The sequence below is a fragment of the Ursus americanus genome, chromosome 10 (genome assembly GCF_024610735.1).
Source record: "Ursus americanus isolate L20-20 chromosome 10, mUrsAme1.1.p, whole genome shotgun sequence".
NCBI lineage: Eukaryota > Metazoa > Chordata > Mammalia > Carnivora > Ursidae > Ursus > Ursus americanus.
Window position 1 is genome coordinate 24,147,811 of NC_142136.1, and position 144,179 is coordinate 24,291,989.

The 144,179-nt window shown below is 35.6% G+C and overlaps 2 long non-coding RNA genes and 1 pseudogene across 2 annotated transcripts; 1 reads left to right on the top strand and 2 right to left on the bottom strand.

Moving 5' to 3' along the window:
- Positions 1–3,640: 3,640 nt before the first annotated feature.
- LOC148109337 (uncharacterized) lies at positions 3,641–22,117 on the bottom strand. Its single transcript, XR_015725854.1, has 3 exons — positions 21,868–22,117; positions 5,019–5,101; positions 3,641–3,948 (listed from the first exon to the last, which is right to left on the bottom strand). It is a non-coding gene; the product is annotated as an uncharacterized LOC148109337 (long non-coding RNA).
- Positions 22,118–40,606: 18,489 nt separating this feature from the next.
- Positions 40,607–67,519, top strand: LOC148109338 (uncharacterized). Its single transcript, XR_015725913.1, has 3 exons — positions 40,607–41,294; positions 42,289–42,370; positions 65,870–67,519. It is a non-coding gene; the product is annotated as an uncharacterized LOC148109338 (long non-coding RNA).
- A 66,830-nt stretch (positions 67,520–134,349) lies between these two features.
- LOC123800978 (nuclear transport factor 2 pseudogene) lies at positions 134,350–135,059 on the bottom strand (annotated as a pseudogene).
- Positions 135,060–144,179: the final 9,120 nt, after the last annotated feature.

The following is a 144,179-nucleotide window of genomic DNA, read 5'->3' on the forward strand; positions in this document are numbered from 1 at the left end:
TCTCTAAGTAAGTAAGTAGATAAATAAATATCTTGTCAGTTTTCAGCCAGGACAAGCAGCAAGCATTTTCAGGATATAAAGCAGTTGCATACTTTACTTCGCAAAGGCCTATACAATTCGATTTTAGATTGATTCATTTTAGGGGGGAAAGCCTATCAGCCCCTGAGCATCAGCCTTCAACTGCTCATTTGTAGGAGGGCCTGAAGAAATTCCAGTCATCTATTTTCTACATTAGGTTCTTTCTCTCTCTCTCTCTCTCTCTCTGTCTCTCTCTTTTTGGCCATGGCCATGGCCATGGGCCATCAGGTTTGTCTGAGAACAAAAGCACATAAAGTACAATCATGGGAAGGAATAACACCCGTTAGCAGCCAACCAAGGTCTCTGTGAGTGAGGTTGTAATGGACACCAGTCTTTCTAATTTCTCTCTAAATTTGGTAGGATCTTCTGAAAAGTGGAGGTAAAGGAGCTTTATAATTTAAAAGATCAGCTGCTATCTAACGGACATGAATTCTTTGGGTGGGGTTCTAGGATACATCTGCAAGAAGACATTGTATAAGAAGGCCAGAAGCTGTCGGAGCGAGATTATAGGGCCCAGCAAAATAAGCTTATGTCTGAGCCTTATTAGCCATCCTGGGTGTTTCCATTAAATTTATTTCCTGGTTTTTTAGTATTTACATGAATAAGCTGTATACCCTGGAGTGCTCTCTGTAAATCTTGCAGGGAAAGGGAAACTAAAAGTGGCAGGGGGTTGTTTAAGGGATTTTCTGGAGAAGGTGGAGGATTTTTGGGAGCTAAGGTAATTCGCTGAAGAGACAGGGCCAGATTTTATGAAGAATTTACCTTGGATGTGGAGCTTAATTTTTGTTCTGAATGTAATTTCTGTCCTTTCATCTTGTTCAAGGTTATAAGTATACTTGTTAGTATCCACTTTTTAATTTGGCCTTTCTGATGCCTGCTGGCCAGGTCCAGGGATCCAGAGGTGGTCCTGCAGGACCAGCCAACAGGGTCCCTGGCTTTCTGTAGGATGGAAATCAAATGCAAGCCAGCAGGGCGTAAGAGCAGAGTTTATTGAAGACATAGAGAGAGCAGATACATACAGAGCATCTGGGAGACTTGGAAAGGAAAAGGAGCATGCGTCTCATCTTTGTTTGGATCTGGGAGCTTTTATTGAGGATTGCAGTCCGGTCTTCGTGTCCCCTCAGGCATCCAGGAACAGGATAGAACAAAGACAAGGCCCCAGGTATTATTTCTTGGTACCAGGGGGATCTTGGCGAGTTGACATGTCTAGTTCTAGTGGTCTGGAATCCACATATGATAGCTTATTCAGGTCATTCTCATCTGGTCCTTCCTTAGATGTTATCTATTTTAAAGAAATCAGTAACTCCTTGTCCTTTACAAGGAGGACATACGCTATTCGCATTATAAGGCATGTGTAAAGAGGGGTGGGCATGCAGGTGCTAGCAAGAATAGAAGCAGGAAAAGGAACAAAACCACGTTTGTATGGAGTCCTTCAGTTTCGCTATTTCATTTCCATAAGTACCAATAGACAATTGATTAAGAGCTCTCTAAAACAAAGAAAAATTAATATAGAAGTTTGTCCAATTCAAAGAATCTGTCATCTGGCCATCAATGAATAAGATCTTATTTTAATCTCAATAGCAACTCAAAACAATTAGCCTTTTTACAGCTTACCCATGGATGCAAGGGCCTACACAAAGGGGAGTGTAAACGATGCAGCTTTCACAAGATCCAGAAAGTTTGCTTCCAGAGTTAGCCTCAAAAAGCAAAGACTTCATTGTCACAGGTGGTCAGAATGGTTTAGTGCAAGTGGTATCTCTGGTTTCTCACAAGGATATGAGACACCAGCAATCGCAGACCCATTAATCTGTGACTACAGGAATGGGACTTTCCCAGCATTAACAAAGTAATGAAGGATGAAATGACAAATGTCCCTTCTGGACCTGGACCCCTTAGGACAAACATCCCTGAGAACTGGCACAGTTAGACAAACAGAATGCTGCCTAAGAGCCAGCTCTCTGGATCCGCAGCCTGCACAGGTGTTCATGAGCGTTAAGGAGGTGAATCCTCTGATTGGTGGAGACTAGAGAGAACAGTGTCACTGGTTACAAAGCCAAGCTACAAAGGCATAGAAGAAGAAAGGGAACTTCATCCATTTTTCTTTTTTTAAATATGCACATTAACAGCTTTAGCTAAGCCTTGGGTCTATCAGAGCCAAACTAAAAGCTAAGAGTGTGATGTTGCCGGGTTGGGGATTGGGTGGTGTTTTAGAGTACCTTGTTGAATGGAAATTTTTTTGAAGTTGGCAGATGACCTATGTCAATCTAACCCATCCATTTGATGTAGTTTTTTAATTTTGGTGAGGTCTGGAGCCAACGGCCGAGAAAGAATTCTTGAGACACCTTTGGTGTGAAAAGGTGATTTTATTAAAGCATGGGGACAGGACCTGTGGGCAGAATGAGCTGCTGCACCGAGGTTGTGAGCGGTGACTGATTATATAGTGGGGAGTTGGGGGAGGGAAGGAAAAAGGGAAGCGTCCAAAAGGACTTTGATATGCTTAAGAAGACTAGGATACTGCAGGCATTACTATTGTCAAGCTAAGGTCCTTTTCCCCTCTAGTGAGGCTTTAACAGTAAGACAGTGGGAGCTTCCTGAAGGAATCTTACTGCTCTGTCTGCCTCAAGTATTTGTCAACGGAACTTCGGGTTATAAGGAAATTTAATTTTATCTACATTTCCTGTCTTTGTTTCCCACATCACTATAGATGGGTGGGTGATGTTAGGGCTCCAGGAAATTGAGTCTATATGTCTTTGGAAGTTAGGTTATTGATAAGAATGCTTTTCCCTTGTAAATCACTAAGACATTTGTAAACTGATAGAGGCTCATGTCTTGCAGGACTGCGATCTCTATTAGTTAGCCGTTTGTTTTTCCCTTCCCTTCGTCTGAGGGCAGCCAGGAGCGCCTAAGGAATGTCACACATATGCCACCTGGGAGTGTGTGTGTGTGTATGTGAGTGTGTGTGTGTGTGTGTTGGTGGTGGGGGGGGCGTATGCAGGGTGTCATCTTGTACTTTGCCCTCAGCTTGCCTTTTTCTCCCTCATCACAGTGACCAAATTATCCTAACACGGGAATCTTGAAGTTAGGTGGCAAGTGCTCTAACAGCTCCTAAGTGCTCAACCATGCCCACCAAATTTGTAGCTTTGGCTTCTAAGATGTCCTTAAGCAATAACCTTTACCTCATGTGCACATTTTTTTTTAAAAAGGTGTTTTATTTATTTCTTTGAGAGAAAGGCACAAGCAGCGGGGAGGGGCAGAGAGAGAGGAAGGAGCAGACGCCCCCCTGCGCAGGGAGCCCGACTCGATGTGGGGCTCAATCCCAGGACCCTGAGATCATGACCCTAGCGGAAGGCGAATGCTTAACCACCTGAGCCACCCCGGTGCCCGACCTCACGTGCAACGTTAGCTCACAGTCGTTTGTCCAAATAGATGCAGGTCTGGTGAGGAAATACAAACTCATCGGTCTGTGAGACCAGCTTGAATAGCAGGCTTACCAGACACTGATGCCTGCACTCTACCCTGTGGTAGTCCTCCTATGACAAATGTCACAACAGAAGGAGGCAATGAAAAGGAGTGTCCCCTGGGAAGAAATAGATCAATAAAAACCGAGAATACTTGTATCAAATCTTCACCAGAGTCACTATACCCAAGGAACTAGTTCTACAAGTATTTTCTCCTGCTAACCTACATTTAGAAAAGGAAAAAAGGACTCACTACTCTAGCTCCCACTGGGCCCCCCTGCAGGTAGAGATCCAAGAGACTGACATGGTAAAAATGCTTACTTTCTTGTCAGCGATCCCTGCATCTCTCAGCTACCGCAGCCCTAGAACAGGCAATGTCCAGCCAGTGAGGTTTGTCCACATGGGTCACCAACTGTAGGGAAAAAGAAATGTTTCCTTTATCCTTCTAGATTCTTTTGGCTGGTCTATTAATTAAATTGACATAAGACAGATTAATGGAAGAAAAACAAATGTAATTACATATATCTGAAAGCCCCATAAAAATTACAAGACCCCAGGAGTGTCAGTCAGCTTCAGCTGATAGTCATCCTGAGCTAAGAAATGCTCGAGGGGCCTGGGGCTTCAAAGGAGAGGAGTGTAATTCACAGGACATTAAGGAGAGCAGATGCCTGGTATTTAGGTGTTTGCCCTGCCACACAGATAGGTCTTTCAGATAACAAGTTATCTCTGCTTAATGGCTCTCTTTTTGGGGCCAGGCCCTCTATTTAAACTCTTTTAGGTAGTTCAGGGCAAGGTGTAAGTTTTTCTTTACTCTGCTGGGTCTTGATTGCCTTCGGCTCAAAATAATCCACATGCCAGAGTGGCATATTTTGGGGTCACATATTTTGCTTCCCTCAGGACCAGCTCAAAAATGGGCATCTGATTAGCACATCCTAGGCTAGACTGTCCGGTGTGTTTTCTTATTCAGAGCAATGTGCCTCGGAGAGCTCAACACACCCTAGATTCAGGCTTTAGCTTAGTCGCCGTCAACTTTGCCTTTTCACAGGAAGAGAAAACAGAAGACCATCATTTTACTTCCAAGAAATAGACCATGAGCTTCCCAGACCCTAGTTCTCTGAAAAGAAAATGGTCTAGCATTTCTTTATATCAGAAATGTGAGCAGCCCTATCAGGATTGTCAAAGTGAAGTAGAAACTTCACATTTATTTCACAATTCAACTATGTAGACGTTTGATTTTACAACTGGGTTCTCAATCAGATAGAGAATCAGATTCCTGTTTTTCAGAGAAGTGTTACCATACAATAAAATGTACAGTTATGTAACATAGTCTCAAGATAGGCATTCCAGATAGATACTCAGTCAGGTTTCTTACACAGTTTATCATCAGTTCCTAGAAGCAATTTGATACTCATTGACAAAGTGGAGTCATGAACAAAGGAGCCTGGAATGCAACGACTTCATCTGCATAGAAATGATACTTACTGCAGTGGCTCTGCCCCGGGCAGGACCCAGCTTGGGGATGGATAGTGACAGAAGGGCATCAGAGCTGCTGAAGCATTCAAAGACTGCAAAGTAAACAAGTAAGTGCTTTAAGGAGAAACTGAAGCAGAATGCTAAGTGATTCAGCAGAGTTTTACGAGGCCTGAAAATTCCTAGGGCAGACTCAGGAATCGGACTGGAAATGGAGATAGGTTTTTTTCTTTTTGTATATAATTGGAAAGGATATAGCAATAGATCCTGCAAGAGTGGTTGCTGTTGGAACGCAGAGAGCCTTTTCATTTGTTTGCATGATGTTTTTGATTTTAAAAATGTTCTTATAGGATATCAAGTATATCTCCTTCAACTTAAAGAAATAGTGACAAAGAAGAGTTTGCTGAGCACACACTAAACGCAGGCATAAGACACAGTCCCTGCCCAGAAGCATCACATAGGGCTAACCCAGAAACTCGAAACAAGTACTTCAAATTACAGGGAGAACAAATTGAGTATGTTCCAATATGACTTTCTAGACAATAAAATCTACTAGCCCATAGAATCATCACCTAAAGGAAGTAAAGTAGACTACTAAAATCACTTAAGATGTGTGGAACAACACAGAACACATTGGAGGAAATAAGCCAGAATATGAAAGGTTCCCATCTTCTATTTCAACCCATTGTCCTCCTAATTGGATTCCCCAGGCTGCTCACTTTATATGCTCTTTCTGCCACCAATCGGATAGAAGTACTTTTTATTTTCCGTGTGGATATTACTATAATTTGCCTGACTTTTGAGATAGGGCATATGATGTAGTAAGTTAGAGACCAATATAATATATTTTAGATTTCCTTTTTTTTTTTCAGTTATTTTCAGAAGCTAACATATCACGCTGATACATTTGAATTTTGTAATCTCATTCCTTTGAAATCAGTCATCATCAATATGGCTCATTAGCAAAAAAAAGACCGGTAAGGAAATTTTTCTTATACATTGGAAGTGGGGAATCACCCACCTGTCTGCATTCTGATAGGTTTAAAGTGGGTTTTATAGTTGCCGCAAGTGTGATTTCTATACCAAATCGTTCAGTTACAATTCTTATAGAGTTGCACGTTGGGATAATCTGACCAATATAGTTTGGGAAATTACATGGAAATGGAGGTATTTTAAGAATTTTGGAATATAATATGACCTGGCAATGGTTCAGATCAACATATAAGAGATTAGAAAAAATTGAATAACAGCTTGTAATCTTTAAATGAGATGTTGGTAGGATGCAATTGTCACGTTGATGGAAATTTATCTAGTAATTTAATGAGGACTAAATTATTTTTAATGCCCCACTGGTGGAAAAAAATACACTGGAGAATTTTAAAAATTTGAGACCTCTGCAATTTGTAATTTCAGATCTTCAAAAAAAAGTGTATTGTAACTTGTATCTAAGCTATTGTTTTCAATAATATTTCCGTTAATATTTTATATAAAGTACGGTCACATGTATTACGCCGTGAACTTTTCTTAACCTTATGAGCTATTATTGTCATTCGATAGATAAGGAAACTGAGCCTTAGTGATATTAAATTACTCGATTATTAAATGGTAGAACTAGGATTAGAATCCGAATTTGCCTTGATGTCTTGTCCGTCTAGTATATATTTTTATTTGGTTAGATCAACCTTGTTTAGTTCATATATATAGAAAAATCAGTACATTTTGGACTTGTGGAAATACATACAGTTTGGACCCATCTTTACTGTCCTATTCCAAACTTCCAATTTCCTCTCATACACATCTTAGTTTTTAGCAACAGTGAAACAGCTTGAGGTAATCTTTGCTGGAAATACCTTTACCACACTACAACGTCAGCAGATTACTTGGAATTTAACCGTATTTTGAAATCTTCGTATTTTGAATAGTCTTTTTATTAGAAGGAGAGTTTATTTAATGAAAGACAGGGGGGCCCTATATACAAATTAGATGATGTGTCCTGAGATATTCCTCCAGAGACTTTCTTATAGTAAGCGAACAAGAACCTCATCATTTTCTGAAGCCAAAAGTAGGACTGATGGCTTGAAAATCTTGGCATGAAATGAAACACAATACTTGAAATTGGGAAAGCTGTTGGAAATCCAATACATCACAAATAGAATAAAAACTCATTTCATCAGGGTGGCCTTTGTTGGCCTAGATTATGCTGGACTTCCTTGTAATAAATACTCAGCTCTCTCTTTTTCTTTAGAGCATACACAATCTTAATTTTAAAAAGTTAGTATGTTAATTTATGTAAGAGCAAGAATTATATGTAGAATTTGTCATATTCAATATAGTATATGTATCTGGCATATAATAATATTCATGTATGTGTCCAATACATGAATGATCGTACAAATAAAATAATGAATTCAAAAGTCAGCTGCCCTAGATCCTAGTTCTAATTGCTTTGCATATTCGAACAAGTGATTCCTAGAACACTCTTTTTTACCATCTTAAAATATACCTCAATGGACAGTGTCCTTGCAAGGATCAAATGAAATGAAGTATGCATAAGTCTTTGTAAAGCATTATATATTTTTTAAGTTATATTGAAAATGCAGGAAGAACTTTTTGAGATTACTTCAGTTCCATAATTTTAAGTCAAATGTCAACATTATTAGCAATGTTCAGTATATGTTCTTTGAATGCAATATGTGCATATAAGTTTTGTAATTTAAAATTTTCTATATCGTTAAATGTGCTTATTTGTGGATTTACTTTTAAACATTTTAAATATTTTTCCCTTAGATTTGTTTGCCAAATCTATGATATTAAGTTTTTTAATTTCATATTCATTTATAATTAAATTATATACTTATTTCTTTAATCTACCTGCCTCCTTTTTCATGTATCAACTAGGTAGTAGCAATGATTATTGATTTGGACCAGGAAACTTGGAGATTAATTGTTGTGTCTATTGTCCTGGGACCACAATATCTATTATTACTGTGAACTATTTAAATTTTTATACTTGTGTATAAATGTACAAGTATGAAGTATACATTATATATATATATATATATATATATATATTTGTATTTCATTGTATAATATGCTTATAACAAAAAGAATTTTATTTTAGGGAAAACAGTGAGATTTATAAAAAACAAACCAAAATGCAATGAAAACTTATGGTACAGGGAAAGTTGAAAATATAGGATACTTTATATTGTGATGTTAGTAAGTTCCAGCTAAGCTGAGTTTAAAATATCACACACACACAAAAAGATTTTACTTTTCTTTTTCAAACATAGAGAATGATATGAAATATGCAATATATGCAAAACTGATACTGAACCAAATAACCTGTTTTATAGAAAATGCATTGCAGGCTTTTTTCAAAGACTATTTTCTTCTGTAATACTGCCAAGGTCAATGTGATCTTGGTTTGGCCAAAGTATTCCAGTCATCACATTAGGAAAAATTGCACAATTGCATGCTATTTTCCAAATGTCAAGAACTTACCAGAATTTATATGTTGTACTTCTGCCTTTGCATGCAAAAAACTTATGTCGGTTAAAGGGAAAAAAAAGTTGCATTCATTTTTTTCATGGAGAATATTTGCTTTATGGGGACAGTAAAAGGACAACGAAGTAAATCCCATTAAATCTTATTGTCATGGTAAGTTAGGAAGATTTTATATTTTCTTTTAGCCTACTAAATCTAACTTTCTTTCTTTCTTTTTTTTTTTTAAAGATTTATTTATTTATCTTAGAGAGAGAGGAAGAGTGGGAAGGCATAGGCAGAAGGAGAGAGAATTCCAAGCAGAATCCACACCGAGCGCAGAACCCAAAACGGAGCTCGATCCCATGCCCCTCACAACCTGAACCGAAACCAAGAGTCGGTTGCCCAGCCAACTGAGCCACTTGGACACCCCAATCTAACTTTATTTTCATCATAAATAACTTACTTCCAATACTTAATTACTAATATTTACTTCTTAAATATTATTGAACAAATGCTAATGAACAGGTAACACTATTTGATGAAGGTGATTTGGAACTTCTCTGGTACTTCCTCCAAAGAGTTGATAGTAAAATTTAGTAAAGTTTAAAAAGCATGTCATTGATTCGTTTTGATTCTTTTGGAAGAAAAAATGTCAAAAAAGTAAAAGTTTGAAAATGCATTATTATTTGCAGAGGACTTTCATTTAAACATTATATAATTTTTTTCCTACTAAACTTTACCCCTATAATTTCCAAAAAGGAGAACTGAAGTTTGTAAAATGCAAATTGGTCTATTGCTCTTATAACCACTTTTTAACCTTCTTGTCTCCTTCATAAAATTTTTGGAGATTGGTATTTGAAATGATTTTTCTCGGTATATGTACAGAACTCTTCCAAAAGATGTGTCTGAAGCCTCGATTTGTAACTGTTCCTCTCCCTCTTTGTCTCCCCTCTTCCTCTTCCTCCTTTCAGGACTACTTTTGGGATTGAGCTGACCCCACAGTTAGATCAGGGCCCTTTCTCAGGAACTCATTGTTCCCTCAATTCGTACAGTTATCCAATTAACCATGGTTTGTTTTTGTTTTTTGTTTGTTGAGCCATATTTTTCATGAGGCATTATTTTGGGGACTGCAGTTATATGAGTGAAGACAATGTTCAAATTCCTCACCTTTGTGAAATTAACCTTTAAGCTGATTTAAAAAATAATAGATTAGTTCTAATATAACATGATTTTTAGAGTGTTATACAAAGGTAATAAAATTGAAGAAGAGGATAGAATATGATATGGGTGAGGGGTGAGTGTATTTGAGAGTGGTGCTATTTCAGCCACAATTTTCAGCGGTCTCTTGGTGAAAGTGATGTTTGAGCGAAAGCCTGAAAGATGAAGAGAAGGAACCAACATGGCCAACTGTGTACGAAGAGGATTTTAGGCAATACCCTAAGTTGGGGAAGTAGAAAAGCAAGAAGCCTATTATGGCTGGTCAGTAAGGGGGAGTGTGCAAGAAGCTGAGGTCAGAAAGAGGCAGGTGCCTACAGGCTGTGCTAAGCAGTTGTACCAGAGAGGTTAAAAGTTAAGAGATCTTCTCCCTCTAAAATAATTGATATATACTCAAATCACCACTCCTGCATCAAAGCATGTCATGAAACCTATATGGAGATAGAGAGCTGATACCTCATGGATTTATTTTGATTATTAATAAAGTGGGAAGTAACAGAAAGATATGACCTATTTTTTAGCAGCTGTGTTAGTCTGGTTAATGTTTAATTTAGTATTTCAGGATTAAGGTAATTATCCCTGAACTATCAAATCTGTTTGGCCGTCTCTAAGGGTGAACATCCAAGGAACTAATACCCTCTAAGTTCACATGGATTATTTATAGGGGTATGCCCTGGTCCTCTCCCTCTCTTATTCTTGATAATGACCACTTTATTTACATTGTCCTTGGACTCCTACTCTACCTTCAGCTTGCTTTATTGCTGCAGATGACCATCTTTCAAACAGTCAAGAAGAATACAGATGATCAGTCGGAGTTCCTTCAACTCACTTTCCTCTGTGCCATTAGAATCAATACAATGTTTATGTTCTTCCTTCTGGGATTAAAGCAAGAAATTTGCTCCCTTTACCTTTCCAGAACAATCCCTTCATCTACATTCTGAATACCATCTCATAATGCCTATCAGAAAGTTCAATTCTTAGCTTAATTTCTCTCATATATTATTAGTCTCCGTCCTTCCCTCCCTCTCTCCTCCACCTCTTACATTCATCCTCCCACTTTCCTTCCTTCCCCCTTCATCTTTGGTTTCTTCTTTAAGGAGACCAAATTTGCTTAAATTTTTCCCAGCATTAAACAAAATAAATAAGGAAAATTTCTCTAATTTATTTTCTTCCCTCTAAACCTACTGATCTATTTGCTCTTTCCTTTTACTATGGAAAATTTTTCATAGTAGTCTACTTTATCTGCCTTTATTTCCACAAATCTGATTTGCCCTTTATAATATGAAAGTTCTGCTTTTACTCCATTTCTTAAACACATTAAATTTATCATTTTTCCATATTCTTATAGAAACCTTTACTACATTTTGCTAAATCCAGTGGCCCACTTTGATTCTCATTTCTTTTGGCTTTTTAGAGTATGTGATATTGTTGACCATCTCTGTTGGAAAATATATTTTAACACCTTTATTGAAGCATAATTGACAAAGAACTGTACATATTTAATGCATTCCGTTTGACGAGTTTGGACTATGGAAACACCTGTAAAACCATCACCACAATCAAGGTAACAGATGTGACCAACACCTTGCAAAGCTTCCTGTGTCCCTTTTTTGCTTGTTTGTTTTGTCATAAATACTTAACATAAGATCTGCCCACTTAACAAATTTTGAGGTGCACGATGCCATGCTTGTAACTATAAACACAACATTGTACAGCAGTTCTATAGAACTTACTCATCATATATAACTGGAACTTTATACCCATTAAGTAGAAGAAGACTAGACCCTAAACATAGTAGATCATAAATGTTTAAGCTGTGAGCAAAGGAGGAAAACTATCCTTCACTTCTAGGTAATTCATCATAGTTTCTTTCTACCTTTTCTTATTCTCTCTTAATAGTATCTTTTCCTTCGCTCACACTTTAAACATTATGTTCTACAGGGTCTCCTCTTCATTTTTCCATTTACCTTATGTGTGCTGCATGATGATCACAAAGCATGGCTCAGAATGATTTGTAAATGTATGCTCCATTCATGTCCTTCTTCAATTCATATTGTGATAATGATGACAAGATTCGTGTTGCCCCACAAGTAGGAACCTCAGCATCTTCAACCTTCTTTCCCTCAACCCACACCCAATTAGAGACTAAATCCTCCAGATCAGTGTTCTCTATCTGTGGTAAACCACGTTTTAAGGTTACTGTACCACTTTGTCTTTTCTGTTGCTGCTCTAATTCCAATCTATTTTAATAGTTACTTAACAAACGATATTGCTTCTTGACTCTTCCTAAATGTAGACTTTATTCATTCTTAAGTTCTTATAAAAATCCTTCCACTGTCATTCTTATAACAAAACAAACAATTTTAACCACCTCCGGCATGCCCTGCCAAATTCTTACATAACAACTCTTCACAAATTCACTTCAGACCACAGCTAGAACTACACACAGCTCACTGATCCACAAATACATCACTTGCTTTCTTTGCTCAGGGTGCTGTTCCCTTGGTCTGTATGTCCTTCAGTACCTTACCAATCTGGGGAAATTCTAGTTATCCTCAAGGCCTGGATCACACATCATCTCACACATTATATTTTCTGCCAAGTCTTTTGTGAACATTCCAGGCCTACTTAGCTTTAAAGTATAGTTAAACAGGGGCGCCTGGGTGGCACAGCGGTTAAGCATCTGCCTTCGGCTCAGGGTGTGATCCCAGCGTTATGGGATCGAGCCCCACATCAGGCTCCTCTGCTGTGAGCCTGCTTCTTCCTCTCCCACTCCCCCTGCTTGTGTTCCCTCTCTCGCTGGCTGTCTCTGTCTCTGTCAAATAAATAAATAAAATCTAAAAAAAATTTAAAAATAATAATAAAGTATAGTTAAACAAACAAATATACAACATAACCTTTGGAGTGACTCAATTTGGATTGAACCATTGATGTTCAAAAATCATATTTCAATTTTTAAAGTTCTCTGAGCCTTAATTTCTTTTCCTGAAACATCAAACTAATAATGTCAATATTATAGAGTTGTACTAATGCTTAAATGAAAGATGTGCAGATTTCAAAGTGATCCGGATAGTTCTCGGTACATAGAAAGTAAATAGATAGTAAACAAATTATGCCTTCATTTATAATGGTTTTCATTATTTTTATTACCACACTTTTGTAATTTAATTATATTTGTATTTTTACATATTTACCGCCTTCTTAATAATAGTATGTTTTATTATTTTTTAATTCCTGGGTATAGTACTGGGCTGAGAACAAAGTAGATACCTCATATATGTCTGATGAATGCATGAATGGAGAAATTCCAAGAGATAACAGGGGGAGGGAGCCCTTTGCCTCTTATCAACACCCAATATTTCCTATCTATTTTAAATTAGGATTTAATTTCCAATGGTTTTCAATATTTATTATATGGACATTTGTATTGATGCATAAATGAAAAACAGTCTTATCTAAAAAAAAGAAAACTGAAGTAACTATTATATTGGCTACCTCCACCATGAACACTAAACAACAAAACAAACTACTTCAAGTGAAAGATATCATAGGTGCCGATCTCTGCAGAAGAAATAATATCATTAATTAGTCACTACCTTTACTCCAAATCCTGAGAAGAAAGTTCCAGCATCCCCAGAGCCTGTCAAATGAGACTCAACAAGATGACCACATTACCCTTGAGGACAGCACTTAATTCAGGGAAAAAGACCTACATGTGATCTACAGTAATCTAACTATGATTTTTTAAGGGGCAATTTTTGATAATACTTATCTGATACAACTTTCTAATCAGACAAATATGTGTGTGTTGTGAATTCTCTGAAGAAAAGATAGAACACCCTATTTTTGTTCATTTTATTTTACTCTTGCAGGAGAGTTTTGCTCTAGGAAGTTTTGATTTGTAGCGGCAGATATTGAAGCACATAGAGGTCAAGAGAAATAAGGAAGAGAGAATCAATGAGATGTGGCAGATTCATGTTTTGCATTTATATTACTCATAAAGAAATGTTGTAGACTATGATAATATATTTAATAGGGAGGATCTTGAATTAATGTTCTGTTTTCTAAGGAAAAATTAAAAGGTTATTTTCTCCAAAACACAGAGAGAATGGATAATGTTAAATTACCAATTTAAAATTGAATTTTCATAAGCAAGAAGAGGATATAGAAAAAATGAATCTTAAAATATGTTTATATAATTTTGAGTCTGTTTAAAAGGTCAAGACAAGACAACTAATTGAGGAAAAATTTTCTCTATGTGCTTTAGACAGCTCTTAAACAAAAAATGAACTTTTGCATTTCAGTTCCAAACTGTATTCTAAAGCATATGATAGCCCATTTGGTAGACTTATCTTGATATTGCTTATTATAATGATAACTGAGACAAGAAATAAAATTAAATATAAGGAGATAAGCTAGTATTAAAATGAAGCATTTGCTTTTCCATCTAAATGCTGATCACAAAACTATTGTAACGTTCATTGGAATTTTTTTTCAAAGAAAAATTCCTGTTATTTAAATAGACAAAATGCTAGATACATATGTTTTAGTTTTTCTCTGAGTCCCACTTCTAAAGTTCTGACACCAGACATATACAAAATCAAGAAAATAAGTAATTTGATGGTGAATATAATAAAATCTAGATGCTACATTGGGTTTTTAAGTTCTGTGTAGTACCTATTGACTGACCAATTATACAATTGGTGACCATTTGTTTTTCATTTTTTTGTGTCAAAGCTGTGTAGGGGTGTGTGTGTGGGGGGGGGTGGGTGGGTGTGGGCACACATACAAGGGAGAGAGACAGACAGAGACAGAGAGACAGAGATACCATAACCTTCCTAGTACCTATCTGTCCAATGAAAAAGGTGAGTCAGTTACAAGGTAAGAATATTATTTACTTTTTTTAGGTTTATTTATTTATTTTAGAGAGGGAGAGAGTGAGAGAGCGGGCATTAGCAGGGGGGAGGGAGGGCAGAGGGACACAGTCTTCAAGCAGACTTCCTGCTGAGCTCTTAGCCCAGCCTGAGGCTGGATCTCACCACCCTGAGATCTTGACCTGAGGCGAAATCAAAAGTCAGAAGCTTAACCAACTGAACCACCCAGGCACCCTTACTTCTCTCATTTGAAAACAAATCTGAAATTGACAAGAGTATGAGGTGTGATTTTTATGATGAAGATTTCTGAGATCAGAAGGGGAGGCAGAGAGTGTTAAAAGAGTCAGAGCAAACATATTGCTAATATGTTTCCTTTTTGCTTTCATTCCAAGAATGCAGCAAACGGGGCAGCAAAATGTACTTAGATTAATGAGGGAAATATTCTGTCAATTTGAAAATTTTCCAAGTAATGTTACCAGAATGGATCTTTTCTCGCTGGTGTTTTAGTTATCTGAGCATAACAAATTCCAGTTCTGAAGACTATGCGTCTTGAAGCTCACAAATTCTCCTGTCACACCTAGTTGGCTTATTGCCAGTAGAATATCTACAGCTGTTACTGACATTTATTTTAAGATGTTCCCTTGTCTGCTTGTACTTCTCTGCAGTCTGATGACTCAAACTTGAGTAAGATGGAAAGATCAAATTACCCTGCTTATTTTTGTCTGCCTGAAGTTTTGATCACCTAACATAACATTTCAAATTCAGACGATCATTTTTACAACAGGGAAAGGTGAAAATAAAGAGAATAGGTCCCCAGGCATAAGTTTATCATAGCAAGTGTTGTATTATTTTGAAATTTGCTAATTATTTGTCTTTCTCCCTCACTAAATTGTGAGCTCCTTAGAAACTGTGTTTTGTTCATCTTTTATTCCCAGATCATTTAGTAGTGTCTCACACATAGGATGGTACTTAATAGATGTTTGTTGAAAAAACTGAACTAAAAGATCACAAAAACAAAGACAAGATAACTATACAGTATAAGAAAAATAAGAAAGATGTTAATCTCAGTGTTGATATTTTTCCTTTTCATTTCTAAAATTTTGCAGGTGATAGAAATTCCAATTAGGAATTAAGATGTAAACTTAATTGAAGTATTTAAAAATCAAGTTTTCAATTATAATTATAGTATGTATTTTATTTCGTTCTATTGTTTTATATAAGTATAATATTCCTTAATAATTATCCCCAGCTGGGAAACTGATTTCTTACAGTATAAAAGTTTCAATGATGGCACCTAGGTATCTATATCTCTATATATGTATAAAAATGTATATGTATAGTGTGTATCTATGTGTTTGACATCTATGTCTATATATAGATTATAAATTACAGATACATATAGATTTAAATTTATATATTTCTATATATTTAACATTATAGATACATAGCTATTTGTAGATTTAAGATTATATAGATCTGAAACACATCAGTACACACACAGACATATACAAATATTCAAGATGCAAATGTTAACTATATATCTATAGAAATACAGCAATGCTCTATTTTAGGGCTGAAATGTCACAGTTAACCAATTTGACAGATGTCATTTCTTATGGGTTTAGTCAATTTAAAAAAAAACCTCAGAAAACCTTATTTAGATTTTAGTCAGAGTAGCTATGACATTGACTCCATAAATGCAAAGAACAGAAAATGTGTGTGTGTGTGTGCGTGTGTGTGTGTCCGTGCACGTGCATGCACGCACACACCCACGCATGCGCTTGTGCATTCTCATGTGAGGGCAAAACTTTCTTTTAGAGTCTAGAAACATGTAACCGATCTAAACTTCACAGGCCACTTGTGGTACCATGATTTTCTTTTATTGTGACCAGATCTTCTCTGAAGTAAGCGGATAAAGGGAAGGGCGCTCCCTGATCAGGCTCCTCCATCAACAAATACTATGGTGTGTATGTGTGTGTGTGTACATGCATGCTCACTTGAAGGGGGATTTTGAATATTAGAAAGTAATTCTATTTTTTAAGAATTATATTTTAATATTTTATTTAGTAGAAATAAGGTATTTGAGAGAGCAAGTATTTGAGACTTTTGGTGGAGAATGTAATTTCTGAATTCCGATTTTTCCCTTGAACATGGAATATTATCTATCCAGAAAATGGTTAGCTGATCACTTAACAAAACAAAAACCTATTTCTAATTCATGTAATGTAAGAATATCTCATTTTATCTCCTCTTCTCTGGATCCCTATTATTTATATTGCTCAGAAAGAAATTATTTCTTCATTTGATGTGAAATAATTACTATAAAGCCTTTGCAGTTATTTTATAGCATTACATGTTATGTTTTGTAGTATATAATGGGATTTTTTTAATGGGTAATTTACTATTTGCCTCTATTGCTGCAACAAATAGTCACAAAACATTTTGCAGCATTCTGGCACCTGCACAAGGCTGTGACTTATGAATATGCTAATGAGACTGCATCCAGAACTGGCAAAAATTCAGGACTCACACACAATTACGGTTCTGGCAGCTCTCGGTGCTATGATACCAAGCCTGACCAGGAATATTTAAGTTAATTAATACAAGGTATAGCTTTTTACATGTGGAATATGCAGAACACTTTCAACATTACAACTACTTGAGAATCAAGATATTTTACTTATTGCAATGATTTTCTCGCCAATATTTTTGGAACACTTGACATAGATTTTAGCGATTGCTTTGTACTACTTAATGCTGATAAATCCTGGAAAGGTTATTTCTCCACAAAGCTTGTTTTATAAATAATGCCTGTAATCATTTTATTCCCTGTTACAAAGCAACCTTGGATGCCAGAAGCTGTTTCCCCTGATATTTTCAGAAAAGATTCCTATTGTTTTACCTAATGTGTGGTAACATCACTTTCTAAAGCTGCAAGTAGCTCAGCTTACAAAGCAGTAATTTCCTCCAAAACCATAGCAAAGCCCTCGATTTTCCATTTCTGCTGAACAAAATCTCTTCTTGTAAATCTCTTAAGTATTTGTTTGATGTGGGAAGCTTCTTCCAAATGTAAAAGCAGATAAATATTCAAAAGTTTACCACACTGTGTTACCTCTCGTTAATGGCTGAATTAAGATGGTTCAGCAAAATCAAAGCTGGGACAAAATAAAAATGCCTGCCTAGAACCAAATCATATTAAACCCAGAGCTTTCTACTCTACCACGTGTGGAGTTCCATATTGCATGCTTAGAAGGTCTTCAGTTTTATGTTATTTGTTTTGTTTTGCTATTCATAAATTTACATGTTTATTCTTCACCTTCGTATTTCCCTATGCATCTCTGAAAAATCCCTATCTACTCCAGATGCAAAAGCAAATATACGAATATGACAGATGCCTCAGATAAATTCCATTCTTTCCCAACACTCGGTCATCATTCTCGAGATTGGGAATTCTTCACTTGTCTTTTTTTTATTCAAACATAACTGAGAATACCACCAACTACCATCAGAAATAGTGTGTCCCTAAACTCCACCTTTCATGGGAGTCAAGAAGGTGGAGAGGTTCGTGTTCTCAGAATCCAAATCAAAGTGTAGTTTGAAAAGGCTCTCCAGGCAATTCTGATAGTCTCTTTTCACGTTATTGCCCTTGTCCCTGTTAACTGAGTATCTTTGATACAGTATGGGACAAAAATAAAGAACTCCTATATTGTGGAAAAAATGGGTAGATCTTCATTCTGTTTCTGTGACAACTCGAGGGCATAATTAGTGAGAAAGTTAAGGGCATAGTTTTGGGTGTGAGTGAAGCTTCGAAGCTATTCTTTATGGGAACGGGTATTTCTGACTTATTATCATGATGCACTTATGGCAAGAATTTTTTTTTTTTTTTTTTTTTTTTTTTTTACAGATAGCTTTTTTAATCCTATTCGTTATATTCCACAACTAGGTAATAAGTATTTGCATCCTTACTATGAATATAGCATAGAAACTTAATAAGTTTTTCCTTTTTCATGAAAGGCCTCTCAACAGGACATTTATTACTTGAGAGAACATTCTGAGATCCAAGGTCTGTCCTTGAAATTTGCACTCTAAGGTATTTACTATTGGCTACACGTATTAGATGGCTTATCTGTGTTGGTCATTTTCTCAGAAAATTCTCCTTTTTTTTTTTTTTTCAGTAACTCACAGACATGCCCTCAGTAATAACAATTCTGGAGTTCCATGTGATAATACATTCCATTCCGAAGAGTAAGTTATACCCAAGATGACATTGAAAGAAGACAATTACTTATTAATGGTTAGGAGTTGAATTGTGTCCCCCACGCCCCACAAAAGATATGTTGAAGTCCTTACCACTGGTGTCTATGAATGTGACCTTATTTGAAAACAGAGTCTCTGCTGATATAATTAATTTAAGATAAAGTCATACTGGAATAAGATGAGCCATTAATCCTGTCTGACTGTTGCCCTTATAAGAAGAGGTGAGAGACACCACAGGAATACCTTATAGTGACAGAGGCAGGGATTGCAGTGATGCAACTTCAAGCCAAGGAACCTTGAAGATGGACAGTCACTACTGGAAGTAGGGAGAGGCAAAGAAAGATTCTACCAAATCTCAGAGGGACTGAGTCCAGCTAATACCTTGATTTAAGATTTCTAGTCTTCAGACTGTGAAAGAATAAATTTTTGCTGTTTTAAGTCACTTAGTTTATGGTAGTTTTTCACAGCATCTTTAGGAAACTAACATAGTAACAAAGCTGATGTCCAGTCAGTTTTTACTATGATGACCATAACTCTTGCCTACAGTTGATATCATTCATACTGAGTGTAGCACTCAGTGGTTGGTGCCCAAGCTATACTGGTTATTTATTATTTTGAAGATTCCCCATTTTGTGAAAATGGGATCAGAATAAGAAAAATGGTTGAAGGTTAATGATGCATGAATGTAGAAGTCCACAGCTAAGGAAACTTTTTCTTAGTTATATTGAAAGGCAATGCTGAATTTTTTTGCAAAGGCTTTTTTTTTTAAATTTTAAAAATGTCTTTCTTTTATTGCCTAATGGTTTATTTCTCTATTAAATAAATTTAGAAGCTCTCCCTACTATCATATAAGCCTTTGCTCTGGTCCACTTTGTAAAGCTCCTGGAGGTTTAATATCAAGAGCCATTTTTCTCTCCCTCATTCTCCTTATGGGCATCTCATTCTCAGTAAAAGCAACATGAAGTATTGTGTTAAGTGAAGAATGAATACAAAGGTATAAATTCAGTCTTTAGCCTCTAAAAAGCTTAGATTTTTCACCAGTCTTGGTCTTGGTTTTGACTTCTGTAGATCCAGGTGGGGTGGACCATTTGATGAGCTAAGGGGCCTCGTTTAGGAGTTTGGAGAGACCATAGAAAGGCTTAGATGGCCACCAGGTGCCACTCACAGATATTAATTCTGAACCTGCAACAATTCACAGTTTAGAATTATTTTTAGACAACTGACAATGTCTAGGTTAACCTAAGATTTTTATTAATCTCTAAGGTCTAAACTCCATTAAGTTCAGTAGGCTATTACTGGATATTTTACAGAGCGGTAGGCATTAGGCGTGACATATAGCTCCTGCTTTTTGAGAACTTTAAAATAAGAGGTAAAGCGATGATAGGACTTTGAAAATGAAGGATGCATAAAGTGACTATATAACCCAGTCTAAAGGCTAACTGAAAACCTCTTGGTGAATATGATACTTGAACTAAGCCTTAGAGGAAAATGAAAGTAAGGCAGTCAAAAATGTAGAAAAGGCCCTGTGAGCATGTGAAGATATACCCACTCTGCCCCAATTCAGTGGAAATGAGTAATGTTATAATTGAATTTGGAGGCAGCAAGAGAGATAAGATTGGCTAATTACTAGAGAATAAAAGAAAGATTATGACAACGTCACGGAGGATTTCTATGCAATCTATGACCCTTGGCTTTATCCTGTGGGAGTCTGGAAGGTAGAACACGTTTAATCAGAGCACCATCGTGTTTTCACTTCTGTTTTAAATAAAACACTTGACTGGTGATGTGGAAAACAGGTTTAAAGACCAAAAGCTTATAGTCATCGGCAACAGTTAAGAAATTGTCATGGTGACACAGAAAGGACACTGCAGGTCTCTGAATTAGGACAGTAGGAAATGAGAGCAAAAAAATAATTTTTGCAAAGTAAAAGTTTTACCATCTAAAAACAAAGGACTAGTGTATATAATGTATAAAATAATGTATAGCATATGTATGTATATATATGTGCATTGCATAGACATATGTTTATGGATATGGATATATATTTGCTTTCTCGATATGTAAAGGTATGTATTTACTCCAGTAATTTTTTAATTTTATAGGAATAGTAAACAATCTAGATATCCATCCATAGGATGAATTACTATGTGGCTTTTGGAAAGAATGAGTTAGGAAATATATATTCATATATATGTCACAAAAAGATTTTCATTTTTAGTTATATTAGAAATGAAATTTATCAAGCATTAAATATTATTTTGGTTTCATAATATTATAATACTTATATAAAAATATAAATGTGTAGAAAATAATGATATACTATAACCTTAATGTTTAGCCTTGAGAGAGAGGATTATAGCTGTATTTCTCTTTCTAGGTTACTTATTTCTGTTTTTGTGATTTTTTTTTCCCAAGTGACCTGTTTGGGGATTATTTTTTAGAAAATATAGCCTGAGTAGAACAAACAAATATTTGAAGAAGTAAATTTTATAGGACTCGTAATTAATTGGTGTAGGGAATAATGGACTGATTCTCTTTCACTCTTTTTTTTTAATGAGGTTACTAAGATGGCTTTTAGTGTCACCACTCGAGTGTGGAATTACAAAGGAAGAATATTTTGTTTGATTTCTGAATACAGGGAAGATAACTATTTAATTATTTTAAAATTATTAAATTTAAATCATTATTAATTTCATATGTATTTGATACATTTCTAGCATATGCAGGAGACATTTTTTGACCTTTGGAAAGAATTTGGAACTGGAGATATAGACTAGGGCTCAACAGCCTAGAACATAGTAGTCAAAGATTATAGCTTAAAAATAGATGATCACGTAAATAGTTATGCCAACTCAGCAGATGAGTTCAGTCAGGGAGAAGATATGCTGACAAGAAAAAGTGGACCCTGAAGAAAGGTTTTCTGGTATAAATAATAGAAGTTCAAGCAAAAGTGGGCATGGAGACCATCTAAAGCCACATTTCTCTAATTTTCCAAAAAAGAAATTTCAGATCCAGAGGGAATGACTCACCCCAAGTCAGCTGGTTATTTAGAGGCAGAACCAGGACTAGGAACCAGTGCAATTCTTCAGGTTCTCGGTTCATTTGTTTCTCTTTCTCTGTACTTCCAGGGGACCTTGACTTCCAATTTTACAGCATTTTACCACTTTCTAAACCCATTTATACATGACCTCTTTTGAACCTCACAGCAGCTGTTAAGTATAAGGTGCGGATGGTCCGTCCAACTTTACAGCTGATACAAGGTTCAGTAACTTTTACAAAGTTGAGTGTTGGTAAGAGAGACAGAATTTGAAGCGAGGCTCTCCATAGCCAATTTTGGCTCTCTCTCAGCATCATCAATCATGTCTAAAAGCAATCTTCAACTTACTCATATGTCTCTTGGCTCATATCAGTCATCCCAGTATGTGGAAGTACAGAAGACTGCAGTCTTCATTCTAGGTATGTTCTTCTTTGAGTTCATTCTACCCATAGTCTCTTTTCTTCCACTCAAAACCTATAAACTTAACTTAATTTTTAGTCACAAGAGATAAGATTTTTAATTGGTTCATAAAGAAGGTAATATATAAAAATTTTAGTATGCTGTTATCTGTGGTACTTATTTTTCACAATTAGAAATTCTACAATGGAAGATATGATTTTTAAAAAGTGCTCTTATGAATGTACATTTTATTCTTTAGTCTGCCCTTTCAAAATTTTTATCCCCTCCCCAATTTTTTAAATTTTGCCCTTGTGAAGTTTGGCAAGTATCTTACCTATATATTTTAAAGCCTGAAATGTTTCTTAGTAAGAAGTTGGTTTTAGTCATTAATGGGTTAATAAAGTTAACCTATTATGTGTGTAACATATGATGCCACAACTTTCCTATAATTTTCAAGGGATTTGTTCTTATAAAGTCAATTATTTGGCTCTTTTCTTCTCTTCTTCATTAAACTTTCCAACTGCTCTGTGGGGACACAATAGGGTCTTTGTCGGCTGCTTAGAGGAGCTATTTGTCAATTGTTTTGCTTCAAGGACTGCCTCCTTTGTTGATGTTCTTCCACAGACCCCAAAAGGAGTTCAACAAAGAGAAAAATTTGTAAAAAAAATATGTAATTTTCATTCACGTGGTATTTTTTGAGCGGAAAAGTTTTCAGGTTGCGTTATTTAAAAGCTTACTTAATTGAAAAGGTTAATCCTTTATGTTTTTTCTTTGGCAACAGAAGAAAAAAGGAGATACTTAAAATATAGAAACATTATGAAGAGGGAACTAAGTACTCAGTTTAGGACTGTTGAAATGGCAACATTAGACACGAGGTGAAACGTAATATGAGATTTGCTATTACAAAGAAAAAAAGGGACAGAGAATTTCCATTGTGATCTCTGATGGTATCAGGTGAGAAATGGGTTGCTACTTAATAGAATTTTAAAACTTGAAGGGATTTAGATATCATCTACACCCGTCTATTCCTTTCAGAGGTGAGGAAATTGCAGCTCAGGGAAATGAAGTGATTGCCAGATTCTAAAACAATTGCCAGCAGAAAACAGGAGCAATATAATATGCTACTGTGCCATGCAGCTTGGCACTACCAGGGGCTTTGCCTTTGTTTTCCCCATAGATTTGCATCTGTTGAGGAATAAGCCATTTCCCTTACACAGTGCTATGTGGAGAGAATTGTGAGGAAAAGCCTGATTGATTTTATATATATATATATATATATATCTAAGATTGAAATAAGTAACTTTTCATTCCTACAAATTTATGCCTTTCAGTCTCTTACAGATCACAACCCCCTGATGAACTGCTCTTTACTAGACCACACAGTTTAGACCACAACACTTAATAGACTGCACATTACTCTTCCCTTATCATGCTTTGTTCTTTCCCCTTCTGCACCTCTGAATGAATAGCTAAATTAATAAACATTATATGAAATAGATTTTTTAAAAAGATTTTATTTATTTATTTGAGAGAGAGAGAGAGAGACAGCACAAGTTGAGGGGGGGAGGGGGAGAGGGAGAAGCAGACTTCCCGCTGAGCAGGGAGCCTGATGTGGGGCTCAATCCTGGAACTCCAGCATCATGACCTGAGCCTATAGGGCCAGACACTTCACTGAGTGGCCCACCCAGGCACCCCTATACAAAATAGATTTTAAAAGACTCTCAAGGGGCGCCTGGATGGTTCAGTCGTTAAGCATCTGCCTTTGGCCCAGGGTGTGATCCCAGAGTCCTGGGATCGAGCCCTGAGGAGAGTCCTGGGATCGAGACCCACATCGGGCTCCCTGCTCTGCTGGGAGCCTGCTTCTTCCTCTCCCACTCCCTCTGCTTGTGTTCCCTCTCTCACTGGCTGTCTCTCTCTCTCTCTCTCAAAAAATTTAATAAAATCTTTAAAAAAAATAAAAAGTAAATAAAATAAAGACTCTCTCAAAATAGGGGTCAGTAAACTGTGTTCTGTGGACAAAATCTGGTCTGCTGTCTTTTTCGTAGTTTTACTGGAACACAGCCACGCACTTTCGTTTGCATCGCCTCAGAGGTGAGTTGTGGCAGCAGACGCTGTGTGGCACACAAGGCTTAACATATGAATTGTTTGGTTGGCCATTTACAGAAAAATTTGGCTGGGTTATTTTGAAACAACACAACAACATTTGTGAAACTGGATGTACTAGGATAGGGCCTGGTACATGTGATTGTTAAGCTACTAAAAAAGTATAAGGTTCAAAATAAGAGAGAGAGGTTGATCCTTAGGAGGGCCAGGGTTTTCCATCACATGAAAAATATATTTCAAATTTTTTTTCTGTAGTTTCATCTTTTGTAATTTCATAGTATTGCTGAGTTGTTTCTTTAGATGATACAGAAAACTGTGAATGACTTACATGATCCAACATGTTGAAAGATGCTAGGAAAAACACTCTCAGAATAAGAAGGAACATTTCCTAACAAAATAAAACAGTTTATTGAAAACATAATTAACCTTGCATCTCCATATTCTTTGAGTATATGAAAAACAGTTTGTGCCTTGTAGAAACATTCTTTTTTTTTTTTTTTTTTAATTCAGTGCTAAAAGTTTTTTGCTTCCCTCAAGGCACTGCTGCAATAATCGATTGTAACTGCAGGATGTCTTCCTTATGCTTCCTTTCTGGTATCAGCGTTCACTGTGAGAACGACCCACCATATGTGGGACAGTGGTAAATATCATATAGGAACGTCAAGCTTGTTGCCATCTGTAAACGAAATATCAGTGATAATCAACAGATATTTTGTCTCAAGCAGATGTTTTTGACAATGTATTTTCCGAGAGTCAAATCTAGTAAATGACTGTCATGTGCACTAAATCTTTGTTTGGCATTTGTCTAATCATACTCAATTCATAATATCATAGAATATTCATATGCAGGATCTTATGTTTTTTAACCATTGTTTTTAGATAATGAAACATAGAGCCAGTTTGAAAATGACATGTTGAATCCTGAACTTTAAGGAGATACAATGAAAGATTTAGTTAGCGTTCTTATACATGCAAAGCAACAGAATATATAAATATTGGACAGTGGTTGTCAAATTGGATTTCCTGGAACCACAGGATTTTTGGCCATTTCTATATAGTCAAACAGAGGGCTCACCCTCTGCTACTTCAAGAACACACTATACAGGTCTATTTTATATTCGTTTCTCTATAAAATTCCATTTGAAAAATCAAAGACTTTGCCACGGAAATATATATGAATGCCACTGCATGTATAAAATCGAACAACTTCATTTAATGGAGAAAAGGATAGCAATGTCAGACTTTACTATTGGGCGACGCTCTTACTTTTTAGCCTAAACAGATCTTTGCAGGATTAGACTAAACAGTATGAGAGATTCATGTTCAGCCAATCTCAGTGACACATTCAGCTGATTTAATTAGCAAGGTAACGAGTAAGGAAGTATATTTATACTCCAAGAGAAAATGCAAAAAGAATAATAATGATACCTTTATTAAAAGGGAAAAAATAAAATTAAAGATTTTTGATAGATTTTGAGTTATAAATCAGGTCATATAATCCAATCTTTTCATTTTATGGATAAGGATATTAAAATCTAAGACTTCTCACCATTACTGGCAGAACAAGGGCTAGAACACAGGCACATGACCATTTTCATAACATTTATAGATTAGAACTCAAAAAATCAAGTTTGATGTTTACTAACTCTCTAACTTTGAGCAACTTCTCTGAGCATCAATATAACCTCTCTAACCTAGGTAATTTGTGTTTTGTTTTTTTTTTAATTTTGAGAGACAGTGAGTCTGAGTGCACATGGGGGGTGGGGGACAGAGAGAGAATCTTAAGCAGGCCTCCATGCCCAGTGCGGTGCCCGACTTGGGGCACAATCTCACGACCCAAGATCATGACCTGATCTGAAATCAAGAGTTGGTCACTTAACCAACTGAGCCACCCACGTTCCCCCCTGGTAATTCCTGATTGTAGCATGGAGTTTTTATAGGGATGGCCATAAAATGTTCTGAGTATGATATCTCAGGTAAATATGACTTTTTATTATTAGGGTAAGTGTAAATAACATGTAATTGCCAGTATCTATTTTATCTATGAATACAGAAATTTCGTATAGTTTGACTTGATATTATTATTAATACTACTGTACCACAAATAAATACTATTATAAAATTTTCTTTTTATGTTAAGTGCAGAGGGCTGATTTAATTGTATGCCTCTTTTCAGCGTTCACTATCAACCTTGGTCCTATCCAAGCCATTATCTCCACCTTCATTTATGTGTATATAAATGCATAGATAGATAAAGAGATAGAATTGTTTCATAATATCCCATTCCTTACTCCCTTTTACCTCCTTTATCACAAACAACTATTTTAATACAGTTGATATATTTCCTTTTAATTGCATGTATCTTTAAAATTTTAAAACAGCCATTATTATATTGTAATGATTTGCAAAATATTAAATTTGTGATTTAACTCAATAGTATACAGTATATCTTGGATTACCTTTTCTTCTCAGAGGAAAATGACATTTTGCTTCTCTAAAGTCATAGGTATGACAAGAGAATAAAATTAATCTTGAAAGGTGGAAAGGACATAACTATCTCTGAAATGTGGGTACAACTGACATTCTTGTTATACGTTGCTTCCAGTCTGCTAAGCCTACACGCAGTCGATACCTTTCAAGCATTTTCTCTCTTTTTTTGTTTTCCACTTTAAACACTCAGAGAAACACACATGAATGTGTGAGCACGCACACATACTCACAAACACACACACAGAAGGAAAAAAAAAAGAAATGAAGAAAGGCTAAGTCACAGAGAAAAAGAAAAACAGGCCTACTTTTTTTCAGGTGACAGAGTGAGCTGGCTGGCTGGTAACCAGAATTTTCCAATCATGTGATTAATCATTGTCAGGCCATCAGTTTCAGTTTAAAAACTCATGGAAAACGTTCCAAACTTATCAAAATTGAAATAAAATTAAACATGTATATCTCAGATTTCTACAGGTAAGAATAGGTCACGATATGCCCATTTCAATTTTAGACCACACTTGAAAACAATTTAAAGTCAGTATTTTTTTTTAACAAAATGAAACACAGCATATTATTAAATACTATTATAGTTTATTTTTACTAGAGTTTAATGGGAACAACTTGCTGTTCTGGTTTCAAATCCCAAATCAACCATTTACGTATGTAATAACTTTTTGGGACATCACCTTATACACGCATAAATATAAAATGATCTTATGAGAATACTCAACTGAACCATTTAAATAATAACAGGTTTTATGATTTTGAACTGGGGAAATCCATGGTGATGTTCCTATTCTATTGGGAAGAAGGAGAAAGTCCCTCAACATCTTTTAATGTTGTCTTTAATTGGTGCTTTTGAAATAAAAGTGTAGGGTTGAAGTAAAGGAGCCAGATCACTGAATTTCCTCTGATTTTAAAAAGGAAACAAGAAGGGGGCACCTGGGTGGCTCAGTTGATTAAGCATCTGCCGTCAGCTCAGGTCATGATCCCAGGACCCTGGGATCTAGCCCCAAGTTGGCTCCCTGCTCAGTGGGGAGTTTGCTTCTCCCTCTGCCCCTCCTCCCTTTCGTGTTCTCTCTCTCAAATAAATAAAAAAGTCTTTAAAAAAAAGGAAACAATAGGAAGAATATGAGAAACAAAAAGATTTTCTTGAAGATATAATTTGCAAACATTTTACATGTAGGTGTCAAGGAGGAAAAGGTGAGATGTGACTAATGTCTAAGGAGGTAGTAAGATACTACTGAAATGTCAGAGATAGATTCCTTAGTATAACTGATCGTTACCTGGTGAATTAAGATTGGAAAACTCAAGATAGTTGTTGTAAATGAGACTTGTACTTATTCCAATCTGTATTTCACTGGAATAGTCTCTCCTTAATCTTTGCTACATTGACAGAGAAAATTTTGCAGTACTTAAAATATTCCAACAAACCTTTGACCCAACAAGGATTAAACCTCACTGATTCTATCTCTATTTATGATCCCTCATCCCCACTTATTATATAACTTTTCCTTTCTTATTACGGTTAAATTCCTTGTTGGTATTTGTAATCAATCCTTTTTTAACTGCCCCATGCTCTTTAGCTTGTTTGTTTGGCACAGCCATGACTCCTACTAAATCTTGCTCCTCACCCCGGCTGCACGTGCTGACTGACCGGCAGGAGAAAAAGGAAAAAAAAAAAAAAAATCACAGAGCGCTGACTAGATTCACTATTTCTCTGTTTCCTTCACCCTTTCATTGTCCCACCCAATAATGATGACCTCGTCTCTCAGTCTCAGTGGATGACCTTACGGATTTCACTGAGAATGTCAGTATAGCCCCCATATCAACCTCCCTATCAGTATCTTTAACCATATACACTTTGCCTTCTCTGTTGCTGCTGTAGGTAGTTGGCTTTCATTACTAAGGCCATTAACTTTATCTCACACACACACATGATTCTACATTAGATCCCAGCACCACTGGCCTACTCAAGCACAGAGCTGCAGCAGTAATTATCTCTATATTATGTCACCTATTTTTTCTCCAGATCATTCCATTAGCATAAAGTTATGTTGTAATTCCTTGAATCTTAAAAAACTTATGTCCCCACTTATCTCACTATATGCTCCTCCCCTGTTAGAGCAACTTCTTTAAAGAATTTCCCATTCTCCATCCCCTTTGATTATTTTCCATCTCTCTTCAATCCACTCTAATCAGATTTTTACCTCTATTTTTAATAATGAAACTGCTCCTGTCAAGGTCATGAATGACATCTACACTGGGAAGTGCTGTGGTCAGTTCTCAATCTGCTTCTTATTTAGCATTCCATAAACATTTTTTTTTAATTTTTTTTTAAGATTTTATTTATTCGACAGAGATAGAGACAGCCAGCGAGAGAGGGAACACAAGCAGGGGGAGTGGGAGAGGAAGAAGCAGGCTCCTAGCGGAAGAGCCTGATGTGGGGCTCGATCCCAGAATGCTGGGATCACGCCCTGAGCCGAAGGCAGACGCTTAACCGTTGTGCCACCCAGGCGCCCCTACCATAAACATTTGCACCTGTTAATAAATGCCTTCTTTGACACCGTGTTCTTCAATCAGCTGCTTGGACAAAATTCTACGCAGGTTTCTCTCCACCTTGTTTCTTAATTTTCTTTTTACCCCTTTATTCATCTTTGTCCTGACCTTTTAACTTTGGATTGCCTGGGATGTAACCTACCCTCTCTTCTTTGTTCATAGACTCTTCCATGTTTATTTCATCTGGTCCTGTGATGTTAAAAACCACGTGCGTATTAATGATTCCCAAATTATGTATCTGGTATAGACTTATACAGGAAATCACTGATCAGCTTTCAACGGGTTAACACATAATTATCTTACAGATGTCCCCAAATTAAGCATAAAATTGAACTCTTAACTTTCTTGCTCTTACCTATTCTACTTTCAAGTTTCTTTTATCAGTTAATAGATAATCTTTAGTCTACAGTTGCATGGCTTAGAAACCTCAGAGTTGCTCTTAATTGCTGAGAGTTGTTCTTTTTCTCACATTCCCCATTTAATCTCCAGGCAATGTTGGTGACTCTACTTTCAAATATGTCTAGAATTGAATCAGCGTTCTCTCCCACCAAGCCACCATACTGGTCCAAGCAATTATAATCTTTCTTGGGTCACTTCAATAGCCTAGAAGTTCTCCCTTTGCTTCCTTCCTGTGCATTTTAGTGGGTGCTGTTGTACCCCACCTATGTTTCTCCTTCAGAATGATATGGCCATCTCCAATATTTGCTGGAAATGTTGCTTGTTGACAAGTCCCAGCTGAATCCTTCCCTTGGATTCCCCCTCAGCCAAAGGTAGCTGCCTCTTCTAAGCATATGCCTCCTCACTGGGGTTGACTTGCATCACCAGTTTGAACTAATTCAGCAGGGACACCCCAGTTCCACAGTATCCTGGGATCAGCGGAGGTCTTTGCTGAGGCCTTATGGCCTTTGAAATGCTTCCTCCTGCCCAGTCCTGCTTTTCTCCCATCTCACAGGTGTTCTTGTCACTGTTTCTCAGTAGATATCATGCCTGCAGACGTCCATCTCAGGGGCTGTTTCCTGGGGAAGCTGACATGCAGTTTGTCCCACATCAGTCTGAAAATTAGCCCAGAGAGTGTTTTAATATGTATATTAGATGCTATAATTCCTCACAGCTCTACACTATTTCCCCATTTTATTTCAAAGTAAAAGCTTAAATGTCCTTAAAAGGAACTGCACAGCCGTACAACATTTTCCCCTGCCTCACTCCTCCCTTCCATCCATCACTGCTCTGATCTCATCTTCAAGAAGTCTTTCTTGCTTACTTCATTATAGCCATATTACCTTTATTGTTCTTCCTCAAACAGTCATCCATGACGAGTTATTGCATCTGTGTTAGTTTTTCCTTCCACATGGGACACTCTTCCCCTAAGTAGCTGCAAGACCATCTCCCTTGCCGCTTGCAGTGTGCCTTCCAGTGAGGTCAACTCTGACCACCTTATTAAAAATTGACACCTGGGTGAGCTTTTACCAGTCTCCTTACCTGGCGTATTGTTCATAGCTGTGTTCACCTTCTAAAACACTGTATGCATGATTCATTGATTTATTGATGATAATTTAGTGCCATTATGTTATCATCAGATTGTAAGCTGCATAAAACCAGATTTGTTTTCTTTCAAATCTCTGACACATAAGAGTAGGTATTCACTTATATTTGTTGAATGAATAAATGAATGAATGAATGAGCCACCTCACTCCTTAGGATTAAGTAATAGAATATATATGACAGTGCAAACCTGCTGGGCCAGTCTTGTCATATAGTACATACAACAAAAAATAGTTACTGCCATTGCTTATTGATTTTTTTCCTAAGTACAAGTTCCATAAAAAATTTAATAGGAGGATACTTTTAAAAAATGCTGTTCTACTAGTAGCCAAATTATAACCACAAAATCACCCACAATTTAAATTTAATTATAATTTTTCTCTTCCCCATATGTACATGATATCCTGCCGTTCTCCCCACCCCCACTGCTGTCATCTATATTTCTTGCTTACTTAAAAAGGTAAATTGTACTTAACTATTCATATTTAAATAAATTTGCCAGTTAATTGTTTTAGTTGCAATTTTAGCAAATTCATTTTTCAGGTTGTGCTTTAAATTGGGATAGTTAGGGCCACATTTTTCACGGCTGCAGATGGACAATGTTACTTATTTTGTGAAGTGAATGACCTTGGGCATAAAATGGAGACAGAAAAAAGTACTAAATCATTAAAATATGTTAATCAAAATAATGGAGGGTGATGGTTTTTTTTTAAGATTTTATTTATTTATTTACCAGAGAGAGAGAGCACAAGCAGGGGGGAGCATCGGACAGAGGGAGAAGCAGGCTCCCCGCTGAGCAAGGAGCCCGATGTGGGACTCAATCCCAGCACCTTGGGACCACGACCTGAGCCAAAGGCAGATGCTTAACCGGAAATTTTTATAACCTAAAAGTGCATTGGTATATGTGGAAAATTAAGAAAACACCCTAAATCAGGAGACCCATCTAACTATCAAAAGGTACATCCACACTTATTAAAGATCATAAAATACAGTATGTTCTTAAAGTTCAGGGGAAAAAAAACTGTGATGCTTTCTGAAATTATTTTTACTATGGATAGATAATAATCTAAATTTTATATCTGTTCTATAATAATTTATAGGTTTACCTACCTAGTTGAAACTATTAAAAATTTTCCATTTGCAGGATTTAATTATTTTATTTGTGTAAGTTTAATTCTTTTCCTTAAAATATCAGATTTCCAGCTGTTTCTAAAAGCAATTCATAGTGCAAGTTCTAGTCAGAACCCTAATTAAAATATCCAAAAAATGTTCTTAAAATAATTATTTAGAGAAAGTAAGCTAATTCTAAAGTGGTGTCCCACACACATCCAAAATAAGCCCGGCCATTTCTTTTAATTATTCTGTGTAGTGGCTCCAAGAAAATAAAACCACCTTTGATTTTCTTTATTTATGACCAGGTGATATTTAAATTTCATTTAATTGTCAAAATTTATGATTTTTAATTTCCAAATGATGGTACAAATATAAAAGTCCTAAAGAGCGACACTGAGGAATAATAAATGTCTTCAGTTTTAAATATGTTGAACCTTAAATAATGAAGATATGAAACTATACTTTGAACCAATGAAATCAGCATTCTGTTTGCCCCAGAATCTTTCGGGCATAAACAGGAATTAATTGAATGAGAAACTTGGGAGAGACTCAGAAAGAGAGAAGTTAGGTAAACATTTTTTAAGTTACTACTTTTTGTTTTTTGACTGTTATTAAGGTAAAACATTCCTGTAACTCAACTTTCTAAAGGCTTAGAAAATATAAAGTAAGAACTCCATTGCCTCTTTCTGTCTATGAGATATCCGAATCACCTGCCGGGGTAGGGGGCAAAAGTTTAACAAGTTCCTGGATATTCTTTGTGTATGAATATTTAAGCAAATATGTATATATATTCCACTTGAACCCTTCTAAAATACAGTTGGCCACACACACATACACATACATTGTTCTACATCTTGCTTTTTCACTTAATAATATATTATGGAGATTGTTCCCCAATAATATAGAAAAAAATGATCTTCATGCTTTTACTGAGATTACATTATACTTTGTATGTATGTGTGTGTACATGAATCTAGAGACAGACAAAAACCCTGTAATTTATTTAATGTGTCATTTAGGGAAATTCATAGTATTTCCAACATTTTCTGTTATAAAAAAATACTACAGTGAATCTCTGATATATTTCTCAAATGAGGAAGTGAAGTATATAGAGTATGAGATCATAGCCCCTGAGATCATGACCGGAGCGGAAATCAAGAGTCAGATGCTTAACTGATTGAGCCGCCCAGGCGCCCCTATATTTACTCTTTAAATAGGATGGCTGGATTCAAGAGAATGGCATTTATCATTTTAATAAAGATTTCCAAAAACTATTCATAGAATACTCATTATATTCATAGTTCACCAGCAGCATATGAAGGGGGTAGCTTAACCATACCTTGTTTGGAAAGTTTAATAATAACAATAATAACACTGAGTACGGTAAAGTAAAATTGTCCATATGAATAGAATTAGTTACCTGACAGTGCTAGGAATATAAGGGGAAAGGGTTTGTTTTTGTTCCTGAGAAAATGTAAACTATTTGAAGGCAGTCATTCCACATCCCATTAATGTGGACACTAGTATAATGCCAGAAACGTGATAGATGCCCAGGGATTGTTATTATCATGAACTGAAGTAAATATGAAGAATATGACTAAACGTCAGGAAACATAACAATACACTCCTCATGTCATATGAAAACAATATATTTGAAACCAGATTGTGACATCACATGTATGTTGAGCGGTTAGTGAAATGCCAGATTGACCAATATTCTTTGACGAGTTATTTACAGCCACCGGTGTGATCCGACAGTGGTTCTTGTCAGCCCCCACACTCTAAGGAGAAAAGAGAAGGGCTGGTGAACCGAAGTCCCTGCAGGATCTGAAAAATTCACAGAAACTGTCAGAGCTGGCCATCAGTATTACTAGCACTCTCCTCCGACCTAAACAGATTGTACAGATGTGACTGGGAACAACAAATTATCAGTGCTTGGTCGGCTCGCTTAACAGATTTTGAAAAGGACAGCTCTTTATCAACTCCTTGCACTAGGCACCCTTCGAGATGGTGTATATCTTAGTAATACATCAAGTTTCACATCTATCATCTGTTTCTGTTTTTCTCTAACTGGGTTTGGAAGCTTGATTATTAGTTCTGGTTTCTTGTCTAATATCACTTTCATAGTTGTGTCCTATGGATTTAAGTTTCTCAGTCATTTTTAAAAGAAGAAAGAGAATTTCAATTTGCTGCATTTGAATGTGTATGAGGTCCCTGTTCTATTGCAGAAATGTTGTTTTACTTAAGGGAAAATTTCATTGCAATGAGAGATAACAAGACCCCTGTGTAGACACTTGAAAAATTTGTGAAATATCTGAGACAACAAAAAGGCAATATAATTGCAAAATATTATTACACAGGTATTCCAGTTTAGAAACTGTATTAGTAATATCCGTTTTGATAGAGTATTAACTTTTTGTTGATTTCACTTTCTTTGATATTATTAAGATATAGAATTTAATTTAGGCCTTTTTTTTAGAGAGAGAGAGTGTGTGAGTGAGGTGGGGAGGGGCAGCAGGAGAGGGAAAAGGAAAATCTTAAGCAGGCTCCACACCCAGAACGGAGCTGACATGGGGCTGGATCTCAGGACTCCGAGATCATGACCTGCTCCAAAATCAAGAGTCAGACGCTTAGCTGACTGAGCCACCCAGGTGCCCCTAGATTTAATGTAGGCCTTTAATTCGGGTTACAAACTAACAGAATACAAAATACAAAATACAAAAAGAAGTTAAACATATATAAATATATGTCGATATAACCTGCCTTAGAATTGTATTCTTCAGTGTAGTACACTTAAACATTTAATCATTTTTATCATGAGTTTTAATATTATATGCAGAGTTGAAAAATTATTTTCATTTTGTATAAAGACATCCTTATTTTTTTAAAGGTTTATTTATTTACTTATTTATTTGAGAGAGAGAGAGGTGTGAGAGAGAGCATGAGAGGGGAGAGAAAGAGTGCACAAGCCGGGGGGAGGAGTAGAGGGAGAAGCAGACTCTCCACAGAGCAAGGATCCCAGTGCGGGACTTGATCCCAGGCCCTGGGATCATGACCTGAGCCGAAGGCAGACGCTTAACTGACTGAGCCACCCAGGTGCCCCAGTGACATCCTTATTAAGTTAATTTTGATTGCATGAAGGCATAAAGCATCCTAAGTACATGCAATAGTATATTCTTCCTTCTTGGGCTGTTCTAGTTCCTCAATTTAGGTAAGACTCTCATTGTTTTTAGCAAGATCCTTTGGAAATAAAGGAATAGCCATTATGAAATTTCAGTGAAGATAACTGAATGAGTATTATTAGTCCTGTTTGCTGGAAGTAAAAGGAAATGTACATAAAATTGGTTTTATTCATGTCTAGGAAAAAATAGATGGTTAAGACTTAGCAGATAACACTTATAGAATCTTTGTTACCTGCCAGAGACTGGCATTGTTGAGTCATTTAATCGCCATAAGGGCCTTATGGACTAGGTACTCCTAGTATCATCAGTGTTTTACTGGTCAGAAAACAGAGGCACAGAAATGTTAAGCAACTTCTCCAAGGTCCTACATAGGCATGTGATGAAGCTGGGGCTTGAATCCAAATCATCTGGATTCAGAGTCTGCCTAATGCATAAAGAGAGAGTGTCATATCAAGCAAGTTTTCATTTCTTCTGAAATATCTTTTATTACTGGGAAATTTGGAGCCCTTTCCCCACTAATGTCCCTTCTGTTCATCTTAGTTTTAAAGTTCGCATCAAGTGTGGGGAGAAGCTATGTGTGGAATCATGGTATTTTACTGGGATTACTTCTCTCTTTCCTTCTTTTTTTTTTTAAATGATTTTATTTATTTGAGAGAGAGTATAAGTTGGGGGGGGGGCAAAGGGAGAGGGAGAAGTAGACTCCCACTGAGCAGGGAGACCAACCCACTGTTCAGTCCCAGGACCCTGAGATCATGACCTAAGCCAACCGCAGACACTTAACCGACTGAGCCACCCAGGAGCCCCAATGTGATTACCTATGATTTCAGCGACATACTAAAATAAGTCTTTGATTTTTATGGCCGTTGACAATTGTTCAATTAAAAAAAAGTAATAAGCCAGATATTTTACACTTAAATGTGAATGTTTCACTTGAATAAAATTAAGCAAGCAAGATTAGGTTAATATCAGCAAATAAATTTCCACTAATGTCTTTATTATATCTATATTTTAGGTAAAGTGGAATTTATGACCTAAGTTATTCTGATAATATTCTTTAATATCCATTAGAAGACTAATGTCTTGATAAATTTTATTAAGTTTGTCATTTCTTTACTTAATATTAGATTAGATTTAAGTAAGACTTTCTATTTGTAAGATAATACTATAAACTTAAGAGTACACATTATGATAGAATGATTATTATATCTTATTTTAAATGATGTCCTTGGATAATATATAAACAAGATTTCCCATAATCTATAATAATTTAGTACAAAATAGGTTTTAATGTAAATCAAATGTGCTTTAAGATACTATACACAAATAATATGCATGTATGATAAGTAACATGCATATATGTTTACATATTTATAGCATTTTGAGGCTTATTATTTGCAAAAAACCCAATTATGCAGCAAATGATCTTTTATTATCTGGTAAATGTATAATTAGGGATTTTTTTTTCTTTTTTTACTAATTTGCCAATTAAAAGCCCCAAGAGAAAGCCAATTTACTTATTGAAACTAAACATATTTCTCTACATAAAAACTCTAAAATAAAATAGAAAACGTTAAAATAAATCTAGAGGGGTTAACTAAAATCGATCAAGCCAGTACATAACTGACATAGGTCCTTTTGTCCTTTTGTATCATATACGTATGAAAAGCCAAGTGAAGCAAAGCATACAGTATCATATGCTGCTAAAATGATTTCTCCTACTTTAATTTTGTAAATGGAATTTTTAAAAGTTGGCAAAAGAACCGACACCCAGCTTCAAGAGAGCTGCTGAATATTTTAGTGACTAATAATAGCTAACATTACTGACTGACCTATTCTAGACACTGTTCTAAGGCAGAGCTCTTGGCAGAATGCTTTTTGAAGCAGTCAATTTCAGGGCATTGGCATAAATGACCAGGGCATAAGCTAAATATTTTGCATCTAGATTCTTTGCATGTCTCTAAACATTAGATGACCTGATACTATTGTATGTTTAACCTTTTAGAAGAAATTGGTACAGATAAAAGCTGGGTTTTGATTGATTTGGCTTCAGAAGATTTGGTTGCTAGATATGTCTGCTATTATAGAAATATGTGGGTCTTAGGCAAGGAACAAGAACCCTAAGACTGTTGGAGGGGTCAATAATTTCCCTATTATTACTTCTGTAAACCAATGGACATAGTAGAATTTTTGTGAGCATCAAATGAGGTGGAATCCTAGAAAATGCCTAAAACAATGCCAGCAGAATAAGAGAGGTTCAGAAAAAATTTGATAAATCTGAATTTAGAAAAAAGAAATCTGGGACACTAACACTGAATGACTTTAGCCTGCTTCATAAATTTGTCTGAGACAGATTATATCTATGCATGTATATGTTGCATGTAGAGAGGTTTATTGTATAATATTTTGATAAGGTCACTGGAAAGTTAATGGTCTAGGCACAAGTACCTTTTTTGAAAATAATTTGCTGAGAGACTAAGTTTTGAATTCCTTATTGGAAAGGACTATTTTCAATTAGAGTGATGAACAGCCAACATCTTTGTAATATTTTCTCTTCAATTCCATTTTTCTTTTTTTTCCCCTTAATATATGGATATTACTTTACCAGAGGGGTGTTAACGCAGTGATGTAATCTAAAAGAAATTTCTTCCCTCTGGCTTGGGAAGCAGTGAGGAAAAGGGATAAAGAGGCAAAAGAATAGCAATGAGCCCCAAGGGGAGAGTGTAGTCAATACGATTAAACAAGACTTAGTTAATCTGCAAAGTGGACTGTTCAACTCTGTCAGTGAGCACTGTCTCTTATTTTTTAAAACCTGAGGTGCTGAGGAGATGAGATGTATCAGAATGATAGGTGAATGTAATTGTATACATCTATATGGTGATTTATCTTCCTAATATAGGAAATTGTAGCATTTATAGTTTTAGGTGGCTGTTGAAAGGAGAAGGAGACTAAATTAGATTTTAGTTGAAATGGTCCACAAGTATTTCACAGGCTTCTAGAAAGGTGGAAAAGTGAGAGAATACTTTTAGATGTCAAAAGCTATAAAAAGATATGCATTAGTAAGTAAGTCAAACTCTCATGTTAATGTGATCTTTTCCATTAATTTTTTTACATGGCCGACTATACAAAATGTATACTGTATAACAAGTCTTTACATTAAACAAATAACTGCTGTTTTCTGTACTTGTGGCTTCTTGCACAATGAAATGAGTAAACTTTTAGACAGTAATTGTATTTGAATCATGGTTGTAGCCTTTTAAAAAGTAAATGAACTAGGGATTCCTGGGTGGCTCAGTCAGTTAGGCATCTGCCTTTGGCTCGGGTCATGATCCCAGGGTCCTGGGATGAAGTCCCCTATTGGGCTTGTTGCTCAGTGAGGAGCCTGCTTCTCTCTCTGCCTGCTGTTCCCTGTGCTTGTGCTCTCTCTCTCTCGCTCTCTCTGAGAAAAATAAATAAATAAATTCTTTAAAAAAAAAGTAAATGAACTAAAATTTCTATTTATCTCAAACTTTTTCAGTGGTATAATTAGAGTTCTTTTAACAGAAACCCACCTTGTACTAAAATGTTAAGGCCATGACTTATCAATTGAGATTATTTAACCTAAACTGAAGAGAATGAGAAGTGTTTAAATAATCAGATAAGAAAATAAATATTTTGTGCCCATGTTTTTTACTGGTAATTAAAATTTTAACTGGGCACTGGGAAAATGACAATTGGCTTGAAACATACATAAAGGTTTTATACTTGGGAGGATAAAAGACTGTATTTATTCATTACCACATGTTTAAATGTAGAAATGATTATAAAGATACTATAATATTCAATATTTACAAACGGGAATACACACACACACACATACACACACACACACACACATAACGCCATCAGACAAAATGGTTTTTCTTCTGAAATATAATTTCCTAACTTACCAGTGTGCTTTCCTGACTTAAATGTCTGTTCTTCTTCCTTAGAAAAATAATTCCACTATATATATGTATGACTTTTGCATATTATTAATACCTTAATGTATATTGGTGCTTTTAAGAGATATTCCATATATAATTGTTGTAAGAAAGAAGTAAAATATCAATGCTCACTTAGCTCTTGGTTTTCCTAGATATTTTATTACCAGTTTTAAATGGTAATGTGCCAGAAAATACACATGATTAGTCTAATTGCACTTATAGTTATATAACATAGAAAAATTTGTGCATGGCCTTCATCCTTTTGAAAATGGCTTATTTTTCCAATAGCAATCCATGTCAAAATGCTGAAATGACAGCTTCTTTATCTTCTTGAACCTCAAATATGATGTAGCTCATTACATTAGCACCAAGAAAGCAGGCCATAAATTACCACGGTGTGATCAGGCATGTCTGCAGGCTTGACATTGCCTTCCTCATAGAATATCCATCATTCCAGAAATGTCCTGGGTACTGAAGGGACAGACTGCAAAGAAATTAAATCCTAAAATAGAGCCATGCAGTTTCTTACTGTTAATATCAGATAAAGATATTGTTATATCAGTTGAATTTCTACCTCATTGATGAACTCAGTAATCAGGATACATTAGGAAGAATTTCATGCTTTAAAAACTATGGAGAGTTTACATATGTTTACTTTTCATAGAGATTGCAAATGGGATAAGAGTGGAGCAAAATTAACAGAAAACCATTTGAAAAGTGAAAAAAAAAGGATTTTCATTTTTTTGCTCCATACATTTTAGGAAATAATAAACTTTAATAAAATAAACCTGAAGAGTTGTTTATAGACAAGTACTTTCAGGACTGATAAATCCATTATTCTTAAAGAATATGCTTGGGGTGACGATCAAGAAATTTTCATTGCAATACTTACAGTGTGTAACATAGGACCACAGTACGAATAATGTTTCAGTTGCAGAGGGAAAAGAACATGTTGAAAGGTACAAATTACAATGTCTTCTTCTGGCCTAAGAATGTTAAGTTCTCCAAGGGAACAAATGGGAAAAAGGAACTATTTAAATGCAGTGCCCATTCAGAATATTAATTAAGTATGGAAAGAATATTCCATCACACACTCATTGATTTCAGAGAGCATCAGTGCAAGGTCTTATTGTTGAGAGATTAAAAAGTACAAGACATCAGGGAATTTAAGATCCTATAATTTTTTTTCCCGGGCACTAGAAATGGAAAAACGGAAGGCAAATGTCTTATATTTTCCTACTCAGTGTATTGATTTTCTTAACTGAACACGTCACTGTTTTGTTAGACTTCAGGCACTTAATTTTTTATCTGATTCAATTTTTGTTTTTTACAATGAAAACATTGATCATGTTACTCAGTTTATAGTTAAGATAGAAACATCAAATTTCAATTTAGGATAGCTGTCTTAGAAAATGGTAAACAATGTGTTGATATTTTGGAAAATGTGACAGACAACTGCCAAGATAAATGAGACGGTAAACCAATCCCTATGGTAGAACAAGGCCCTCCACCAAACGTGCAATGATCTCATCCCCAAAACCAGCGAATATTACCTTACATGGTAAATGATCTTTATTGATGTCGTACAACATAATAGAAAACAAGCGAAAGAGAGTGAAAAAAGGTGATCTTTGTTGATGCAAGGGCACACACCATAAAATAGCAAGAGCCTCGTGCATTAGCCAGGTGGACGCCATCTAATCACATTAGTCCTTAAAAGCGGAGAAATGTCTCCAGCTGGAAGAAGAGGGCAGTAGAGAGAGCAGAAGGGATGTTGTAGGGATCTGAAGTCTGAGAGGGAATCTACCTACCGTCTGGTGGGGGTGTGGGTGGCGCAGGAGTATTGGAGACAGCTGGAAAGCATCAGAATCAATATAGGCAACCTCGTGACAACCAGCAAGGTCGTGGACTTCAGTCCCGGGAACTAAATGCGTTCAGAACCAGAGTGAGTTTGGAAGCGGTTTAATTCCAGAGCCTCCTGAAAGGGAAGGAGCTTGGGTGACACCAACTTTGGCCTCTGAGACCCTAAGCCAAAAACCCGCTGAGTCCATCTGGATTTCCGACCTCCTGAGGTTAGTGAATAAATTTGTATTGCTTTAAGCTGATAAACTGAGGTGATTTGTTAAAGCGGCAGTAGAAAATAGAGCAGTATAGAAAGCTCTATCAGAGATTTGTTTCCACTCAAAGAATCTGTGTTAAATGGTTAAAACTTTGAAATGTACCCAAGGCCTTTATTAAGTTGTGTCTTAATTCTAATATGAATAGGAAGAATGAAAGAAAATAATATTCACGCACACATGTTACTAAAACAATTTTTAATACAAGCATGGATACAGTATGCTTTAATATCCTTCCAAATGTGAAATTAGGGGCAACTATGATCAAAACTACACGTCAGTAGGAAACAATAAGGTGCCTGGTATCCCATTTGTTGTGATAGCCCATTCAGAGTCTGCTATAGACAACCTGGTAAGTAGAGTCAGTTATTTGTTGAGGACTTTACTCCAAGGAAAACTCATATCTAAACCTGTTCTCAGTTGGTGCTGTTAGTAGTGAAGCTGCTCAGTTGTAAAAATTTTATTCCTTGCCTCATTGCAGCTGGAGATTTTAGCAGGCATGAGAACAAACAAACTTACAGGGAAGGTATGCAATGGTTGTTTGACCTCAGCTATGATAAAAACAAAACAAACAAACAAACCCTATCCTCTTATGCAGGTGAACGTTTTTACTTGGGACAACCTAAACCCTTTTAGGGCAATGGCAGTGACAACAGAAAATACAAATATTAGCGTTGCTGATCTTATTTCATGCAAACCACCTGGTCGTTCACCTTTCATCGGTTGTGTGTGCCTAGATAGTTTTTTCCACCCAAACAATAGATAAGCCCTATTTTTAAAACTCTGATAGCATTTCCGTGTACATTCTGAGTGTGTTGGTAAAAATGTAATAGGTATTGATGACAGATTTTGATAATATCATTGTATAAGATAATGATTTGCAGGTGAAAATTGGAAAGTGGCCATATATCCAGGGCAAATTACCAGAGTAAAATATGTTTCAATTTAGGGTTCATTCTGTTATTATCATGGGCAAGAATGGAAACTCTTCTAGCAAGTATCTATCATCTAAATAGTCAACCAACTATTAGGTAAGTCTTTACGGAGTGCTTAAAGTACAGAAGAAAGTAAGGTACAGTACCCAGCTCTCTGTATGTAAGAGTTAAAAGAAATACTCCTTTGTTAGATTACATTTGAGTTTATCTTTGTGTGTTAAAGAATTTTGCAGATAGGAAAAAATAGTGTTTCAAAGTCCTCTTTACTCATTTAAATGTCCAAGTGAGAATCAATAAACACCATTTCTCGATATATAATAGCAGAAAGCTGTCTGCATCTCCCTCGTTGCTTGTCAACAACTGTCTTGCTTTTTTGTGTTTCAGAATATTGCTAAGAGCACATAACCTTGCTGTTGCAATTTCAAACTGATTTTCTTTTCACGTTCCCTGTCTAGTTGCCTAGATTTCAAGGTCATCTCTTAGTTCTCCCTGTAGGCACTGATAAAAAGGTAAATTGAAGAAGAAAAAAAACCAAATTTAAATTCTGTAACAACACCAACAAATAACCTACAGAATATTTTGAACTGGGAATTTGAAATATGCAGGCATTTTGACCTGAAAACACTGGGAGATAAGGCCATAAGTGACCAAACAAAATAATAAAAGATTTAAAAGGTAAACTATTTTTTCAAATATTGAATAACAGGTAGTCCTTTTTAAATGAAATAACATTTCAAATTTTAGAGAATGCTAAATTCTCTAAATGACTGTAATTATGTAGCTATATTAATCCTTCCATGCTTTACGGCTATAGTATGCTCATGGCCTGAAAAAATGTAATGAATCTCTTATTTTATCATAGAAAATTATACTTTGCTCTTGAATAGACCCTAGCTCATTGGATTTATAAATTGAGATGACAGTAACCATAATAACATTTTGTCTAACACAAGATCATGTTTGGGAAACAAAAAAGAGATAATCAAAATAGAGATTTTGGCTATAGTTCCAATTTGAAGAGCAAATATAGCATGTTAGAGGTATTTTAAACGTAAAAACAGACCAGAAAAATCAACATATGATAGTCTAATGTGATTTAACTATTAAAATATGAATTTGGAATATTTGTAAATAATATAATGAGGTATTTATGTAAAGATAGTAAGGTTCTGAATATCAGTAGAAAAAAATCTATTCAAGATAATATGAAATAAACTAATTTGGAACTACTTGTAGGAAATAATTGCTAAATATTAAGTCACTTGAAAATTAGGGATTCTATACTTTGTATTTATCAAAATCATTGCATTTTAAACAGTAGTTAATAAAAAATATAGATCTGCTGAGTGACTAAATTTAATTCAGATAACTTGATAATAAGAATATTAAATTTCAATGGTATATTTAAGTTCAGCCCATATATATCATAGGTACAGTATAATAGATATATAAAATTCTGCTTATGCAGTAGTGCTGCCATGGAAAAAAATCTAAATACCTTTAAAATATTTTAGACTGACAGTCATAAGCAATAGAACATAGAAAATTGTCTATTAACATGATCTGTGCTGTGATGGCCCAGCATAGATAACCTCTGTTCTGGTTAATTTTCTCTCTGAAGCTGTCTAGGCCGTAGTGCCCAGTTACTAATCAAATGCCAACCTAGGTGCTACTGTGCAGGTCGATGTGGTTAGCAGCTACGCAATCAGTTAACATCAGAACGGGATTACTCTCAATCATATGGGTGGGCCTCACGCAGCCACTTCAAAGCTCCCAGTAGCACAACCTGAGGGGTCCCTGGCAAGAAGTCATCATTATGCCTCAAGATTCAGTATCAACTCTTGCTGGAGTTTCCGGGCTTGTGGTCTGCCGGACACATTTCAGACTTGCTGGCCCTGGGATCACGTGAGGCTTTTGTTAAAATAAATTTCCTTACAGAGGGGTAGGTAGGTAGATAGATTCTATTGGTTCTGTTTCTCTGGAGAAACCCGATTGATACAGCATTGCACATAAAATGTCAATATCAGAGGTATTCAATAATTACTTTAATAAAGTTATTTGACACATAGAAATAGAATTAACAAAACGCTTCCAAAGCTCATGTTTTTACATTTATTCTATTATAACACATCGAATCCTAACTGAAGTCTTTTTTCCTAAGCACAAGTCTCCATGAAAAGGAAAAGCAGAGCTAAAGTTTTAGAATCCTTTTCTGTCTAGGACCCACATTTCCTTGGGCTTTCCGACTATTTTTGCCTGTGAGACTGTGTGTTTTCTGCATCGCCAAGTGGGTCCTTGCTTGTGATTGATACCTCACTTACAAAAGCATCCTATATTTATTCTGTGGTTATTTTGATATTTTTTTTCAATATAAAATACAGTAATAATAGAAAACTAATAGAAAAAGAACTAATAGAAAAAGAAATCCATATGCAATACCTAATGATTAAATATTGTCACTTTACTATTATTTGAAACAATGACATGCAAAGATAATTTTTACTCTTTTAAGCTGTAGTTTAAATGGCCCAACTCTATATCTTCCTTCCATCCTTCTATCCTCTTCTAAATTCAGGTAACAACAGAAGATGAGACTAGTGCACTGCTGTCAGAGATTTGAAATAAACAGTTAACAGTGAAGAATTAAGTCAGTTGGTACATGAGGTTATCCTAATAAAGCATTCCTTTTGATGCTTTGTGAATCATGCTAGGTCTACACTGCTGTAGTCCTATGTATATGTCCTATACATAATTAGGAACCCACACGAATAGCAGCTAAGTTAAGATTGCCAGTTTCAAGAACATCCGGAGTGTCATAGATGTTTAGGGGAGAAAAAAAAAAAAGAAGGAATTAGGTCAAAGTATGTGTGGCATATTACAAATTAGCATTGAAATTAAAGCAGTATATGTCTTTCTGTCTATAAATACACAAACTTATTTTCAAGTCACATTATAGAATTAAGCTCCAGGAATTAATTTCACAAGGGATAATTTAGTTGGCTTGAATGGCCAAATGAAGGGCCATCATGTCAGGCATGAGGCCATGGAATAAGCTGGTCAGTAGCTGATATAAATTTTGGTATTAAATATGTAATAGATTTTAGAAGGGTGGATGCCAAAATGTGAATGCAGCAATATATCTAAATAATTAAAGCATAAATAATGAATCCATCAATTAAGATATTTTTCTTTCTAGAAGTAAAAATTACAGATAAAACCTATATATTTTTACATTTTCAAATATATACATTTTTTCCTTAGGAACATCTTCCATATACTGGCAGACATTTTGTATGCATTGATCCTCTATTGTTCTGCGCAATAAGAAATGACTCTCCTAAATACCTTATATTAGCAAATATAAATTAAATTTTTGTTTACATGCAATAAGAAATCAATACAGTTTAGAAAGTTTAAAAGAATAAAGACTATAACTTTTTTCTAATAAACCCTGTTTAAAAAAAATTGAATTATCATAGTATGTTATCCCTTAAGATTGTTTGATATTAATACATTTACTCATCATAATTCTAATATACATGTAGCAATGAAAGAGTAAACAATGAATATCAAGTGACCATGCACTACTGAGTGAAAGTAGAAGGTAAAATTTATTTTTGAAATACATTTTTGTGTGATTTCACTCTACGACCCACCCAGCCACTCAAATATATGTATTTAATAGCTTTAAAAATAATTTAGATTAATAATTTTGATCAAAGTAAAAGTACAACCCATCTTCCTTTATGAGAGTATCTGTTTCTAGAAGATATGAAAAAAAATACGGACATTATATAAAATACACTTCATATAACTAAAAATTTAGGTGCTGCTGGAAATGCTTAGATTTAGCATTTGTGGAAAAAACTGTAATGTGTTTTATGCACAATTTCTTTGAGAGAAAATGTTAAGAATGGTGATTGAAATAATTTCATATTTCTAATTTCAGAATTGTTGAATATTACAAACACTTATTTCTCATTTGTATTAGTGCTGAAATATTTAGATAAGGACCTATAATTATGATATACCATTAGATTGTGGTCAGATTAATTAATTTGTTTTCAGTCTGTGTTTAATTCAAACAGTAACTATTTAGTATAACTATTTAGTATATGTAGTCACTGTTCCAGTTACTGTGGGTATTGGGGTGTGAGAGGTAATGGATGCTATTACACAGATAAGAGTAGAGGCTGGCTGGGTTTTGTCCCAGGCCAGTGACTACAGCCCTCCCTTTCCCTTGCACTCACAATACAGAGGTGAGAAGGTTGAGGCTGTCAGGACAGTTTTGGATCTGAAGTGGTTCATTAAGTAAGGTAAAATGCTCCCAGCATCAACCCCATGACTGGGTCACAGCCATGATTGGGACAACATGGTCGACAAGATGGGTTGTGTCAGAGGACACAAGACTGCCCTCCTTCCCCATGATGTCTCCCTCACTAGTCAGCATCCAGGTCCACCAAAAATCCTACCTAGGTTTCAGAAAAGAGTAGGTACGTGGTTGCATAATGAAAAGTTGAGTGCGTCCTCATCAGATGGACTTTTCATTTTCCTGTGCAAAGATTGAAGGAAAGAGATACCCCAATTAAAGGTTAAGAAACTGGAGGAGTTAGTGTAGGGCAGGGCTGCGAACCTGAATGTGATGAAAGACATTAACTTCCCAGTCTATGTTGGTGGTGAGCCTCCCTTGCTCCAGTCTGCACCAGAATCAACTACAATTGTATCAATCCACAGTGGTGGTTTTGCTGGATAAAAGACAAGAAGAGCAAAAGGCCAAGGTAATGGAGAATATTGGTAACAGTCATTTCAGTGATAATGCACACATAGAAAAAGAAGGGAGAGCAGAAGTAGAAAACAGAAAATGAAATAGAAGAGGGATCAAAAGAACAAAATCAAAATGAGAGGAAAGAACAGGCATGCTAGAGATATACAGAATCAAAATATTTGAAGAATGTGATCACAGTATAAAAACCCAATTGATTATTTTGCAGATAAGAGAGTTTGAGGGAATGTTGAGTTGCATTGATGTCAGTCTAAGTATTTGAGATCAGCCTGAGGGAAAATTTCTGTTTGGCTTATGTCTAGAGATTATTATCATTTGCTCTTCCCTTCCACTGTCTGCTCCTTCCCAGCGCTCCCCAGCTCTCATCGGTACTGACTCCCTCACACCAACCATAGAGAGAAGAGCAATGCCTAGTCCTGTTCCTGCAGGACTCGGCCAAGTGGTTGCCTAACCAAATGCCAAGCAAATTTGGTGTAAGGATAACTGCAACGCCTTCCTATGTTAACCATTCCAAGTGGTTTCACATTATAGTACAGCCTACAGTCTTACTTTCATGAAACTGTAAATAGTGGAAATATGGTCCGATTGAAATTCAGAGATGAGGACAATATTGGTTTCCCGTATGGCTATGCTTTTGTGATACTGTCCATCCAACTATTAAGGCCTCTAAGGAATTCTAGATTTCAGAATAATATAGCTCAGAGTTGGCAAGTAAACAGCATGAAAGCTATCTAATTGGTAACTGCATTTTTCTGGCTGTGTAGAGAATTAACTGAAGAATTCTTCTTGACATACTGTCTCAATAAATCACTATCAATTCGTCGGAATTTGTACATCAGAAGCAAGCTATGTGACATTGTTAGCCTTTCCTTAGGAAATCAGATGGATTCCACATAATTGTCTTTGGCTCTAGTATCACAGGCAAATATTCAAGGGCAAGTTACTGCTACAGGGACAGGGAGGATTTGGTTTTATGGCATTCACAAGTGCACTGGGCTTTCTGAAATTCAGTCCAGCCAAGGCTGATCTCCAGAGACTTCTGAAACCAGATGATAACCTGGAGTTTCTTCTTTTCCACAAAAACTTCTGTTGGACCTTTGTGATTGGATTTCACATTGTTGAGGATGCATTGCTTCTGCTCTTCACCATGGTTGTGTTTCATTCCCCCAAATTTGGTGTAAAACAGTGCTATATTTATTGTACCTTGGTGGGCTGATTGTTTTAAGAAATATGAAGGCATTTTACAAATTTATATCAAATTCCAAACAAAATTTTTTAAAAAGATTTTATTTATTTATTTGACAGAGAAAGAGCATAAGCAAGGGCAGCAGCAGGCAGAGATAGAGAGAGAAGCAGGCTTCCCACTGAGCAGGGAGCCCAATGTAGGGCTTGATCCCAGGACCCTGGTATCATGACCTGAGCCAAAGGCAGACATTTAACCAACTGAGCCACCAAGGCGCCCCCACATGTGTTTTCTTATATTCTCCAAATAAGTATATCTAGTCAGTGTTCTTCTTGTGTGTTCATTACAACATTGTAAAGTTGAGGAATTGCTAATGCACAGAGGACAAAATCAGCTCCACATTTAGAATCTCAAAATTTCCAAATTTCTCAAAGACCTTTAAAATTACAGTTTTTATTATATTTTAATATTAGAAGTAGATTTTCAGATAAAAATGTTTTTTTTCAAGATTTTATTTATTAGAGAACACGAGTGGGGGGTGGGGCAGAGGGAGAGGGGAAAGCAGACTCCCTGCCCAGCAGGGAGCCTGACCTGAGCCTGGATCCCAGAACCCTGACATCAGGATCTGAGCCTAAGGCAGATACTTATGCCACTGAGCCACCCAAGTACCCCAAGAAGATTTTTGTTTTATGACAGTCATATCATCATCTTCCCATAAATATGAGAACAAATGTCTGGGCCTGTCTGGGTTCTCTATCCCAGTGCATTGAAATATGTGGCTGTGTTTGCAGTAATACAACATTGTTTTAATATTCAAATTGTTTATATTAATAATTTTAATCTTTATAAATCATTTGATTTTCAGACAAGATAAGTCCCCCCCCCTTTTTTTTTTACATTTTAAGCATTATATTTTCTAATGTTTCACATTTAATATTCCTACATTTTTAGGGTTTGTCAAGAGGCAATATTATTTAAATGCTTTTTCTGGTGATCCAGCTCTGTTTTCCTCAAAATGTTGACCCCTCTGTGGACTACCACACCCTTCTCTGTTTGCTTTTTTTAGAATTAAAACAAGCAAACTAAAACACTTGCTGCCCCTATAACTTCAAGCTACATCCCAGAGTGTGAAATTTGGATTTAACATGTTTTTTTTTCTATTTATGTGTCATACTGCCACTCCGGTATGACTACAGTAACTGTTTTAGAGTCCCTTTGTTTATGTATTGTCTGCATATATTCCTTCAAACTGAAGCATGTGGCAAAAAGTAGCACACCCATTTTAGGGAACCGTATGTGTTCTCTTCCTGATTCTCACGTGAAGCTTAGGTGTCACGCTGACTCAGCTACTGGGAAAGTTTATGAAACATTTATCTGACATGGTGAAGTAGTCACGTATTTTAATAAGCCAATTTTACATATGAAAATAGATATATAAAAAAATTAAGCAGTGATTTTTATTTCATAGGGAAAGCCCCCCAGTTCTCTTAAACAAGCATTTCAGATATGATTTAATTGGCCAGAATATACAAAGTTGTTTTGCTAGAAACACTGCTTCCATTAAAATGTATGCTATCTGGGGGAGCCTGGGTGGCTCAGCTGGTGGAGTGTCTGACTCTTGGTTACGACTCGAGTCATGGTCTTGGGGTTCCAGGGTCGATCTTCACATGGGTCTCATGCTCAGTGGGGAGTGGGCTTGGGGTTCTCCCCCCCCATCCCCGCATGCACTCACACACTCTCTCTCTAATAAATAAATAAATCTTAAATAAAAATAAAATAAAATAAAATGCATGCTATATGCAATTACTTGTTTGACCACTAGCTTGACCTCATGGTATTTGACATCATAAATTTCTGCAATTTTGAAAAGATTATCTAACTTCAAGGAGCATCATTTTCATTTTAAAAACATGAAAATATTATCTTTAGGAAAATAGATTTGTGGTTTGAAATATGGGAAATAAACTGGAGAGACTACATTGTAAGCTCTTATTATATAAACTGTGAAAAGTTATTATGACATACGTATGCCACATTCCAGCTCCCAGTTTCCTCCAAGACTGTCAGAATTTATAGTTCGTTCTCTCATTTGTTTTCATTGCTCTGTCGTGTAAGCGACTGCATGGGTGGCACAAGTCAGTAACAGATTTCAACAGTTTATTTCCAGTGAGATTTCTAATGAGGTTTTTTTTTCCCCCCAAGACCTACTTAAGAGGAAAGTAACAAGCACTTGAATCTGTTACTTTTAATCAAATGTGTTACAAAAGCTGAAAAACGTAACATTTTATGTTTTTAGTTATTTATCAGGTAGTGAATTAGACAGTGGGGAATACATTGCTGTTTATAGGATATGGAAATAATATAAAAGAAGAAATTAGCATTTAAAAACATAGCATGTTCTTGTAAAATTATTTAAAATATTGTATCTGCCTTTGTAAATTTTGATTGGAATAGAAGAAAAATGTTATTCCTTTGTCACTCCCCTATCAACTCTGTTTTCTAAGCGATAAAATAAGCCACCTGGATTCAAATTCCACTCCCAGATCTGAATATTTGTTGGTTGAAGAATTCTCTTTCCATTCCTTTTTTATTCCTACCCTCTACCTTCCAGCTGCCAACCCTACAAAGGGCACAATTTGGCAGGTTCACTGAGAGTTTTGCCCAAATACAAAGAGTAGGTGAGACGCAGTGTGACATAAAATTGGGCAAACATAGCTCTCCCTCTGCCCTACCCATAATCCAAAAATGGCATCTCTGATCGAGCTAGGAGCCTCATTATCATGTTCTTACAATAATTGAGTATTGCCTTATCATAGCTTGGAAACTCATACCATTTCATTCTATTTCTGATGACATAGCTTATAACATAAATTATAATAAAAATACCTATCAAAAATGAATTATTTGTTTTTCAGGGTATCAGGGAGCCCTTCCCAATAAGAATGTGCTAACATAATATTCTTTAAAAACGTTAAAAATATGAAGTCATTTGCTTTATTTTTAGTTTATTTTTATCAATTAAAACACATTATTAAAAAATGTTATAATGCTTATAACAAAATTGCAGTCATTTGCCTACCCCTTTCCATGCTAGAGTCAACCGCTACAACTCTATTGTTTTATATTTTATTCATTTCCATTTTTCTCACCAAAAAACCTGTTACTTCCTGATTCTTCAATTTTAGACATAATTCTTATTATGGAGAATTAGCATTTAGTCAACCTAATACACAAACTCCCTCCACCTCCCACCCCAACACACTTCTTGTCCCATCTTCTCTGTACATTATGTAACTTTTTTTGGTAAATATTCAGGATTTGATCTTTATATCCATGTGAGTTTTGTATTTCCTCTCTTACAACGTTCCATTGGGACTTTATAAAGTAAATTTTTGGTTTCCCTTTTTCTATTTGAATTCATCCATAAAAGCATAACAGAATTAAAAATTATATCTCCATACAGAGAATGGAATCAGGTGATACCAGGTTCACTTCAGTCCTGGAATTGGAGGTATCTCTCTTGAAGTCCTTCTTCATTTTGGCTTGTTCTGAATTCATTCTGGTCTTATTCTTATCCCTGGACTTCTTTTTTTCATAATCTTGAAAATTTCCGTTACCGTTTTTTGGTTGATTGTGTCCTCAACTTTGATTTTTATCTTCTTGTTTGTTTTCCTCCCTAGTTTTTTTCTGCTCATATTCACCAGTGGTTACCAAGAATAATCTGTGGGGAGATTTTTTGAGAACCTGCATGTTTGAGGATTTTATCTTTGCAGTTGATGAAGGTCTAGGTTAGAAATATATTCCCATCAGAATTTTGAAGACAGTGTTACATTGATTTGTATTCTTCAATATTATTTAAAAGTTTATTGCCATGCCACACCTTTATATATGAACTACACATTCGTACTCATCCATATACCCATAAATAAAAGCCATTTGGGAAATTTAAAATACCACATGGTTACAAATGAATTATTCAAACAATTCAAATACAACTTTAAGATTAGTTTTAGTTTAACCAAACAATGTAATGAATTTGTTAATTCTTCATTTTTTTTTTAAATTCAGAACATACCATGCTAATCGGTGTTTGAAATAACCATTTTTTCTCATCAGTTTTGCATATTTCCTTCCAAATCCACATTTGAAGGGCTGGTAGAGTAAAATGTAACTTGCAAAACTTGATTTAACATCTACTTATTTTCATCATTGTATCAAAGGACATATCAGAGGTCACTGGACTAGAACTGAAGGGTGATCTTTCCTGCTAGATTTTAAGCAGAATCAAAGTAGAGGTTATGATTGCTTCCTTCCACTTATATCTCCAAAAGTTAGCGTAAGACCTGGCCTGTAGGAGGGGCAACTGGGTGGCTCAATTGGTTAAGTGTCTGCCTTGGACCCTGGGATCCAGCCCCGGCTTCGGGCTCCCTGCTCAGCAGGGGTCTGCCTCTCACCCTCCACTTGTGCTCTCTCTCTTTCTCTTTCTCAAATAAATAAAATCTTAAAAAAAAAAAAAAACTGGCATATAGGAAATATTCTGTGTTAAGTGAGGTGTGTGTGTATGTGTGTGTGTGTGTGTGTGTGTGTGTGAGGTATTTGAGTAAAATAATTCACGAACTAAAATAACTCACTAAAATGACAGCATGATGTTTACAAAGTCCCCAGGGCTAAAAGATATTTCCAATATCAAGATATTCTTTCTGACCACATTAGTATTTGGAAGGATGAAGGTTTAATGCAACCTGCTTTATTTACTTATTTCCTATGTTCCTTCCATTAATAGTGTAGTAATCACACTGTGCGAAGCCATTCAGGCTTCAAAGCTGATATTATATGTTTCTATTCTGCCAAACTAAGACTTTTTTGGTAAACATGAAGCATATCCTAGGGCCGTTAGGGATATCAAGAACTTATGAGGTAAAGAAACTTAACTTGTTTCTGCAAACTAAAATAATAACAAAGTAGTCCAGCCAAAGATTTTTGAAGGCCTATTTTGGTGCTATAACTTTAAATAATAATGATCAGGTCTTCGTAGATATACAAATCACCTTGATTCATGTCTTTAGAATTCAGAGATTCAATTTGTATCAAGCTTGGGGATAACATTGAATGGATTTTGAATTTATGTGTTTACAATGCTATTAAAGGAGAACTTCTCAAATTTAAAGAAGACATAATTATTAAATTGTAATTACTGAGAGACTGAAAATGGAAGAATACTGAAAAAATAGCTTGGTGATCAGAAGCCATAGATGTGTTAAAAGGTAAACTGAGTTTTTAAGTTTTTTTTCAAGTTTATCAGCATTACCAGATGTTATAGCTAAAAGTTAGTGTTGAATGATAATTCACTCATTCATAAAAAAGGATTTTTGTTCAAACCATATAAAATCATCTTAACTACATTACCTTTAATCTTAGTTACAAACAAATCAATTTTGTCCTGAACCGAGCTCCTGATATTTAATGAAAGACACATGACAGACACCAAAATAAATTATTTTAGCATACATGTACATTTATTTATAAATATTGATTACAGTACATATTTTGTCAGACTTAGTGAATCACAGGCTTGTAAGCACATCTAGTTAATGGATTTGCAAATTATTCTCATCAATTGCTTTATGTATTTTGTGTGAAAATCTGTTTGCAGATAAAGTATTTATGTAGCATGAAGTCAAATCCACCCCATTAAAACATAAGATAAAATTTGCTTAACCTTTTTTTAAATTGTAAATCACTAAACCTTTTTATTTGAGGTCAGTGACCAAGAGATACTTGGATTGACTACATTTGGTATTTATTGAAAAGGATGTCTCCAAGTCTGTCTCCCTCTGCTCTTCATTCCAACTTCATTCTATGCCCTGTTCATGTTTACCACAGGATGAAGCTGAAATAAGCAATGATTGCTTGACTCTGGCATTACTAGATTTCTTTCAAAATCTGGTAAAACTCCAGGTGATTTAAAAACATTGCTAATTTGTTCTGCATGTCTAGACTAGTTGCCTGGATAGACAAAAAGCATGGATCAAAGAGGATGTTAATTGAACTACACATTTGTTTTTAGTGGATCCATTATACGTTGCTTGGAAGAAAATTTCAGGAGTTGGACAGAAGTTTAAGGGAATGTTTAAAAGAATGTGTGTAAGCAAGAATTTTTGAGGTAGAATTTTTGAAGTAGAAATAACTGAGCTTGAAAGCTGAAGAAAATGAAGTATTGAATTTCATGTATACATTACAAGGGTAAGGAAAGAGGAAGTTTTAAAGCATTGCCTCATCTGATCTCCAGGTCCAGCTAAAGCATTAAGAATGCTTGATTATTGGGGCGCCTGGGTGGCACAGCAGTTGAGCGTCTGCCTTCGGCTCAGGGCGTGATCCCGGCGTTATGGTATCTAGCCCCACATCAGGCTCCTCTGCTATGAGCCTGCTTCTTCCTCTCCCACTCCCCCTGCTTGTGTTCCCTCTCTCGCTGGCTGTCTCTATCTCTGTCAAATAAATAAATAAAATCTTTAAAAAAAAAAAAAGAATGCTTGATTATTGCTCAGAGCAAGGAGAGAAGATGATACAGGAAGGAAAGGGAAATCATGGATAGTTGGAGGTATGACAGCTTACAAACCAGTAATTTGAATATGAAAAGTGCTTTTGAAGTTGATCTATTCAAGGAATGGTAATGCATTACACCTTAAAGGAGGACAGCAATAACTAATGGATCAAGGTTTTATTTTTCAAAGAAGTACATTTAACTTATTAATAAATTAACTAAATTAGTTATAGTTTCCCTGTAAAGATATTATTTAAGTCATTAATTTTATCAAACGTCTGCTTTGTGGAAATGGAAGATTTATATTCTACTTTAAACCATAAATATGTTCTTTCACATTAATATTGCACAAAATAAGGTGGTTTAAATAATTTGATAATTCACAACAGGTATTTATATCAATACTCCTAAAATAATTTAATTAATAAATTATTTCCACATTTGAAATTTAAAGATGTATTTCACTTCTTGTATACTTTGACTTATCTAACATTATTTAGGATACTTTGAATATTTTTATTTTTATTTTTATTTGAGCCATTTTGCACAACTAAAACTAAGCTGGCAAGAGGGAAGATCTTGGGGGTGTAGAGTGTGTGTGGGGTGAGGGTGATGGATATAGGGTTTGGTGGGTAGGATGTAAATGTCATGTGGGCATAGGACATAATTGAGTTTAAAATATTCTATAGTGGCAGACATGTTAGTCATTTTTGCTTTTTAAAGTGAGAAGTAGGTTTAAATATCACCAGAAGAATGTCAAATTTTAGGAAGCTGGGAAAATTCCTAGTTCCTTGTTTGCACAGACAATTATATGCACATATTCCTGATGAGTTTTCTAACTCTGGGTATTAACTTCAGATTAAGCATTACATCTAGCCTAATTTGGAGGATTTTTTAGCACTGTATAATATAGTTCTTTGTTTGCAATAGGAAACGGAGTACAATATAAAACCATCTTAAATTCTGCAAAGCTGCTGTCATTTGTTAGCATAAAGTAGACAGATACAGCTAAATGGCGTTTTTGTGAACCATTTGTAACGCAATGCTTAAGAGCCCAAAGTAAAGCCTTTGATTTCTAGCATATATAGAAGGCAATATTCAACAATGATAATATATGAATAGAATTTTAAAAGAATATACAGTTAAAGCCCAAATTGATTTAAAGAACATTATATCTATATATCTGTATATCTATCTGCAGTCTCAGCAACCTTAGAGAATAGATTATAGATTATATAGATTATTACAGATTATAGATAGAAAATACAGTGAGACGTCTCTGAGTTCCTCTCTCTACTTCACAAAACTAATGGATTTAAGCCACAGATTTCTATTATTTAATGAGACTAATTGTTTCATTATTACTATAGTCACAAAACACTTTAACACTGGTTACCTTGTAATAGTCTGTTGTTAAATTTCTTATGAGTCATAGCCATTGAGTCCTCCATAAACATAAAAATAAAAAGCCTTCTTTCCTACATCAAAAAGCTTAGGTGAGCTACAATTCTTCCATTTCATATATATGATGTCATTGCTACCTGAATTTTAGTAAAATGAATTGAGTTTTATTTATTTTTTTGAGTTTTAATTTTAATTCCAGTTAGTTAACATACAGTGTTTATATTAGTTTCAGGGATACAATATAGTGACTCAACAATCCATACCTCACCCAGTGCTCATCATGACAAGTGCACTGCTTAATCCCCATCCCCTATTTAATCCTTCTCCCTTACCACTTCCCCTTTGCTAACCATCAGTTTGTCTCTATTATTAAACGTCAGTTTCTTGGTTTGTCTCTGTTTTCCTTTTACTCATTTGTTTCTTAAATTCCACACACGAGTGAAATCATATGGTATTCGTCTTTCTCTGACTTATTTCACTTCACATTATACTCTCTAGCTCCATTCATGTCATTGCAAATGGCAAGATTTCATTATTTATGGCTGAATAACATTCCATTGTGTGTGTATGTATGTACACACATATATATACACATATATATACATGCATATTGACATATATCTTCAATATTCTCTATCCATTCATCAACTGATGGACACTTGGACTGCTTCCATATCTTGGCTATTGTATATAATGCTGCTATAAACATCAGGGTGCATGTATCCCTTTGAATTCGGGTTTTGTATTCTTCAGGTAAATACCCAGTAGTGTGATTGCTGGTAGCTCTATTTTTAAATTTTTGAGGAAGCTCCATACTGTTTTCCACAGTGGCTACACCAGTTTGCATTCTCACCACAAGTGCAAGAGGGTTCCCCTTTCTCCACATCCTCACCAACACCTGTTGTTTCTTGTTGATTTTAGCCTTTCTGACAGCTGTGAGGTGATATCTTATTGTAGTTTTGATTTGTATCTACCTGATGGTAAGTGATAATGAACATCTTTTCATGTGTCTGTCAACCATCTCTATGTCTTCTTTGGAGAAATGTCTGTTCATGTCTTCTGCCCATGTTTTTATTTTGGATTATTTGGTTTTTGGGTGTTGAGTTTTATAAGTTCTTTATATATTTTAGATACTAACCCTTTATCGGATATGTCCTTTGCAAATATATTCTACTATTCCATAGATTGCCTTTTAGTTTTGTTGATGGTTTCCTTCGCTGTGTAGAAGCTTTTTATTTTGATGTAGTCCCAATAGTTTATTTTTGCTTTAGTTTCCCTTGCCTCAGGAGATCTATCTAGAAAAATGTTGCTATGGCAGATGTCAAAGAGTTTACTGCCTTTGTTCTCTTCTAGCATTTTTATGGTTTCAGGTCTCACATGTAGGTCTTTAAACCTTTGTTCTCTTCTAGCATTTTTATGGTTTCAGGTCTCACATGTAGGTCTTTAATCCATTTTGAATTTGTTTTTGTTTATGGTGCAATAACATGGTCCAGTTTTTTTTTTTTCTTTTTCATGTTGTCGTCTAGTTTTTCCAACACTATTTGTTGAAGTGAATTGAGTTTTAAGATTTTTTATTTATTTATTTGACAGAGAGATAGACAGCCAGTGAGAGAGGGAACATAAGCAGGGGGAGTGGAAGAGGAAGAAGCAGGCTCATAGTGGAGGAGCCTGATGTGGGGCTCGATCCCATAACTCCAGGATCACGCCCTGAGCAGAAGGCAGACGCTCAACCGCTGTGCCACCCAGGCGCCCCAGTGAATTGAGTTTTAAAACTAGGTGATGATTGGTGCATCTGGGTGGCTCAGTGGGTTAAGCATCTGCCTTCAGCTCAGGTCATGATCCCAGGGACCTGGGATCGAGCCCTGCATTGGGATCCCTGCACAGTGGAAAGCCTGCTTCTCCTTCTCTCTCTGCCCACCCCCCCACTGTCTCTCTCTTGCTCTATCTCAAATAAATAAATAAAATCTTTAAAAAAAAACCTAGGTGATGGTGATATGAATATTATACACCATCATTTATTTTTTCTAACCCAAAAAGAAATGGTCTCAATCTGATTTAAAAAAAAGTTGTCCTATGGATTCTATATCATGTCCAAAAATTAGAATTTTCAATTAGAACATATGTTACTGTTTCTCAAAGGTTTGCAATAACATAGAGGCAGAGTGTCAAAGAGAAAAGAATGTAAGCATTTAGAGTGAGATAGACTGAATATTATGAACTAAATAATAAAGTACAGCCAGTCTGTGTATATATACATATATTATGTATAATGTGTCATTTATATTGTAAGTGCGTTATATATAATAAATATATGATATAATACATATATGATATCTCATTGTAGCGCTATAAAAATTACCATAGTAACTGCTGCATCATGCATTCTCTCTTTCTCCATATATATATATAATATATATATAATATATATATATATATATAAAATATATATATAAGCTAATAGCATAGTAGTGAAAATTAAGAATGACTCTGAAGATTCATTATAGTGCTCTTAACCAAGATTGGGGCAATATTAAGAGCATGTTTTAGGGACAATAACTTGAGACATTCTGTATTTGGAATCCCTGTGCTTTAGAATTTTCAGTAATTATATTCAATAGACAATTATAAATATGGGTCATAAATGTAGCACAAATATTATAACATCATGAGTTTGTGAAGAATCAGGAATAAATGGTGCATTGAAAGCCATCAACATGGTTGATAGGTACAGTAGAGTCTGGATAAGGAGGTAAGAAAAGTATTAAAAACATAATCTTGAGATCACTAATATTTGAGGAGTCATTAGAGGAAGAGAAACACGTAGAAGAGGTTGCAAGCGACTTCTGAACAAAAGGAGAACATGGAAAGTGTGATTTACCAAATATAAGAGCCAGAAACTTTCAAGACCTAGCCTTTCAGATGCTGCCAGGCTCTCAAGCGAAATCAGTTGTCATGGATGCAGGCTTAGTAAAGAGGTGGGAATGAAAACAAGACTTCCGTGATTCTAAGATGTAAACAAAAGCTACAGAATGGACACAGCAAATTGAGTATGTCTTTAAAAAAACATATCTGTGAAGGAGACAAGATATGTGAGGTGCTTGATAAAGTGACGTTCAGGGTACAAGGAGACCTTCTGAAAATGAGATGAGAAGAATATAACCTTAGGGTGATAGCTAGTCCTCATGGAGGAATATTGTTATAGGATAAAAGGGAAAGTGGATATCGATTAGAACAATGAGAGTTTCTGGAAAATAGGAGCCCATGTTACCCACAGCAAAGAGAGAGAGAGAGAGAGAAATTAGCTTTGGATTGAAGGGACACATCTCTCCTGCAGCATTCAAAATGTGAGGTGATAATGTATATACATGCATAAGTTAAACCATAAGATGCTAAAATAAATACTAATTCCTTATTTTTTACTTATAAATCAGGAGTGGGGTCTTTGGCTTCTTGGGAAGGGAATTAGAAGTGGCTAAATTGGCTTAATTAGAATGGTAACATTTGGTATATTAAATAATAGAGCAGAGGGAGAGAAGGAAAGAGGACACAGAACATAATCTTAAAGAATAAGGATATTGGAGAGATAGGAAGAGATGGTAGGGGCTGAAAAGAAATCAAAACAATAGCCAGAAAAGTTGAAAGGAATCAGGGGAATGGAGTGTTCATGAAGGTAAATGGTCAGTAGGACTAAATGTCTTTCAATTGTTTCTATGGGAATATTTAATCTTTGTTTTGGCAAAAATAACTGCAATTTCAGAGCAATTAGACAAATTTTGCAGAAAAGCAAGATTTAAAAAAAAATGGGACATAGTGACAGTCCCTTCAGTTAAATTCAAGGAGTGTTTGCAGGAAAGAAAATAGATGGGGTTATGTGGTTGCAAGGAGGACATGAGATCAAGGGATGGGATGTTAATGAGAAGGAAAAATCAAGTATGCTCAAGTAGTCGATGAAAGGATCCAAGAAAAAGTGTTGCCTGAAGGCAGGACAAAAAAAAAAAAAAGATTAATTAGCAGATAAATATAAAGAAGGAGGGGAAAAAAGAATAAAATTATTATTGCCATAAAAAGGTAACTCCTTTTTGAATATTGGTGGCAGGAAGTTGAGCATTTGTGAATTTGAAGGAAAAATTTTCTGTTGAGAATGAAGACAGTGGAAGATAATGTTTGAAATAATTTCTCTAGGCAATAACTTGGAATGATTGTTCGACATTGTAGAGAGACTAGGGGATGTTGGAAAACAAGGGTATATCCTGGCACTGATCTATGAAGTTGAGCTGTTTCTCTGGCAATAAATGTGAGCCAATCATCTGTCATTCAGGTTCAGAGTGTCCTGGAGGTGGACAGAGTGGGACAGTTGAAGGACGATACACAGAGGGACTAGACATACTGACAAGTCAGTGGTTGAAATCATGGAAATGGGGCCTAAACTGAATGTGGCAAAGGGAGCGGATGAGAGGGAAAAAATAAAGGTCAAAGGAATAGAGTTCTGATGAATCCCAATAATTGGTGAAGTGGAAGCTCCAAGTAGCTGCAGTCAATATGATTAACGGGAAAAGTAGGAAGTTGCAAGGATCCTTTTTTTCAATAAAATAAGGGTGGATTACAACAATATAAATGAGCCTCAGAGAACTGAGGTTTGCATAAAAAGCAAAAAGTAAGTGTGGAAGGAGCAGGGAGGAAAGAAGACCTAACATGTGGGAGTAAGAGGTTCCTTTACTTCACAGGAATACGCAGGAGACAGGACCCTCGGGAAAAATCTATTTTTGAAGACAAGGAGATTCAAGATCCCTTAGTGAAGAGTTTCTGGTTCTATACACAGAATAGCGCCTTCATAGGGAATCATGAAAAGATTTGGGTAAGAGTGGGACAGTAAAATTTGTTTTAGTGAAGTGGCATTAATGAGAAGTTAGGAATAGACATTAACACGAGATGACATGAACCAATGGGAATTGCATTGTGGGTAATACCAAAGGATATTAGGCATGAAACAGTAATGTTAGTGGTGTCACTGATAAAAAAAATTTAGTTATGTGAATCTAAAATATAATTAAAATCTTGTTTCTCATAACTAAGCTTAGACATGGCATGAGTGTCTATATTTTTCTTTCAGGTAAAATGCCATAAAATTCACCAGGTGTTAAGTGCACCATAGTGAGTGAATGTACAGACTTGTGCAATCATCATCACAATCCCTTTTTAAAGAGTTTTCATCACCCAAAAACTTTCCTTGTGCATATTAATCAATGTGCTTACAACTAGTGCTGAGCAAATACTGATTCACTTTGTCTTTATAGGTCTGCTTTTCTGGAATTTCCTTATGAATGGATTCTGGTCTCTTTTGTGTCTGGCCTTTTAACAAAGCATAGTATTTTTGCTTATGTGCCAGTGTATGTGCACCACTTCCTATTTCCATCAACAATGAGGGTCCCAGTTTCCACCACATTTGTGCAAATACTTGATATAACTTTTAGTGACAGTCACCATTCTAGTAGTATATAGTGATATTTCACTATTATTTTAATTTGCATTTCCTTAAGGATATGTTTGTTAGCCACTCACATGTCTTCTCTGGTGAAATGTTTATTCAAGTCTTTGTTTGTTTTAAAGCTGGTTTTTCAGGGGCGCCTGGGTGGCTCAGTCCTTAAGCGTCTGCCTTCGGCTCAGGGCGTGATCCCGGAGTCCTGGGATTGAGCCCCACATCAGGCTCCTCTGCTGGGAGCCTGCTTCTTCCTCTCCCACTCCCCCTGCTTGTGTTCCCTCTCTGGCTGGCTGTCTCTCGCTCTGTCAAATAAATAAAGCTGGTTTTTCTTCTTGGTATTGAGTTTTAAGTGTTCTTTACATATTCTGAAAAAGATTATTTTCGATATAGGATTTGCAAATATCTTTTCCCAGTCTGTAGCTTATCTTTTTTTTTTTTTTTTAATAGTAGGAGTAAAGGCATCCTGCTACTTTGTTGAATATGGTTCTTAGATCTAGTAGTCTCTTTGTAGGCTCCTTAGAATTTTCTACATACAGGATTATGTTGTCCGCAAAGAAAGGCAGTTTTACTTTTTTTTCTAGTCTGGGTGCCTTTTATTTGTTTGTTTGTTTGTTTTGTTTTAATTATCTGGCTAGACTTTCCAATACAATATTTGAATAGGAGTAATAAGAACAAACATTCTTGCCTTGTTGCTAATCTTAGGGGGAAAACACTCAGTCTTTCACCATTAAGTATAATAGTAGAGATAGTTTTTCATAAATGCTTTCATTAGATGAATATATTGCCCTTGTAGCTTGTTGTGAGTTTTAATCTTTAATAGGTATTGGGTCTTGCCAGATGCTTTTCCCGTTTGATATGTTTTTGTCCTGTATTCTATTAATAAATGTATTACTTTAACTGATATCAGATATTGAAAAAACCTTGCATTCCTAGAAAAATTCCAATTTGTCCTGATATATAATACTTTGTGTGTGTTGTGGGATTTAGCTTGCTGATATTTGGTCAGTAATCTTTACGTTTATGTTCATGGAGTTTCTGTAGTCTTCTTGTGCTACCTTGGTCTTGTTTTGAAATCTAGGATACATAGTCTTCATAGAAGGAATTGGAAAGTGTTTCCACTTTCTTTCTCAAAGAGGTTAAGATTGGCAGTATTTCTTCTTTAAATATTTGATAAAACTTACCAGTGAATTCAAAGAGTCTGGAACTTTCTTCATGAGAGATTTTTAACAAATTATTATTAATTTAATTTCTTTATCTGTAATAAGTTTATTCAGATTATCTCTTTCTTATTGAGTCAGCTTTGTTAGCTCTTGTCTTTGTATTTTCTAATTTCATTTAAATTGATTTATTGGCATAAAAATTGTTCATAATATTCCCTTACAATACTTTGAATTTCTGTAGGACCGTAAGTAATGGCTTTTTAAATTTCTGATTTTGATACTTTGTTTTCTTATATCTTAAAGAATGGTTTGTCAACTTTTGTGTCTTTTTCAAAATTAATTTTTGGATTCATTGATTTCATTCATTGATTTTTCTGAATTCTTCTCAGATATCTACTATTTCACTAATTTCTGCTTGAATCCAGTTTTTTTCTTTCTGTTGACGATTTTTCTCTATGTTGATGTTTATATTGAATAAAGATCTTTCTTTTTAAATAGAGACACCTAAAGTTATGGATATCTATAACCCATTTAGCAGGATCCAATACATTTTGATATTTTGTTTTTGTTTTGATTCAATTAAAATGTTTTCTAATTTCCTTGGCTGTTTTTCTTTCAATGGTAAACATTTAAAATTGTGCTGATTAATTCCAAATATTTGAAGATTTCTCAACTTGTTTCCAATTTAATCTTATTATGTTTGGAGGATATAGTTTCAATTATTTCAACCCTTTTGAGTTTGAGTCTTTTTTTATAATTTAGCATATGTCATATCCTGGAGAATATTTTATGTGCACTTGAGAAGATTATGTATTACCCTTTTTTGTGTGTGTTGTATTCTATAAACTGCAGGTCAAGCTGGTTCATAGTATTATTCAAGTATTCTATATCCATGCTGATTTTTTCATACAGTTGTTTTAGTAATTATTGAGAATGTGGCATTGCAATATCCAACCGTAATTATGAATTGTCTATATATCCTTTCAGAGTTGTCAGTTTTTCTTCATGTATTTTGAGACACTTAGGCTAGGCTGCATGTATGTTTATAATTGTTATCTCTTATGGAGGTATGTGCCCTTATATCATTATTCAATATTTCTATCTCTAGTAATATTTCTTGTCTTAAATTCTATTGTATTTGATATCAGTATAGCCACTCCCATTCTTTTGTGATTGCTATTTGGCATGTATATCTTTATCCGTCCTTTCACTTTCAACCTATTGGTATTTTGGTCTAAATGTATTTCTTGTAGGCGGCATTCATTGAATCTTGCTTTTTCATCTTGCATTTTGATTGGATGATTAGCCAAAATTCATTTAATAGAATTCTCAGTATGTTTGAATTTCTGACTACAATTATGTTACTTAGTTTTTTTATATTTCTCATGTCTTTTTTCTTCCTCTTTTCCTTTTTACTCCCGTTATTTTGTGTTAACTATTTTTTTAGTGCCCATTTTCCTTTCCCTGGTGATTTTCTAACAATATATTTGTAGTTTTTAAAAATGTATTTTAATTTATCACAGTCTACCTTCAAGTTAATCTCAAGAGCTATAGACATTTTTGAGGTTTTGCCTTACTTTCAATAACAAATAGCCTGCAAGAGTGGCATGGATACTGACAGAGGACATGGGACTCACAGGGAAGAAGCAAAGGACTTTATTATTCACAGCAATAATGGAAACCAAAGGATGGGTATTCCCATGTCTGGTTCTTTGAAGCCTATTTCCCACAGGAAAACTGAGAAAGGTCAAGTGGTACTTGCACACACAGTGAGCTCTGTTACAGGAAGGAAACCCTGAGGTTAGCTTACTCAGATCTATTCAGAACTGTAAGCTCGCCTGTGTCTTGCTCCAGTGGGAAGATATTATCTCTGTCTTCCAAGGCTGTTCATTAGAAGAATCTCCTTGAAAAGATAGTCCAAACCAAGGCAAAAATGTCTCTGCTGACAAGATACATGGACATGTGAGGGACCTATGGTGAATTGCCTCCCAGTGATTAATACTTGGAGGCTAAATACAACAACTTTGCACTAAGAGAACTTTATCCCACCCCCTTTTTTGTATATGTAACATATATATCTTTATAATTTTTATATATGTTACATCTATGTATTTGATCTGAAAAATGCAGTGTTATAATTATTGCCTTATAGAACCATGTGTCTTTTAAAGAAAGTAAGAGGAAAAGAGAGGCATGTTCATATATATGTGGTAAATGTAAACTATTTTATAGTTTCCTATACTCTGGGTTTCTCCCTGTGTATTTGAGTCACCATCTGGGGTACTTTCCTTTCAGCCTGATAGTTTCCTTTACTATAATGTGGAATGACAGGTATACCAGCAACGATTTATCACAGCTTTTGTTTATCTAGGAATTACTTTATTTCACTTTTTTTTTTTGAAGGTGTGTGTGTGTTCTGAACATGCCATTCTCTAGCCTTTTAGCCCCCAGTTGTTTTGATGAGAACTCAGGTATTAATCTTACTGGTGTTGCTCTCTATGTGGCGAATTTTTTCTCCGTTGCTTCTTTCAAGATTTTTTCCTTTGTTTTTGGCTTTTGAAAGCTTGTCTATTCTATATCTGGATGTGGATCTCTTTGCGTTTGAACTTCTTTGGCATCATTTTAAAAATCAAATTTGGCCAGTTGTGTGTCATCATCCTTCATTTTTTTCCCCTGCCTCCTTGTCTTTCTCCTCTGCCTCCCAATTTATCTATGTTTGTGTGCCTGATGTTGTCCTGTGGGTCTCTGAGCTTCTATTTTTCTTTCACCTTTTCTTTCTGTTCCTCAGATTATGCACATTCTATGATCCATATTCGTGTTCATTGATTTGTTATTCTGCCATCTCAAACCTGCTGTTAAGCATATCTAATTTATTTTTATTTTTTTATTTTGCACCCTAGAATTTCCATTTGGCATATTTATAGAATTTCTGTTGTTTATTGATATTACCTTTTCGCTAAAATGTTTTCATATTTTTTTTATAATTCTTTAAGGATCATTTCCTTTGATTTTTTTTTTTTAAGATTTTATTTATTTATTTGACAGAGACAGCCAGCTGGAGAGGAAACACAAGCAGGGGGAGTGGGAGAGGAAGAAGCAGACTTCCAGCGGAGGAGCCTGATGTGGGGCTCGATCCCATAATGCCGGGATCACGCCCTGAGTTGAAGGCAGATGCTTAATGACTGCGCTACCCAGGCGTCCCATTTCCTTTGATTTTTGAACGTAGATTTAATAGCTGTTTTGAAACCGTTGTCTATAAAATCCAATTTCTGTGTCCATCAGAAACAGTTTCTAGAAATTGTTTCCCTGAATAAGGTTTACACCCTATTATTTCTTTACACGTCTCTTACTTTTCTTTTGGAAACTGTACCTTTTTACTCAACATATTATAGCATTTCTGGATTCTGTTTTTTTTTTTTTTTTTTTAACAGAGAAGAGTTATTGCCATTGCTAATTTTTGTTGTTTTGCTTTGCTTTGCTTGATGCTGTAACTTTCCTGAACTTAATTTGTGGACTCTGTCTTCTCGCAGTGTATGGTCATCATTGCCTCTGCTCCTTTGATTTTATTCTTATTTTTTTTTTTTTAGCCTCAATTCCTAGTTAGTTCAGTAGGCAACCAGTGGTTAGTGAAAGAGTCTGCCCAAACCTAAAGCTAGTAAGGTTTCTACTCTCTTACAACAGCTCTTTGTACCAGATTGGAGAGTATTTCCAAAGTCAGGCAATTTTCTAGTCTTTCCACCCAGCTCTCCCCAGTTTCCCATGTTCATGTGCTGAGTTTCCTATTCTGCTGTAGTTTCTTAGAGATCTTAGGCCCTTGTGAGTCTCCTCTTTATGTACATACAGGTACCCACCAAGCCAAGAATATGGAAGAGCTTATCTAACTCTACTATGGCTCTTAATTTCTAGGATCCCTCTGCTAAAAGTTTTGATTGGCCAGTGAACTTGTACTAACTCCAGGCATGACTTACTACCTCAAGCTAAGAGAGCCATCGGCTTTCTGTATTTGTTTCCAAGTGTGTTTGCTACTTTAATTAGGGATATTGTTGGGACTGGACTTTCCATTCTCTGAGATAAATTAAGTCCAGGGAAATTTCCAGTTTTCACAGCTGGCACTGCTCTGGTGGGACTGCCATGCTGATGGAGGTGGTGGGAGGTGGGTACAGGAGCAACCCCAGCAATATGACAGAGATTCCCACTGCTGTTACCCCAAATCTGTTGGTACATCATTAAAAAATATTTCTGTTTTTGTTTGTTTGTTGGCCTTTGACCAATTTCCAGAATCTTGAAATAGATATTTGTGACAACTTTGTTCAGATACCAGTTTGCTTTTTGGAGAGACGATTTTCTGATTGCTGTATGCCTCCATAGCCAGAAGATCTCCTTGTTCTTTTTGATATGCCAAAATGAAACAAAACAAAAACCATAATTTAAACTCTTTCAAATAACTGATTTTTAATTTTTCTCAGATAATTCTTGTTTAAAGAGTCCTCCCGCAGGGCACCTGGGTGGCACCGTTGGTTGGGGTTCCGATTCTTGGTTTCAGCTCAGGTCATGATCTCTGGGTCATGGGATGAGGCCTGGGTGGGGCGCTGTGCTCAGTGGGGAGTCCGCTTGAGGTTCTCTCCCTCTCCCTCTGCCCCTCCTTCTCATGCTGTCTCTCTCTCTAAAATAAATCTTAAAAAAAAAAAAAAAAAAGTCATCCCTCTCCCATCCAGTCCACACCTCCCTTTGTGGAGTTTTCAGGATCCTCTAGCAACATACACAGTGAACTGCTATCACTGCCCTCATCAGAACTGTTTGGATGGTGCCTCCATAATTTCTGCTGCTCTGTCCCCTCTAACAACAGCACGAGCCCCTATAAAATTTTCTGTTTGTGTTCTCTCTCTCATGGTTCGTTTCTGTGCCTCTTTTGGGCACAGGCAAGTGGGATTGTAGGGGTCCCTCCTACACTACTGAAGAAGGGCAGGAATCTGAGGAAATCTGTTTTCTCTCTCAGGCTTGGACACACAGTGCTGCTATGATGACTGAGAGAAGGCTTTAGCTTGAATTTGCAGCTCTGGTCCTCTTTAAAGTCATTTCTCCACATGTCAAGAGATTTTACCATCTACAACACCTCACTCCAAAAGACTAGAGCTTAAAAACAAAAACAAAACAAACAAAATACAGGTAGAAATTATAATCTTAATATCATATCTACATTGTTCTGACTCTATATCTTCACATACCATCCTGCCTTCTCTCTTCACAGTTCGGAGGATTATATGGTTGGAAGCAAAGATTCAAATTCCTATATCTTTCTGCTTTACAACAATACAAAAGATTGTTATTTAATTTAAGAGCTCAGTATTTACCAGTTTTTATCATCTTTTCTCAAGGCAATGTCATTGTTCTGTCTCAAGGCCTGGTTTGAGAGGATCATCAGATACAAGGGAAAAACATACCTCAGTTAGTGTATATCTTCCTGCCACATTTGCAACAGGCTTTTCAAAAGAGAATAAATCCCTACATTCCCTGATGAATAAAAAGACATCCAGGCCTTGATTTATCATATTTCAAGGTGAGTCCTTGACCAGAGGCACAAACTGGCAATGTGAATATTACCACATACTGGAAAAGCAAGAGCCTCTGATATTTGGGAAACACTTAATTTACAAGAGAGTTAAGGGATGGTGGTCTCAGTGCATGCTTCACATTTTTGATGAGCCAGGGAAGAGTTAGAATATAGTAGCATTCAGGTTCCACCTGGAAATCACGATTTAATTGTTTTGGAATACGAACACTGTTTAATTCTATGATGTAGCCACAGCTTGCTTGAGCCTTTCTGGGAGCAGTTAGCAAAAGACTCATGTGATTTCATGGATTCACTGTACATACTCTCAGAGAGACACTGGATGAGCTAATGAAGGTCCCAGTAGTTGAAAAATGCCTAGACTGTAGTCACTGTGTCTAAGGCACTGGTGGTTAAAAAGTCTGATTTCTCTACTTTCTTTGATAGTGTTTATCTCTCTACTTCCTATTACTAGCAAATAATGATCATTATATTCTTCATTAACATCATGATCCCCAGACTAAAAACCCCAGGCTCTTTTAATATTAATGTTCTGGAACATCAAAACAGAGAACCTAATCCTGAACATAGTGACTTGCTTCAGTTTACCTGCTGAAGTTCTTCACAATATAACCACATTTTCTTTTCTTTTCTTTTTTTTAAAGATTTGTTTATTTTAGAGAGACAGAGCGAGCAAGCATGCACACATGTTCACAAGTGGGAGAGGGGCAAAGGGACAGGGAGAGAGACTCTCAAGCAGATTCCCTGCTGAGCGCAGAGCCTGATGTGGGGCTCAATCCCATGACCCCTGAGATCATGACCTGGGCTGAAATCAAGAGTCAGACAGACAACCAACTGAGCCACCCAGGTGCCCCACCACTTTTTCTTATGTGACCTGTACAGCACTTGATCTCTCAATTTCCTCAGGTATTTGTTTTTGAAGAACAAGCTGTCTGAGGCCAGCATGGTAGATGATTTTACTTGGCATGCCATAATAAAATACTGCAGACTTAGAAAACACAAATGTATTTTCTCACAGTTCTGAAGGCTGGAAGTCCAAGATCAAGGTGTTAGCAGGCTTCTCCTGAGGTCTCTCTCCTTGGCTTGCAGAAGGCCACTTTCTTCATGCGTCATCATGTAGGCTTCTTTCTGTGTACCTACATCCCTGCTGTCTCTACACGTGTTTTAATCTCCTCTTTTTATAAGGACACCAAGCAGATTGAATTAGGTCCAACCTTAAAAGCCTTATTTTATCTTAATCACCTCTTTAAAAACCTTACCTCAGAGGGGGTTGGGACTTTAACATATGAATTTTGAGGGGACAAATTCAGCCCGTAATAGGTGCTGAAGCTACTGAAAGAACACAGGGATTAAGCTGAAAGAAGCTCTGTTCTAATCTGTGATCTTGTGATAACTACTTAAATTTTATTTTTTATTTTTTTCTTGTTTTCTTTACCTACAAAATGGGGGAAAAGTGACCATGATAGTAATTAAAATTAGAACATGTATTAAAATTATGCTGCACACTGTTAAGATACAGTTCTTCATGGATTCCTTGTGTTTCTGTATGGTCTCTTGAATTCTGAGCAAAGGGTATGCTTGGAGAGCAAGTAGAATCAGAAGTCAGAGATAGTGTATCCCTCTGAGATATCTAGAGTCATCTAGGGCGTTGAAGATACAGCCTTCTTCCCCTTACTTCAATCATTTGCTTACATTATGGGGCAATAACCTAAAGATGGCATCCTAGTCTCCCATGGAGGAATTTTGCTTACATTCTATAGGTAAGGAGTAAATTCCACTCTCTCTAAAAGGAAGGATAAGAAGGTTGCCAACAACTCTGATAAAGGTCAGAATCTTTTAAAATTTAGTGTTCCTCTCTTGTGGTGACAGGTTCTCATGGTGTTTCCCTGTGGAAATTGGGGCATAGTGAACCTCTATATGGTATAGCCCTGGTTCTCTTCATGCTGTAAATGATAAAGCGTCTATACTTCTGACCCAGGGATCTTGTGTTCTTCTGTCTAGGTAAATGTAAAATTCTACTAGGTGAACTAGCTGTTTCAAGTAGGGTAAAATTTCAGACTTCACAATATCTGACTAATCCCAGATAAGTACTAAACAAATGTCAGTTCTTATGATGATTTTGTCAGGCATGTAGATTACCTTAAACTGGAAAGTACACAATTAACAGAGAAATTTGGAATTCCTCTCTTAGAATTCTCAAGGGTGCAATTTAATTCCTATGTATTTTCCATGTGTAGGAATTGAGAATTTACTGAATTCAATTTTTCTATTTATGTTTTGAGGCAGACATACATTAGGAGCAAATACTCTGCTTGAAATAAATAAGGAACAAATACCCTGCCTGAAATTTCTTGAATTATATTAATAATTAGAATATTTCTTAGACTATTTTAGAGATTTCTTGATTGTGTTAATAGAATATTTTTACCAAACTATAATACAGTGGATGAGTTCAAAATAACCAACAATAATCATCCTTTTACACAATTGGTAGAAATGACTTTTATATTTACTTAACAGAACCCCGTAGCTTAACTCTAATTAATAAATCCGTTTGCCTTAAAAGAAAGGGGTTGGGACGTAGAAAATATTTTCCCTGTAATTTTTTTTCCCCCCAATTACTAGAACATGCTTGGGTTCACTGTCTTGAGGGCATAATCTCAGTAGAATCTGTGACCAGAACAAGATGTAGTGTATGTAGCAGATTAACCCTATACGATACCTGCCCTCACTACAACACATATTCTCATCAAATCACTAATTTTAAACTAATTGTAAAATTCTCCATCTCCCCTACCAAACCTTTCTGGGAAACTGAATAAGAATTTTGTGATTTTGTTCTCGGAATGGTTCTGAGATTGAATTTTTATCCTATGTTTTTAATAATGTAACAGAACGCTCAGTTGTGCTTCTGTTGTTGCCCAAAACTGATAGTGGAATCCAAAATCAGGGACCGAGAAGCATCAAGCAACAGGCAATTGGAGGCCAGATATCCACTCCAGCATTTAATAAGAGAGGCTAAATTGGCTCTGGTACCCGGATTCTAATCTAGTTTCTGAACCCTCCATTTTAAGCCAAGTAAGAATGTTTCCAACAAAATGACTCACAGAGTTTTAGGGTTGCCTTCTTTCTCCATTTGAAGGTCTGTTTCTTAAGCTATCAGCTCCATATGCTTATTTAAGCAGGAGTTGGGGAGGGAACTGAAGTGAAAATCCTGGGCAGGAAGAAGGCACAAAATGGAGCAGCAAGCAGAACCATCCTTTGACGTGGCAAGGATGCATAAGTTTTCTATAGTATTTATAGTGCATGAAAATCAAATTTGAGACATGTTGCTGGTATCTCAATCAGGAAGCCTGCCAAGTCTGCTGGCTGCCAGGCGAACAAAAGACTGTGGGATGGTAGCGGAAGGGTTGGAAGAAGGCAAGCCAAAGGAATCACCCTCTTTGCATATCTCCTGTCTGTAAGTTTACCCATGTACACAGCGAGATAGCCAGGCTTCACTGTCACCCAGAACAGCAGTGATCACCTAGATACGGGAGAAAAGAAGATGCAACCAAAAGAGACACTTGTTCCTTTCTACTCCTCTTGTTCCTATCCTGACCCACTAAGGAGCATGGAACCTAAAAAAGGAAAGAAAACAGTGAGAAAGCAAAAGCTACCACCTACCCCATGCGGGTTACTAGGGCCAGAGTTGAGGCTGACTCAGGCACAGAAGTATAGAAGATACGCATTGAATGACATAGCAAATTAGACTATTACACTTGATTAAATGTGTCTGACTTTTTCAATGCTGACAAGAACCATAACGTCACAGACTCTGCCTTGATTGGATGAAGGGACAAAGTCACTGAATGTTGATGTCTTAACTCGGTTCACACTATTCAACAAACAGGTGAAAACTCAAATGCAATCATATTTTTGAGAATGATGGAAATTTAATTTGGCTTTGCATTTTAGCCATTATTGCATCCATCTTTATTCATCCAGGAGTTTTCAGATTGTGGTGTTCATATCAGCCTGCACTGGCTTCATTTGGAAGCTTGTTAGAAATGCAAATTCTCAGGCCCTAACCGAGACCCACTGAATCAATAACTTGGAGGTGGGGCCCCCAGCCTTCCAGATGATTTTAGTACAAGCTGAAGTTTAAGAATCACTGTGTATTTTGTTTTCTATTTCTTGTCCTGAGGGAAAGAGTCACACAGATTTAACTTAATATTTTAATGACAATTTTGTAGCTTCGTATATTCATTACTTCATTTCTGTAGTATTTTGGTTTAACTTAAAAATATTTTAATCTTCTATTACAATATGTCAATAGATATTGCAGTACAATGTTATTCAATAAGTAGTTTATAATTTTTATATTTTTCCAAATGAAAATATCTCATTTCATATATTTATATTTATAATTAGTTACTGATTATTTAATATAAACTATCAGTGAGCTATCCTACTGAGAAGCTATTAAAATTCCTTTAGAATATCATCCATGGCCTTTAAAAAATGTAAGCATTTCTGTAATTTCACTACTATGCTTAATTCAGAATGACAAAGTTAAATCCCCAAATTTTTGTCAGTAGCTCAGTAATTCCTTAACAGTTTATAATTGACCCATATTTAGCTGATAAAATATTTCTATTGCTTTTGAAATTTTATCATAGCCAGCTTAAAATTAGCTTCTCAGAAATGTTTTATGTCTGGTTTAATTTCTAAGATGCATTTCTAGCCTTGATTGGTATCTGCTTTCTTTTTCTTTTTTACATTTCTTGTCTGTTTTACTATCTAGGAATATCACCATTTTAAGTTAAAAATGGTGAAGTCCTATTCATTTTAATAATCATACACTTACATGATAGTAAAACAAGGAAGAAGGTTGTTGTCTATAACCATTATATTTTTTTATAAAAATACAGATGTATGCATACACACACACGTATTTCTAATTAAACCATGGCTTGATTCTACTTTGCTTTGGAGTTAGAATAAGGATGCCTAAGGACTTGCTTGATAACTGTTTCTGAGGAAAACAAACTTTAAAAAAATTCTAATTAAAACTTCTCAAATTTTACCATATTGCGAAATGTAAAGCATTGCCACATTATACTTAGAAAAATAGAGAAAAGAGACTAAAGATAAATGTCTGTATTCACACACAACTGCATTTCTACCAGAAAAAGGTGACCAGTGCAAAAGATACTTTGATTTCATGTCAGCATTTACAATATATTTACATGCCCTTAGTGTAATGGAATTTGACTTAACTCTGCGAGTGGACGAATAACAAAAATAACAATATCGCTGTGTTTTTGGATGTTCGAAGGATGTCAGGAATCTCTGTAAATGCTAAAAATACAGTGTAGTGTACCAAACAAAGGGATGCTAAGAACATGTGAGGTCTACAATTCGTGGATTGGGGCCAGCTGAGCACAGCAACAAGTAGTTCATTTTAGCAGCACGCACAAACACTCCTTTCACAGACGAACACTCTGTCACTATTCCAGCCCCTCCGCTCGCCTCGAAAAATCCCATACATGACATTGGCATTGACTTCATCAGCTTCAAATCGCACCATCATGAATACTAGCACGTATTTTGTATTCTTTGCATCAATAGCCAGGACAGGAGGCTAATTAGTGTACCACCAAGGCTTTAAACACAGAGTGGCCATAAAGAGCAATTCTCTCTCACAAAACCTCAACTTCAAAACTGTCAATTTAGTCAGAGATAGGATTCCCCCCGCCACACACAAACTCAACCTAAAGAGCTACCTATGTTAAAAAGTTTTAATCCTTATCCTAAAATGTCAAATAATATTTTAAAAACTGTTCCAGCTTCAACTAAGAGACTTCAAATTCTAAGTGAAATGAAGTCATTCATTGAAAAGTATAATACATTAATATGACTACTATGTAGATTTCAAATTATGTGATAAATTAAATGACGTAATGTATTGAAAGATATTGTAAGTAAGGTGTGGTTAGCGTATTAGTTGTGAGAATGAAACTCAGAGCCTTTATTTCTAGTATCTGATCCCAAAAGTGGTTGTGCTTTGAGCAAATATCACTGGGTTTAGACTTACCATAGTTCTTAGAAACCCATACTTCCAATAAATAATATCTTGAGCATGAGAGTGCATGACCATGTATAATATTTCAACAGAACAAGAATGTGAAAATTTTTCTGTACTCAATATCAAAGATTCTTTAAGATATGATTGAAATAACTTTGAAATAATGGTAGAACCTTATATATGTATATATAATGCATATGTATATACACTTATATATACTTATACAGACATGTACAAATAGCCACAGTTTTTTCTTTTTCTTTCAATTACAAATGGAAATTTGAAAAATATTGATTTCCAGATTTTTTTTCAATAAAAAATAAACTAAAATATCTGTCATGGGAGTTGAATCCACTACTTATCTTGAAAAAATAGACACAAGCAAACTTTTGTAGAAATTGGTCAAGGGAAAAGAAGACAAAAACATCCATATGTTATCTGAAACTGTTTAAAATTCTCCCTTTGTGGGGCGCCTGGGTGGCACAGCGGTTAAGCATCTGCCTTCGGCTCAGGGCGTGATCCCGGCATTATGGGATCGAGCCACACATCAGGCTCTTCCACTATGAGCCTGCTTCTTCCTCTCCCGCTCCCCCTGCTTGTGTTCCCTCTCTCGCTGGCTGTCTCTATCTCTGTCGAATAAATAAGTAAAATCTTAAAAAAAAAAATAAAATTCTCCCTTTGTAATCATATAATAGTTCTGACAGAGAAATCTCTCCAGTTTCCCTTTTGCAGGAATAATAAACAAGTGATCATTACCATCCATACGTGAGTCAGACTGTGTTATAACGAGGTCAACGCTTCTGTGTAGTAAAACTTTCAAAGCACATTTAAAATTGAAAACAAATGTTAACAATAGTTTCTGAGGAGTTATTTTGCACCTATGATAATAAGGCTTGACCCGTAATGCCTTTTATATTTGTAGATATTCCAAAATAATCACCACAGTTAAGTCTAGCTAACATCCATCACCACACATAGCTACCATTTTTTTCCCTTGTGATGAGAATTTTTAAAACTGACTCCCTTAGCAACTTTCAAATATATTATACAGTAGTTATAACTTAGTCACCATGCTGTACCTTACGTCTCCATTGACTTACCTTATAACTAGAAGTTTCTACGTTTTGACCCCCTTCACCCATTTCACCCATCTGTCACCTTCCTGCCAATCACCAATCTGTTTTCTGTATCTGTGAGTTTCATTTTTTGTTTGATTCATATATAAATGAGGTCTTAAGTTTATTTGTCTTTTTGTTTCATTTATTTCACTTAGCATAATTCCTTCGAGTTCCATCCATGTTGTAAATGGCAAGATTCCCTTCTCTTTTATAGTGGAATGATATTCCATTGTGTGTGAGGGAGTGCGTATCACATTTTCTTTATCCATTGATGGACACTTAGGTCACTTCTGTCTTGGCGATTATAATCTGCAGTGACCATAGGGGTACATATATCTGTTTGAGTTAGTGTTTCCATTTTCTTTAAATGAATGTCCAGATGTGGGATTGCTGGATCATACAGGAGTTCTATTTTTAATGTTTTGAGGAAACTCCATACTGTTCTTTCCGTACTGGTTGCGCTAATTTACATCCCTACCAAGAATGTAAAAGTGTATGTACAAGCCTTGCGTACTACATAGGAACGACCAAATACATGATCTCAATGCATCTAGAACGAATCTTCACAGTTAAAGAAAACTTCACATTTTGTTTTGTTTTTCTTCTTTTTCAGAAATGATTAACAGTGTGGCTTTTCAAAAAGATTTACCACTATGGTCTTTATATTAAAGGTTTAAAAACTACAGCATGTCTTTTTCAAAACCAGAACAATAGGAAGCCTACCGTTAATAATTTTCTTATTATGGCTACCAAAAACTGGATTAAAGATTGTAAAACATTATGGAACATCATTCAACTAAAATTTTTCTGAAATGATAGCATTAAACTAGCAGAAGAGTAAATTAATGAGTATATTAATTTAGAAATCAGTAGCTCAGATCTCATTTTAGCTGTACTGCTAAACAAATCAGAGTATCTGCAAAGATTTTAATTATTTAGTTAAATGTGGTCTTAAACTAAACTCCTCTCCTGCCTCTGTTGAAAATAGACTACAGATGATTACATTTCCATAGACTTCAAAACATAAGCTTCTTTTGGTTTGAAATAAGAATGTTAAGGTTGCCAAGTATAAAGTTTATAGCTGCTGTTATTTTGGATTATATAGAGTTATGAAAATCCAAATGTTTTACAAAGTTAAAAAGTATTCTTTTTTTTTTTTTTTTTTGCTCACTTATAACTCAAAAATCTCTAAAGTCATCCTGCCAAAACATGCCAAGGAGCCCAGCTTCTTCCCATATGTCTGCAAGATCCTCTCAAATCACTGCTATTCACGTGCATGCTCGCACACACACACAAACAAGGGATGCCAAAGATTCAAAATACACATATTTTACAGAAGCTTGAATTGAGCCCCTGACCTCGTTTGAACGCAGCATGCGGCCTATTTCTAGGGTTATTTTAAGCTACCATTAACAGATGCATGCACGTGTATTTTACTTAATTCTTCCCGTATTACCGCCTATCATTTTAATGCATCCTGCTAGTCAAGAATGATTGAAATAACCCAATAGTACATAATTTCTTTTTTAAACTTCATTTACTATGGACAGTTTTCTTTGTTCATCAGTAATACGAAACAATATAACAGTGAATGGTATTCAGGAAGCATTAAGTATTAGCTATAATATAACATATTTAATATTGAATAGTATTAACTATTATCAAAACACATGTATAAATGGATTCTTAGGGCCATTAATGTCTTAAGTTCTTAAAATAAGTTGTCCATTAGATTTTTTTTCCTTTGTGAAATATAGCAGTTCAGCAATGTGTTCTGAGGTCACGACTGTCCAAAGTTCCATATTTCCTGTTTCTAGATACCCATCACATATCTTCCTATATCAGTGTTCAATTGCAGGCTCTGTGAGAAAACAGACACCAGGATTGTATTCTCCCTTGAGACATGGACTAAAGGGAATTTCAAATTTGGATCTTCTAAAGTGTTTAAAGAATACCTATTTCATGCCAAAAAATAATTAAAAACCATTCCTGTATGTCTATGTGTTGGGGAAAAAAATGTGAGTGGGAAAAAGCAGGAGGGAGCTCCTCTCCTTTCTCAAATATCACCACATTTTATTCCAAGATAAGTAAGTCTCAAATGCTTTATGGTATAGGAGGTTCTTTCCAAGCTGATCTCCATTCACCCCTCTATCCCAATATTATATTGATTTTCTAATACAAATCACCATGTCAAGATGTATGTCCTTTCAGATTGTAATTTGCATTTTGCACCTTTACCTTTTCAATTTCATATCTCTTTGCTACTTATATTCACACTCTCTTGTAGTTAATTGTCTTTGTGTCATACAGTTGGTAGTGAGCTACTTTAGTTTTTGTTTTTATTCGTAGTCCTAGCTAAAGGAGCCAGTGTTTATTTAATATGTAAACAAATGAGAACATTTTTTTGAAAAATATTGAAAACTGTATATAATCCACCCAGTGGGAACTGCCATTCAATCCACTATAATAAATTTAGACTACTTCAATGCCACTCAGCCTTGGATGCATGTATAATCATTTGGAAGTTTTGAAAGAAATCAAGATTTGAAAGGACCTGCTCCAAACACTTACATGAAAATACCTGGAGGTAGAGGGACTTGGCATTGATCAGTTTTAAACTCTCCCAGCTCATTCTCATGGGTCACCATGGTTGAGAACCATAGGCTAGATGACCTTGTATCCGGCTATAAGGTATAATATCCACGTGTACTTATAAATTAGGCCAAGGCATCAATGAGTTAGGTGTTGTTGAAGCTAGCCTATAATGTGGCTGATATGGATCTATATCCTGGGCACTTTTCCACTGCACAATAATGTGAGATTTTTTATGGAGTTCAGACCTACATTTTATAGCCTACTTCTCATGACTAGATTTGGTCACAGTTTTGTGACTTAACTGTGTCATTTTAATCCCTTCTGCAAAATCTTTTGCAGATGCTTTTTTAAACTTTATTTGAACAAGTCACTTTGTGTTTTTCCAGTGGCACAGTCTATACCTATTAATAGATTGTTCTAATTCTAATCAATTTCCTGTTAAAAAACAAAATTCAGCCAAGTAAATTTGAAGATCCAATTGGTTTTATTAAAGGATTCATGGATCAGGCACTATCCCATTTGGCAAGTAGAGGGGAGCTGGGAGTTGTACAAATGGAAGGATTTTATAGGAAGGAGGGTGGGGCATCTTTATTAGCAAAAGAAAAGGACTGTTCCAGGCAAGGTTGCTTTTCCTTAAGGGGAAAATTGGAGTCTTACTCAGCAGATGACCTCATCTTCCTTTGGGGGATGGAGAGGACCCACATGGCAGATTGCTTCATGGGCATCAATGGAGAAAATTCCTGACTGACCAGTTAAAAGTACATTTTTGGGGGAGGTTGAAACTGCAGTTGGATTGGATATTAAACCTCAGTTTGGGGACCCAGCAGAAGTGATGCCATTTTGGGCTAGAGTTTTCTTTTTAACATTCCTCATTTGGATTGATTAAAAATCAACGCCCCTGGGGCACCTGGGTGGCTCAGTTGGTTGGGCATCCAACTCTTGATTTTGGCTCAGGTCATGATCTCAGTGTTGTGAGACTGAGCTCTGTGCTGAGCATGGAGCCTGCTTAAGATTTTCTGTCTTCCTGTCACTCTGCCCCTCTCCTGTGCATGCTCCCGCACACACACTCTCTCTCTCTAAAAAAAAAAAAAAAAAAAAATCCACTTCCCTATAGTTTTCCTTGGTTCTTTGCACATGAAATAAATCTGTTTTCCATCTGTGAGTCCATCAAGTATTTGAAGATGGTTATTATATTTATTTTTCCAAACTATATTTTTACATTCCTCTTACGTTGTCTTTTATATTACTCAGTTTGTAACAATTCTAAAGTCTAATACTGCACAAATATTTAATATCATAGATACATAGTGAACTAGCAAACATTAACATAAATTTTGAGATGACCATTTAATCTTGGTAAACCAAAGTTACCCCTGCCGCCCTACCTAGCCTATATTTTTATTGTGGGGTTTTATGTATTTATTTTTCAAAGATTTTATTTATTTATTTTAGAGAGAGAGTGTGGGGAGAGGGGCAAAGGAAAGGAGAAAGAGAAAATCCTAAGCAGACTCCATGTTGAGCACAGAGCCCCAAGTGGGGCTTGATCCCAGGACCCTGAGATCATGACCTGAGCCAAAACCAAGAGTCAGATTGAACCAACTGTGCCACGCAGCTGCCCCTGTTGTGGAGTTTTATGTCCAAACACAGATGTTGCTTTGAACATGGCTTAATTTTAGTTTCTTTTATTTCATAATTCCCATCATACATTTTTGAAGTTCAGTTGTTCTAATGTAAGAAAGAAAGGGATTTCTTGAGAAAGCTGGAGGCAGAGATGTGTTTCAGAGTCATCTGGACACTATGAGTTCTCCCTCTGGAAAAGTGTGGCCTTGCTGATACAGAGTTTGTTCGGTTCAAGACCTCTGTATATTTCCTTACAATAAGCACATGGATTGATAATATAAGATTTTCCAAAATGTCAGCTGAAGTTCTGTGCATGAAAGGTCAGAATCATGAAGCAAATTGACGTTTGGGAACCTGGCAAGACCCCACCTTGTTCAGGCAGTGTGCTGTTTAGGCGATTCCTTCCTCTACCAGGGACTCTGGCTACATCTGTTTTGGCATAGTGGAAAACTCATATTTACTATGATTTTTATATCCTTGGATAACTAAACTGGGAATGCAGTCTGTGTGGAGTGTGTGTGTGTGTGTGTGTGTGTGTGTGTGTGTGTATGAACATGTGTAATTGTATGCTTGTGTTTTGTGTTGGTAGGCAGCTATTCCTTTTCTCCTCATGCAGCTTGTCTGAAAAGCAACACTCATCAGGTGTTAATTATTTCTTCCTGCTCTGGATGGTCCGTGGCATCAACATCCAAAATGACTTTATCAAAGACATTAATAAAAATGCTGAAGAGAAAAGGAACAGAGATAGGGCTTTGTAGCATACCACTTAAGACCTCCCACCTGCAATTTGAAAGCAATCTGTTATTCAACATTCCTGGGACATAATTTTTCAAATAGTTATATGGTCCTTCCACCATGTGTAGACACAAGGAGAAGGCACCAGCTATGAACCAGAAAAAGGACCCTCACCAAATAATGCAATCATGATCTCGGACTTTTAGCCTCCGGAACTGTGAGAAATAAATTTCTGTTGTTTGTAACCTTAAAAAAAAAAAGGTTTAAAAATGATGTCACTAAGAATTCCACTGGCTTCATGTACCAGAGGCTTATTTCTCACTACTGTTCTATGTCTTCCACTGTGGGTTCTGTTTGTAATATTCTAGAAGCCAGGCTGAAGGAACAGGGTTATCAAGGGTATACTGGTCTTGTGGCAGCAAGTCGAATGAGTGGTGTGAAAACCATGCAGTGGCTCCTAAAACTTCTGGTTGAATGTGATGCGTCACTTCTTCCTACATCTCATTGGCCACAGACAGTCCTATGGCCCATTGGCCCTGATGCAAATGGGAGAGGGTGGGTATATTCATCCTATAGGGAGAAGCACTTAAGAGATATCATATAGATGGGGGCACTGGATATTTGGAACAAATAGTACAATCTACTGCAGAGTTCTTTACAGTCAAGAGCCTTGCCTTACCCATGGCTATATTTCCAAAACCAACAATAATGCATAGAACATAATAAGATCTTAATACTTGTTTGTTTATTAAATGGAAGGATTGATGAATGGCTGAATGAACGACTGAATGATAAATTCTGTCATACGAAATACTGATGCCTTTGAATACCAAGCTAAGGATTTAATATTTTAACTGTTAAAAGAATAAGACCTCATTAGAAGACGTGGATAAAAAAATATTATTTGAATAACAGATGGCTAGAAATTTCTAGTGAAGTTATGGAGCAAGATACAGCTAGAAGACCGTCCCCCAGGAGCCTTCAGAGAGATTGTTAAACGTGTAGATACTTGAGCTAGATCTTCTGAATCAGCTCCAACAGGGCCGAGATAATTGCAGTTTTTTTGATGGATGTATTTTATGATTTTAAAGTACCCTAAAAAAAAATAAAGTACCCTAAGGTTTGAGAACTTCTCACTGATGCATATAAGAACAAAGAATTATTACTTAAACGTTGAGTTTAGGGAATATGTGGAGAGGTAGGTTCTGGAGAAGAGGACAAAAAATATCATTAGAGAGATGAAGCCATTGATGTGCAAGGATTATCTGTTAACCCTGCCTTTAAATGTACTATTTTCTCCCCCCCTTTTGTGAATATTTCTCTTTTTCATCTAAAAATGATAAGACTTTTCTTAGGTGAAGTTAGCAATTAGTCAGAGAACAACATCCTTCTGACTTACCTTTGGGAATTCTGACCAGATTACTAGATTGTCACCTGGGAGAAGGGGATAGCGGTGAGTGATGGTGCAATGAGAAGGTGGCAGGAAGACGTAGAATGGGATAAAAGGTAGGAGAGTTACACCAGTAATTGGAGGATAAAAAATTACAGGCATTTGGCAGGACGTCTGAGCTGAGTTCTCAAACTTATTTTCTGATGTGCAATAAGTATTACTTTTACTTTCTCAGAAAAGTAGAAGCATTTGGGACACATTAAGCAATCAAAAAATGTTATCTATTTCAAATATATATTTTAGTTTCATTTCCTTATCTAACTCTATTATTTTCACATAAATGTTCATTCTTTTAGATTTTTGTCTCCTGCCTGTAGATATAGATAAAATATATTATGAATTAATATATAGTATTTTGTATCCTCATAAAATTCTGAATAATCTATTGTTTTTAGTATCTTGCTTTATGTAGTAATAAAATAATATAAATATTTACTATAAATTATGTAAGTTAATAATTATTATGATATTATGGCAGTCACCATACAGTACATCATTAGTTCTTGATATAGTGTTCCATGATTCATTGTTTGCACATAACACCCAGTGCTCCATGCAATACATCCCCTCCTTAATAGCCATCACCAGCCCAGGCCAAACCCCCACCCCTCTTCCCTCTAAAACCCGCAATTTGTTTCCCAGAGTCCATAGACTCTCATGGTTTGTCTCCCCCTCTGTTTTCCTTCCCTTCATTTTCCCCTTCCTTCTCCTAATGTCCTCCCTGCTATTCCTTATGTTCCACAAGTCAGTGAAACCATATGATAATTGTCTTTCTCTGCTTGACTTATTTCACTTAGCATAATCTCCTCCAGTTCCATTCATGTTGATGCAAATGTTGGGTAATCATTTCTAATGGCTGAGTAATATTCCATTGTATCTATGGACCACATCTTCTTTATCCATCCATCTGCTGAAGGGCATCTCGACTCCTTCCATAGTTTGGCTATTGTGGACATTGCTGCTATGAACATTGGGGTGCATATGACCCTTCTTTTCACTACATCTGTATCTTTGGGGTACGTACCCAGTAGTGCAATTGTTGGATCATAGGGTAGCTTTATTTTTAACTTTTTGAGGAACCTCCACACTGTTTTCCAAAGTGGCTGTATCAACTTGCATTCCCACCAACAGTGTAAGTCCACTCTCCACATCCTCTCCAACATTTGTTGTTTCTTGCTTTGTCAATTTTTGCCATTCTAACTAGTGTTAAGGTGGTATCTCAATGTGGTTTTGATTTGAATATCCCTGATGGCTAATGATGCTGAACATTTTTTTCATGTCTTTATTGGAAAGTGTCTGTTCATATCTTCTCCCATTTTTTGATTTGATTGTTTTTGGGTGTTGAGTTTGAGAAGTTCTTTATAGATCTTGGATACCAGCCCTTTATCTGTAGTGTCATTTGCAGATATTGTCTCCCATTCCGTGGGTTGCCTCTTTGTTTTGTTGACTATTTCCTTTGCTGTGCAGAAGCTTTTTATCTTGATGCAGTCCCAAAAGTTCATTTTGCTTTTGTTTCCCTTGCCTTTGGAGACGTGTCATGAAAGAAGTTGCTATGGCCGATGTTGAAGAGGTTACTGCCTATGTTCTCCTCTAGGATTTTGATGGATTCCTGTCTCACATTGAGGTCTTTCATCCATTTAGAGTTTATCTTTGTGTATGGTGTGAGAAAATGGTCGAGTTTCATTCTTCTGTATATAGCTGTCCAATTTTCTCAGCACCATTTATTGAAGAGCCTTTTTTCCATTGGATGTTTTTTCCTGCTTTGTCAAAGATTAGTTGACCATAGAGTTGAGGGTCCATTTCTGGAGTTTCTTTTCTGTTCCATTGATCTATGTGTCTGTTTTTGGGCTAGTACCATGCTGTCTTGGTGATCACAGCTTTGCAGTATAGCTTGAAATCAGGCAATGCGATGCCCCCAGCTTTGTTTTTCTTTTTCAACATTTCCTTGGCAATTCAGTGTCTTTCCTGGTTCCACACGCATTTTAGGATTGTTTGTTCCAGCTCTTTGAAAAATGGCCTTGGTATTTTGATTCGAGATGGTGTTGAAAGTATAGATTGCTGTGGGTAGCATAGATATTTTAACAATGTTTATTCGTCCGATCCATGAGCATGGAATGTTTTTTCATCTTTTTGTGACTTCTTCAATGTCTTTCATCAGTGTTCTGTAGTTTCTAGAGTATAGATCTTTCACCTCTTTGGTTAGGTTTATTCCAAGATACCTTATGGTTTTTGGTGCTATTGTAAGTGGAATCGATTTCCTAATTTCTCTTTCTACACTTACATTGTTAGTGCATAGGAAAGCAGCACATTTCTGTGCATTGATTTTGTATCCTGCCACATTACTGAATTGCTGTTGAGTTCTAGTAATTTGGAGGTGGAGTCTTTTGGGTTTTCCACATAAAGTATCATGTCTTCTGCGAAGAGAGTGAGTTTGATTTCTTTGCCAGTTTGAATACCTTTTACTTCTTTTTGTTGTCTGATTGCTGTTTTTAATATCTTGCTTTATTTAGTAATAAATTGATGTAAGTATTTAATATAAATTATGTAAGTTAATAATTATTTTTAAACATTTAGAGCCATTCTTAATGTCATCTCTAGAATTTCTTTTAACGTTCTCTAATGTCATTATCCCCCTATGATTGTTATTGATAGGATGTTATCCATATTATATGATATTATGGTTGTTCAATACTTTCCTATTTTTTAAAAACAATCTTATTATAATAATACATTGATTAAGAAGACACTGGTATGAAACTACTTGCGTTTGAATTCTAGTTCTCCAAATTAACCACAACAAACCTCAATTTACTCATCTATACAATAGATATAAAGTACTGTCTATCTCAGAGAATTATGAGTGCTGAATAAAAGAATATGTTTAAGGCATAACATATGATATAGTAAGCAGTCGATATTAATGATTATTAGACATTGGTGTAATAATTATAAATTATATGGAAATATATACTTACATATTTCATTATACAAGTTTAATTTCATTACTATCAATACCTATTATAATTTTACTATATGGGTGAATCTGACAATTTTAAGATTTTTGACACATCAATTTTATTTTAATATAATTTTCTAAAGAGCATGCATGGGGGTAAACCTTCTGAGTCCTCGTATTCTTACAAGGTTTATTTTTGTTCTCTTATTTTTAAAGTTTGTTTGGTTTGGATATAGAATTCTAAATTCCAAATCAGTTTCCTTCCCATCGGTGTTATATTGTTTGAATTACTATGGCCGTGTTCAACACCACCTGTCTGATAAAACAGGCTGTTATGAATTAAGATTATTTTTCAAATTTTCTTAAAACATTTTCTATATAATCCAATTTTGGTAATGAGAAAGTCAACACTACTTTTATTTTCATTCTTTTGTAGGCAATTTGTCTTACTTCTAAAAGCTTTTTATATTTTCCGTTTTTCCTTACAGTTCAAAATTTTTACCATGATATGTGTCTTGTGAATCATTTCTCATGCTTATTTCTTAGTACTTAACAGGCTTTATAAATATACAGAGTTATGTATTTCTTCAGCTCTGGGAAATTTTTTTCTAATATTACAGATTTATTTTAAGAGTCTGTAGCCCTAATATAATTACTAATGTGGTTATATAAATATATGCATTAAAATTATTTTCTACTTTCCCTGTATACTTGATTCTGTACACTCTTTTTGACCAACTTGTAAAAAAATTTTTTTCTAAATGTATAAAATCTTATTCAAGTGTAAATGTGTCAGAAATATAAAAAATTCATTAACAAAAGCACAGGGTGGTAAAATTGATACAAAGAATATTTTTCAATGGACTTTATTTTTTGAGAGGTTTAAATTTACAGAAAAATTGAGCAGAAAGTGGAACTTTACCATACCACCTTACCTTTCCTCTAGTTTCCACTATTATTGACATCTTACTATGGTATACTTGTTAAGATTGATGAGCCAATATTGATATATTATTAACTAAGCCCAAATTTAACCTTAGAGTTTAATCTGTGTTGAATATTCTATTGGTTTTGACGACTGTATCACGACATTTATTCACCACTACAGTGTTCCACAGAACAGTCTCACTGCTCTGAACTCTACTGTGCTCTACCTGTCCATCCCTCCCTTTCCTTCCAACCCTTGGCAACCACTGATTTTTTTTAAAGTCTCCATAGTTTTGCCTTTTCCAGAATGTCATGTAGTTAGAATCATACAGTATGTAGGCTTTTCATATTTGGCATCGTTCTCTTAGCAATATGCATTTAAAATTCCTTACCGTCTTCTTAGGGCCTGATAGCTATTTTTGTTTTTAGTGCTGAATCATACTCCATTGTATGGATGTACCACAGTTTGTTTATCTAGTCATCCACTGAAAGACATCTTAGTCACTTCCAGGTTTTGACAATTACAAATAAAGCCTCCATGCGCAGGTTTTTGTGTGGACATAATATTTCATTTGGGTGAATACCATAGAGTACAATTGTTGAATTACATAGGAAGAGTATATTTAGATCTGTAAAAATCTGCCAAAATTGTTTCCCAAAGTGGCTGTTCCATTTTACACTTACCAGAAATGGGGTGATAGGAATGCTTATTCCTATCATTGCCAGCATTTGGTATTTTGGAGTTTTGAATTTTAGGTACATGGTAGTATCTCATTGTTGTTTTAATATGCTATTCCCTGACATGATGTTTAGCATCTTTCCGTGTGCTTGTTGCCCATCCATATATATCCCTTAAGGAGTTGTCTGTTCAGATCTTTTGCCCACTTTCTATTGCATCACTTATTTTCTTATATACTTTTAAGGTTTCTTTGTATTTCTGGACACCAGTCTTTTATCCAGTAGGTGTTTTGCAAATATTTTCTCCTAGTATCTGGTTTCCCTTTCATTCTCTTAACAGTGTATTTTCCAAATTAGAAGGTTTTAATTTTGTGAAGTTCCAATTTATCATTGTTTTTTTTTTTTTTCTTTCATGGATTGTGCTTTTGGTATTGTATCCACACAGTTATTGTCAAACCCAAGGTCACCTTGATTTTCTCCTATGTTACATTCTAGGAGGGATTTTTTTTGTTTTTTTTGTTTGTTTGTTTTGAGAGAGCGCACGTGCAAGTGCACAAGGTGGAGGAGGGGCAGAGGGAGAAGGGGAGAGAGAAATCTTAAGCAGGCTCCACAGGCAGCATAGAGCCTGACATGGGGCTCAATCTCAGGACCCCGAGTACATGACCCGAGCTGAAATCAGGAGTCAGACACTCAGCCAACTGAGCCACCCAGCACCTGCATACTAGGAGTTTTATAGTATTATTTTACAGTCAGGTCTTTGATCCATTTTGGGTTAATTTTTGTGAAAAGTATAAGTCTGATCTAGATTCATCTTTTTAGGTATGTGGGTATCTAGTTGTTCCAGTACCATTTATTGAAAAGATGATCCTTTTGCCATTGAATTGTGTTGCTCTTTCATCAAAGTATAGTCACAACTACACTTGTGCAGAGAAGGGAACATTTTGAAAATTGATTGTAAGAATTAAGAAATAGGAGTAAAAAAATTGCCAGCTTATTTACAAATTTATGTTGAGAATTTTACGTTTACAGAATTTATGTTCTGAAGGCAACATAATCATGATTTTGGGTTCTTCTTGTCAGAAATTATTTGCATCCCCACTAAATAAAATTCATAGTTTAGCATGCAACTACAGATTCTGGGTCAGAATCAGTAGTAAACAGTATTTCAAACAAAAGCACATCCCATACAGATCTGAACTCAAAGGTCACATCTTCACGGAGGTCCTTCCTGACTATGCTACTTTAAGTAGTCTCTTCCTCAAGAACATTTTATCAGATGATGTGTTTATTTCCTTTATATTCCTAGCCCTTGTGACTTTTAGTAACAAATAATAAGGGTAAAAGAAATAGGATCTCTATTTTTCTAGCCCCCTTACATTTAAGTTGGCTCTGTGATTTGCGACTACAAGTAATGAATCACTTCTAGGCACGAGCATAGGAAAGCCCCTGTGAGGCCTTCCATTTACACTATAGCCTGCAAAATGCAAGAAGATCTCATTTGGAGGTAGAGGAGGAATGTTAAGATCTGAGCAGTCTAGATGACTGATTAGCTATGTGGATGGCAAGAAACAGTGTCCTTGAGACAGATGTCTGAGCCTACTGCAGACATAGGGCAACAAGAAATGAACCTCTGTGTGTATAGAATTTGTGGTGTTTGTTAGCACAATAAAACCCAAGTTGTCCCAATTAATACAGTACGTACATATTAATACAGTGAATTAGATGAACGGTAAAGGAAAATGAAGAAAATGTGCTTACCCCGATGAGAACAATACTAAATACAGCAAAATAATTTCATTACAGAACACAAGTGAGGGGTGCCTGGGTGGTTCAGTCGTTAAGTGTCTGCCTTCGGCTCAGGTCATGATCCTAAGGTCCTGGGATCGAGTCCCGCATTGGGCTCCTTGTTCAGAGGGGAGCTTGCTTCTCCCTCTGCCTGCTGCTCCCCTGGTCATCCTTGCTCTCTCTCTCTCTGTCAAATAAATGAATTAATAAAACCTTTAAAAAACATACACAAATGAATTTATTGGGCCAGGTCAAGCTTCTGGAGAATTATGGGACATTTCAGTCTAATTGTACACATGTGCTTCACATGTTTGTGTGACCCACGTACTTAGTAGTCTCTTAATTAACTGAAGTAAAAACCAAATTGAATCTAGTAATGAGATTCTCCCTGAGTTACTCTAAAATTTCCAGGCAGAAAAGCCTACAAAGAAGTCATGAGGGTAAGGAGCAAACATCATAGACCTATATCCCAGAGCCAATAAGATCAATCCTCACTTTCTTTTTAATCTTCTCAAGTTCAAATGTTAGTCTTCATTTTTGTCTTTGCCTATTTAATTTTGTTCTCTTATTTATGTTGTTCTCTGCTTTCCTATGTCCTTAGAGCACTGGAAATTTATAAACTGCATTTGTCCCATGTTCACTGACTGGCTTTCTAATGCATTCTGCCAATAGGAATCCTTGTTGATACAGAACAGAAGGGAGGAGAGAAAGAGGAGCTTCCTGATTTTAGCACAGCAGTTACACCAGCCCCTGGTTATCTGTTTTCACTTTCCATGGTTTCCATTACTTGTGGCCAACTGGGATCTGCAAGCAGATGATCCTCTTCTTGAGGTAGCCTCAGGAAGTCAGTGGTTGCCTACTGCTAGGTCACAATGCCGACGTCATTCACCTCATTTCAGCTCATCCTGTAGGCATTTTATCACTTCACATCATCGCAAGAAGGGTGCCTACAGTACAAGATATTTCGAGAAAGAGAAAATATTTACATAACTTTTATTATAATATACTATAATTACTCTATTTTATTATTAATCTCTTACTGTGCCTAATTTATAAATTAAACTTTATCATAGGTCTGTATGTATAGGAAAAACCATAGTACATATAGGGTACTGTCCAGGGTTTCAGGTATCCACTGGAGGGGTTTCCTGGAATGTATCCCCCATGGATAAGGTGGGGGGACTACTGTATTGAGAGTCGCTAGCACTACTTAGAGCAGTGGTAACTGTGAGGTAGTACTGGACTTGAACACTTTTTGATTGTGTCAGCGCTGATCATCTTATTAGTGTGTCCAGACTACTATTACGGCTTCTTCTAGTGTGCAATAGCTGATGTGGGCTAGTGCCCTACAGTTTAGAGACATTACCAGCAAATCCGATTTCTTGGTAGTAGCTCTTCTTCCATTTTATTCCGTCAGTCCCTGTTATCTCTCTTCTGATCATTCAGCCCTTTGCTGCCTGTGTAACCATTCAGCTTCTTCGAAAGACATGGATTAATTTCCGTTTCCCTGACTTAACTGTAGAGTTCATAGTGACAATATCCTATTACAGGAAGGCAACAATAAGGGAATTAGCAATTTGTCTAAAACTAATGAGTGAATGTGATATAATGTACAGCAAATGGACATATTTTTATATTTTATGATTCCTTTAGTAATCTGCATTCTCTTGAACGATCATTGAAAACTGAAGTAAGCAATTACAGGCATGTAGGTAGCCTGAAATAGTTGTCTAAAATTTCAGGCCCTAAAATTCATGTACTTTACTCTGTTGGATATATGTTGGCATTTTATTTTACACACTATTCAAATAAGCTCTTTCATTTTCTTGTTCAGCCCAAAGCAAACTACTTTAGAACAGCAATTTTATATGGGGGTGTTAGAATGGTTCTTAAAAGCATAGTGACCAAAACTAAGATTAGTAACTGACAGCTTAAATATAGAGGAAAAAGAAATACCCAAAAAGCAAAACATAGGAATGATTAAAGTATTATCATACAGAATAAAATATATAGAGATATAATCATTTACTGCTTTCAGAATGCCCCCACGTCTAAAAACAATGAATTTTCCTATGACATTTAGCCAATAATAGTTTAGCTTTTAAATTTTAAAATAGCCAGATTATACAATTGGGGAGGTAAAGTTACATAATATAACGTGTTTTAATTAAGTAGAATAAGTGCATAAAGAGCTCTGATACCTAAATGAGAGATTCCATACATACGTACATATAATGTTCATGGGAAGTTTCAATTTATATTGATCTTCCCAGTATTTTAATTAAAGATTTTATTTATTTATTTGCCAGAGAGAGAGAGAGAGAGAGAGAGCGTGCACACAAGTAGGGTGAGAGGAGACAGAGGGAGAAGCAGGCTCCCTGCTGAGCAAGGAGCCTGATGCGGGACTCGATCCCAGGACCCCAGGATCATTCCCTGAGCCCAAGGCAGACGCTTAACTGACTGAGCCACCCAAGCGTCCCTCCCAGTATAATTTTTAATGGTACTCTCTTTCACACTTACCGTATTTCGGTTTGTACACTAAGGCATGGCTATCCTATCTACTGGTAATATATTTTTCATTATTGTAAATCATGTATTTTGCTAATATTCAGCAGCCAGTACAATTTCTGACACATAGTGGTAGTGGCAAAGATTCTTGGTTGTCCTGAATATCCATACCTCCATACTCCCATCTTTCCAAAACTATACATTCCAATTCAGAATACACAGGACTTTTTTTTTTTTTTTTTTTTTTTTTTTTTTAGGAGTCAAGTGTGATTGTGTGGCTAAGTTCAGGTCAGATGGGGCAGAAGCATAATCTGGAAGATTCCAGAAATCTTCCTTAAGAGGGTTGGTAGGTACATTTTGACCTTTTCATCTCCTCCTTCCTGTCACTTCTTGGTATCTATATGTTCCATTTTGGAACATGAGATAAGGGCAGGCAAACCCTTTCAGAATATGGCAGAGTTCTGAACAGCATAGTTCCTGGTTCTCCGGGGAGTTCATAGATCAGACACAGTAACTAGGTCAGGACCACTCACCTCTGAAGTGTGTTTACACAAGAGAGATAAACATATAAGGCACTTACCTGCAGCGAAATGTAGTCTTGACTGAACTCGTGGATCTTCAATAAATGTCCAAAGAGTGAATCAATTATTGAATCAAGATCAAGCTAACATTCAATCAAACTTAGAGACAATGTTTTATTTAAGATAATTTTAGCTGCAAGGTGAGAAAATCTGATTCAAATTGCTGTGAACAGTATTAATATATATTTAATCATATAACAGGAATCCTACAGCGAGCATAGGATTCAGGGTCTGATGATTGAATGGCATAGTAGTAACACAATTTATGCATACTCTTTCCATAGTCTCACTTGTCATTCTTTGACAGTCATGGTAGACTTAAAATGATTGTTGGAAGCAATAGCAATTTTATTCAGCAGGAAAGGGATGACCACTGAGAAGTCAGTGGTAAACTCTCGTTGGCTTCTATTGTATTCATTCCTTTCACTGTGAGAATACTATATGTTGATTGATTAGGCTGGGGTTTCTGGAGCAATAAATGGCAAGAGGATGAGATACTCATTAGAGTCTTAGACTATTCATAGTCCATCCAACATCTACATTAAATTGGGGGTTGGGGTGGGATGGTGCAGGTGGATAGTTGGGAATGCAATGATAGTCTATGGAGTTCAATGATGATATCTTCTATTGCCTAGCATGTCTGCCACCTGACAGAGATACTGCTTTTCATATATACTTTCAGCTGAGTCTCATGTCTAGCATCTCAATGTAATACACGTCCTTCTTCATCAGAAACACATTTATTTCTTCAAGGCCTGGTATGTACATATAGCATATCTATCCCCAGTGTATTTGTATAAATATAGAAAAATTAAAAAAATACTAGAGTGAAGAATCTCCTTTGTAAAACTTCGAATAGAAAAGACCATCCACTTTCATTTGTTCACATATCACATCATATTGGAGAGGAAAAAAATAAGAACTCTTTGAGCTGGTTGTAGAGTCCTCTTTGGAAGAGTCCTCATGTTTATTGTTCCCATGGCTGACTCTGAGATTGATGCATATTACAGTTTTATACTAAATTTTAAGTTATACTAAAAACTGCTGTCTGCCAATGAACTACAAGTAAGTCTAAGTAAAAATGGCCAAGTATTACATTACTAAATTACTTCAGCATTATTATTAATACCATAGCACTAACAAGGAACACTGGAAAAAAGATAATTATCTAAAATATTTAGCTTTAAGAACATTATTTTATCTATGCAAATTGTTACCTTTGCAAGTTCGAAAATGATCTATTTTGTTATGCGAATTACAGAGGAGTTATGTTTAATGAGAGTGAATATAGAAAAAATATGTTTGGGGCAGTTTGCTTATATATTTTTCCTTACGTTTGCTTTATAAGTAATCATTTATGCGTTGTCTACATTTTAGAGATTGAAGTGTAGCAGCTCATCACATCTATTTAACTTTTTGTAGAAAAAAGTATTCAAGAAATAGGAAGTAGATTTTTCTTTAAAGTTTTTTTTTTTTTTTTAAATTTAGCTTCAAGACTACTTTTCCCTAAATATTCCTAGGGCTACAATGATCACTAGTACAGAGATTTCAAATCATTTGATCTACAAAGTTATACCTGGCAGGTCGGTCTTATTTTTGCTCTTTTATTTCATTCTTTTGAGTATTTGGCAGGACTAATCATGTTGATTGATATGTGGTAAAAGAGACTGCTGGGAAAACTGCTTCCAAGCAATGTGTTGCTGATGAAAATGGGGCAATTTAAGATTTTTAAAGATGGGATAACTTCAGTATTACGAAATGCATGGATTTCATTGGGAATTGGAATAAGACTTCTATTTGGACTGATATCAGTTAATAGTTATGCTAAATTGCAAATGCCATTAGCATTTGCTGTCAAAAGAAAAACTGAGACTTAAAAATGCCCAGAAAAGTTTTCTCTATAGTTTATTGTTACATGATAAACCAGTCTGGGAACATTATATAAGGGGTTATCAATGGTTACAAGGTGAATTGTACATTCCCCTTATTTGATACATATGCTTTCACTTTTGGTTAAATTATAATGTGGTAAGAACAGATAGTAAGGCACATTTTTCTTTCTTTTTTTTTTTAAAGGTTTTATTTATTTATGTGACAGAGAGACAGCCAGCGAGAGAGGGAACACAAGCAGGGGGAGTGGGAGAGGAAGAAGCAGGCTCCCAGTGGAGGAGATCACGCCCTGAGCCGAAGGCAGCCGCCTAACGACTGCGCCACCCAGGCATCCCAAAGGCACATTTTTCAATCACATATTTCCTATTTAAAATTATTTCTAGTTATTATAAAATGTAATAAAACATCTCTCTAAAATATAAGAGGTTTGAAGCAAAGGGGTAAAGACAAGACTCTGCTAGAATCATGAAGAGTTCACTGTCTTTTTGTCAGAGAATACAATCTGCACTCCATAGGGAACATGCTCCAAATTCCATAGGGAGAGGAACATATCTGTTTTATCCATGCCTGTCTGGGTCACCAGTAGTTAGCACTGTGCCTGGAACAAAATAGATGCACAATACATATTCTGAATAAGTGAATGGGTAGAATGTTGCAAGATCTTGTCTTCTCCAAAGAAGGGTGTCAGTAGACAAATGTCAAATGGGTTCGTGAGACTAATTTGATCTAAGTCCTATTAATGCTAAGACCGTGCTTGGTGGTAACCATGAAAGAGGAAAAAAAACACAGGGACTTTTGTTTGTTACACGGAGAAATGAATTATGTATCTTTTAAACTTATTCACTTTATATTCTATAATTATTTTATATTTGTATATAAATGAATAAGTAAGGAGGTGTATGCCTTCTGTGCTAAAATGTCTATCAATAGACAAGTCCAATAAGGAAAATTCCCTTCCCTATAATATCAGTACACCACTGTCAAAAGTAACATTAGAGTAAGACCACTTATGGACGTTTAATACTTTACTGCTTAGAAGTTTCAGACTTTTCCAATGATGTTGTTTTGTGTTCCATCTGTAATCAGATATAGCTCTTGCATACATCAAACAAACGGGACCATGCTCAGGACAACAGTGGAAATAGACCGAAACAAACAAAAACCAGTATTGCAGGGAATTTGCACAGTTTAGTGTTGCTCAGACTCGGAAAACAAAGGGGTTTGAAAAAGTTCCATCTGGGAGGAAATTTACTACCTTAAGAGATTTTTCTAGGATTTCAGAAATTCTCTAAAAAGTATTTATTTTTGTTTTTGTAATTCTAAATCCTGAGAATACCTTTTAATTCTGTAGGACTTTAGTGGGAAAACAAATATCCACACATTTTTAGAAACAAAATTCAAAAATTAGTGAAAGAAGGGCATTTCAAAGGGACTAATGGGCCTGATTTAAAGGACAGTTTCTTGCTTCCCTGCACCATCCAAGCTGCTGTGCACGTCCTCCCTGACATTTAAAGGCACGCACAAGATGTTTTCATACTATTGACGTATTTGTTATTTAGAAACTGCTTTTTTACAAATGTATTTGAGGAGTGTGGCAGTTTTTCAGTAACAGATATACTTAACCTCCATACCTACACATAATAACTGCAAACAGAGTGCAGACAGAGATGAATAGTAGTAAGTAGCAGTCCAGCGGAGTGGTATCAGAAGAAAATGTTGTGTGATAAGGGAAATAAAAATGCTTACAACATGATACAACCCAACATTGCTATTTCAATATTTACCAGTAAAACCATGGAATTCATGATGTAGATGACACTAACAGAAAGATGCCAATGATCTGGTTAGTTTGGGTACTATTTGAAATTGTAGAGGAATGAGTCACTATAGCTTTGAAAATAAATAAAAGGAAATTACCCAGAAAGCAAAAAAATGGTAGTATTAGAGATGAAGGTTAGTAGAACGTAAAACTGCACTAAGAAATACTTCTCAGTACCATTCCATATTCCCAGGATCTGTACTACTGAAAAGATAATAGAAAATATACCAATAAGTCTGGATAAAAGTGATAAGGTATTAATTTTGGTTTTATGTGGTTTTCTATGTGTGATTGCTAGAAGACTATGCATTCTGTGAGAGGCATCAAGAAATATATATGCAAATGTATATATTTTAAATATATATCTATAAAAATATATAAAGGATGTATATATACACATATATAAAGAATGAAGAATGATAAACATCATTAATAGCAATCTGTTAACCTGAGTCCCAGATGAATTTCATAAAACATTCAGAAAACCGTATAAGGACACTAATCTTGTGATTATTTCAATACACATCATTAAATTTAAATAGGATTTTATAATTATTTTGCTATGGCAAAAATTCATGAATTTCAGATTTTCCTAAAAATTATACGATGATAAAATATTTGAATTTTTTACGCTATTAATTTTCAGTTGAAAATCACATTTCTTGGAAGAGATTTATAATGATTAATAATAGGAGACAGAATCTTCCAATTAATAGCAAGTACTTAATGGAAAATATGGCTAAAATGCCAAAGCTTTGGAAATTCAAATTATCCCTATGCAAATAAATATTTTATTTGCCATAAATTTACAAATGATTGCACTTTGTAATAATATATACACAAATATAATCCCCAAATGGCCTTGTAGATATTTTACAGTATGCAAGACTCTTTCAGCCATAAAATTTAAAATAGCCAGTTATTTTGCTAGCAAAATGAGTTTATTTAGGAATAGCAGAGGAGTTGCAATTTGGGACAAGCCAACTATGGTAAGCAGCAGTCAAGTTCGAGGAGACAAAGGGAAGGTCAGCTTTAGTAGGTTTTAGGAGGAAACTGGGAAGGGTTGTTTGAACAGAAGTTCATTGGAGAAGAGTAAGAATGTGGTTGTGGCAGTTTCTCATTGGCTGCAAGTGGTGGTTAGTGTGCTGTTGCTGGGGCAAGTAGAGATCTGCCTTACTTTTCTTAAAAAGCAGGAGATAAAATTCCTATGTGAAAGGTGTCCTGCCTTTTCAGGATACGAATAATATTCTTCTGCTGGTCAGGCAGACTGCAAGGAGGGCTACGTGTAGGAGAGCGCGCCCTTTAGGGATTCCCGACTCCATTTTAAATAAAGTTTCCTTTACTCCTTTCAAAACTCTAATACCATAAAGTTCTTATTTTTAACTAAATTTCAGGCTGAACTCATCATCTAGAGGTAGTCTCTTCACCTCTTGTCTTTAAAACAAGTTACTTCTTAAATTTAAGCTTTGTTTCAAGTGTAATTGTGAGTGAATAAATTAATCATGTGCTATAACATAAAAAGAGAGAGGACAATAGGCCTCAAGGGAGAGGTGAATGCAAATGAACTGAAGAATTTAATGCTCATCTTCAGTGCAATATTATGATTTTCACTTGAGCAGATGAGAAATAGCGGGGGTGTGCAATCTGAAAATCATCAGTACAGTTAGCTCTTCCCTGTTCCCAAACTAAAAATCCATCAACAATCTGAATACCAGAATATGACTCCACAGTCCAAAAGCCTTTAATGTTGCAAACTCATCTGTGCTACTGCTCCATGTACAGCATACCAAATATAACTACTTAATTATTTAGCACCTATGTAAATTTGTGTGTGTGTTTGTGTACTTGTATCTTGCAAACACCTGCTTCTACCATGCATAATGTAAACACAGTCCCAATGAGGGGTTGTGTATAGGATTCTTCATAGATTTTCCAATCTACTTCATCCAATTTTGGTGGTGTTGCACCTGTGTCTAAAAATTAGAATATATAAAATACATGTAATGATTTTTTATATTTTTTATTGCCTAAAGCAAATAGGTCACAGAACAATTTAGATGGCAGTTACATTTTGTGATTTTGACAGTTTCCAGAGAGACAGCAGTGAAATGGAAGCTACTTTCACCTACGTCTAGATGTCAGGAATATTCTATATTGGCTCAATATTTAAAGAGATTTTGTAACTTGCTAGTGGTATCTGAGAACCATCTGGAACTTACATCTTCAATACTGGATTTTGAGTATTGAGGTAATTTAGCCAGAGCCAGTAGAATCAAATGTGTCATTGATCATTTCCCCTGCTCCTGCAGAGCATTAATTTGGTGGATGGAAAATAATTATTGTTTTAAGTTCTTGAGTAGTCCATGGAATATACACCCCACAGCCTAGACATCTGTGTCCAATTTCCACAGAAAACAGTGGGGGGGGGGGGAATCACCACAACACACAGCTTCTTCATATATATAACTCCTAAGGAAAAGAGCTTTTGAACTTAATGAGGCATGTAAATAAATTCATTTTTATGAATCACAAGGACTTTGAGGATTTGGACAACAAAGACTTCATCACTTGACTGTAGCAAAGCAACTTAGCATGCTATTTTTCCTGGAAGTGTATCTCTCAAGTTCCTGGTTGGAATTTCTTGTTCAATCTTGTCTTCAATTAAAATATTTTGTGGAATTTCTTTTGATTGATGATGTTATGAAATGTAGAGAGGATGGTCTGTGGCACGAAACAAGCCTTGTTCGAAAGCTCATTTTCAGTAAGCATTAGGTGAGTGAGCTTGGAAGAGTCATTCAAACCCTAGATGTTTCAGTTCCTTCTCTGTGGTTTGCAGTGAGAACAGCTGTTTCAGATTTAGATAATGAGTATAAGTTGTGCTTCTAGCAGAGTGCATGTTATCAGATACTACAGGAATCTCATGGTACTCTCTATGATAACACTTTAAGACTTCCATTTTAAAAATAAAATATATTGCAAGTCATTTAATTATACAGAGTGATGTCTGCAAAATAACCCAGATGTTTGCTATTCTGCCCTTGAACCCAGTGATCCTTGCTTATTAATTAGTAACGGTTACTAACATTATTAATGTTTTGGTGATGTGTTCTTCTAAATACTTCTCAACAAATAGTTCAAAATATTTTCATAGAAAAAAGTTAACATTTATTGAGCATTGTTGGTGACATACACTTTGTTATTTTAAAAGCAGATACCATTTTCCATATTTTTCAGATAGTCACTGAGGCTTAAGAAGTTTAAATAGCTTGCCCAAATTTATAAAGCTAGAATTTAGCCTCAGGTTTCTTTGGCTCCAACTTCCATCTATCGCGCAACGCAGCATCTCTGTAGCTGTGCTGGTGCAGGATAATGAAGTAGAATGCCCCACAGGTCCCTTTAGCATCTCATACTTGTGGATTCTGATCAAAAGAAATCTCTAAATACAATGAAAACAATTCCAAAATGTATGGTATTAACCATGTCAAGAAAGGCATTTTCAATTCTATCAAAATTAAGATTCATGGACTACTTTCACAAACAGAGAAAAAATTTGCAAATTGAAGACAGTGGTAGATCGAGATTAGCCCTAGTTTTACAAAGAGTAGAAAGAGAGCATATCCTATGTGGGCTGAGAGGAGAGAAATGTATAAAAGGGGGAAAAAAAACCCCTAAAGGTGTTCTGCCTAGATCAGGTATAAAGTCTGAAGTTGCAATTACAGGTTATTTTGTAATATATAAGAAAGGAAACACATGCACAGCTCTTCCTTGCATACTAAAATTACATGCATCACATTATTGCCGCAGCTTTCAGATTCCTTAGAAATAACTCCCATATTTATCTCTACAGTTCCCTCCTTCCCCAGGGCTAATTAATCTTCCTCTTCAAGCTCTGATATTTGTTTTCACTCTTATCCCACAAAACAGCTCAACTCATTTCTATTCTCTTATCCCTGTTCAACTTTATTTTTTTTTAACCAATATATATTCTATTTCTTCTTTTTCACCTTTGGGTAAAGCCCTGTATCTGGCCTCCAAAGCCATGTAAACGGTCTCTGCTAACAAAGCAGAGCACACTTTTAAGAGTACTTCTCCTACACTCCCACCCGCTTTGCCTCCATGTGTTCTAAAAATAAGCCAGGTACTCCATGCTTCTGAATCTACCCTATTTAGTTATATCAGACTTTTAGGGCTCAGCTGCTGTGTAATTTGCTCTGGAAGGGCTTGGCTTTTTCTCTTGTCTAGGCTGGAGCTGTAGTCCTTTTGTATTTCCACATTTATAACATTTATTACATTTAAATTATTTGTTCACTGTCTGTCTTTGCCAAGAAGGGCAGTATCTTTTTTATTCACCAGGGAGCTCCTAGGACCAAGCACAATGCCTGGCATATAACAACAATTACCCAGTTCAACTGAATTGAATTTTTCTGTCATGAAAATTCTACACACATTGATGTGGGCACTGAAGTTAAGCTTAAGAAAAAAAATGTAACCTACACAATGCAATATGTGAATAGAAAGAATGATATATGGTCCATGCTGTCAGTTTATAATCTGGCTCACATGTATTTCTACATAGTTGAAACAAATTGTATTTATATTTTAATGGAGGTCAAGTAGTGGAAATTAAGGGTACAATCTACCACTTACTCTTGTGTACATCCCCAAAAATGTAGGTAACTGGGAATCCAATGAGTTTTGAATTATCTTTTCTGTGGTTGAAGGGAAATTCAGATGCACATAGTTTGCACAGAGAGAAAAGTTATAAGGTTGGTCACATACAAATTTTAAGATAAATATTTGTTATGACAAATGGCAAGATGAGTCTCTGCTAAAAACAAAACAAAATGATCCCTCTTTATTACAGGCTCTTCACTGCACTGGTACATGTAATTAAGATAGGAGAAGTTTTTATTAAATCCTCTCTGAATTTGCTTGATTATATTCTGCTTTTAAGCAATCTAATCTATTCAGAATCTTTTTAGAGATCTTGAATTTGATTGTTTTAATTATAGCTCTGAGCTTCACATAAGAGCTTGGTTTCCTCTTCTGTAATGTTGGGGAATCTAATGGCACACACACACATACACTCATGATAAAATCCATGAGTGGTTATGCCTGTCAAACAAAAATCACTCCTTCCATTTTTTTTCTTAAAATACATTCATCAGAATATTAGAGGCAAAGTCAGAAATTCTGGTCCTGCTCCCTCTTAGCCACAAGATTCTAAGTATTTTCACCACAAATCTTGGTCTCCTTCCTAGTTCATAAAAAGTGTATGTGGTATTTCCAGATCACTCTCTTGGTCAATTTGCTTGGTGATGAACAGTGACTGGAGAAAAGCTTGAATAATATGAATAGTCATCTCTTTTTTCCTATACTAGCCTAGTCACAACGGTGTTGTAGAATTTATAAATAGGGACTCCTATAAGGACCTGTGCCTAGTTATGTAAATAGACATCATTTTTCTAGGCAGAATTTTTACAGTAAACTTAATTCTCTAGTCAATGACTCATTTTAATTTACTGCTGTGGTTAAGTTTAAATCCAATATCACATAAAATACACTGAGTCACTCTTTTATACGCTAGAGCTCTCAAACCAAACCATGGAACCACCTCACCTTCAGAACTCGCTAACACATTACCGGGTCCCACCTCCAGAGTTTCTGATGTTGATTTTTTTTTCCATGCAAGTTCCTAGATGACATCTATGTTGCTACTCCAGCGGTAGCATGTTGAAAAACAGTGTTCTAGCAGGGCTTCTCAGATTTTAACATTCTTAGCAACTGCCGGGCTTTATTCCTCCAAACAGTTATTTCATTGCCCCGAGGTACTCCCCAACATCACTTTTTTTCAAAAAGAAGTTGAGATTCACTGCTTTAGAAGCCGTGTTTCTCAATCCCCTTGCCAAGACCATACCCAGTTAAATCAGAATTGAAAAGCAGGAGGACTGGGATTATGTATTTGTTCTGTCATCTAAACAAATATTCAACACAATTTCATCATCCAAAAGAAAAATCTATTTGAATAACTAATAAGCACTGTTTATCTAAATCATCCCAACCTAGTAATAAGCTGTTACAAACAGGTATTTATGGATTAGAGTACAGTGATCAGAAGTGTAGATTTTCTTCCTTTCTTGCCCTTAATTCAAGCTTATGAAAAAAATTTCTCCTATTGTGCGTGTTCTGATGCAGACACAGTAACTAGTATACCAGGATTATGGTACTGTTAACCAACTAAGCACAAGAAAGGACTTCCCCGGGTTCTACTTCTTTATGACAGAGATAAAATTCAGGAATTTGTTACCATCTGAAAAAGTGATTACAAGTGTCTTGGAGGCAAAAGGACCCTTAATATTCACCTTTTTTCCAGTTTGGGATTTTGGAATGTCTTTACCTTTCCTATACATACTTACCCTGATGATAAAGCTTTGATTATGTACCTTCATTATGGAACAATCATTATTCCAACATGGACTTCTACAGACCATCAGCATATGAGAATTAGTTGATATTTCATAAATGCTTCTCAATAAAAACATACATATTATGCATTTAAAATATTTACTGAATAACAAGACATTATTTCAGGGTATATTACAGCAATGAAAATTATGGTGAAAGAAAAACAGTAATTTTTAAATTAACCCATTTATAATAAGCCCTTTGTAAAATATAATAATCACCATATTGGTATTCTTTAGATGTGTATCATGTATTCCTTAATCATTCATCAAATTCCTCTATTATAAATAATGCATGGTAAAAAATTATGTATTTTTTCTTGCATGAAATATTTTACACATAATAAAACCTAGTCTTTGAATCATTAGATAAGTAGAAATGAGCACTTTTATGACATGATTTTTAGGTTATAAGTTCGGTTACTTTTAGAAAATTTAAAGATGAAAAGTAGAAAAAGAAAAAGAAGCCATCCTGACCTAATACAAAGACAGGAACTTTATTTTTTTCATTTTATTGTATGTTAGTAAATGTTTAGTGTCTATTTCACTTTGAAAGTTTAACATAAAAATTCTTACAATTCTTCATAAATGTCATTTTAATGATAATTAGAAGTAGCACTTAGATATGTTTATTATGTTTAATATTCCATGTGGTAAAATCCATATTTTTAATTTTCATCAAGTGTTTTTACAACCTAAGGAGACAACTATCCTTATCTTTTAAAATGAAGTTCAGAAAGCCACTGTACCTGTTTTTGGAAGGATTTTTAAAAAGTCACACAACTCTGCTTCTAATACTTTTCTCTTTTCTGCTGATAATCAATGGCATAATTTGTACACGTATAAAAATGTGACAAAATTGTCAAATAACTAGGAACTAAGTTTTTAAGTAACCATAATGGACGGTGAATGATAAATCATCTGTTAAATATTCATTATGCTCATGTAGTCTCCATAAACTATTAAAAATTCTCAAGCACCTAAAAACTTTAAAAATATGTAATTCTGCTAATATACAATATAATTCTCAAAATCTAAATGGACAGAAATTCCATTTTGCCTTTAATGTCATGACCCCCTCCTTTCCAACCTTAATCATAAGAAATGGTTATTAAATAAGCTCTTTATCATATAGGTATTTATATATTGAGTTAGGGCAAAAATAATAATTTATTGTTAAGAATTGTCTTAATGATGCTAAATTTAATGAAATAGGCATTAAGTTAACCAAATAGGTAGTTGACAAGAGTTAATAGACAAGTTATTAATAATTTATAAAGTATAATTGTTTTTACCTGCTTTAATTGTAATAAAGCCAAAATGAAATGACAGTTCTACAAATACAGACAGGTCAGTCAGTAGCTTGACGCTCAAGCGCTATGGTCAGGAAGGTTCCTCTAATAGTGACTGTCTATCCAGCTTCTATCTACCCCTTCTTTCTCTTGTGAAACAAACCTCTGATCATACATGATGCCATGCATCGCAAGGGAAACAGGACATGATTCAAATAATAAACATTGTGTACATTATAGAGTATGTATAATCTCAAAGATAAGTATTCTTGGGGTGTCTGGGTGGCTCAGTCGGTTAAATGGCTGCCTTCAGCTCGGGTCATGATCTCAGGGTCCTGGGATCAAGGCCCACATCAGGCTCCCTGCTCAGCGGGGAGCCTGCTTCTCCCTCTCCCTCTGCTTGTGCTCATTCTCTGTCAAATAAATAAAATCTTTTTTTAAAAAAGATAAGTATTCTTGAAGTATAAAAATCAGTATTCTTATAAATCACGTAATCTAGAGAATTCATATCCTACTCTGAGATTCTGTTAACAACGGAACTGGCTCTACACGACGTTGAGTGCTCCTGAGGTCAGCCTACAAAGAGTGTGAGCAGGTGGGCAGCAGCATACTCAGTGCTGGAGATCCAGTTCCCTGTGAACTAAATGAGAATTGCTAAGATACAGTAACCTGGAAAAGAAAGAAATAATAAAATAGAAATAGCACAAGTAACAAAATAACTTTTTCATTTCAGATAAATTTGTGGTTCTACAGTAGACAATTCTTTTCAACTGAATAGAAGGTACAAAACCAAAAGAATATTTTAACTAAAACTATAACGTGGTATTTATATCTAGGTATATTTAAAATGTCAGCCTGGCTCCAAATTGTAAACTTACAAGTTATATATGAATATTATCTAACAAAAATATAGACATATATTATTGAATCTGAAAGTTTCCATACTGTTTAAATATTAAAATTTATGCCTATACATACACTATATTTTTACAAAACTGTGTTTCAGTGAGCAGCTGAGAGAATTATACAAACATAATTTGACAACAGTGCACCAGAATTTGACAAGGAGCCCCAGGACTTATTTCACATCAATTTAAGAAGTGCCCACTGAGGTCCACTCTTAGATGCAATGAGGGAATGGATGACTTCTTCACCATCATCGGCATGTCTTTCCCATGTAGTCCCTCCCTGCCATGATTAAGATACAGAATGAGGAACAAGTGTCTCCTTGTTGGAACTAGAAAAGACTGATAAATCAGGAAATGCTTTTTCACTTCATATTTCAGTTGCTTTCTTGGGACACAGGTAGCACCTTGTGACTATAGGCTTAAAGAATTCAGCCACTGGAGAAAAAAAATAATTTATATTCCTTGACTACTCCTGATTTGTATTAGGAGAGCTTATTATTTACCCTTGCCATACATGAAGAACATTGCTGTTCTAATAAGTTTTGAGGTTTTCTTTCATAAAGAAGCAAATCTTGACTAGCTGCTCTGAGTTACACTGGGAGAGAAATATAGTCTGTAATAATAGGCGCTCTCGCTTTAGCCAATTTTTTTTTTCTCCCTCTCTCCCTTTCTTCTCTTGCTGTGTTACCTCTTTCTAATGATGGTGTAGAAAGACTGAATCATTTGGCTAAAACTTAGCTGACCAACGTGGACATCAACCGAGTGTCACTGACATTGAGTAAATAAATGTTCTGCTCTCCATTTTGTCCATAAAGACATAACCCTAGTATAAGCCTAGAGTTAAGTCTATGTTTCCATTATCACATAAAATCATAGCAATAACATAACTTTGATTTCTATTTCCAGAAATGCTTTTTCAATGTGTTTTTGCATGTGCAATTTAAAGACCTAATTAATTTTCTTAAATATACATGTGAGTTTGGCTTTAAATTCTGGCCAAAAATGTTTGTTGTTGTCTTAAAAAATCTGATACATCAACCTTTATTATAGTATCAAAATTCCATTAGCATTCTATAATCCAGAATGGCTTTTGCATAGCAAATACATTAAAGTCATGATGTAGTTTTTCTAATGGTAGTATACACAAAAAAATATATTTTCTTGATATATAATGTATTTTAATGGAAGTTTAAAGAAACCATGGTAGAACATATCATAAATGTCCTACAAACCATAACAAAAAGACAACAAAGACAAAACTTGATGTCAGCAACTATAAACAATTATACAGATGTAGTATGATGTTTTGAATTCTAGGGAATATCTTATAAAAGGTTGAGCACTATATTTTACCACATCCAAATATTAAGACAGGATATAGAGATATACCTAGAATCTAGGTATGTACCAGTCTGTGCTTCCAACAGGAGTATATTTATAATGTATTATACATCAATGTATAGTAATAACACATTATTAATGTATAACTCCTTTTGAAAAAGACGCCATTTTCCCTTCAAATTTGAATACATTCTACATAACACTACCATCATTTTCTTTAATGACTTAGTACACAGTATTGTCTTTCACAGCAAACTATGTTAACTACACGGCCTCTAACACTACCTCAACTGAAGTAAATGGCTTTAATGTTACCCTGCTGTGTAAATATGTTCCACCCATGGTGCCCTGTACCACTATGCTAGAGTAACTTGTGTATTCCAACTATGTACGTAACAGATGAACTTAAATATATTATTTGTCTTTAACAAGTGGTAATTTAAACATGATCAACTAAGTGATCATTAAATAGCTCTGTAAATAATTATTTAAATACCAAATTTTACAGATTCTGTTTTACAAGTATTTGCCCCATTTAGAGTCAGCAGAGGACTTTCGGTAACTTTTATTTTATTTTTTCCATGCACACGTGCGTGTGTGTGTTACAATCAGTTGTATGGTATGGTGGACTTTATTCAAACTGACAAATTCTAGTCTCATTAAATGTTAACTTATTAGCATACCTTAACATTAAACATGAACTTATTAAATTGTGTGACTTTGGGAATGTTTAACTGCTTTATAGCAGTTATATAGGTTTAATTCTTTTTGATAATGAATTGTAGGTGTGATGAGAGGGTTGATTGATACTGTAGGTATGCAGAACTTGTTTTCTAATAGATGCTTAGTGAATGGTACCTAAAACCATTTCCATATTTTCAAGGTAAAAATAGTCTTATCTCTCTGCTACTCTTTCCCTTTAGTTCTTTGATGTTTCTCCCTTTAGTTCTTTCATGATTCGTTTTGTTAACTACATGATACTGAATCATGTTTTCACTTTGGTGTTAAGGAGAATAGTTTAGCAAATAAAATTAAGCAGCTGCAAATCAAGATGTAAACATTTATTTTCATGTGCAGTTCAACTTATATACAGTATAGGTACAGAAAAGAAGATGCTTTTTTTCAATTTTTCTACTGAGAAATACAGAATACAGGAATTTGTATGAGTAACAGACACTTTTTTTGACAGAATCTCTACATTGCTATTTGGCTGCATTTGCTATTGTGCTTTCAGATGTGTGTGTGTGTTGGGGGGGGAGTTAAGTTCTGAGTAAGCCATAAACACAACTGGTTTTCAATAAATATTATATTTAACCATATCACATTTCAGTTGCTATAATATTAGCATATAAACTTAATGGTTTTATTTTGTAAGAAGCAATTTTAATGTACCATTTCATTAAAACAAAGCTTCTTAGACATCTCCAAAAGCGAGAGAAAAAAAGCTAGATTTCTTTCAGTCATGGAATTTTTATACTTCAGTGACTTAATATTAATTCTGAAGTAATCTCCATACTAGGAAATAAAATTAGAATAATAGAAATACTAATGTTTGACTCTGCTCCACATTGTTTTTCTATTTTTTAATCTCTTGTTGGCTATTTTATGTGTGTGTCTTGTGAAAGTAAATTCTTCAGTACTTCTAGGCTAAGAGTTTAGGGACTACTGGGTTTCAACCTCATACTGACAAAAATATATATATATATTTGAAAACTCTAGGACTTCACGCACCCACTGTCTGAAATATTTAACTTTAAGGGTATTTCAAGTGTCTGAAAATAATTAACTTCAGAGTATGTACTCTTATTGAACTTACTACCTAGCATTTGGTCACACTGGTATTTTCTTTCATCTAGATTTTTTAGATTCTAATATCTTCAAAATGTTTCTGAGGCCATTTTTAGAGGAAAAAGCAATTCACATACCACAATAGTCTTTTAAAGTATCCAGTTAATTTGGTTTTACTAAAGTGGGTAGTTTTATCACTACCCCTATTTGATTCTAAAAAATTGTTATCACCCTAAAATGAAACCTGTACTCACTAGAAGCTCCTCTTCAATGCCTTTACCCCAATTCTTGGCGACTACTAATCCACTTTCTGTCTTTATTGATTTGCCTACTCTGGGCATTTCATATAAATGGAATCATAAGATGTGACCTTTCATCTGGCTTCTTTCACTCAGCCTCATGTTTTCAAGGCTCGTCCTAAACTCGTTCCATAAAGTAAGATTCTTAATTTTGCAACACAGTCCTTATCAGCTCAAGTAATGTTCAAACCATTTCAACTTTTGAACAGTTTGATTTATTGCAAGTCTGCAATTTTTCTTTCCAAAGGTGGAAAGACAAATGGAAGCCCTGTCCCTTCTAAATGAAGTGAGCTGGAGTTCTCATCCTTCACTTTATCCCTCTGCTTGATTCGCTAGCTGTTCTGGGAGATCTGTGAAATAAAGGTGATGCCTGGCCCTTGTCTGTCACAGCTGCCTGCCAGCAGCCATTATAGGCTGCATGAAAACTACATAAGATCCTTTTATCATGCACTGGAAGGTTAGCAGTGCAGGTAAAACCTTTTTCTGTCAGGTAATTCATTGTTCTCACCTTAGAACACAATTTAAAAAGGCCCAAGAGAAATGGAAAATGATCTTAATGTAGATCTAACACTTTTAAGCAAAAGAAAAATGATGAACTGCTTTTACCTCCTTCAGAAATTTAATAGATAAATCAATCTCTAAATTTTATATAAATGGTGGAATGTATCAAAGAGAAATCAGAGAGCCAAAGTAGGCGCTTGAAAATCTCTGCGAAGGTACGTGTAGCCATATTTTAGCATGCACAGCCAATTTGCAGGGCTCTAATTAATGCTGAATGTTTTTAAATCATGCAATACTAATGACAGGCAAGAATGGATACCCAGAAAAATACACATGCTGAAATGTAATTGTACAGTTGTATTATTAACCTAGTTCATATTAATTTTTTTAATGGGATACTATGGCTGAGACGATAAAACTATGAAGACTTTGAAGTGAAAAATTCTCGAAGGCTCAATTTAGAGTTAATAGTGTAGGAATTGTGCTGTTCACTTCAGTACTTTATTAGGATTAAACAGAAAGGCAACAGAGAAAGATCTTACTTTGACAATTGATTAATTTGAATGTGGGGGCACTGATTCTAAATTTATCCTAGTCATATAAAAGTGGTATTACATTTGCTGAATAATTAGCTGAGATTCAAAAATAGAAGAAAAAGCTAGGCATAGTCACCAGACAACTCACCTGTCACAGTGATCCTGGAATTATAGATGAAAACAGACTTGAAAGCACGTAAATATTCTATACTGTGTCTGATATTTCCACATTAGAACTCTGGGCCTTCTATGTCCTAGCTGGGTAACTTTAAAATTAACTCATGGTGTTTGCTGGTTCTACATTTCTCCCGTATAAAAAGAGTGTTAATAACAGCATCTATTGGACAGTTATGAAAAATAAATGATATTTTAAGGGCCAGTTACTTTGCCGGGCACATAATTGACTCTTGGCGTTACAATAATAGCTTCTATTTGCTATCTTTTCAAGTTGGATCCTCATGTTAATTTTTCCCACCTGAAGTTTTAATCCAATTAACCTAGTTTAATTCAATCTTTGTATTTTCTTTTATATTCCAGCTTTTAAAGCTAAGCCTAGTAAAGTGGAGAAAAGGTGAGCTAAAACCAGAAAACTACACATGCACTGGATTCTTACTCCATCAGTGGTACCTTTAGGGTAGGTTTCCAAAGTTCACATCTTCAAGGGCTTCAGGTTAATGAAAAATAACAGCAATTTTTAGGAAGACTAACAAAGCTGACCTTACAAAGTAAACTTTGGTTTGAATCAGGATTCACATTTTCTGTTACTCCTTTACAAGTATTAACATTCATAATGTTCAAGGTTAACGTAAGCAAGTAAACTCACATTTTTCTCATTGCTGTCAGGTTCAGTATCCTTATGTCATAAAGTCTGTAAGACACGTGGCAAAAGAGGTCAATTACCTTTCCAAAGTCATAAAAATAAATGAATAAACAGACCCATAAAAACCTAACCTTTATTTAAGATTTCGTTTCCTAAAATGACTTTTGTTAGGAATTGTTAAATAGATCAGTGAATCCATAAAATCCACCATCCATGAGTTTGTAACTTAGTTTTACCTGGGCAACACTTCCATCTTTTCTTCTCATCTTGCGAAGGTTTGGTCATTTGATATCTCCCTGCCATCTGTGTCAGAGACCACACTGAAACAGAGAAATTTTAGCTAGTAGTAAAAGTTGTTTGGTTAAATATTTAGTATAGGAGATTAAAGAGATAGAGCACAATTAAAGTTGGGGATTTTCTCTGAATTGCTCTTATTCTCATACCATTCTACTTGTTTGCATTTAATATATAGTGAATAACTTCCTAATTTTGAGATATTTACAGGTACCTACAACAAATGTCATATATAACTCCATATTTTCTGTTAGGAAGTAATGGGTTGAAAAAATAACCACTGAATAAATGAGTGAGAAAATTTCTAAACATACCACACTGAATCATGTCATCTAATATTCCTAAAAATTCATAACTTTTATCATGGGGATTTGTCACAATCATATTTAAGAGACTAAACAGTGAGGGTGTTACTTTTGGTTACAGGTAAATCTCCTTTCTTTAATTTAAAATCACTCTTTGTTGTGTTTTGATCTCTAATATGCTGAAGTTTATATGGGTTTTGGTTTTCTTTAGAAAACTCAAAATCAAATACTTCAACATTTGTTGGTAGATTTTTAGTAAAAACCACGTTTGTAGAATTCTTACATTGATTTTGGTTTTTGTAAAGGAGTATTTTAGAGTTGTGATGTCCTTTCAATCACTAACACTAAAAATCTCAAAGTCACTTTTAACCCTCACCTTAAAAGAATGCATTAAGTTATTCTGTCACATTTACTTATTGCCACCCCGCTCCATTGCTCATTTAAGATTTCAAAATCAGTAATCTAGTAGTGGTCTAGCTGTTCACTCCAAATCCAATCTCGTAGTTTCTTCATATATTCTTCACACAGTGGCTAGTTATTGTCCTAATATGCAGTTTAGATTAAGATACTGTTTTCACAACTGTTTAGTGAGTATTCTAAAACAAGCTCCTTAAATTTACATACAAGGCCTTCTGGAATAGGTCACTACACCCTACCATCTTTCTGTTATCCCCAAACCTGTCTTTGTGAGTGTTTATGACATGCCAGATTATCTATAATCTTAACACTGCCAAATACGTCTAGTTGAAAACGAGTGTGATGAGGGTCTGAGAAGTTGTCCCAGGCCAGACAGCTAACTGTATGGTGAACTAGGATGCTTACCTAGGCTAGCTTCTTCCAAAGTTCAGCCAGATACCGATTTGCCATTCTGTGAATATAGAGGCATACAGTGTTTTCCAAAATTGCATTTTCTAAAACTCTTCCCTTCTTTTCCCTCCTCCACCTCTTCAAAAGTTATTTTCTGAAGTTGAGCCCATATTTCTTTGAGATTCTAGTTCCCTACCCAGATGAATAATTCCATCTTCATAATCAACTGGATTCAACATGTAACACAATGATAATTTAGTCTGCCTTCTATTAAAGACTGAACCCACCTTGGATACAAAAATTATATCTTATTTTATCTTCTTTCTCCTATGTTTCCTTTCAGGATCAGAAACATCTTTATCCTTACATGTCAGGCAGATTCAGTATGTTGGTTATAATTCCATTTACTTTTTTTTTTGCTACTTTATACAACAGAAATTTAATTGACAGATTTCAAATACATTACTTATTGTATTTTGGATTCTTTGTAACAAAATGGATTTCTAATGTTTCAGGCAATGTTAGAATAGCATCTGCTGATTCTCAGAATCCTACTGAATACTAATACTGATTACATTTTAAATCTTGGCCAGGAATATTATAAATTAGGACCATGAGGAATTCAAAGGATATACAATCTCTTTAGTAATTGTTTTTTTCTTCCAAAACTTAGCTAAGAGCTTAAAGAAAAAACTATATACTTTCAAAAATAACATTTAAATGCATATGTCATTGTTTCTATATTAAAATATTTATACATTATATTTACAAAAGTGCCTCTTTGTAATATTATGAATGATATAAATTCACTGCAATGACAATGCAAACTTATGCCATTAACAGAGAAGTTTTCTCAAATGCACACACACGTGTATATGGTAAGTGTATATAAGGCATCATACAGGTTTCTACAAGCTCCCTCCAAAAAGAACAGAAAACTCCATTATAAATATCTACTATTTTCCACTTTATGTTGGCTTACAGGAAGATACAGAACTAGATTATTTTACACATGATGTCTGAATTTCATAAACATATTGGGCTAATTTTTACAACACAGAAATAATAAAACATAAATAGTACTTTGTTAACTGGGAATCCAAGCCACTTATATTTTATGGTGCATCAAAATTCTAAAGACTAGAAAAATCAACTGAAATTCCTGAAGATATTCGGATTTAATTTTTAAGTAGCAATAAAAGTAATTGTAAAAATCACTAGATAGAATGTTCCTAGAATTAAAACAGTTTGTTGAATGAAATACCAAGTGTTTTTACTAAGTAGTTTGCCTGTGAAAGTGTTTTAATATTTTATTTTTATAACTCACACTGAATTTCAGTTCAGGAAAACTTGATTAATTCCAATGTTAATTTTTTAGAATAAGTTACAATTTGATGTGGGTTATAATGTGTGTCTATCCTAATTATATAAAAATGTTATAAGGAAATAAATGATTTTTAAATGTACCATATATGATGACTAATACATCGATTGATTTTAAAAAGCTTTTAAACTTTACTGACCTTATAAAAGATGTCATTTATTGAGTATTTATGACATGCCAAGTTATCTGTAATTTTAACAACACGGTGCTAAATAGGTCTAATCGAAGAAGAGTATTATGAGGTTCTGAAAAGTTGCCCCACACCAGACAGTCATTATATGGCTGATCGAGGATGCTTACCTAGGCCAGCTGATTCCAAAGCTGGATGACTAACAGAAGCTTAAAGAATCCTTTATAGTCTAGGTGAGTGGCTGTCTCAGATTCTGAAAGACTTAAAGAACTAGGATTTCCCAGACTTGCTATCAACACTGAATTAAAATGTCAATGACTCAATGTAATGAATTTTTAAAATATCTTCCAAATGACTTTGATGATCAGCAGGATACAAAAATCTAGGTGAAGATGGCAGTCAAGTACAGGCCAAACAGCCACCGGATCAGAAGGAAAGTCTGTTTTATTTCTATCCCACTATTTAAAACTTTTAGGCAAGTCATATAATGTTAATAAATCACCATGTGGTGTCTACTTTTTCTCTTTATTTGTTTCCTGGTAAGAATAATGTCTGCTACTGATGGCAGGAAGTGACAAGTACCAAAAATGCTAGGAAATCACCCCAAACCAACATCAGCTCTAAACCACTATAACATCTTATTTCACAGAGGCTTCTTTAACTAGTGCCTCAAAAAACAAATAGCCTTGCCAACTGTTCTACATTCTGGATTATATCTTATGGTTGTGTCTATGTCATCATTTTCCAGCAATAATCCTCCTTAATCCTCAATGATCCTTGGTTAGACAGGCTACAGGACCCTGGCACTTTTTCCCTCTAAAGGTCAGACATATTTTAGTGACATTATCTCCCTAGCACTCAAGCATCAGCCTCTTCAGGCTGAGTCAGAAGGTGACCTAAATGAATCATGCTCTTCAGTACTCAACTTTTCTTCCTGACCTTGAGGATTTTTACTGGCTCATACTAAATACTGTAACTACCTTTCCATGAGTGAATTCTTTCCCAGAGGTTGACTCGATACCTTCTCTAACTAGATTCCCCAACTAATCTGGAAAAAATGTCTAAAAATGATACAGTATTATGGTGATTACAGTATAAATTATAAGCTGCATTCTATATTGTACTATATACATATATCTAGTGTATATATATTATATACCTACACACATTTAGTAAATATTTGAGTATTTAACATCTGGATATTTCATTTATCCTCCATTTATTTTGCACGAAAAAAAAAAGGTACAAAGTCATTATATATTATCAAGATTTTATGGGTGAAGACATTAAGACACAGAAGTTAGGTAATTTGCCCAAGATAAAGGAGCTAATATATTTGACAGGTGAGATTAAGAATCTAGGCATTTTGGTTTAGAGCTAATATTCTTTATGGTGGCAATATTTATATTATCTGTCTCTGCCTTTCTCCCTATTAAATATAGTCACACAAATGCAACATGTGCAACTGTTTCATTTAAATATGAATAAGTCTAAACCCACAAAGGAAGATGGGTTGCTATTCAAATTGTTTAAATATATTAGCCCGAGGCTTTCTTTTCACTTTGGATGGTTTCTTAGAAAAGGGCACGTTAATAAAATGACTTACGCTTTCTACTCAGTCATGGATGTATAATATACCCACCTTGTGGTTGGTACTATATTTGTTGGATTGTCTGTTAAAATAGAAAAATAGAACAGAAAAATTCTTATTGGTGGTCTCAGAGAGCTTTTTATTTAACTGATGGGCACAATTCAGAGATTAAAATTAGATGTCAATAAAATAAATTATATGTTGTAATCTAGTACTAAAGAAAAGGAAAATTAATTTTAAGCCAGTGGTATCAATGAGGAGATGGGATTTGAACTCAATATTTAAGGATGGATGGGACTTTAAGATCAGCAAAATACATGGAATTTTCTAGAATATATATTTTTTAAATCCTATAAATATGAAAACATTTACATGTTGAATGATGTATAGGGAAAGAGATAGAATGGAATAGGTGTGGCTTTAATTTCCAGGCACTGTTCAGTAATATGGAATGATTCTCATCACATGCATATGTTTATTCACTCCGACCGAAATATTGTTGAGTGATATCATTTGTGCAGGGTCATGAGCAGGGCATGTTTTCTACTGTTGCTGAAAGATTTTACTTCCTTTTCTAATGGTAATGTAAAACTCTTTTAAGATAGAAATTATATATTAGTTATCCAACCATAATAGAGCCTGAAACTTGACTAAGTAGCTTGGATGAAAGTGAGAATCTCAATGTAAGCAAATTCAACCAAGGTCTCTACAGAACTGAAAAGAAATGCGGAGGAGAAAAAAAATGATACTATATAGATATAAATGTAGTTTTCATTCTCTGTATATAAGATTCAAAATATTTTTGATGACAAGAGTACTTACATTTAGTCTTTATGAAAAATTTTTTTCCTAGCAAATTCTGATTTGTAGTAGGAGTCTATCTTATCTTACAGGAGTCTATGTAATTTTACCTTTGTAATTAAAATTTCTAGTTTCAGTCTTCTAGTTATACATAGGTCATGGATTTAGAGTAATTGAAATTTTCACTTATCATTTAAATAAGTGACATTATAAAGACACAGACTTACTGTTTGTTGGGCCAAAACTAGTTTGCTCCACATATTGTAGAGGAAAAAAAGTAAATTAATGTAATGAAGATGCACTCTAATAGATAAGGATTTCACTACTGAGTAGTTGAAAATCTTGAGTGATAAACAGGACTTCTGTATAACCACCAAGCCTAATCTTTAAAAAATTAGTGTTCTATCCTTGACCAAAAGATCTAACCTTATATTAAATAAATATTGTCAAGATTAATATATTTGTTATTTTGACCTCAGATGTCCAAATTGCAATGTAATTACAAAATATTTCTATCAACATCTATAAGGACATTTCAAATTGAGAAAAGATAACACATAATTGTAGTGTTCATTCATGCAAAAAGCAATTAGAATAGATTGATTTGCCCATGAAGGAAATTTAGAGAAAAAAAGCAATGTTCCTCATCTAAAAAAAAAAAAAAAAAGTCTTGTTTACTTAAGGTTAATCATAAAAATGACTTACTTCCATAGAATAGATACACTTCCATAGAATAGATACACATAATCTAGATCTAGGGGGAGAAGCACATTATGAAAGACACATACAGATGCATTTACTTTGCTCAAATAATTTCCACAAGAAATATTAATTGCCCACACTTTGTTGTCACCATGGAGCTAGGTTCTGGGGATAGAGAAACAAAGATAAAATCATTTTTTTTTTTAAGGATCTTATTTTTATTTGATAGCGAGAGAGGGAACACAAGCAGGGGCAGTGGAAGAGGGAGAAGCAGGCTTCCTACAGAGCAGGGAGCCCGATGCAGGGCTCGATCCCAGGACCCTGGGATCATGACCTGAGCCGAAGGCAGACACTTAATGATTAAGCCAACCAGGCGCCCCAAGATAGAATGATTTTTGAGGTGCTGACAGCATGCTATGGAAAACAGTTACCTGAACATTATGAAAAGATGTACAAGTACCAAAATGGAATACATATAAGGTTTGATAACAGTACTAACAAGTACCTTACGCCAACTTTGGCACTGGGTGTGGGTACTGGTGGAAGGGTACTGGAGTTGGTAGATGGTAGTTGGGGACGTACCCTGAGAAGTGATTATTAAGCTGAGTATAAAATAATCCTATTAGATGATATCTCTGTCTATAATGATAACTACTCAAAATGGGTGACATTAACATATGCAGGAAGATAAGCACTATTTAGGAAAATATAATCATTTTGGTGTTTCTACAAGACCAATTCGAATTAGAGAGTAGGGATGGATACTAGAGAAATAAGAGGCTATATCTAAAAAAATAAATTATGTCAAAAAATGTAAACTTTATTCAAAAGGCAATTATGTTATTTCAACTGGTCTGAGACCAACTGTATACACTACAATTCAATTCTGATACTAACCACATGGAGATGGCACAGGCCCACAGCTAAAGGGCAGACTCCTCTACAAAAGACTCCTTTCACACTTCAGATGCCAGCTGCAAGTCTTGAGGGCATTCTCAGACCACCCCACTTCTGGCCAACGGGCTACAAATTTAGGGATTTCCATGATCAATCCTATCAGGTTTAATAATTTGCTAGAATGACTCACAGAACACAGGAAAATACTATGCGTGTAATTTCAGTTTTGTTACACAGGGGATGCAGAATTTCTGTTCTTACGGAATCAGGGGATGTCGCCCTCCAGGCACATCAATGTGTTCACCAGCAAGGAAGCTCCACTGAGTTTCGGTGTACAGAGAATAAACTGAGATTTCATTATATAGGTAGGATTGATTAAATCTGTCCATGTATTTGAATTCAATCACCAGCCACCCTCCCCTTCTTCACATTTGGGCTAGCTCTAATCATGCTATTGTGCTGATGACCAGCCCCCATTCTGAAGCTACATAGGGGCTGGCCATGAATAACATCAAGAAGTAGTTTCAATATTTATCAAACCTTGACTAATATTGTTTCATCTATTTGCCTTTCTTCTTTCCTCACATTGAGTGAAATCGTAGATACTATCCCACTTGTTTATAAATATTTTGAAAGGATTTTTAATTTGGCTTTACTCTTAGTCACAAACATTATTAAAGACTAAAGCACAAAGAGATACAAAGATTGAAATAAAACTAGGTAATAGAAAAGATCTTATTAAGTATGAAAATTTAAACAGGCCACTTTAGGGCTATGACAGAATTGAAGGGGAGCTATGATCTTTAGAGTCAACAAGCTTCGGCATTATTATCAAATGTTAATTCATTTTACAGTCATCAATAAGACTACTGTATGTACCTTTGCATTTTCCACTTGTAAAAGCAGATAAAAGATTTATTTATTAAAGATTTTGTTTATTTATTTGACAGAGAGAGAGAGACAGCCAGTGAGAGAGGGAACACAAGCAGGAGGAGTGGGAGAGGAAAAAGCAGGCTCCCAGCAGACGAGCCTGATGTGGGGCTCGAGCCCAGGACTCAGGGATCACGCCCTGAGCCGAAGGCAGACGCTTAACGACTGAGCCACCCAGGCGCCCCAGATAAAAGATTTAATACATAATTTACAATGCATTTTGCCAGCTCAGCATATAGTGCATATATAGTTTATATTAAAGTAGTAATCTGGGGCGCCTGGGTGGCTCAGTTAAGCTCCCGATTCTTGACTTTGGCTCAGGTCATGATCTCAGGGTTGTGAGACTGCGCCCCTTGTCGGCTCCAGACTCAGCACAGAGTCTGCTTGAGAGTCTCCCTTTCTCCCTACGCCCTTTCCTCCTACTCATTTGTGTTTTCTCAAATAAATAAAATCTTACAAAAAAAAAAAAAAAAAGTAGTAATCAGCGTCCTGTGCAAACCCTGAAAAAAATACTTCAGGTATCTGCTAATTAAAAAAAAAAAAAAAAAAAAAAAACTCGTTGGCTATTTAGGAGTGATATAAATTCAAACTACTGCAAAATACAAAGAGCTGCAAAAATGTATACCATTCTGACAGCACAAGTTAGTAAACAAAAGTTTGATTTAGGTAATATAAGTGAAGCCTTTAAGAGGTAACAATTTAGAACTAAATAAATTATGAAAACAGAACTGCCAATTAATCATGAAAGCAAATTTTATCTGTTTTTGTTAATCTGTTGGTAAATTTCAATCTAATACTGTGATATGACATTTTACAATTTGTGGGTTATTTTCCTTCTATAATTAATAAACTAAATTTAATAAATTCTGTTAAATAGGAACATGTTAATTATCCAAAATAAAACATTTTGTTAAAATGACCAAATACTGAAAATTCTTTTAAAAAACAAGATTTTCTAGAAAAGAGAAGATTAAGAAACCCTGCTCAATTTGTAGGATATTTTTATGAATCAGGTTAACTAGAGATGGGCCACTAAGAATGGTATATACCAAATTATTTATTATAGGGATTTGCTTATAGAGTTGTGTAAAGGTTAAGCAGTTTAGCTACAACTGTTTCTTGTCTGATGGCAGCTCTGAAGTGGGGAGGGCATACAGGATGTCAGAAAATAGTGTCAGAGCAAAGGCAAACTGGAACTTGGGAAGATGAGCTAGAACCTGGGAGGATGAACTGGAAACCATATTAGCCTTGCAACACCTTGAACTGTCCAACTTCAGTGACAGGGATGATTTGCAGAAGAGGCTGGTGGTTTTTGTCAAGGGCATAAACACAAATCTGGCTCAGAAGTCAGTGGAGCTGGAGGAGGAGACCTCGCAGATGGCAGAGGAGGTGGAAGCCCAGTTACTGTTTCATGCCAACAAGGTGAGTCAGCAAATCTGAGACACTGGGCAGGAGCTATAATTGTATCTGATCCTACACTGACACCCCGAGCCTCAATCTAGCTGTTGTTCACTTCCACCTTCTAAATCTTACACATCGTTTTCTTATGGCCAAGCTTAGCCCAGATCATAGAGGGAAAGAAATTCTGGGAAACATCATTCCAGCTTAGATTTCCATTTTGTCAACTTAGCTATCAAGAGTCTCTTGCCATTTTGGAATCTCTATGCATCTTTATTAACCATAGATGCATTCTAAAATCGTACTTCCTCCTAACGATGCAACACACTAACCTTGTTCCCAAATTCACAAAGTCCTTATATTTGTCTTTGGTTGATGCTCTTTCCTCTTCAGGATGAGTCACACTTTCTCTTTGATGCTCTGTAACCTAAGTACTGGGATACAAGGTTAGCTACTGTCACCATATCTAATATTTGCTGATGGTAAGGAAAAATGTTAAACTATACACCAATACATCCCTTACTGAAATGAGTAACTATTACTTGTATTGTAGACCTCATGTCAGCAGTTTAGTCATGAGTTCATAACTGAACCTTTCCCCACTCCCATTCTCTATTGCCTTTACTCTCAGCAATCATCTCAGCCCAGTGTAGTTCCCTGCCTGGTTGAATAAGCAAAACCTTTATTCCTAAAGTGGCTGGGTCATTACACATTCTGACTGTACTGCGTTGATGTGTTTTCGCATGGACTTTAAACACAGAGCTTTGGAGTACCCACAGGATCCCCAGCAAACCAAGCGTTCCTCTTCTTAACACCCTATTTTCTAACAGCATCACAGTCTCTCTTTTACTCTCAGGATCAATCCCCTCCGCCACACGGCAACCCCTTCCTCGCCTATTTATCTACCGCACGAGTAGTTGCAAGAGGTTACATGACAGACTCAGTCTGCAATGATTTGAAATCACTGCTGTGTCTTCTGGTGGACTCTGGATTTTATTTAAATGATACTGAATCTGTGATATAAAAATACACGTTTTCATGTATAAAAGTAAAATTTAACATTCCCCCCTTTTTGTTACACTTGCCCAGTCTAATGGTATAGAATGAGTTAAAAAGCTTTTCATTAACCCCTCCCTCCAACCTAGCCTACCTCGGCAATTTTAAAATTATCTGTAAATTACCTATTGTTCGGTGGTTCAGTGCTGTTCTTTCCTGAATGCATCTGACTTTATTTAGTCCCTTCAGTTGGTCATTAAATTCCTTTTCAATTTTTTTTAATCTCTTCACATTTTCTGTAAATATAACTTTCCTTTCCGTGCCAGCCTGTTCTCTCAGATTTTATTATTATTCTGCGGTCACACTGGGAAGAGTTCTCTTTTTGGATGCTAATTCTTTCAGTTTTTAGGTTCTAACTTTTTATTGCTATATTTCATCATTGACCTAACATGTGACTTATTTAATAAAACCCAAATTTATTCTTGTAGAAATACAGTTTTCTCCCACTTATAAAACAGTGATTGAATTCTGTACATGTAAGTGTTGCATTCTATTGCCTTCATTTTTAATTTTATGAATGCAAAATGTATAAAAATGTCCAGAGAATAGTGTAATACACATGTATCTCAAACGAGAACAAAATAGAATGTTTGCTTCTTCTCTAAGTTATAAGGAAATATCATTAATAAAGTTAACACTGCAGTTTTATTCCTCTGCTTCACACTCACCATGGATTGTTTGTGTATCCCTCAAATTTATGTTGAAATCCTATGCCCACTGTAATGGTATTAGGAGATGAGCCCTTTGGCAGTATCTATATATTGCCTCTCACTTTTTTGATATGTTCGCATGTCAAATGGTCTTATATTCCACTCTTCTTCAGACACTCAATTACAGGTTTATTCTCTAGATCTTTCACGATCAGTAACAGCCACCTCCTCCTCAAACTAGTCTCGATCGCAAGTATGTCAGTATCTGATTAACACTTTCTATTTTCCAGCTTACTAACTGTATTACTGCAATTACAACAATCCTCCTAGCCCACCACAATCAATTAATACTTCTATCTATTTACTGTCTCAGAATACTCCTATCTTCTTTTCCCCCATAACCTGATTAAATTCCATGATCAATCATTATAATCATTCTGTTGTGAACTTCCTCATTCCTTTCGACTCACTTATTTTTTCATACTCAGTTGCCAAAGCTGCACCCCCAGTCTGGAACTATAATGCTAAACTTGCTGAATACGGCAAAAGGAAAAATAATCTTGCTGAATCTTCCAGTTTAAATTCATGATCAATGGTTTCAATTGAACACTCGCTGCTCTTCCACAATCAATTTTATTTCTCTAATACATCCCTTCTCCCAGTCTGAATGACTATTTTGCATTTTTTGATTTCAAACACTTACTGTTCCCTGCCTCTACTTACACTCAATAGCTCTGCTTTATATTTTACCAACACAGGAAGAATACAGAAGAGCTGTCATAATTTTATCTACCCCGTGTCCATGCGCTATGCCTTATGTTCTCTCGTATTACCATTAACGACCTGCCAGACTCCTTTCCAGATTTAACACTTTTACTTACGCATCCAATTCCGCATCCTCAGTGCTGCTTCAAGCCATTGCTCCAGCTTTTCTCCCTCTCTCTTTTGGATAATTTTTCCCCTTGCTACTGAATCCATACTTACAGTATAAACATCTTTTTTTTTTTTAAAAAAAAGATGTGATTTATTTTAGAGGGAGATACAGTGTGTGAGTGAGGGAGGGAATCTCAGGCAGACTCCCTGCTGAGTGTGGAGCCCTATGAGGGGCTGGATCCTAGGACCCTGAGATCATGACCTGAGCCGAAATCAAGAGTCGGATGCTCAACTGACTGAGTCACGCAGATGCCCCTAAAACCTTATGTTCTTATTATTCTCACACTGAACAAGAGGTAGGACTTCCCTCAATTTCATGTCTTTGTTAACTTGTCCCTACTTCTCTCCCTTCCATTGCAGCAAAACTTCTTAACTTCATATATACACCCTCTGATCTTATTTCCCTTCTTCCCTTTCTCAAACCAACTCCTGCCAGGCTTTTGCCACTATCATTATATCAAAATATCTTTAGTCAAAGTGCCAAGATCGCAAATGATTTCTCAGCTGCTAAACATAATGGTAAATTCTCCATTCTCCTCCTGAGCCATGGTTGCATCAGATATAATTGACCTCTCTCTCTGTGTGTCTCCTTCTCAGCCCTTCTTCCCTCATCCTCCAAGTATCTTCCATGGTTTGGTGCCTATCTCCCTCATAACTACTTCTGAATTTCCTTGACTTCTTTCTCCTCATTTCTTTGCATACAGATCTTGGAGTACTTCAAATGTCTATCCCTGAAATATTTTATTTTTGGGTAACCTGCACTCACTCAAATTTCATCATCTCATGCTCTATTTCTATACCCTGAAGAATTACAAATTTATGTCTCCAGCCAGAATCTCTTTCCCAAATTTGACTTAATTAAAGGCCTGAATATCATCATTTGAATGTCTAATAGATATTTCTACAGTAAAATACCAAAAATTGAGCCCTTAATATGCTCGCCCACCTCCCACCCCCAAGTTCTTCCCTATTATATTGGTTTTTACAAGTTCCTTATTTCTAGTTGGTCACACCAGATCCCTTCAAGTTCTCAACTGCCCCCCCCAACATTATTCAAGTCTATGTAGTAATCTTGTTTGCTTTACATTCAAAATTAATCTGAATCTAAACATTTATTAACACTTCTGATGTTAGCATTCTGGTCCTACCCACAAAAACAGGTCAAAGGGAATATAGTTTGGACTTGCACACTACTCTCTCTGCTCCTGCCTTTTTAAAATTATAATCCATTCCCTTTAGAACAATGGTCAGATCACACTACCTTAGCTCAGAATCCTCCAGTGGTTTCTTATCTTGCTTACAATAAAAGGCATAACATTTACAAGGCTGACAAAGTGCTATGCAATCTTTAGGTCTGTAGGCACATTATGGGTGTTTCGCGCAAATATGCTAGAACCTCCCCACCTGTGCCCCATCCCTGTCTCTACTTCTAGCAGCACAAGACTGCAAGTCTTTTCTGAGGACTGCCCTCAACAACTGCAGCCATTGTGCCCTTGGAGAGCTGAGTGTCCCCGGGAATTTATATGCCTTCTAGTAGTCTTTGGCTTGAGGACTAACTTATACTGGCATAAGAAAACCCAGCCACGTTGACTGCAATTGAGATCAGATGTGGGGGGTAATTTGTACTCTAGAACTCCCCTGCAAGATCATAGTCTTGCTTTGCTCCTTCCCTGTCTGTCCTTTCTTGATTACACCTCTTATCAACTTCTTCTGGAGAACATTTCCATAATAAATCACCTGTGTGTATGTATATTCTCAGGGTTTGCTTCTGGAGACTCAAAACCCAAGACAACCCTCTATTCCAGTTACCTTTTGGGCCGCATCTCCTACTACTGTACCCCTCATTCTCTCAGCTCCAGGTTTTCCCTCCCTTTATGCTTTTCCCCAGATAGCAGGCACGTTCCCTTCTTAGGCACTTGCCTTTATTCCCTATGCTCTCTTCCTCCAAGTATCTGTAAAGCCTGGTGTTTTCACCCCTTTCTTGTATTTGTCCAAATCATACTTTCCCAGGGAGACCCTCTCTTTTAAAATGCAGTGATATTCCTCACTCCCAGCACACACTGTTTCCTGTCTTCCCATCTCTCTTTTCTCCATTGCAGTTATCAACCTCAAGTACAACATGTCTTATGGATAACACTTATTGTCTCCTATCATCACAAAGTAAACACCCCGAAGGTATGAATTTTCTCTATCTCCAGACCCTTGAAGAGTCCCTAGCCCACTAATGTGTCGGCAACTAGTTTTTTGATGAATTGAATATATATGCATTCGGTAATAAAATGTAAATATTGTGTTAATTTCTACAGAAAATACATCATACTCTATCATTGTGAAGCGTGTTTTTGTCATTCACATTGTTATTGAGATCAATCCATGGTGAGATACACACACACACACACACACACACACACGAGGGTCATTTCTAATTGTTTTAGGATATTTGGTCATTTCAAAGTACTTTTGAGAAATGAAAAATATTTTTTAGTCAACATATAAATACAATTTTCTAAATGTTTTACTTATAGAGGAGAAAATCTGTACACTTAAATTTTCTAGCAATGAAAAAGTTAATATAAAAACCAATTCAATAGGAAAAAAATTGTCTCAATCACTAAGCATTTCTGTAATGATTTTCTCTTACTTTTAGACTTTTACTTCTAAATTGAGATTTTTTTTAAAAAAAGTCATTGTCATAGCTTATAAATAGTCTTACTCTTTAAAAAGAGCAATTAAATTGCAGAACACTTCCTGCATAGACAGGTGAATGACAAAATATCACAGCATAGTAATTCATTCTTTAAAATCTAGGCAAGGTAGTCTAATTTCAAGTACCAGCATTTTAACTTCGTCTGTAGTTTTGAAATAATTGACAAAATACTTTTTGAGATGAAGAAATACAATAGAAATGAATAACAAAGACCTCTCCTTAAAATCAATGTCTCCAATGTTAGGAATATATTTATGGAATGTAATTCATAAGGGATTTTTCTTGAGAGCTCAGAAATAAATGTAAGATTATATTTTCTGAAATATTTTATGCCAGTTTCAAAAGTGTCGCTGTGTGATGGTGGGTATAAAATGCACACATAAAATATTTTGAAATAAACTGATTTTTAAATACTTGCTTACCTTCAAAACAAAGTATCATTTGTGAAACAGGGTCAATATTAATGATCAACTTGATCTTTCAACACAAAAATGTGATTTAGAAAATTATCTATAGAAAACAGGCTTCTGTTTTTCTTTAACACTATACTGAACTAAAATGTTTCTCACTGGCCCTAGTTGTTCTTTGAGATCAGAAGCCCAGTTTTTATCAGTGTATTTGAGTGGAACTGTATTATGCAAATTAGGAGACCTGGATTCTGGGCTTCCTCTACCTAATATTTCAAAGATAACTAAAATCTGGAGACTTATGCAGATAGAAATAGTGTTCCTATATTTGAGACACATGTAGTTTTAAGAACTGTCTGTAAATAAAATACACTGTTTTCACCAGAATGTGAGCTATAACAATATGAAGCAGTTTCACAGTGTTCATTATATAGTTTTAGTATGAAAAATCAGAGGGTGAAGTAACACATCCTCTTATCTACTGGAGAAACATCACCATTATTAAGGATGCAATCGTAGGAGAGCTTCTATAATAATGAAGCTGTTACAGTAAATTTCCAAGTGTTTTCAATTACAACCTTTGTGCCTAACATAATTTGTGAGACAAGCAGACACCATTCCTATCTTATGAAGGAAAAACAGTTTCACTGATATTCCCAAAGTGTGGCTGGTTAAGTGTGGCCACACATTGACTGAGAGGTGAGGTATATAGAGTGGTGTGCCAGAACCTGCTTTTAACAGCTCTCGAGGATAGGTTTTCTTCATCTCTTCCCAGCTCTGTGTTTAGTGACATAATATTGATAACTCTAATTACACCGGAGAACTTGGTAATACTATAAATCACAGTTGTTTTGTTTTGGGGGTTCTGTTGTTGCTATTGTTTTGAGAGACAGTTTGCTAGTACGCCACTGAGTGTTCCCTCTCTTTGAATCAATTTTGGCTCTGAGATGACTTTGACCAACAGATTTGGCAGAAGTGATTTGTACCAGTTTCCTGGCCTAATTCTTCAGAGACTATCATCCCCTTTATGCCTCTTAGAATATCTGCTCTTGGAAAATGCCCAAGCAGTCAGTGAACAGGTCCATATGGACGGACCATATCCGTCCCAGCTGACGGCTAGCATAAGCTTGTCATCCACCTTCAGCTGGATCCTTAAGCTATAGTCAATCCATCCTAGTTGACAACACATAAAATAGAGATGAGCTTCCCCCACCAAGCCCAGCCCAAACTGTAGATTTGTAAACAAGAAAATTATCATGTTGGTTTTTAGCCACTACATTTTTTTGGCAGTTTGTAATGGTGTATTAGATAACTGGAACCCAGAGATACAGTTTAAATGCAGCCAAATCAGGACTGGACCCCAGGTTTCTTAGCACTTTATAGAAAGTTCTTTCAACATCATGATGCTTCTATTCCTTCCTGTCCCCCCAAAATAGTACTGGAAAATGAAAGAATATATATCCTTTCCTGAAGAATGTAGAGAAAAACAAAACCAAAATGAGTGATTAAACTACTGTTTTTCTAATTGTATTTGACAGACACTTTGCAAGTTACTATTGTGAAATCATTGCTGGCATTCTGAGTTACTGTTTCAGGAGTATATAACAATTGGTTTCTCTTTTCCTGATTGTAAATTTCCATGTAATAAGCATAACATCTGGAAGTCAAGTCATTGGTCTTTGTTATGTGTCTAAAATTAGTATTTTTCTTTGCTGATAATCACAAATATGATGAATAATAATATTGGAAGAATTGGCAGGAAACTGAGCATATGAATCACTAAGTCAAATTATAGTAACATTAAAAAGTTAACTGTAGGGTAATGTAGATTATCTTATTGGTATATCTGAAAACATAATTTTGGAGATGTTTAAAACAAAGCAATCAAGAGAGAATCATATTGTTAATAAGTGTTAATAATTGTAGAAATTTCCAGGACTACATTTAATAAACTATTAATATAGAGTAAAAAATAAAAGTATAAATCAAAACATTAGATCTCCTTTCAAATTTCACAGATTCAGGTCCTGATTACCTGCACTATGAATATTTTTGTGGCATCTAAGTGGTTCTATTATCTTCCCTCTCTAGACCTATTACTGCAAAAATACACCTCTAAAGTAAATACATTCTTGCACAGAAACTCTTTTCATTCTCTAAGGAATAAACCCCCAAATCTCCATATTCTATGCGAAGTCTCTCTTTTCAAATCTCCAAACTTCCACTTCTTAAACCAGATTAGTGTCTTCTCTAATATTTTCCATACATTTTCATCCCTACTTTTGACCACACTGACATCTCCATTTGAAAGTCCCTTCCCTCCATCTGTATTTACTGAAATTCAAGTTAAATATTAAGAACCAGTTCAAAAAGGATGCATGAACTATTCCCACCTACCCATATCCAAAAGGACTAGCTCATGCTCCTATATTCATGCTTCTCTATTATAGTACTTCCGGTGTGTTAATATTTTATTTCTATAAAAACATTTGTACTGCTAGTAATTCTCCAGTTTCCAATCTTACCTTTTCCCCCCCATTATTAGCATTCTCTCCTAGTTTTAATTTAGTACATGGGTGCACATACAAAATAATTTCCTATCCCTTTTGTAGCTAGAGGTAATTTTGTAATAAAGTCCTTGCCAACTGTTTTAAGGATCGGCCTTCCCCTTTAAAAAAACCAACCAACCAACCAACCAAACAAATTAAACAGAGTTTTGGTTCTCCTTTTATTTCTTCTCCTTTCCATGAGACGGGACTTAGACTTGGCACTGGTCAACCAAGTCCTACCACGCAGGTAAGAGCAGCAGCTGAGGGAGATGAGACACAAGAGGCAAGAGCCCTAAGCCCCGGATGATCTAGGGGAGCAAAACTGCCAGCCTATTCTCCACCTATCTCGTTATGAGTAGAAAAACATACATATGAGTCTATAGCCACCTAGACTATATATATATATATCCTAATGCACTAATCTCTAACCTTTCTGAGTATAGAAATTGTGTACTGAACACCTTTTTCTCTCTCCTATACCTAGCACAGGGCCTTGCAGACATTAGATGCGCAAAATATCTTCGTTAAACTGCATTGCACTAAAAATCCAATTCTATTTGTAGAAAAAAAATCCATGTAAACTTTTGTTCATTAAATTGATCTTATCAGCAGTAGCTTATCTTAGAGTCATCTATTAAAATAATGAGATTACTTGTCATACTAAAACATTAAGATATTCACTGTTTATAATACAAGTCAGTATATTTCAGGATTAGAGTATATGCGGAAAGGAAATGCTGGCAGAGAGGATAAAAAGAGCAGAGAAGAAAGACTTCATGAAGTATCTGTGCTTCATTTATAGTAATGCTACGTGCATAAAGGAACCTCTTAAAAATCCACAAAGCAAATGGTATTTCAATAGTAAATATCACAAAGACCAAAGGAAATTTAAATCTAATTCAGAATTATTCAATAAAGGTCAGTGAGAAGTAGATGGGGAAAAAAGAACGTCAGATGATAGGAATTTTCAATAATGTCCTCATCAGAAAGGTCAATCAAAGTTATTTCCCTACTGTTTTCGAAAAAGATAAAACTTTTCAATTAAGAATTGTTGAAAAGTACTGAGTAGTATTAAAGAGAGAAGACTTTGCCCTCGGCGATTTTTTTTAACTGCAAAAAATCATTTTATCTTAATTCATCACTGTATACAAGAACCAGGACTTAAAAATAACAAAGCTAAGATTTTACTATAAGCCCCCGGGCATAGGTATTTCTCTCCTCACAGGGCTTCTGTCATCTTGTAACCAGAAAGGTAGAAGTCCTACTGAAGGCTGCCTCTGTGCAGTTTTATAATTAAACAAAATTCTGAGTCACAGAGTTCTCACAGCTTCTGTAAAAGCTAAGGGAAAATATGCAATTCAAACAAAATGTTCCATATAAATTCAGGCAGGGCATGGGCATCATGGATCTATGTAAAACACCCTCAATCGAAAGATTTTACCATGAAATGAAAGGAACTAATCCTTTACTTTTAGTTCTCTTATACTCTGGCCTAAATACACAGAGTTGATGGCTTTAATGTTTCTAGTTGAAAGATTCCACAAAGTATCTGATTTCTGGTATATTTAGGGAACTGGCCTCAGGGCATGTTATAGGAGCCACAAATGAGGGGAGACAAAAAAAGTCCCTGTATAGCAGAGAGTGATTACAGGCTGATGTGGTCTAGAATTTAGATGGTTTGGACATTTCTGAGTGGCCTTAAAGGAAGGTTGCTGGGGGTCACTGTGTGAGTGAACAGATAAAGTGCTTGTCCTCAGATCATAGAGTCAGAACACAAGGGACCATTACAAGGAAAATATCTCAGGTGGACAGAATGACGACAGAATACAGTACAATTAAATTTAGAAGGAAGTAGAACCGACTTTCCTCATATGTATGTAGAATATAACACAGCGCTTTAAACATGGCAGGAAATCTTAGCATTTACCAGCATCTTCAAGATGAACACTTAGAGAAATCACTCCTTTGGCACATAACAAAAGCAATGGTGTCATCTGGACATCAGAAGTCTCAAAAATAAATTACTACAGGGCCCAGAATAGGGAAGATGGAATTTGCTATACAGTGGGAACAGTGCAATGTCAGTTCATTTGAATATCCAATGGGACCTTCCTCAATATACATGAAGAAAAGAGCACAAGGTTCTAATTATAAGTAATCTATGAAGTTAATAGGAGATTATTTTGCAATTAAAAATGCTAGGGCAATCTTGTTAAACATATGGAGTGGGCATTCTTATAACTGTTGAAACAAGTATAAGCTTAGCTTATAGAAAATAACTACTTTCATAAAAACCCTAGAAATTTTTTTTTAGTAATTCCAGTGAAGGAAATTTATTCTAAGGCAATATTCATAGAACAAATGTATATTTACCAATATATTTTAAAAAATATTAAAGAAAACATGTTGCAGTAAAAACCCGTATGAGGAAATTTGTTAATAAGGATGGCATAGTTACATATGGAATATACGCAACCATTGTGAATTATATTTCACTTTGCGTGGTATTTATTGAGTGGAAAATAGACAATATTAGGAAGAGTAAATTACTTGGAATTAAGATAGCAATAATGATCTTGAGAAAAAAACGAATCGAGTTTCTTAATTCTTACTTTGAGAAAGTCAGTGTTGTTGGAATATCTAACACTGACTTTTGGGCCTAGAGAGAAGACACTGGCAGGTTAGTGTAACAGGGTTCTGTTGAGAAATCATCATAATGTAATGCATTAATACCTGGGCCTTCATTGCCATGGAAAATATCATTTTTGCAAAAACAAGTCTTGAGCCAGAATTATTCTCAAATAAGCCACCTTAATGCTATGGTCATGCACTTGGGAAAAGTGTGTGTGTGTACTCAAATGATATTTCATTGGGAACAAAAAATTATGGTGGTATCAAGTATTATGGTTTAGAGTAACAAAGGAGAGAGAATTTTTTTTCATCCAAGAAACAAATGCTGAAACTCAAGCAGCAATATCCATTGTCACATCAACACATAAGGGAGAACACCATATAGGAATTGCCTATTTGCAAGAATAATATTGTGTGGTGGTAAAAGCAGCAATGGAAGCAGAGAATGGATTCTGGTTACTGGATGATCACATCATCAAGTTTTACCCGTTGGACCAAATGAAGACACTGACTCCTTGGACTCAGTAAGTACCAGGTTTTTGTTTTTGTATTTTTTTTTTAACTTGTCAGTGGAGTGGACACTATACAAGAATATTTTCCACAACAGGCAAAATGAACAGAAATATGATATTGTGACTTTATATTTTTAGACAGCCTATTAAAACGTGCTTGAACACTTCACATGAAATGACAATCACATCTGCATTATAGTACTCGATGTTGACTCTCTGGAGAATGGGTATAGTAGGATATGACCAAAACCAGAAGGCTATTTCTGTAATAGTTATACATCTAATTATAGACAGAAAAGCCTTGAGCCTGAGCAGCTGAAACAGAAATGAAAATCAAGGAACTTAGAAATAGATTATTTATTAAATATAACAAAGATAATTAAAAACATCAACAGTTTCTTAGGATTGGAAAATAGATGGGTAACAATATAAACAAAATATGGACTTGTTTATGCACAGACACAACTGATTCAGTTTTGGAACTTGCTCAGTTTGATATACCTGTAGGATATCTAGATGGAGAGATGAGGAGAAGCAAACATGATTAAATGCACAAATCTTAACTTCAAGGTCTGATCTGAAAATAACAGGTTTGGGAATCAGTATATACAAGGCCATTCATGCCACAAGAATAAGCAAGTTTGTGAATTGAGAAGAAGAGTGGGTCTAGGAAATTCTGTAAAACACAAATACACAGACTGTGGGAAAGAGATAAATGTGTTCATAAAGAGTACAAACAGGAATGAGGAAAGATAAATAAACGAAATCGTGTTTCAACAATATCAACTGAAGTCATGTTCATTAGATATGGGAATTAGGAACTCCTTGGTGACCTTCATCATAATAGCACTTTTAGCTGAGTGCTGAGAACAGAAGCCAGACTGCAGTGGGTTGAATAGTGAATGGGAGGTGCAGAAGTAGACAGAGAGAGTCAAGGTTATCCCTTTGAGAATTCTGGAGTAGACATGGAGGACAGCAACTTTGAAGTAGCTGAAAGAAAGAAAGGTCTGTGCTAGCACATCAAAGTCATTTTTATCTTCTGCCTAAAGATCCCCTTTAAGTATATTTAATAGTCTGGACATTGGTAAAAGTTGAAACATGGTAAGGATTATTCTTAGTGTTTGAAAAAAAAAATCAAGGACCCTTTGATAAGGCTCTTTTAATCCTGTGATTCTTACTTACAGTTATAAATGTAGTTAAATTCCACATTCAATCTAATCAGAAATACAGCATCTTAAAAGAGATTTTGGAGGATGAATGGGAATCAACTGGATTTCTCAGGATCCCTACAATAATATCGACATTAACAATATCTGACCCCGGGGCAGCATTCACATCAACCATCAGAAATGAGCACTAACCAGGGAGACATGGGAAGTGACCAATTCTGGTTAGACAATAGCCAAAAACAACTGGTTCCATTAACAGCGTATCAAAAAGGGAAGGCAGTTAAGCCGAGAGGGGTTATATCCTCTGTAGAAAATTTCAAAACAATCATGAAATAGAATAAAAGTGGGTGTATATTTTGTCATCACCGCATAACAACAATTCTAAACAACGTCTGTCATAAAATACTCCTTCCTTCCTTGCTGGACTGTATCAAATCCCATGAGTGGCCACTGTCCAGGTAGGTATCAATTACTTATCGGTCTTGTAACCAATAAGCACAAAATATTTTTAAGCATCCACTATGTTTCTACCATCGCTCTAGGTGCATAAAGACACACACATCTGCATATATTAAGAAGACCATTATGACACTGGCTTATTTTTGGTTACCTGAAAATTGAGAGGAAGGGTACGTAATAATTCTTGTATGTGTACTGTGCCTGGTTAACATCCCAGAAACTTGACACATTTCAACACTGCAAACTTTATGTAGATAAATTATGTATTATAGAAATGACTTATAACCTGAATAAACGGAAATTCAGAAGGTTGAGTGACGCGCCAGAGGACATGCGACCACTAACGGGTAGAATTAAGAGTTTGACTCCAAACACTGTTATCTTTCTCCACTAGTAGTGTGAAAATTGTATCCCAAAGTTTTCCTAATTGCAAACTCTTTCAAGCTGCCAACTTGATACACAGATACAATACAAATTACCTCCCCCGCCCCACTTATAGACCAAATACGGAGAAAAACAGAATACTACATATAGTAAGATAAAACAAGCTACATGGAACAAGTTTACAGAAATGTATTTGATGTTCTAGAGAGCATTTAATGGGTATTAGAGACCGCTCAGAAGTGAGAGAATGGAAAAAAAAAAGAGAGACTGAGGCTATAAGACATGGGCTGCCTCTTATCAGCCAGCCCTGTCCTGATTCAACACTGAGTCCTTTCCCAGCATCGCATCACTGCTCTACTTAAGAGAGGAAGAAGATTTTTCAAGACCAAAAAATAGGAAGGAAAAGGTATGTATAGTACTAATGTCATGGAAAAATACCAAATGCATTCAACTGGTCATGCAATTCATTCTAAATAACAGTGCACTTCAAAAATGACATCCAAAATGATATTTCGAAAGCATATAGACTGCAAAAGTCTTGACAATGTATACCACTAGAGTACAACATTTTAAACCAATTATTTCATTAACTGCATTGCTATTATATGTAAGACAGATTTTCTTCGGTGAGTGAACAGAGATGCAGGTCAGTTTTCATAATAATAGAGGCAGAGTATGAATAAGAGCTTTATGTACCAGTAGTTCTGAAAGGGGTAGCAAACTGAAAGGTAAATTAGAAACTGAAGCTGATGTCAGATTGCAGTATGACATGAAGAAGGAGTCTAGAAGCTTTTATTATCACCATATTACCTGTCAAGGCCAAATGGGAAGCTAAGACTCCATTTATTTTTATGTAAACTGTAAAACATTAAATAATATTCTGACCTTTCCAGTTTTACTATATGGAGATTACAGAGAGTTTAGTTGTCATGTATAATTTACCTGGATCTTGTCTATTTATGCTCGATATTTACATGCAGACTAATGTTTAAATGCACAGAGCACATAGGAAAAGTTCACAATCTTCAAATTTTACTTTAAAGCATTAAGTACTTAATACAGAATACTGATTCTTCATATTAATGCTCTAAGCACAGATAATTTTTTTTTGCAATGTATCTATACTTAGTTTTGGCATGTGAAGGAAAATGAGATATTAACTTCAACAACTATTATATAAGGTATTATTCTGATAAAGCCAATGACCAGCTGTGCTCAGAAAAGGAGCCTGGGTCATTATTAAAAAACAATTATTAGTAAAGTTCAGAAAATGCTCCCTTTATGAAAAACTGATGATTTATTATATAACAGGTGAAACAGATAAAGGAATGAAAAAATAGCCAGTTTACTGAAGAACAAGCAGAAAAATAATCATGAGTAGAGAACTGAGTAATAGATGTACTATTGTCCTTCACTGTCAACCAAACTCAAAGGCCAAAAGCTCAAACTTAAGAATGGCTTTCTTTATAGCAGAATTCAGAATAGATATCTATAATTAAAAAATTGTACTAAATTTTGAACACAATTCAGTGATATCACAAAAAAAATACACTTTCAACTAAGAGATGTTGCACATTCACATAAGAACAGAGACACATTCATACAGGCACACAGACACCACAGAGATACAGATTATAGGAAATACACTAAAACAGGGATTTTATGATTACAGGTGACATTATCTTATTGTATTTCTAGGTTTTCTACGAAAATTATATAACAAGTTGAATAATTCATAAATTACATTTTCCAATCAAAAGTTTCCATTTGGGCCAAGAAAAAAAAATATATATGGTAGAATTGACATAAATTCAACACTAGGAGGTTGTAATCTCAGGTCCTTCACATCCTTCAGCTATGAGATAATGGGCAAATAATTTAATATTTTTTCTGCTTAATCTTCCAGAAAATATACTATTTGTAGGATTCTAGTAAGAACTACAAATAATTTTTTGTAAAATTCACTTGAGTTTTAATATAGGGGGAGTTGTACAAATGATAACTTATTTTCCTTACCCTTATTCTTTCCAAAGAGTTACATTTCATAATAATTTGAGTATGCTTTTGTTTCTTAGTAAACTATTCTCAATAGGAGCAGCTACTATTTCAACAAGCACCCAGCTTTAAATAAAGATGTTGGAAAAAAACATTCTTCCTTAAGATTCTTCTTCTGGTTTGTTAAAATATCGTTCACAGTAAATGTTTTAAGACCTAAATCTTTGAGGAAAAATCTCTTAGCTTTAGAAAATATTTATGGAACATTCATTTCTTTTCCAAAGTAGGTTAAAATCGGAGCAAAATCACAAAAGAAAACAGTAACAAAAACAAGCTCAAATGCTACTCCTTCAACCCCACATCTCCTTCCTCATTGCCAATTAGGTAGTGGGGAGTCTTTTGACTAAACACACACATCATCTTGTGTTAAAGATCACTCTTCTTTACCATTTTATTTTTTTAAACTGTGAAGAAAATTTTTGTGGTTTTTTGTTTCGTGAGGCTTTGAAACATCTGAACGAATCAATATCTGGGCCATGAGGCAGCTGCTTTCTCTTTCACTTTTTTGGGTTACTAGAGCAATGTTAAGTCTTTCCAAGGCTTGCGCTGGTGGGACATAAACTTCTTCTGTCAGAGGCAACTAGCCCAGGCACACAATACATCGTGCACAATACATCTCGGTAGCGGGAGCACACTGCGCCTGCTCCCACCGCGGCCCCGCTCATTTGTGTAAAATGTTTGGAGCATCTGGAGGACTGTGAATAGTATCGGGAAGACGAGGGAGGAGGAAACAGCATGAGTGCCAGGCTGGGAGGAGGCCAGCTGAAGTTGTGCAGGACAAGCCGGAACATGGCATTGGTGCAAACCCAAGCATCGTTGATCGTCTTTAATAGGAACATCTGGTGGACCCCCACGATTGGGTCTTCATCAGCCTTCAGCTGGCCCACAACCTTGCTGATGATGCAGCTATCTGGCGAGGGCTGACAGTCCTGCCCTGTGATGCTGTGCTGGATTTTCTGGAGTGGAAGACTAGACAACTTCTCCACAGTGGCAGTTTTTCCCTGGAACTGCTGTTCTTCCCATGTAAGACATGCATCAACATAAATAGTGCCTCGCTGGGCTCTGTCTTTATCAAGTAACTGGTAGTAATGTTGGATGAAGCTGGATCTAGTCTCCTCCCGAGTTGGCTTGTGTCCCATTCTGGGCTGTCGCCCGAGGGGCTGGCACAATGGCAGCGGTGGTGGCAACCAACTGTGGTCTCCTTACTCTACCATTATGCGACTAAAATCAACTAACATCTTCTATAGTTTCAAGTGAAAAATAATTGAATTTTTAAAGCTTTCTGACAACTGATTAATATACTCAAGAGTTTGATATACTCTTATAGTTCTGAAATTTACTTTAAACACTTGCCTTAGCTGAAAACAAGTTGAAATGGATTTTTCCTCAATTTATCTTGTAATATGGTAGGTAATAGGTTATACAGATTGAGGACAAAAATAACGCAAAAGATGCAGTAGTACAAATGAATCTCATTAGGAAAATGAGCAAGAAATGAAAATACTGCAGACCATATTTTTTTAAACCCCTAAATATATAATCCTATTCTTTGGATATACATGTGTTTATACGCAGAGCAGATGATTAAAGGGCCCAGAAACTACAACAAATACCTCTCTGTTCCCTAATTACTGAAATTACTTGTAATCAACATTCTGAAAAATACTCTCATCTAACTTCTCTAGGCAGCCCCCAAAGCCTCCGGCAGAAAGGCTGGATCATATCTGCCACAGCATCGATCCTAAATCCTTTCTTAGGATTAGCCCAAGAATCAGTCTCAGATGACCCTACTGAACTTCTAGATCATGACATTAAAAGACAGTGACAGTTAGCCTGAGAGTTGCAGCTGTAGCTTCCTTCCTTCCTTCTGTTAATGCTAAAGCTCCGAAGTCTGCTTGAGGGAAGGGAGGCAGACTTCTATTTTCTGACTGCCTAAAATTATTTTACTGAGAAATGATCCTTATAGATCACCAACAGTCAAAAATTTTCTATTTCAGAAGACCTCCAAAATATAAAATAAATGTGCTGCCTTTAAAGCAACATTTTTAGGTAGAAAGCTCTAAAACCAGAAGCAGGAAGAGTAAAAGCATATTGGGGCCCAGTGCTGGAGGTAAATATATATTTATTAAAATTCACCTGAATGTGAGGATGGTTTCACTACATTAACTCCTTAGCCTTCCTACAAATGATCTATCAATATCCCCCAGTCATCATTGCCATCCATACACTTTAAAAAAAAAAAAAAAAGACCATAAAGTAGGAAAAAATACAGAGAGCTTCTATACTAATTTTAGAAAAAGTGAATCAGTCAACATTATTTGCATGTAGTTACACTGAGCAGAAAGAGCCAAGCATCTTACTTGCTTTGCTGGAAACACATACAATTTCCCCTCAAAACAGAAATATATACTTCTTGTCAGAATTAGGACAAAGTATTTTGCATTTTCATAACCAGGTTAGAGTAAATTTATATATATTTGCAAACACTAATTTAGATTAATTATAATAGTTTTACATTGCAGATAACGCTGGTCATATGGTAGCAATCGCTACATTGTAATAGTTTATACTTAATTTCAGGAATAAAAAAAGAATTTTTCATTTACCAGAATATATGTCTATGTGCATTGCAATTTCATAATAAAAACCCGACACTAAACTATTTTAAGCTGAAATTTAGCAATAAATAAGTTTTAAATATAGAAGCAAGGATATAATTGCCTAAGAATTTTTGATTTAGGTATTTCAATTGGAGAGAACAGATTCATTCATTTCTGTTGAACAAGCACTTCTTGAAAACTTAGGCCCAGTGCTCTGTACTAAGAATATAAAATTGGAAGAAGAGGTTCCTGACTTTAGGAAGTATACTATCTAATAGGAAGTGAAGCAAACAAAAAAAAGATCACAATGTTATGATGAGTCCTATAATAAAAGTATGCAAAGCATATGCTGAGGAACCACAGAGGTAGACACTTAGTCATGAAAAGTTGCAAAAAGAATGCTATTAGTGTTAAGTCTCAAATATGGCGGATCGGCACATTTTGCCTTGTAAGGTCATCGTAAAATGTTAATATTGGTAATACTGTGTAATATAAATATGTTACATTATAGGAAAATGTATTAAAGTGGAATGTGTATTTAGTTGTTGGCACAACTCAAACTCACTCCTACACTAACATTAAGAGTTAATGTATTTTTCTCTTTTCTATATTACATGGGGTAGCTGTGGACTGCTCTGGAGTCTCGCACAAACGGGGAGACAACCTATTAAACCTGAGAATCCATGGTCACCAGTTTCAACTTGGCTTTCAGTAATCCCTTAGTATCAGTCTGTTTGGTCTGCTGTAAGAAAAATGCCATAAACTAGATGGCTTATAAGCAACAAATGTTATTTCTCATAGTTCTGGAGGCTGGGAAGTCTAAGATCATGGCACCCACAGGTTCAATGTCTGGTGAGAACCATTTTCCTCATAGATGGCCATCAAAATTTTCACCATAATCTCACATGGCAGAAGGGGCAAGAAACTTCTCTGGAATCTCTTCTATAAAGGCACTAATTCCATTCAGGAGAGCCCTGCTTTCATGACCTAATCACCTCCCACGGGCTCCACCTCCTAAAAGATCACACTGGGCATCAAGTTTCAGCTTATGAATTTGGGGAGGGGGCATAAACATTCAGTTCACTGTGGTATTTAAATGCATTTTCTTTTTTTTTATTAATTTTTTTTTAAAGATTTTATTTATTTATTCGACAGAAATAGACAGCCAGTGAGAGAGGGAACACAAGCAGGGGGAGTGAGAGAGGAAGAAGCAGACTCATAGCGGAGGAGCCTGATGTGGGGCTCGATCCCATAACGCCGGGATCACGCCCTGAGCCGAAGGCAGGCGCTTAACCGCTGTGCCACCCAGGCGCCCCTTAAATGCATTTTCTAATCAGCTTTCTTGAATAATATCTGCAACAATATTTTAAAAGTTTATTCATTCTGAGCATTTCACATTATATTTCACTAAAAAAATCTTAGAGAAGACAAAAAAAATTCCAATTCCTGGCACACACAATCCAAAACTACCTCTGCAGACTTGCCATCTGTAATTTCATACATGCTTTAGTCCACGCTGCGTCCCTCCTCCTATGAAGGCAATCTTTCAGTTTTGCTCTAAATCCCAGCCTCTCCCCTAATCCTTTTATTCCCAGTTTTTCTGTTCTTTTACCTTCTGTTTGTATTCCATTATCTATCCCTTTGATTTTATTTATATCTTTATATATTACCTGGTGACTTCCATTTTAAAATTAAAAACTGAGATTTTCATTATTCAACAACTGTTCTCATTCCTCTTCTTCACAGCCACCTGTGGTATGTGCAGACTATAACCCCCTGTTCCTATCTCCCCATGTCTCGTTAACTCTCAGTGATCCCCGGTCGAGCTTCTACCCACCACACCACCAGATGATTCCAGGTCAGTCTAGCAGGACCTGTCCAATGAAAACATTTTATTCTTCATAATATTTGATATAGTATCCAAGATTGTCGAGAACTCAGCTGAGTAAATATTTGCTAGTCTTCTTTATTTCTCAGGAAATTTTTAAATAAAATATAAAGTGATGGACCCCCCTGAGAACAAAAAGCAGTCATTGAATGTTTTCAATTATTTTGTGTCTTTATACTCCAAAGTGGCAGAAAACAATTCCCCTCAACTCTAAATGACAGTAAATAAATGTTAAAAGGAAGAAGCCTAGGTAGTGTTAACTGGGAAAACTATTCTTTCTTTAGAATGGTTACAGCATCATATTCTCTAAGGAGAACTGCTGATTTTTAGGGTCATGCATCCGAGTAGGAGTGTAGTAAGAGAAACAACAGGCCATGACTTCTTGACAATTAAGAGAACAAGCTAGAAAGGGAGTTTTGCGGGATTTTAACACGCACTGAAACCTGTCCCTTACTCAAAGCCTAAAGGAAAGGGGAGAGGGAAGTACAATAGTGGTGCTGTGTATGAGGGAGGGAGAGAAGTCATAGAGAACTGAGAGATGAGGAAGAGGAGCAGGTGAGAAGGGATGGGAAACCAGGAGAGTCTGCACTGTGGAGAAGGCCTCCCAGTTGTCACACACCATCCTAAAGCTGAAGTTTTCTCCTGTGTTGTGCAAGTCAAAATCCAAGTTAACTAGAACTTTAATCTTAGTACTTTCTTGGTTTTAACTCCATTTTAAGATTTCCCAGGGCCTTCCAAGCAGAAACTGGCACTCTGGAATACTATTCTCATGAAATCTAACTGAACAGAATGACAAAGGGAACTTCCGGAAGTCTGATGCATCCCACCCCCTTTCTGCCTCCACAGAAGTAAGGACCATCCATCCCCACGAGGAGAAGTTTGTGAGGGGTCCCTATGGCAGGAGGCAGTGAAGAACCCACTGTTCTGGAAAAGTTGGTCTCTACAAACACAGGACAGAAAATAAAACCAAACCTGACTGCACTCTGTAAGTTAGTTTGGAAACATCCTTTCAGAAGGAAGTAGGCAGAAGTCCCTAGGATATACATACATTTTTTAAAGGCATTCATGAAGAAGGGAGTTACTGTTTTTCCATCTCTGCTTTTTATCACAGCCTCCTTCCTTGATTTGTATTAACCTAAACTTTAAATGTTCAAATTTCTCAGTCTTAGTCCAAATTCCTTTGCTTTCTCATTAGTCACCAAACCCAGTGAGTTCTAGCTCAAAAAATATTTCTTCAAAACTTCTCTAGCTTCATGGCAGCACCTGGTCTAAGCCACTATGATTTCTTGCTTTGTCTCCTGCAATAGCTTTCTAGTTATGCACATTCACTCTAGCTTTCTTCCGGATGGTTCTCCACAAAGCATCCAAATAGTCCTTTCAATGTAGGAGTATTATCTCTTGTTTTCTTGCATAGAATATTTCAGTGACTTTCCTTGCTTTTAGGTTAAATACCCTAAATTCTTACCATGGCATATAAAATCATGCGTAAATGTCACATCTAACAACAGTACACTCTCCCTTACTCCTATGCCTGAGCTGCAATCACAGTACTGGAGTTTCTCATACTTCCTAAGCTACTAAGGACCTCATTTCCTCACCTTTTTTCCTCTTTTTTATATCTCTGACAAACAAGTAGTTTCCTTTAGCCTTTAACAATCACTTCCTTCTTTTCACCTTGGATAATTTCTATATATCTTTTATAAATAATCTTAAATATCAGATATTTATGGATGCCTTCCTCTGAACCCAAACTCAGACTACATTTCCACTGGTGTCTACGTCTGTGTGGGTGTGTGCGTGTGTGCATGTGGGTATGTATTCCCTGTATCCTAGTTTTTCATGGTGCTTATCTACTATAAATATGTATATGATTATTGTTTATGTTTATCTTACCCTACGTGACCAAAACTTTATTTTGGAAAGGGAATAGGTCCATCCAAATTTTAATTTTGTGCCTTTGAGAGCACAAAGGAGTCTTCTTCTCCTAGTCCTTTTTCTTTTCTCCTTAACGGTATTGTTTGGATCTAAAGATACGTTTTAAAATGAGAGTCAAAGTAAGTCACGAATTGGGTTTGAGAAGAAATACAATCAAACATCAAAAGAGTAACAACAGACAAGTGAGCCAAAAGATGAAAAGATGAATAAAGTAAAGATAAGTACTAGCCTAGAAGAGAGCGCTCTGGAAAACTAATGTCCCAAAAGAGTGCTGATTATCTTCTCAGAAATTAAAAATTTGAAAACAAAAACAAAACCAAAACCAAAAAACCAAAAACGACGCATATGCATTAAAACGTCCTTTTCATTTATTAATAAAATGTACTTTTTGAAATATTACCCACCATTCCCCTTTCAAACAGTTGTATTAAGTTTGTCGTGGCTGCTTAGTCATTTCCACATGCATATGGATTTTCTAATAATTACAACCGAGGTAGAGGTTTGTCTACTGACTTTTTCACTCAACTCACCATACACATTTTCCTGCAGTGTTTACAATAATCACTGTGGTAAGGGCGTACTACACCACTGAATTCGTGTACCAGAGTTTACTACGGTTCCCTGATTTCTGTGCCCATTTTTCTTCAATTGTTTTCTATTAACAATAAGTCTAGAGCAATAGCTAGCTTAATGGGCATATATTTTCCAGTCTTTAATATTTCCTTAGGTCCATCTTCCAAGAGAGAGATTAATCTGAAGCTATGAACATTATTATGGACCTAAATGTAAATTTCAAAATGCTTTACATGAATCTTTTTAAAAGCCATGGAAGAGAGACGACACAAAAATATATCAAAGTTGATGAAACACATGTAAGGGGAGAAAATATGGATTAAAGTCAGAGTACCTGGCCTAAATACCTAGGCTCTGTAAGTTAACTACCTTCCTTCCTTATCTTCCCTCTCCTTTCCCCTACCCTTCACTCTCCCTTTCTTGCTTTTGTTATCTGCTGTTATTGTTGACAGACCTCAAAAGCATCCTAGTCTATGTGAAATTAGCTTTCCAAAAGGCAAAATTGCTGTTTGAGAAGATAACACTCAAAACGATTCCTGTGAATCAGATAGTCTATTGTGAGGCAGACTGAATTATGCATTAAGTTGCCACAGATTGAATATTACTATTTCAAGAACTTTTTTTTTTTTTTCCTCTGGTACTTATAGGAGCCAATAAGTAGAGGAATTTAAGGTTTCCTCTTTCTTGCTGATTTTACCCCTTCCTGTCAGCCTTTCTTACCTCATGCTCTTTCCCAGTCACCTTCCTAAAGATATACACTTAAAACACAAATAATAAATTCTAATTGTTTTGTTGATGTTTAATTGTAAAGAAGAGCTTCACCAGTCTGGCAAACTCATTTTGCATTTCAGAAGAACACATTAACTTTCAGCATAAAATTCCTGTCAAAGACTTTGTTTTGCTACTGCTTTAATTTTCTTGAAGCCTAATTTTCTTTTTTTCTTTTTCTATTTGTTATGTAAGGGAGCTTCTGAAAACACTGGCGATCTCTGCTCATTTTGCCCTAAACTAGCTCTGCGCTTGCTTCCCCCCCACCCAAGGAAATGCAATTGCTGAGAAAAATTCACGGATAATTCAGCAGCAATTTTACTTCAGCGAACGGAAAGACAAAAGGAATGCATGAAGAGTAAAAAGCTTAGAAAATAACGGATGAAGGGTCATAATGTTTATTGGAATGCCCAGAGTAAAAAAATACAGACTGTGTAGATTTAAAAGGACATACAGGCCAACTTAAATATATTTTCTTTAAATAACATAATTCTCTAGAGTATGTCCCTAGGTGTTTACAGAGACTTGAACTGCATTTTTTTTTTTTTAAGATTTTATCCATTTGAGAGAGAGAGCAAGAGAGAGAACATAGGGGGTAGGGGCAGAGAGAGACAGACTCCCCGCTGAGCAGGGAGCCTGATCTGATGCAGGGCTAGATCCCAGGACTCTAGGATCACAACCCAAGCCGAAGGCAGAGGCTTAACCAATGGAGCCATCCAGTCACCCCTTCAGACGCACGGTAACTGATCAGTTGAAAACTAAAACTTCTGAGATTATGAGAATGAGTGAAAGTGAAGAGGAAAATTGACCAGAGCAGGCCCAGGCCAGGAGGCCCCAGAAGATGGAAAGTCACTAATCATAAGCTAGAGATGACAGAAGCCCTAATGGGAGCAAGAGATAACCAGCCGTTTCTGCTTCTGTAAACAGGCTTCCCGCCACAGGCTCCCCGCACTACTGTTCCCGCCTAAAGCAGCCGCTGCTCCCCCAGTTTAAACCCACTTACCAGCAGTCAGCATAGCCCTTGGAACCTGACTACCTGCAGTCCCCTAAAAGAGGCCTATAACCCCGTTGCCAGGGGCCCAGATTTTGGAGCACGAGCTCATCTGGGTCCACCAGCATAAAAAATCCGAGTTCTCCTACTTCTCCAAGTGTCACTTGGTCTCTTGCCAGTCTGATTTCTGTTTTTCCACAACAAAAGAGTAAATCCAAGGATAATTTTTTTAACTTTGATCAGTATCCTTACCCTGCTAAATTAAATAATAATGTGGACAATCTGGGAACCTTGTAGGAGAAATAAATGGATAGATACATGCAAATAATGAAAAGATCAGGCCTTCTATGTAGAATTTTCTGTACAACATAAAGCATCATAAATGTTGATTGCAGGCGGCACAAAGGTCATAAAAACTTATAGACCATTCACCAGGTTTATCTTTTCAACTTCCCTCCACCCTAACCCCAGATTCACCCCCCCCCCATTCCCCACAAAACTTCTCAAATTGCTCCCTGCTCCTTTCTTTGTTTTGGCTCCCACTATAGCATCTATTATATGAAATGTAATTTTGTCCCTTTTTTGCCCAGAGTATGAACAGAGATACAGACTAGTAGGAAATATGTTTTACGAGATCAGTTGTAAAAAATTTCCTCATATGCTTGTGGGGCTGGCAAAAAAAGTCCCCAAATACATAGGGCATGCTCTAGGAAGGGCAGGATGGAACTCTCTGGCATAAGCTAAACTTGCTGTCTACAGTGGAATTTCTCTTCAAGAAAAACTTCGTTCTACTTGTAAGGTCTTTCAATAGACTGAACCAGGTTCACCCAGATTAATCAGGATAATCTCACTTAAAGTCAACTGACTGTGGAATTTAATTGCACCTACAAAACGCCATCACCACAACACCTAGGTTAACGTTTGAATGAGTAACTGAAGGCAATAGCCTAGCAAGTTAAAACATAAAACGGACAGCCATAGTCCGTGCCTTGTAAACTGGGCAGACATACACACCTTAAACCAAATTTAATTCTCAAATAAAGACAATAACAAAGTCATACTTCCATAAAACATGATACAGTTATCTTGCATACCTTAAGATAGGCTATCCCTTTCCCTAAAAGAGGATGAAAAGTCTTGAGGAAATGCTCACATTACTTCTTTGATATAAAGTTAAATACTGTGATATAAAGTTAACTACAAAAACACCTCTTTTAGATTACAAGAGGATAGGAGATAGAAGAAAACATATTTAGTATGTGTATGTATGTACGTGTGTATAAAAATAAGAAAAATACACACAACTATTACAATCCTCATTTCTGCTACTGACCCCATAGTTGTAGCAGGAATTTATAATTACTTTCTTCCTACAAACTCCAATTTCAATCTTCAAGGGTCTGGGCCATTAGCCGTCCTGTTCAAATTGTACTTTCACACTGGCTTTAATCATAAGACATGACAGTACCAGGAGATACCCTAGGGAATGGTCTGTATTTCGACCTACTCTTCCTCACTTCTACTGTGTAGTAACAACCCAATTCCCCCTTGGTAATCTGGGTCAGCCCAGAAAATATTAGAACTCATCTCTGCCTATTA